This window comes from Dichotomopilus funicola, assembly GCF_033296635.1.
Source record: "Dichotomopilus funicola strain CBS 141.50 unplaced genomic scaffold C8A04scaffold_68, whole genome shotgun sequence".
NCBI lineage: Eukaryota > Fungi > Ascomycota > Sordariomycetes > Sordariales > Chaetomiaceae > Dichotomopilus > Dichotomopilus funicola.
The window spans coordinates 1-133,025 of record NW_026944089.1 but is presented as its reverse complement, the minus strand read 5'-3'; the positions used below and the strand labels follow the sequence as shown (position 1 = coordinate 133,025).

Here is a 133,025-nt window from a genome sequence, read left to right as displayed (position 1 = left end):
GAAACCCGAGACACCTCGCATTGGGCGGTTCAGAACCGATCACCACTGTCAAAAGTACCGAGATGCAGCCAACAATCAATCCCCCAACACACTTACAGGCGCCGGCCCTCTGACGGCTGTCAACCTATCTTCAGGTGACAGTCACCTTCTGAAGACAAACGATCCACAAGTGCCACAACGATGTTCCCGGCTGAAGCGAAAACTGTGCCTTTTTCGCTTGATAGCACCGAGTCATGGGAGCCATGCAGTCATTGGTCAGGTGGTTAGCCAAGCAGGCAGCTCGAGGCAGCGCAACAATTGAAGTCACGGCCTCGTCTCATCGAAAGTTGCACATTCCCACAGTGCGGAAGAGCACCGCTGAGGCCGTGAATCTACTACACGTGGTAGGATCTCGCGATTGAATTTTATCGTCGCATTCCTTTTGCCACTGCTCATCCATAAGCTCATATCTTCGAGTCCCGTGATTGCCGGACGCCACCAGTTGGTAGAACTCGGAGTGACGAGGTGGCCACTGTCTTGGTTCAATTTCTGTGCGTTGGGATGCCTACCGAGGGTGGTTTATCGAGGATAGATTCTAGCTTGGTTTACATGTCAAGATACCATTTTCCAGAGTTCAACTCCCAAACCTTCGGGTTGCCGTGGAGTCCCCCCCCCAAAAAAAACCCCCAAAAAGGAAAAATACCAGCCGATCTTCCATTTTCTTCCTCCCATTCTTCTCCTCCTCCCATCCTCCTTTATTTTCGTCTTTTTTTCTTCCCGTTAGTCTTCACGTCATTTTCAGGAAGAAACCTTCTGGCCAATACCTTGAGAGTTACTTGGTCCCATCATGCATGAGCCATATGGTAGCCACTGCATCACTCTGTGCGGGAGCAACTCTTCGTAGCCAATGAGATCCGACGGAAGTGGGAAGAGATGGAATGCGGCGGGAGAGGGAGGTCACACTCCCACACACACCGCTCTTTGAACAGAGAGCGAACAAGTGTGTGCGAACAAAGTCGGCTTCCGCTAGGTGCGCCCAATGTGAACAATTGAATCCCAAATATCCTCATTCTACGCCTCAAGGCAACACCCACTCACAGCTCAACTCCGGGTTGGAAGAGAAGTGGGGAGGTTTTCATGGCGATTCGCCCCAAGGTCTACTGGTCTGCTGAACGAGCTAGGTTTTCTTCTTCCCTCAGCCTCCTCTTCAACGCCACCAAGATGCATGGAGCCTCATCAAGCTCTTCTCCCCTGCTGCCTTTTTTGCTTCTTCCCCAGATGACTGCAAGAGCTTCGCCGAGTCAGTGCGGCGGGCGCATCGTCATGCCGCCCCAGTTCGACGAACAGGGCCGAAAAGGCGGGGGAAGGAAGAGAAGGGGCTGCAACAAGATGACGGAGACCCTGGTCGATGAGCGGTTCAGCTGCCGGAGGCCGCAGGCAAGGCGAAACTGCCGGCTGACCCTTCAGGGTGGCCTTGGCCGTCAACAACCCCCCTGGCTTTTTCGAAAGCTCCGTATCGTTCTCGAAGTCTCGGCGTGTAATTACATACAATTCCGGAAGCAAATGACGGGTGGGGTCGGTGGCCTCTTCGGTGTTTCCGGCTTTCGAATCCAAACTGTCGCCGGACCTTTCGGAGATTCTCGGCGGACATTTTCTAAAATGAGCGGAATTTGCGCCGACGACGAAGAGAGATGAGCTTGACGCGCAATTTTACAACCGCCCCTCCAAACCCCGTGAAAAGTGCCCGAGCTCGGCATTTCGCCTGTGAAACCTGGCTCCCTCCCCTAAATGCCCCGCAAATAACTCAACCGCGCTTGCCTCGGAGATATCACAGTTGCCAGGCTCAATGTTGCGGCCAACTCGGGTCGAAATTTACATGAACTCGCAGTACCTAATTGGATGACTGGATTAGAGAGTCCAAATATTAGCACGGAGTGGTACGGATAGAGAGGCACGCTTGCTCTCGTCTCGTAACCACTTGACTCGCTCTCCAAGCGGGGATCTGCTCGTTTGTTCAACTCGAGTTCCGTCAGGCCCAAAGGTGTAACCAAGCTTGCCAAGCTACCTCATGGCAGATGTTCGAGAGATGAAGCCGCTGGAATGGAACAGAACCTGACAAAATTGACTCCCCTCTACATTTCTCGCTGCGACGCTCATCCACCGCGTTTGCTGGTAACCGAGGCGACCCGCAGAAGTGCGTCGTCTGCAACAGTGACGTCATCATCCGTTCCGACCTGGTGTCAACCCCTCCACTTGACAGAAAAGTTGCCATAATATCTTGCTTCCATTGACAATGACAACTTAAGAATTTTATATCCTACTCGGGCCTGTAGAAGTCAAACTTTCCAATCCATCAATTGACAAAAATACTGCCAATTGGGATCTAAACCACCACCGCCACTAACAAACCAACATCCATCACTACTATACCTCCTTTCTCAATACCACGAACAAAAACAACTTCTTCGACAACCACACAATGTCTGCCCGCTCACTCCTCAACTCCGCCTCCAAGGCCCTCCGCCCCTCCATCCTCACCCAAACCGCCACGCGCAGAACCATCTCCCAAACCCCCCGTCTCCTCCTCAAAGAATCCGCCTCCTGTACGCCCCCTCCCCCTTTTTTTTTCCCTCCTCCCTCCCCCAAACCACACCAATAACTAACCCCCAACCCACAGCCGACCCCAACGCCTCAAACTACGAGCACCATAAACAAGACTCCCTCTCCAAGCAGAAAAAGGGCCAAGGCCATTGGAAGCCCGAGCTGGCGTCGGTGAGCGAGGAGAGCGTGAAGGCGGACCGAATGGCGCCTGAGGAGGCGAGCGAGGCGGCTATGAAGAGGCTGCAGGAGCAGACGAAGGGACGGGCGGAGGAGACGAGTAAGAAGGGGACGAGTATGCGGGATGGGTTGTAAGAAGGGGGGGTTATCATTGGGCTAGTTGCTGGGTTGTAAGACTGGGCTTTTTTTGTTGTCATCGGAAAAAAACTGCCTCGAGGCACGAGGCTTTGGGAGGTGGGGGACGCATTGTATATATTAGTTGTGGACCTGAGACGACCGTCTGTCTGATGGGTTCATTGTGTCATTTCGTCGGTAGTTAAATACAGGCAGGAATGCAGACAAAGGGCGTTACAGAAACTTATCAATTGGTAGCCAACAGACATGGCGATTGCTATCGGGGTGTACTCAGCACGGTTCCCGTTGCCACCGCCCGGTTGTTAAACCCTAGAAGTTTGTAAATCAAGACTAACAGATGAGCCGAGCTAAAGGGGCCTTGCAAATCCATGGGAGATGCTCAAACTCTCTCCTTCAATACCTTACACTACCGTACTCCGGTCGCAAAATGGATATCAATAAATCAACGCCCACTCATAGGTGAACCAAATCATGCTCCCCTACCCCGGCCGCGGCCCCGACCTCTGCCTCTGCCTCTACCACGCCCAATCGTAGCTCCCCTTCCGCTCGTCAGACCCCCGCGTCCCCGCATGCCCGACCCCCGGCCTCGACTCGCCACACTGGGCCGGGTAGCAGGTATATCATCATCACTGTCCGAGCCCGAGTCGGAATCACTGGGCTCTACCGCACCTGTCAAACCTCCGCCGATACCACCCTCGCTATGCTCACTGGCGTCATTGTTATCCCCGTCTTCGTTGTCATATCCCACGGACTCGGACGGAGAAGCACTCCCCGCGTCACTGGCAAAATCGTGATACTCCTCGTCCTCGTCGGAGTCAAGGAGCCTAACAATCGTCGGACCGGCGGGAGCACGCGGCGGCGACGGGGGAGGCGAGGGCTCGGGAGATGGCGAGGGTTCTAGGGCCTGCGAAGCTGCGGATGTAAAGTCGGGCTCGGCTTCTGGGGAAGGCGAGGGTGAGGGTTCAGCGGGGGCTGAGGGCTCGACTGGTGGAGGTTCGGCGGGTGGCGAAGGCTCAGAGTTTGCAGGAAGCTCTGGCTCCGCTTCAGCTTCTGGCGCTGTGACGGGAGATGGCGAGCGAGCCTTATCCTGAGCCGGAGACGGAGCTGCTGGTGGATTCGGCGGCAAATCTGCCATCTCTGTATCCGGAGCTGGTTGATGCTCTTCATCCATTGCAGCAATTGGAGTGCCTTCGTCCATTACAGCAAATGGAGCGGGAGGAGCGGGCGCTGGCGAGGGGCTTCGAGCGCCCTCCGACACAGCTTCTTCCTCCGCGGTCGGGTCGAATTCTTTGTCTTCTTCGTTGTTAATCTCCTCGGGAGCAGCGGATCGTCTCGGCCGGCCTCGTCCTCTCTTTGCCGGTTGTTGGGCGCTCGTCTCCGTTTGCGCTAAGGGGGTTTGGGCAGCAGATCCGTCTTCCACCGCACTAGCCTCGCCCGCACTTTCACCAGCGCGAGTTGGAGTTGCGGGCTTAACGGCACCTGAACTGTTGCGCTGACCAATCCGGAACTTCTTGTCCTTGCGCCGCATCTTTTCGGTCATGGACAAAAGAGGCTGGGAAGGTAACTCCACGGCCGCATTTGTTGTCGCGGTCTCGGGCTGTCGGTTGCGAGGCGGACGGCCGCGTCGCTTAGGGGCAGCCGGCGGTGCCTGGGCATCGCGTGAATCTGACTCGTTGTCAATAGCCTCACCCTCTTCATTGGAACCGTCGAGTTGCCGAGCGAGCTGGGCATCCAGATCGGCATCTTCTTCTTCGCTGTCCTCACTCTCTTTCCTCAGTCGGCCCGGGGGGCGGCCCCGTGGTCTTCCGCGCGACGGCCGTCCCCGCGTTGGCTTGCCTCGGGGCCGCCCTGGGCCTCTCTTGAGATTATCTGAAACCGGCTTCGGGCTCGCACTCTCAGCTTCGGCAACCTCCGATCGCCGCGGCCGGCCTCGCTTCCGAGTGGGTTCTGCCGGTGGGCTGGATTCTTCGGCTGCGTCTGCGGAGCCTCCCGTTGCTGTTGTTGTTGAGAAGATAGCAGCAGAAGCGAGGTCGAGCGGGTCTTGGTTGGCGTCCTCAGTGTTGTGTTGGGTAATGTTTTGGGGAGGCTGAGGAGGCTCAAGGGGCAGCGAGGCGCGTTTAACGACGATGTCGTTGAACTCCTCTTCGCCGTTCTCGTCAATCACGCACGAAACCCTAGGTCGCGCGTGACGCAGAGCCGGACGATTCGGTGAGTACTCACGTTGCCCCCGTTGCTCCCCGTCCTCCGGTGGCTCAGTAGGATTTGCGTCGGAGGCTTCAGCTGTTGGTTGCGTCTCATCCGTTTCGGGTTGAACAGCACCAGCAGCGCCTTCAGCGGGACCATTGGTCATGGTCTCGTCGCCGCCAAACAAGGCAGGGTCCATATTGGACAATGCAACTTCTTGTGCGTCATGCTGAGTAGCTGGGTTTGGTTTAGACCTCTTGCGATGACGAGGCCCTCGGAAATCGGGGTCATCGTCGTCTTCCCGGCGAGCTCTTCGCTTCGCAATCCGGAGTTGTTTCTTGAGATACTCCGACATCTCGGGCTCATCATCCAACACCGGCACGGTATCGACTGAGGGCATTTGATAGGGGTCGAAGAGAATCTTGTCCGGCGTGTCGTCTTGCTCGTAATAGCCCATGCCGAGCATGCGTTCGCGACCAAGACCGGACGGATCTGGATATGATGACTGATCTTCGGCGCCGGGCGGTAACACGCTGTGCGTCTCCACCGGAGCCGCCCGGTCGCCGTTCTGGTGATCGCCGTTGGCTTCGTTCGGCGGCACGACATATTCTCCCATCGGCGCTGCCCCAGGGCCAGCTGGACCATTCCCCCGATCCTGCTGGGCATATCCATTAGTAGATTCTTGCACGGTGGCCTGGAGCGATTCTGCCAGTTGGCTATCGGGCAGGACGGGAACCTGGTCGGCAAGTCCTGACTCCTTGGCCTTCTCCGCCTCAGCTGCTTGTTGGAGTCGCTGCATCCGTTTGCTCGACAAGCTTCGACTCTCGTCGCCAACGCTCTTGAGCCACGTCAGATTGTGGACTCGGAAATCGACTAAGCTCTCAACGCTGCGGTCGTCGGCGATACGACGAGTATCGTGCCCCAGGAGCGTGTTTTTGGGGATATAAGGGACCCCGTTCCCGGCTCGGCGACAGGCCGCGCAGTTGCAAATCTTGAGACATTTGGGGCACAGCCAATGTTCATTTTGCATCACGACCTGGGGCATCATGTCGAAGGCTCGGTAGAGCACACCGTAGCAATACGCATCGTTGCAGCCGGGGTTTGTGCAGAACGCCAACTTGTAGTGGTAGTCCTTGTGCGAACAGACGTGGCACCGGTGGACGTCGCCCTTCTTCGCCTTTCTCTTCCGCTTCTTTTTCACTGGGTGGCCGTTGTCATCAACCTCGACATCGGACTCCACGGGTTCGGGTGCCGGTTTTACCTGGGCAATGTCATTCCATGGGCGCTTACGGAGTTGCTCCTGGCAGATCTGCGCGACCGGCTTTTTACCAAACTTCCTTCTGGCCAGCTCCAACGGAAGAGGAGAGGTATCAAAGTTGATGAACCCGTCGTTCTTGATGATCAGCGCCCGCCAGGTCTCGTAGCGGTCAACGAGCTCCGACCAACGCCATTGCTCGCACCAGCTGAGGTTCGAGACACAGAAACAAGAGCGGCCCATGGCGTAACATTCCATGCAAATGTCATACGTATCCTCATCCCCACCGACCAACTGGCGGACGCAGTGCTTGCAGGTAAGAAAGCGGTTGAAAATGTTCGCTCGGCAGTACGAGCAGGTGACGTTGGACTCGAACTCGATGTAGTCGACCTCCTTCTCCTTTGTCGCAAACATTTCGTCCACGAGCACTTTGGTGAACAACAGGAAAAGTGACTTGAAATCAGCTGCCATCTGCTTCATTCGGGTGGAGTTCTTGGGCGAGTCCTGCCCGAACCCGAGGAAACCAATATCGACCGTCTTCTCCATGCCCGCCATCTCTTTGTAGTACTTGTCAAGGGTGTAAAAAATAATCGCCTTGTTCTTGTACTGCTCGTCACGGCAGACGAGCCTGGCCTTTGGGAGGGCTTCTTGCAATGCCATCCCAAGGGTCTCGACCGTTGTCCGATTCCACGCAACCTTGATTGTCCGAGTGCCACGGTTCCAGACTTGATGAGGGGCTAGTGGTGGAACGAGGATGAAATCCCCGACCTTCTGCTCCACAACGTACACCGGGAACGTCGCCTTCTTCCAGGCGTTGACCTGAGCAAAGTGCTTCTCGATCTCTATGTCGTGGCCGAGCATGGACAAAAAGTATTCCCTAACCACTTCACGGTCCTTGGTCTCGGTCATGAACCAGATCGAGCTTCCCGGGAGCTCCCCGTTTTTTGAACCAGACGCATCCACCATGATGTTCTGACCCAAACTAGCGCACATTTCTCGATGCGCCGGAGTGTAGGTTCCCTCATGACCGATGTAGCACATCAGGTTCTGTGCGCGCATCTCCTCGGGAAGGCTGCTCATCAAATCGCCAGCGGGGGCCGCCGAGTGTCCTTCCTGGAACATATCCTCATCACCGCCTCCTTTGCTCAATCGTTCGTCGATGTTGCCGTTCATGTAAAACAAATTCGGAGGGATGACCTTTTGGAGGTATGTCTGCCATTCCGCGGGACAGTCGATGTCTTTCATGTAAAGGCGCTGGCGTCGTTCATCGCGGAAGTTGTACGGCGTCCATCGGTCTCCGAGCGTTTTCATCGATCGGAGGTAGTGGCCCAAGGTCATCGGAATGTCGGTTTGGCCGACAATGTCGCGAACATTCTCACCTGATCATCATTAGTCAGACAGATGCACAACTTTCAGGACGAGGAGAATGCGCACGTTTTTTGTTGTAGGTGGATTCCAACCACGTTGCGCTGAAGAGCGACTTGGGCAACTGGTCGTTCCATTTCTCGATGACGAGGGGCTTGCCTCCGTGGATGACATGGAGGAAAACTAGTCGTTCGAATTCCTGCGGTCCGATGTTGCGAATCTGAGCCGCTGAGATGCGCAAAACCCAATGGAAATTCGGTGTCCTTTCCACTAGCGAGTGTAGGTCCAGATCTGGAGGAATCGGATCAAATTTGGCTTGGGGGTGCTGCGCTGCCGGCATTTTGGCGGTCGCGGACTCGGATGATTATTAAGGTTTTCGGGAGTTCGAGGACAAAACGGACACCGTTAGGTGTCGGGATGGAATGCTATGGTGTGAGCAACATTGTTGCATGTTGTGAGGTTGCGATGCGAAGATCTAAGCGTGTGCGAGAAACGCGATACACTAGTTTAAGAGTGGAAGAAGCGCGTCTCGCTCAACCTGGCGGGGAATTGGCCAAAGTGACTGCATGCATGCACAGCTTGAACAAGGCTAGCCAATGGGATGCGAAGAATATGTGAGCTGTAGGAAATTTTGTGGGCCCAACCTTGACTTCTTGTATGAGGCTGATTTTCTTCACTGCTAGGAACATGTGAATTCGTCTTGCAGCGGAAACACCCCTACCACCTCGGATAACGATTCTATCCCGTCAATTTGGTTTCTTTGGATTAAGTATTGGCTTTTGACCTTGTAGGATTTGTGTTCTATCACAATTGGTTTCCATTCCCACATATTAGCAGGTGTCAGAAAATTACAAACTAAACTAGACTTGAGGTTAGTTTTGCATCGCAAATGGTTTGTGGTTTTATTAGTTTTTTTTTATTTTTGTTGTTCCTTAGTCACTCAAAAGGTCACTCAAAAGGTCACTCAAAAGACTAGATAGAAATCAATTTTACACTCACCTTAACTAACACATGCATTAGCATATCCCCATAATGAGCTGTCGAATATTTCCGAGGTTGCCGCTTCGACGCGGCCTCAGTCAACTTGCGAGATCCCACAAACCATGGATGAACTTAGGACCGTCGACTCGCACATGTCAAGGTCTTTCAGAACCCCGACATCTTGCGCTGGGTCCTTACACCCCATCCCAACGTACTCTCATCGCCTACCACACCACCTCCAAACTCCTTTCCGTGGCTACCACAACACCATCACCAACGCCAACCCCAGTGCCGGTCACACCACCACCCTACACCCCTCCGCAGACCGGCCTCCTCTCTATACTCCCGGCCTCATGGGTACCCTACGCCGAACTCATCCGCCTAGACAAACCAACGGGGTCCTACTACCTCTTCTTCCCCTGCATCTTCTCCACCCTCCTCGCGGCACCCCTCGCGACCCCTGTGACCTCGCCCCTCACCGTGCTCGGCACCTCACTGCTCTTCCTCGCTGGCGCCGTCGTTATGCGCGGAGCGGGCTGCACGATCAACGACCTCTGGGACCGCAACCTTGACCCACACGTGGCACGCACACGACTGCGGCCCATCGCGCGGGGCGCCGTGACGCCGTTCCAGGGGCTTGTGTTCACGGGCGCGCAGCTGCTGACGGGGCTGGCCATCTTGCTGCAGTTCCCGACTTCGTGCTTCTTCTATGCGACGCCGAGTTTGCTGTTTGTTGCGTCGTACCCGCTGGCGAAGCGGGTCACGTACTACCCGCAGTTTGTGCTGGGGTTGACATTTTCGTGGGGCGCGATCATGGGATTCCCTGCGTTGGGGATTGATTTGTTGAGCAATGGGGCTGCGCAAGCGGCGGCTGCACTGTTGTACACGTCGAATGTGGCGTGGACGGTGTTGTATGATATGATCTATGCGCACATGGACATAAAAGACGACGTCAAGGCTGGTATTAAGAGCATTGCGCTCAAGCACGATAAGGAAACGAAGCAGGTGCTCACTGGGCTGGCACTTACACAGGTGGCACTGCTGGCTGGGGCCGGGATCGCGACTGGCGCTGGGCCGGCATTCTTCATTGGAAGCTGCGGCGGTGCGCTAGTGACGTTGGTGGTGATGATCAAGAGGGTCAATCTCAAGAGTGTCAAGGACTGTTGGTGGTGGTTCGTCAACGGGTGCTGGATCACAGGTGGTGTCATTACCATGGGGTTGACGGCTGATTATCTTGTACAGTCCGCTCAGTCGGAAAAGGACGATATAGAAGAGTCGGCGTGAGGTACTATTGCGGGGGAGCTGTCTGGGAGGCTTTGTGGGATAGACTCGATGTATCATAAAAACTTGTTCCAGTTCGAAGCCGGTCCCGGGCCAAAGGCCAGCGCCTAAGAAATCATCATTACATGACGCCATTCCCCGAACATGCGGGGCCTGCTGTTGTTTCGGCTTGATGATCTCTTTGATTTTTCAGACCATGTCTACCGTAGGTGCCCAGATTCCCCAACCTGGTGGAATGCCAATGTAAAAAGCCCGCAAAGACTCCTCATGCCGAACCGATGCCATTTTCCACACGCCCAATATTTATGATCTCGGCTTCTCCTTCTTCTCCTTCCATAGAGCGAGGAGACCGACACCGGAAACCTTGACGACTGGGGGGCGGTCAGTGAACGTTCAGGGGACAATAAGAGGGACAATGGTACTAACCCTTGAAACGCACACCGGGAATATCACCCTTCGCCTTGCCCTTGCGACCGAAACCGGCGAGGAGGACCTCGTCGTTCTCGTCGACGAAGTTCAGGCAACCATCGTTGGGAACTAGAAAATCGTAATTAGCGTCTGCCTCATTTGACCAAGACCCAACAGCCTATTCTAAGATTCGCCGTCGCGATTTGCGGGGAGGGCGGGGGTTCGTACCGAAAGCAGTGACCTTCTTGCCGTTCTTGATAAGCTGAACCCTCACACACTTGCGAATAGCCTGTATTCCCACCAGTTAGTCATTGTATCGTTGGGAGATTCGAGAGGCGAGATCCAAGCGTGGATTCGAGCGGGATTTTCGACGTACGGAGTTGGGCTGCTTGGCTTCGACGCCGACCTTCTCGAGGACGATGCCCTTGGCGTGGGACGAACCACCGAAGGGGCTACACCAATGTCAGCACTATTGTCGTCTTTCCAACCATCCACCCCAACGTCATTTTCGTCGGTTATTGCGCACCTGGACTTGAAAGCAGTGCCGAGAGCACGCTTCTTGTACGCAAGATCGGCCCACCGCTGCTCACGGCGGTTGTTGCGCAGCTTGCGGGCCGCGTTGAGACCACGAGGCTTTCCACCGGACATTTTGGCTGTTGAATGACGACGTTAGAGAGATGACTGGTCGAAGGGGTTGACGTCGATCCAGATCGTGAATTCCGTCGTGATATCAGGGAGCGTGGGGTGCTACGTACCGACTTGTTGATGATCGCGGGTTCTGGGTGCGGTTCGTGATCTGGAAGTTCGCTTCGCAGAATCCCGATTTTTCGGCGGGCAGCGAGTTTCGCAGTAGGGCGAGAAAACCCTAGCCTCCCAATTGGGCAAGATGGCCCACATCTGTGGCGCAGCTGAGGCTTTGATTGGGTCCCGATCACACCCGCTTAAGGAATTATGCAACTCTTTTAATGCATATCCACTTCAACATATCCAATCGATCTCGAAGTTACGATTCTATCCGTATAACAGCCGCTTAAAATGCGGGCAGTGATTAATTTAGACCGTTTGTGTGCCGAATTGACCAGCTAGGAAGCCAGGAGGCTAGGTAATCATCAAGCACAGTGCACGATCCCTTTACCGCCGCCATGAGGTAATACGGGCGTTGTATTTTTGGTCGTGGTAATGTATGTCGTTCCGTTTGTTGTTCTAACTCTCTCGGGTTAGGGTTAGCTAAGCACCTCTTAGTTCCACCACCTTCATCCCTCCTCAGCTCATCAAATCATCACATCGATTAACCACAAACAATGGTCTAAATATGTCCAACGGAATAAAAGGGAAAGGCAAACTCGGCGATCCGCCGCAAACGCTGTTTAGTCCACTCTTCGCCTCAAATGGCTCCCCCCAAGCTGGCCGTCCTAGCAGCCGCGCCCACCAACTCACCGCGACCACCGCCGGTGGTTCATCCACATCCGCATTCGCTTCACCCGCCACATATAGCTCTTTGACGAGTCCCACTCCCAACGCCGCGCCCGACCACAGCAGCACCACAAGTCCCCTCAACATCCACCTCCCACCTCTTTCCGGTCTTGGGCCCCATGGCACTCACCCGCCTTCCTTCCGCAGCCGTGAATCCACACGCACGACGGACCGCACCGATGCGTTGTGGGCGGAGATGCAAGCGACGCTAGAGGCGGTGGAGTTAACTGCGAACGGTACCGGCAGTAACAGCAAGAACAACTCTGGGAGCGCCGGAGGCGGAGCCACCACGACGGTCAACAGCGTGTTCAGCCCGGATCACGAACGCAAGCTGGACGAGCTGCGGGCGGCGCAGATTGCGCTGGCACAGGCGTGGGCGCGGAGTGAAGCGGATGAGGCGATGGAGACTACGGGGAACGGCGGGGGTGATGGTCTTGGGTTTGGTCTTGGTGCTGGTGCTGGGGGGATCTCGGAAGGGAAAAGCGTGGCCACGGATGCCGGGGCGGGTGGGATGGGGAAGAGCACGGCTGGGACAGGGAGTGCAAGGCCTGGGAGCAGTGGGCTTGCAACCGCTGGTGCTGGCGGCCAGGGGAAGAATATGGAAGAGGAAACTGAGGTGGACCTCCTGCTAGCGAGAAAGAGGCGGGAGGCAAATGATCGATATTTTCAGAGGGTAAACCAAGGCGTACTGGATGTGGTTGCAAAGCTGGAGGATGTGGCGATTGCCATGCGGGCGGTCGAGCAGGAAAGCAAGGAGCTTTGGGGGGATGAGACCGAGAGTGTTCCGGGAACCGTCAAGTCTTGAATTAGGTGTTTTAGGGTGTTATTGGGGTTTAATGTCGTCTGAGTATCGTTATGGCGTTCTTCTTAAAGGGTTCAGCACAGGGATACGGGCTTGCATAGCAGGGTTTCGCGTTCCGATGGCGTTAATATAATACATTGTTTATCCTGCCAAACCGTCTTGGATGGGAACCTCGAAAACCATTTTGCTTTCACGTTTTATTGGCCTTCTCAAAGATGTTGAGGCAACTGTAAGCGAGGCAAGATGGGTATATTCTTCGAACGTTATCCGTTTTGGAAACCAAAGGACGGATAGGGATGTAATTACACCAGCAGTATTACAACAACCAAGTTAATTAACGTAGAGCTCGGGCCTGCGACGCTCCGACTTACACCGAACAACAAATCTTACTACGTACTTCAACAACATAGCTAGGCGACCGGACCAAAGAACAAGCGACATGTTGCAAAACAACGAGCGACAGGGCCGACCGCCGGATGTTGTGGATACGAGAGTCCAGACAAGCGGCCAATTCATCCGATTTGCCGCTCGGCTTTGGGGAGCTTCTTGATTCGTGGCGTTGACGGGCGACGGGAAGCTGCAATGGAAGGTGGGTCCGCATTGAACTGTGCCTGTGTGGGATGCAGTTCTGGAAAGCGGGAGGTGCAATGCAGGCCGTGCAGAAGCAGGGACTTGGCTTTAGGAGTTCATCTGATGCTGAATATTCGGATGGTTCAATGGGTTCCGGGGAACTGGCTAGTATTCGAAGAAGCAAGTTGAAATGTGATAGGAATGGCCTCGAAAAGACATTCTCTCGGGAACTTGTGCTTGGAAGAAACCGGGCGGGTGGCGGAACCGAATGCCCACTGCACCTCGGCGCTTTTCCCCCCACTAGTGGCGTCTGGTAAGCTGTAAGGTACGTACCGAAACCGCCCGATCCCATCAAAATTTGGGGGGTCCTGCCTGGAACGGGAACCTCTTTCGTCGGCTTCTCTTGCAGCACAACGTGACAACCTCTTCTCTCCACTCCCTAGCGGACGTGTGGTCAATTGCGCGCTCCACCCTTCTCGGTCCAGCTCCGCCCCGTCTTCTCGCGACGTCGACTTTCGTCCTGTTTCCTTTTCCCTCATCCCGCATCACGCAACAGCTCTCGAGTTCTAGCCGATACCGGACAAGATGGGCTACCTCGACGACGAGATCAAGCGCCTCGAGGGCATCATCTCGACCCTCGACGGTCGGGTGCGGGCGCTGGAGACCAGGCAGGTCGGCGGCAGCCAGAAGAAGACGGCCGAGGAGATTCGCATGATTCTCATCGGCCCTCCCGGTGCTGGTATGTCAAAGTGTTGAGCCCCACGGGGAAAAGGCGCACATTTTTGGTTACACTCGCTCACAGACGCCAGGCAAGGGGACACAGGCCCCCAAAATCAAGGAGAAGTTCAACTGCTGTCACCTGGTATGTCAATTGGCCTGCCGGCCTTCTGGTCACATGAGATATTGCCGAAAAAAAGAAAAACAAAAGGGTGTCAGCTGCTAACGCCCTATGCTTGCGACAACTAGGCCACCGGTGACATGCTGCGCTCCCAGGTCGCCAAGAAGACCACGCTCGGCCGGGAAGCTAAGAAGATCATGGAGGCAGGCGGCCTTGTCAGTGATGACATTGTCATTGGCATGATTAAGGAGGAGCTAGATAACAACAAGGAATGCAAGGGCGGGTATGTTTGCTGCTTCTCAACAATTGACGTGCTACAATGGCTCGCCTATGACATGCGCTAACACGTGTCAACCACCCCGCCATACAGCTTCATCCTTGATGGCTTCCCTCGCACCGTTCCGCAGGCCGAGGGCCTTGACAAGATGCTGCGCGAGCGAAACCAGCAGCTGCAGCACGCCGTCGAGTTGAAGATCGATGATCAACTGCTCGTCTCCCGCATTACCGGCCGTCTCGTCCACCCGGCCAGTGGCCGTAGCTACCACACCACCTTCAACCCGCCCAAGAAGGCCATGACCGACGACATCACCGGCGAGCCGCTCATTCAGCGCAGCGACGACAACGCCGAGGCCCTCAAGAAGCGCCTGGCCACTTACCACAAGCAAACCGCCCCCGTTGTCGACTACTACCGCAAGACCGGCATCTGGCAGGCCATTGACGCCGCCCAGGCTCCCGGGCAGGTCTGGAAGAGCCTCCAGACCATCTTTGACAACGACAAGGCCAAGGCCAAGTCGGCTGGCGCTGGCCTCTTGAACAAGCTCTCGCCCCGCTCGTAGATATGAAGCGTGTGGGCACAACGGCCGGGCTAGGGATGGCGGGGTGGTGGAACAAGAATACGAGTATTTCGGGCCCTAAGAGCCCGATATGCTATTCTCGTACCGCCACGGTTAAGGAGGGGAGGGCGAAGAGCGTACTTAGATGTGCATTTTGCGTTCCTCTCTTTCCTCATCAACCTTCAGCAGACCTCTGAAGTGAGGAGGAAACGGTTGGGATTCCCTTGGAAACAGGAAACCAGCACCGCCACGACCTGCCTAGCACCAACTGATGGAACGAACTTCTTGCAAGTGTGTTAGTATCATTGGAAGGAGTTACGGAAAATCGAGTTTATACCCAAGAGCCTACCGAGTGGCAGGTTCCGGGTTGAGAAATTTGCTATGAGCGTGGCGCGATTCCATGATAGAAGCCCTTGTACACAAAAATGTAGAAAAGCTTTAACGTTCATCTTGCCAGTCCCTTGTCTGCGTTTATCCGTGTAGTCATGTCTGTTTTACAGTTTAGTGCCTTTGAACGACACTCATGGACCCCTATCTTCTACTCATTCCGGCACATCACCGCCACAATCCCATGAGTAGCCAACAGTAAGGAAGCAACGGTATCTATTCAAGGGGTATATCTAAAGCGAAGAATGTACTGTGCACTGTATGGGAGCCGTTTCAATGCACCCAAATAATAACCCGAGCATGAGCCCCTTCCCTCTTGTCTGCGGACGGTGCTTCGAACCAGCATCCTCTCTCTCTCCATGTCGACCGCCAGAAACTGACCCTTCTTCGCCCTTGCTATCTAAGTATTCCAGAAAAAGAAGAAAACGGGGGTATTCCCAGATGCAACCCAACCCAATAGCCCACTCACGGTACGTGCCTATCTCCAGCCCCCATGCCAGACCAAACCGAGCCCTGATTCTCGGTCGAACTGAAAAGGGGCTCGAAGACACAGCAACAAGCACGCTCTCAGACAACAACCGAAACCCATGTCCACGCAATGCTCAACAAATCCCAAACCACGCCATCACCGCCATCACCTCTACCGGCTCCTTTCCAACCTTCTCCAACCACTCCTCCTCGAGCAACACTGGCCCATTCCCCTATTCCCATCTCCATGTTGTGACCACTACTATTACCAGCAGCAGCAGCAGCAGCAGCTGTACCAAGGCCGTCCGCCTACGACGAGACAAGATAAAGCACCATCAAGACGCTGCGCTGCTGCCAGGACTGCTGTCGCGTGCGCCGAGGGAGAAGACGCGGGAGAGTGCGTTGGACATGCGAGCGCAGACGCACATTCCGCTTATGCTGCTGTGGGGTTTGGTGTGTTTGTTGTTGTGGTGGTGGCTGTTGTGGGGGAGAACAAAGAAGCTGCTGCTAACACTCCTGGAGCCACTACCTCCTCGGTGTTGATGTAGCTACTCGAGCAGAGACAATAATCATTAGCACGGGGGGTTTCCAACGTCACTGAAAGGAATGGATAGGAAGGATGCTAGAATAGAAGGGGTGCTCACCATTGACCATTTGTCGCTGTTTACCCAACCAGCTCTTAGGCGCGTCGTGGCGGCGCTGTAGGACGACGTGGTTGCTCTGCAGGCGGCTAGTGATATCGTACCAAGCGGTGGTAATCATGGCGTTCTCGTGTCGTAGATTCTTAATGATCTGGTCGGTGGCAGCCTAGAGTGTGCAAGTTAGATACATATGTTAAGCGTGCCTCGGGCAAGGCATGTAACAGAGCAAAAACGTACCTTGTGGGCCGCGAGTGCGCCACCGTTTTCTGCGAGCTTGAGCCGCCGTTGCAAATCGTACTTTTCCTGCTCCGACTTCTCGAGTTGCTACGTTACCTTGTTAACGAGCACACACACAACACACAACAACGTTCGAGTTGGTTGATGGGGTCGGCTTACCTCAATCTTCTGCTTCAGCGCCGTCTTCAGCTTCTCAATCTTCTCTGCATCTTCCTTCTTCCCTTTCGTCTGAGCCCCAGAAGAAGCAGAGTCCTCGCCCGCCGACCCCTGCCCCGCACCAGGAGCCGCCAGTGCATCGTCTAAGCGCCGTTGAACTTTGTCCTTCGACACGAGCACGCCCATGAATTGCTCCTTCATCTCGTCAAGCTCGAACAGCTTCTGCGCGAGCTGCTTGCGCGTGGCCTCGAGCTCGGTGCGCAGGGAATCCGAGATGAGCTCGTCGGACGACTTGAGCGCGGCCAGCGCCTCGGTCTGTTCCTGGCCAATGGCGTCGACTAGAAGAACACAGCAGTTAGTAAAGGTTCGTGGGGCGAAGGAGGGTGAGCTGCTGGGGGCCAGTGTGATGTCCACATACGGTCTGCCTTGAAACGGATGAGATCGCGTTCGCGGTCGGCGGCGTCCCTCTCGAGCCCCTGAAGATGCTTGCGAGCCTGTTCCAGATCCCGCGTAGTGTCGATCAGGTTCCGGCGCATGTTGATAAACGCACGATCCCTAGATAGCAAGCATTAGTAAACCTGTGGCTGGATTTATTACAGAGTGGAAACGAGGGAACTAACGCTTCGCCTGTGGCATGGTCGACCAGGGCATTGAGCTGCTCCTGAGCCACGGCCTGCTTCTCCATCGCCTCGGTGCATTGGAGGCGGTAGTGCTCGACCTTTTGGTTAGCGCTGTCGAGCCCGTTGCGGAGCCGCTCGTTCTCAGACGCCACGGCCATGTTATTCCGGAGCATGCTGTTTTCCGCCTTGAGGCGCTGGACCTCGAGCCGGAGGGCCACCGTCGGATCGGCTGTGGTCTCCAGCTCCTGTTCGAGGCTGAACTTCGCGCCCGAAGCGCCCGGGCTTTCGGAGCCTGGCTCGGGCAAGTCGCCTAGCTGGAGCTGTTCCTGGAGCTCTCGAATGGTGCCTTCGTCGAGCTGTCGTCTTGACTCGAGGTACTCGACCCTCCTCTTAAGCTCTTCGTTGGCATCTTGCAAGACATTCTTGGACTGGAGTGTGTAGATGATCTCCTGCTCGTTGCTAGTCAAGACCCTGATTTTCTCGTCGACTTCCTTCTGCAGCTTCCTATTCTGCGCCTTCACCTCGTCGAAACTCCTGAGGTCCTGTTCGAGTTGGAGGATCTGTTCGTCCAAGGCACGGTTCCGCTGCTGGATCACGGTAAGGTCTTGGGCTTTCTTCTTGTAATTTTCCAGACTTTTGATCAGCTGCTGCTGTTGCTTCGTCTCATGCTCCAACACGGTGACTTTGTCCTCGAGATCTTTCAACCGCTCTGCCTTGCCGCGTAGTGCCTCATTCTCCTTTTCATATCTTGTCGACCGATGGGTCTCTTTCTCGAGCAGATCCTCCAGGCGGTCAATCTCGGTCATCTTTTCGCGGATCTCGTTCCGGAGGTCCTTGATCGCGGAGGAGGCATCGGAGCCCCTAGCCCGCTTAAGCGTCGTGAGTTCGTCTTGGGCCAGCCGTAGGTCGGTGAGCATAGCCTCACGCGTGCCGAGGAGCTTATCTAGGCGCGACTGCAGGTCGGCATTTTGTTTCTTGACCACATCAACCTTGTTTTTCATCTGTTCTAGCTCCTCGGCCATCAGCTCCGGGTCCCGGAACGCATGGATATCGACGTCGGTGTCCACATCGCCCGGTTGCGGCTCTGCCTCGGCCTTCTCCTCTCTCCCCTGGCGTAGCTCCGTCTTCTGGTTGATGATTTTGGCAATCTCCCCTTGAGTCTGGCTGTCGAGGGTGAGGATCTTAGGGACGTAGGTCCTCGAGAGCGAGCCCATGCACGCGGCGGTGAGGAAAGCGGAGAGGAACTCGCACAGGGCATTATCGGTCGGGTTTTCGGCGATGGCACGGAACTCGGATGGTGACGGGGCAAGAAGGGGGTTGTCGGAGCGCAGGAAACGGGCGAGGCCGCGGTAGACCGTCTCGAGGTTTTGGCGGTGATCATGTTCGGATTGCGGGGTGAGGACGAGACTGGAGGAGTGGAACTCGGGGGAAAGCATCTGTTCGAGAATCTGACCGAGGATGATGCCGTCGCGCAGGTCCTGTAGCGTCTCGGCCTTGTGGCGCGTGTCAAACGTGTTGGCCCATTTTAAGAGCGCTGCCTGCGTGAGGGCACTATATTGCGCCATGGTCGGTCTACTTGGGGTGGTGGGAATGAGATCGTTTATCCGGGATTTGGGGTAGATTCGGCTCGGTGGCCGTGCGGTTCGCTATACGAGTGCTTGAAGAGTGCTAGTTCGAAAACACCGGGGGGATATGGACTCGAGAGGTGGTGTCTATTAGATCGGAAGATGTGAGAAGCTGGAGAAGCTGGAGAACCCTGAGGGAAAGTGAACCCCAAGGTATTCGTACAAGTGGAATGATGTGAAACCGGTAACGTGGGCAGCTGCGGGGTGATTTTATTCGACAAAACCCATTGCGCGGGCTCAAAACGTCAACGAAGACTCCAAAGCGATATTCTGGAAATCTTGCCTCAGCCTGGGTTCCCGTGTTTCATCATTGTGCTGGCCTGTCCATTCTCGAGAAAGGCATTGTTGAGGATGGTTTTCAGTGATTCTGGGGGCGTTTGCTGGGGTCCCACAGGGTGCATGGGCAACCCCTGCGGGAGCTCCACGGCCGTTCGATTGGCTCGGGAGTGGGCAAGGGCTTGGTGCAAAGCCGCGCCGTCATGCATAAATGAGAGCCGCCCGCCTTGAGACGGGCTAGGGCGCTGTACACGACGAGATCTCTGTGTCGGTAGCTGTATGGAAGCAGCCTAGAAGCTACTAACTTAATCTCGATGCTGAAATTTCGGGGGTGGCGGATAGGTCGAAACCTTCGTGCCGCAGCCTCGAGCTTACACAACCAAAGCCTTTCCCCCAAGACAACACACGCTAACGTTCATAACCAACCGACCATCATCAAGCGACGTGATCATCGCCCATAATATAACCACTCCATAACGCCAAGGCACCAATCTTCAACCGCGCAAGTAACGGCCAAGTAACAAGTCAACCCCCCATCCAAAATCATCCCGCGCGCATCCCGTAGACCGTTCCATCCTCATAACCACCGGCGAAGGCTGGAGCTGCCGTTTGTCGTCATATTCATTGCATTCGGGGGCTTAATCCCGTCATCAGAGCTGGCGCGGCGCACATCTATGCGATGTGAACCTCCTGGTCCTCCTCAACGAGCACCTTGTATTGCTCCCCCATCGCTGAAACGGTCCCGATGGCTTTGTCACCAACCTTGGCCGCAAAACCCCTAGTTCAAATCGTTAGCACGTGATGAGACGCAGACCGAAAAAGCTGGTAGGCGTACTTGATCAGGGTATACTCGTGGGTGATGAGACCGCCGGCTTCCTCGATGGCCTTCTTGGCTTGGTCCACAACCCAGTCGGGTGTCTCGCGAGGGTAGGTGAAGAGGACGGACTTCTGGATGCCGACGGCGCTGACGCCAGCGGCGAGTGTGAGCGCGGCAATGACGAACGAAAATACCTTCATGGTTGCGGGGGTCGGCGGTGAGCTGAACGATGTCGTTTATTGAAGTTGGTAGTGTCGTGACGTTGTTGGTTTTCTTTTGAGAGGATAGATGAGAAAGCGATGATGCGCGGCTTGAATGGATGTTGGGTGGCAAAAGGATTCGATTCATTCTTGTACCGGTTTGCGCCAGCGGCCACCCCTCGTTTTACAGGGACCTGGTCCGCCCAGAACCACTGCCGCAGGCACTGCGGGAAGCATGCAGGAGTGCCGAAACAGGCAGCTCACCACGGCCGATTGGCTGCAGTCGACCTTCTGAAAGCAGCAGGTCAGAGCCGCAGAGTTCCTCAAGAAAGTGGTCCAAGCGCCTCAGTGCTTGGTTTTGCAGGGAGCTCGCCCGACAGCCAGCCTTGTGCCAAGCACCCCACCAGCGAGCGGCCCAACACCTTGACAATCCCGAGCTAGCCTGATTGGGTACTGACCTTGAACTGGCGAGGCAGCGAACTGCGTGACGACGACCAGCCGCAAGCAAGCACCAGCGCCAAACACAGCTCCCAAAAAAACACACGATTCCGGACCGCATAACCACAACCCACGACGAATATTTCCGACGACCCCGACGATCCCGACTATTTGATACTCCTTCTCGCAAGATATCGGTTTTTTTCGCCATGCCAGCCACAACCGCAGAGACGCTGTCGCTCGTACAGCGCAACGTCTCGGTTGCCCCGCTAGTGCTGCTTTCCGTTGTCGACCACTACAACCGCACAGAAGCCTACAAGAGCAAAACCAAGCGCGTAGTAGGCGTACTATTAGGGTCAAATGATGGCACAAATGTGCGGGTGTCCAACAGCTTTGCAGGTACGCTAGATTACAACTCATGCTAAGGGAACTTCCAGTAAATGGTCGCCTTGCTGACCAGAGCTCCTCTACCGCACAGTACCCTTCGAGGAGGACGACAAGGACCCGTCAGTCTGGTTCTTGGACCACAACTATGTCGAGTCGATGAACGACATGTTCAAGAAGGTCAATGCACGCGAGAAGTTAATAGGATGGTACCACTCCGGCCCAAAGCTGCGGGCTTCCGATCTCGAGATCAACGAGCTTCTCAAGCGCTACACACCGAACCCGCTGCTAGTCATCATTGACGTTCAACCGAAAGAGTCAGGCGTGCCAACAGATGCATATTTTGCCGTGGAGGAAATTAAGGACGTATGTGCTCGCGGGGATTTGAGCTGCTATGCCGTGGGCGAACCCCGCTAACTCGAACGTTTGAAATAGGACGGAACTACTACTTCCAAGACCTTTGTCCACACCCCAACGATTATCGAAGCCGAAGAGGCCGAGGAGATCGGTGTTGAGCACCTCCTGCGCGACATCCGCGACGTAGCAGTCGGCACCCTCTCGACCCGTGTCACCAACCAACTCCAATCCCTACAGGGCCTCCACCTGCGCCTCCGCGACATCCAAACATACCTGCAAAAGGTCCTCGACGGGCAGCTCCCGGTGAACCACGCGATCTTGGGTAATCTCCAGGACGTGTTCAACCTTCTCCCGAACCTCTCAACACCGAAACCCGGCGCCGCGACGACTGGCGGTAAGAATGACACGGAACTCAACTACGCGATGAGCGTCAAGACCAACGACCAGCTCATGGCTATTTACCTGAGCAGTCTGATCCGGGCGATCACTGCGTTCCACGACCTTATTGAGAACAAGATCCAGAATCGGCAGCAGCAAGAGGAGAAGGAGGCGGCCAAGAAGGAGATTGAGAACGGTGGCAAGGAAGGAGACAAGAAGGAGGGGAGTCCCGCGGTCAACGGCGACTCCAAGGAAGGGGGTGGTGACAAAGAGAAGGAGGGGTCTAAGGATAAGAAGAAATAGGGCTAGATAGAGGACGGATGGGGCTACTCAAGCATACACGATTGTATGAGATATGTCTCTGCCAGGGCAGCAAAAATGTCTCGATGCTATGCCATTGTCCATTGCCGCTGTTAGAGTGAACCCGCCCTCTTACACATCTGCAACAATTCCCGCCACCTCTTCCCTTCTCATCTTCCGCTCAACCACGTACTTCCCCAACGCTTCTCTCCACCTGTCCGCCAGTACACACGCGAGCAGATGCTTACATACCGAAACACCATTTCCCAGCCCAGGCTCTAGCCCATCCAAACTTAGTCCCCCAAACGACCATTTCCCTTGTGATCTCTCAGCACCCGCAGGCTTAGGCTCATCAACTTCCCCAAACCCTTTACCTTTGCCCTGTTCATCTTGCTCCTCCTCATCCCATTCCCCCCCATCTTGAACCGAAGAGAATGCAAAAGCAGCACACGTGCAATGCCACGCCTCCAGCCGGACAATATACACCTTCGCTTCCGTCGTCCCCATCGCCCCGTTTGTTTCTTCCCCATCTCCCTCATCCGCACCACCCCCGCCAGCTCCACCTCCACCTCCTCCGTACCGTCGTCGTCGCCATCTTTCGCGTGCGGCCTCGGCTGCTGCGGCCGATTGGACGAGGTAGAAGGAGGGAGGTGTTATGGCGTTACTCTCCCTGGTCGGGTTAGGCTTCACCTTTGGCTTCGTCGTGGCCGGGGTTGGGACCTCGGCTTCGGCTGACCTAACATCGTCTCCGTTACCATCCCCATCCCCATCTCCCCCATCCTCATCCTCATTCCCCTTCCCATCCCTCCCATCGCGCTCTCCAGCCTCACCCCCGTCCTTCGTCCTACCAACTCCCACCCCACTCCTCAAGCCACTAGCGCCCTCCTCAACATCAACACTAACCCGCGCCACAAATCCCCTCTCCAACAAACCCAGCGCCGGCAGCACCAATCCCGGGAATAGAACATGTAATGTGGTGATAAGTGGGCGAGAGGCGGGTGGGACGCGGTGGAGGGGGTTGTTGTTGTTGTTGTTGTTGTTGTTGCTGGAGGATTGTTCTTTTTCGGAGTTTAATGGTCTTTGCTGGTTGGGGTTGGGCTTTGGTTTTGGGGGGAGGGTGGATGGGATTGGTGGGGGGGTTGATGAGGGTGGTGATGGCGATGATGCTGGTTGTGGTGGGTGAAGTTGTGGGTCGGATGCGGGCGTTAAGGGGATGGCGGAGATGGCGTTGATGAGGGAGGTGAGGAATGTACGTGGGGTTGGGAGAGGATCTGTTTCGGAAGCCGGTTGCATGGTGTTGGTGTTGTGGGGGGTAATTATTTGGTCTGAGTTGTTTGTGTATGTTTTTGTTGTTTTAGGAAGAGAAGGATGAATAACTATGCGCAATTCGTGGGATGGTAGTTGTCGTTGTCCCGCGGCACTTACCCTCAGAAAATAAAGTCACAACACCCCTCGAGCCTATCATGAATTGTGTTCGATTTTGAAGCATTTGTTGTCCATGGCTACGTTACACATTTTGTCATATTTACAGTTCGTTTCGCCCCGTCTATACCCACTCCTTCGGATTTTGCAACACTTCCACAAGCCTCGACTCTCTGCTTTTCGGCTCCGGCTCATACATATATTTCCAACTCGCTGTCAATGGCAAGCTCATCAGAATGCTCTCCACCCTTGCACCCGGTGTATTCAACCCAAATGCCGTCCCCCGGTCGTGCACGAGGTTGAACTCAACATACTTCCCCCTGCGAATCTGCTGCCACTCCTTCTCCTTCTCCGTAAACGGCATATCTTTCCGCTTTTCCACGATCGGGAGATACGTCGGAACAAACGACTTGAGCGAGTCCTGAACGAACGCGAACAGGTTCTCACGATCCGAGACCGTCTCGTCAAGATCGTCGAAGAAGATACCGCCGACGCCACGGGTCTCACCGCGGTGCTTGTTGTAAAAGTACTCGTCGCACCACTTCTTAAACCTCGGGTAGTATCCCTTGTCGTGCTTGTCGCACACGTCCTTCAACGACCGGTGGAACTGGACCGCGTCCTCGTCGAACAGGTAACTAGGCGTCAGATCGCAGCCCCCACCAAACCACCACGCGCCGGACGACCCGTCAGGGTTAGCTGTCTCAAAGTACCGGTAATTGAGATGCACGGTCGGCGCCATGGGGTTCTTGGGGTGAACGATCAGGCTCACCCCAGCAGCGAAGAACTCCAAGCTGTCCGGGATCTGGTCCTCGGCCGCGATGTTCTTGTGGTTGGCACGCATCTTCAAAATAGCCGGCTTCGGCAAGGTGCCGTAGACTACACTAACGCCGACGCCGGCCTTTTCAAAGACCTTGCCGTCTTGCAGAACGCATGTGATGCCGCCCCCTCCTTCCTTGCGCTGCCACTCGTCGACCCGGAACCGTGTGCCGTCCGCCTCTTCCAGGGCCTTTACGATGGCTTTTTGTTGCTCCTTGACGAATTTCTCCATGCGGAGGCGCATCGGCGACGTATCGGATACTCCTTGTTCGGTCTTTAATTGCTGGTCGCGTTGGGCAAGGGTCGGGCTGTCCATCTTGAGGGGTTCATCGATCGCCTGGAGAGCTTCTCGTTAGCGGCCCAGATCGCATTTGAAAGCCAGCAGCATGTAGCAGGTCCGGAGAAGGCGTACCATCTTGTAAGTTAGCGGCGCCGCCACCGCGAGACCCAAGGCAGCCCAGCCTAAGATCCGTAGCGGCGCGGAAGTCCGACTGGAAGCATCGGCCCCGGGGAAGGTCGAAGCAGCCCTTCGGGGCGCTGTATTGGCCCTGAGGGGCCGTGGACCGCTCAATTGGCCCCGTGACTTGCATTGGCCGAGAAGGCGAAAGGCTGGCCGCCGGAAAGCCATTGTGGTTGTCTCAAGTTGGGGTGAAATCGTGGCCCGTGAAGGTCGAGGTGGTGCGAGGAAACGCGCAGCGCAAGCTGGCCTCCGAGCTTCGGGCTGAGTTTCTTCGAGCTCTGCAAGAACTCGACGGGCTCCCCAGCTTATCCTTCGGCAATCCACACGACCCGCTCATGGAAGGGCCGATTGCGTCAAGTGTTAACACAGAGCCGAAGGGGAATCTTGAAAGTCAAAATCACAAAGCTCCGGGACAGGAGCCGGGAAGCGGAAACGGAAGCATCAAAAAGGTCCGTCTGACCGGGATTCGTCGGTCTTGGCTCGGCAAGGGACCGCCGTGAGATCCCGCGGGGCGTTCCTTGCAGATGATCTTCTGTGCTGCAGGGGCCCAGCAGGCAAAATCGAGCAACAGCATCTGGTTAGACAATAAGGCTGGGAGAAAGACAGAAAAGGCCTAATCATTAAATGGCGGAGGAAAAAAGAGAAGCTTGCTAGTCAAGATGTGTCGTTAAAGTTCTCAGTTACACGGATGGCAGGTTTGCAAGTTATTGAGCAGCGAATTTATAATAAAAAGATTATCAGGTAACCTGACTACCTGAGAGTTGCACGTAGCGTCACATGGTACTTGGTATTCCAGACGACAATACCGCTAACTGGAATACTCTCTCACAAACTACAACTCACGATATTAGAGGAACCCACAGGTTAAGGTACCATGGCTGTCACGATCTTGGGTATGTGTACCTGATATGGAAACTGACACCCCCAAAATACAAATGCCGACAAAGTACATGGAAATACACCGAGAAAACCCCAGAACTCAAAAGAGACGATGTCAATCGAGCAGAAATATAATATAAACATTGTCTGTGTGTGTGCCATCTTCGCTAACACGCGAGAGCAACTGAAGACGCCTTAGTTTTTAGAACATCCCCCCCCCCTACCCCCTTCCCCCCAGTGCTCTCTCTCTTCACTCCAACAATGAAACAACTAACAACCAAAAAAACTAAAAACAACCAAGTATCACATATTCTCCGAGTCAATGTCCGAAACAATAACAACAAAAAAAACACGTTCCAAAGCCACACACGGTATTAGAGTTCCCTGGTTCCCAACGCCACAATGGAGAGAAGAAAAAACAGCGACGACGAGAACATAAAAAGGGGTGCGCGCGCATAAACCAACACCTTCCCTCCCTCCCTTCCCCCAAAACAAAAAATAATAGTATACCACAGGCCAATCAAACAGTGTACGTGCAATCCGGTAGCGTCCCTATGCGATGGACTTGAGGATGCTCCAAAACCATATGGTATGTACCCAAAAGACAGACATGGTGCGCGTTGCGTAGGTCGTTGTCCCGTTGAAACCCTCGCCGGCTGGCCGAGGGAACTTTCTACCATCTCTCTCTCTCTCTCCCCAATTTTCAGTCAATACACACATTCACATATCACGCCAATGAGAACGGAAAAAATCGCCCAGTGACGACGACGGCGCCATAAAAAGCGGCGCATGTCCCCGGCGAGCCCAAAGCGGTTCACCCCAGCCTTCTTACCCGGGGTTGTTTCCGGCCTTGTGCCGCTTTGGCATGCGTGGGGTGGCCGGTTTGCCCTTAATCTGCACGCCGTTCAGCTGCGGAGTGCCGATAGGTACCGGGGTCGGCGCAGATGCCGGTGTATCCTCTTCCGCTTTCACCGTCGATGGCCGTCGCCGTTTGTTGCTGTTCTGTGCCGGTGAGGTGTTGGCACTCGGCCCGCTGGAGTTGGTACCCTGCTGGCTGGCCTGAAGCTGCATCATGGGGGCCGTCATCTGCACGGGGACCGGGCTGCCGACGATGTGAGGAGAGCCCGGGAGCATGGAGTTGGCCATGGCGGGGCTGGCGCCGACCGGGAACTGGCCGAAACTGGGTGTCCTTGGCCCGCCTTGCGGCATGGGCTGACCGTTCATGACCTGTGCTTGCGCCGAGGCGTTGACTTGGCTGAGGTATTGGTCGAGTGCGTTGTAGGGTGCTAGCCCGGGATGGGTGTGATAGAATCCAAACAACGGGTTCATCTGACCCATGATTTCAACCATCTACGCGAAATTAGTAAATTTATGTCCCACAAAAGGTGGCTTTTCCGCGGCGGGTGTTACCTCAAGGAACTGATACACAGCTTCCGTGATGCCCATGCCGCTTTTCACAACCGAATGAGGAAGCTCAATGTCGGGAGGTGGGCCGGAAGGTGCCTTGGCCATTTTCGTCTTGGTCTTCTTGCTCATCTCTGGGGACTGTTTGGGATCCTGCCCGTTGAGATTGCGCCATTCCTTGACCCAGTTGTGGGAGGGTCTGGCAGCTTGGATGACCAGCTTTCTCGAGACATACTCTTCGTGGCCAGTGGTTTCAAACTCGAATATGTCAAACTTCTGCTCACTGTCAAAGTAAACACGGAGATTGCCCGTCGCGACCAACTGCATACGTTGTTAGCAAATAGCCCACCGCAGCTTTTGAAAGGCAGAGAACTCACGTGTGCACCGTCTTCAAACCAGTAAACTAAGCTAGCCTTGTCGTTCCAGATCATGTGGCAGTCATTGGGCATCGTCTTGTCGGTGGTGCCCTTGTCCATGATCAGTTGCATCGACTTGACGCCACTGTCAAAATGCGTGTGGAAGTACCGCGCAATCGCGGGGTACGCAATCTCGTAGCTCTTGTGCTGGGTCTGTTCATCACCATCCCGGACCAGAATCGAGTGCTTAAAGACACCCTTCTGGGAGAAGAATTTCTGGACAAAATCGTTCCAGTATGCCAGGTCATCCCGGCCCTTCGAACCCTACAAACAAGATTAGCCAAAGGGAGGAGGGAGGAAAGCGTGCGGATATAGGGGGGACTGTGAACCTACCGAAAACCCGTTGAGATGCTCGCCGAATTGCATCAGCTTCAGCAGATAAATCCCCTTCAGGTTCATCGAGTTGTTCCTTTGCTGTGCGAGATTTGCCATGTTGGCCGCGTGCTGCTGCTGCGCGTGCGCTTGCATCTGAGCGACCAACTGCGCTTGTTGTGGCTGCGTAACCTGGGGAGTTTGCGGGGGCGGAGCCTGGGGTTGCTGCTGGGGGTTGGGCTGAGGTGTGTGGCCAGGAGGACCCGGTGTTGGTGCTGGTGTCGACGCACCCCCGCTAGGCTGTCCGGGCTGCGACCCGGGTGGCTGTTGCGGTTGTTGTTGGCCTTGCTGGGGCTGTTGTTGCTGTTGTGGTTGCGGTTGCGGCTGGGGTTGTTGCTGCTGTTGCGGTGGCTGTTGCTGTGGTTGAGGTTGAGGTTGTTGCTGGGGCGTCTGTTGCTGGGGTTGCCCCGAGGCTTGTTGTTGTTGCTGCTGGGCCTGTTGAGCCTGCGCAGCTTGTTGGGCGGCTTGTTGCTGGGCCTGTTGCTGCTGCTGTGCTTGCTGCTGGGCCTGTATCGCGGCCATTTGCGCGTGTTGAAGGCTCATGTGCTGCGGATTCATCGGGTGTTGGTTGGGGTTCCCTCCTTGCTGTCCCATCTGAATCTGTTGCTGCTGTTGCATCGCGATCTGGTGAGCCAGCATGTTGGTCTACAGAAGAAAAAAACGGTTCGTTAGCACAAACGCCCACCAGTTGATACCTACAGGTTTTCATCGCAGACCAAAAAAGGTCTCTACACAAAAATCAATCAGGTTGTCTTACGTTCATAGGTTGACCCTGTTGCTGTTGAGCTAGATGTGCTTGTTGGAGGTGAAGAGGGGAAGCTACCGGCATCCTCCTGCCCATAGCCGCCATCTGAGCAGCCTGGGCAGGGGTCATCTGGTTTATTGGGAGACCCATGGGGTTTTGGCCCATGTTTGGGTATCCAACGCCATGTCCGGCCATTAGAGCAGAGCGTGTTTGCTGCTGGTGTTGCAATTGCTGCAGCCTTTGCTGTTGGAGCTGTTGATTATTTGCGGCGTCTAGATAGGTATCATGGTCAGCGTCCCACCTAGAAATCGGGATAGTGAAACACAGTCGAGCCATCACACTAGAACTTACACATTTGGCCCATCTGCGGGTGGTGAAACATCTGCTGAACCTGCGCAGGGTTTAGGTGCTGCATGGCGGCCACATGTGCGTTCGGGTTCCCCGGCCCCATGCTTCCCATGAGAGCGCCCGCGTTCATTTGAGGGCCCGGCCCAGAGACGCCCATATGTCCCACGAGCTGGTGAGGCATGCTTCCCGGCGCGGTGCCGGGCTGGCTCGGGTTGTGCGCCATGCCTTGGGCCATGGGATGGCCCGGGGGCGCGCCCGGGTGCTGCTGCATCCCGCCCGGATGCGGCGAAAAGCCTGGACCCATACTTGCCATCATCTCCAAAGCTCCCGATTTTCCACCGGGTGGATATGGATCCCAACGTCGTCTGGTCTACCGCATACAAGTGCGGACGGAGAAGTGGTGCAACAGTGCGATGCGAGGTTTAGCCGTGTGTTGGGATGCGGGAAATGCGCGATCCAAAAAATAAGGGTCGCGTAATCGCCCGGGAGCGTCGGATGCCCACAATCTTCGAAGCGAAAGATGATTGTGGTTGTGGCGTTTGCTTGTTGTTCAGAGGGTTGTGTATGGGACAAAGTCGCGAGACGTGAGGGTGCAGATGACCAGTCGCGGGTAATGCGACGGTCCCAACGGGACGGGACGGACAACAAAAACTTTGGCGACGTCAGCGGCAGCCGTGGCGGAGCGAAAAGCGATGCGCGATAGGTGTAGGCGACCGTGTAGCGTGTGAAGAGTTGGGCGGTCGTTGGGGCGAGATCGACGGGTGCGGCAACGACGTGTCGCGGTGGGAGGTGGGTTGTGGAGTTTTGGCGGACGGGGGGTTGGGATTGGCAAGATTAAGGTACCGGAGGCACCACGCAAAAAGAGCGAGGAGGGACTGGCTTTTGGCGGTTCCAGCGTGCTCGCCCGAATGAAAATTGGGGTCGCTCACCCCGGCAAGAAGTGTTAAAGCTTTAAAGCCCCGTGCAGTGGCCCACTGAAAACTCAGAGCGCTGGTTTGTCGCAAGAGAAGAAAATAAAAAAGCGGATGAAAGTCACGTCGGGTATTCGTGTCGTTTATGGAGATTTCCCCTTCCTCGCTCTTTTTTTACACGATTTCCTGACGAAGACCCGTCACGGGATGAGAGGGACGAGGAGCCGGATGAGGCGTCGAATGCTCGTCGATGGGCTTGGCAGGGAATGGCTCGTCTGGGCCTGGGGGGAACGGGATCGGAGCGGTTTTGAGAATGAGCAGATGGAGGGTCTGCGGGCTGATTAGGAAAGCTCCTCAGGTCCGTGCCACCTTCAGGACTGGTTCTGCAAAACTCGGGTTGCTTCCCCAAACGCGAAGCTAGCAGCTGGGCCCGGGCCGCGACAAACGCATCGTATTGAAATACAGGAGTAGCGTTTGGAGAGTTGACTCTTCATCGTTATTTCCTTCGCATGTTCCCTCTGCGCCGATTGATCGCGAGGAAGCCGCGGGGATTGTCGCTCTCCCGTCGGTTCGGGAGTTCGAACGGGAGGTAGCCAATAGGATAGCGCGAAGTTTGAAGACGGTCACATTCAACGTTGCTGGTTGGTGGAAGCAGCACAATCTGCCCCGCTGCTGCGGGTCTCGTGGGCCCCGCTTCCTAATCGGCACGTTACTCGTCACGTGGCGGTCCCGCCGAAATTTTCTTATCGCTATCACCGCGCCAAAGTATTTCAACGCGATGCAGCAAGCCGACGAGAATTTCTTCTTCCTCACCACCGCCTCCTCAACCATTTCGACGAACGCTTCCTCCCTCGGCAAATTTTTGCATGCGACTGCGAAGTTTGTGGCTCGCCGCCAAATCCTGCATTCTCCCAATGCTTTTTTTCTCTTCTGCCGAGGGAGAGAGTGCATCGTGAAAGGTCGGTTTGGCGTTCCGGCTGCAGGAACAAAGCAACACAAACTGCCAAACGAAGGTAGGCCAACTTTTTTTTCTTTTCTCTATTTTTCAACTCCCGTTCTTCTCCATCGGCCACGCCTCGGGCCATCGAATGATGACAACTTCAATCATGTCTTCTTTTCTCCTGCTGAATCGACCATGAGCGAGAAATCATTGTCTCGGGCTTCCCTCCTCCGGGAGGGGCCTGTTACTTGCCAGTATTTTTGTCTGACAACACGGCAGAAGACGTCTCGATGTCTTCCTTGCCTGTGATGGAGATGAAGGATCTCTTCCATTTGTCTCCCTCGCTCGGGGGTTCAGAAACATCAGCCGCTAACCCGCCAACAGTGGAAAAATCTTCTCTTCGCAAGCGGTTCCAGGCGCCTGCCTGGCCACTGGACCATGTGCATCTCTTTTTTATGTTGTCTACTAACCCTTTAGCAAGCATCACAACAGTAAGCACCAGGTTAGTCCACGATTTTTCTTTTCCTGCCCTCCCCCTCCTCCGGATGATGAAAATTTTCCCTACATTCGCAGTTTCCACTCGAGTCCCTAAAGAGCCTTTCTGGGATAAATGAGAGCGAATCCTTCCTTGGATGTCTGACGGACCTTCAACTACTCTTGTGTTCTTTCATGATGAGTGTCTGGAACCAATGGCTAACATTCTGGTTCAGTAGTAGCGTAACAAAGTTAGACTTGACATCCTGGATGGGTTTATCGAGATGGTAGTCAGTTTAGCAAACTTGAATATAATTTTTCAATCTTCGCATCTACGCTCTGCTCTCGCTTCGCGTCCTCTGTCATGTGTAACATCTCTATTGCCCAGAGCCCCCGAATGATGGTTTGGTGCGCTTCTATCAACATCGTAGCCTGCCAAATCACGGGTGGTTTGCCGCCTTTGTTTCTGGCGGACACCGTTTCGGGAGGTCTTGCCCTCTTCATTCCTCATCTCATAAGTCTCGCCATCCACAATCGAGTCGTTCGTAACACCAGGTCATATACCACATCCAAAGTGCAAACAGTTCAACACCTCATCGTTGCCAATCTGTTTTGTGACATGTATACTTCAATTTTGGCTATAATATCTCAGACATGCCTCCACATCCTACGCGTAGGCTACAGTAAAAATATACCCAACGCAAAGCAGACCGACCTCGTCATTTACCAACGCCTTCCTTAACCCCCCATCCGTCCCCCTTGACCCCTCTACCCAATTTCACGGCATACCACAAGTCACTGCCACTTCATGTCGTCTGCCCCCGTCCCGTCTACACCACCAACCCAGCATTGGATACCAAACCAGTCCCAAACCGAACCAACACAGTTGAAAACACCCAACCTTGAAATACCCATCCCCCCCAACACCAAAGGTAAAATAAAATAACAGCACGCCCCAAAACAAGAACCCATCTCTCCCTCTGTCTGCCCACCCGATCCAGCATCACAACCCACCCCAAAACACCAAACAACGCCACCATTTTTATAGACCCAATAAAATCACACCACCATCCCCTCCTCCATCACACTCCTAATCCCCCCACTCAAACTCCCCGACGCGCCCGGCCCCGACGCGCCCGACCCCGAAGACCCCGGCACAGGCGGTGGTGGAAGCGAAGGCGGCCTCATCATGGACGACGACGCCAACCCCCCAATCACACTCCCACTCCCACTTCCACTGCCCAATCCGTGTCCAAACCCGCCGCGTTTATTCATTCCTCCCACCGCATTGCTATTGTTATTGTTATTCGCCCTCGCACCGACCAGACCCCTCCTGTTTCTCCCCGTCCGCCCACGGCCCAGCCAGTTGAGTTTGAGGAGTTTATTCAGCTCCTCTACCATCCTGTTGCCTTCTTCTTCGTCACAACCGCCGCCGCCGCCGCCGAGTGAGGGTGTGCTAGTAAGATCGCCAACGCTGCTGTTGGGGTTGGGGGTGCCGGTGTTGGTGTTGCCGGGGGTCGGTGTAGTCGCGTCAGCGGAGGAGGAACAAGAAGACGAACCGGCTACGCCGACGGAGGCAAGCACGCTCATGCATTGCAGCATGCGGCCGACCATGTCGGTGACTTGCTTGGAGTCCTCGACGTTTTGGTCGCGGTCGCGGAAGCTGCTACCGGCATAGCTCGTGGCGGTGTTGTTTGTGTTATTGGAGATGGTGGTGGTTAGAGCGAGGTTGAGGGCGGAGGTAGCGGCTGTGGTGTTGTGGTGTTGTTGCTGGAAGAAGCCTGTGTTGCTGTTGCTGCTTCCTGGGGCGAAGGGCCGCAGGGCCTGGTGCGCGGCGCTATCGCTGCCGAAGGAGACGTTGCTGATGGCGCGGCTGCGGTTGCCGCTGCCGGAGCTGTCGCCACCGAGGAGGGTGCTGCCGGTGCTGTTGTAGCTGGCGACAGAGGGGTCGATGGAGGCGGCGGTTCCGGGGCGGTACTGACCAAACGCGGAGGGTAGGCTGGTGGACGTGTAGTGATCAGAGGGCGAGCCGGAGAGTTGCTGGTTGATGTTTTGATTGTGGTAGCCGGGAGAAGGGATCGGGAGGGGCGGAGACCCGAGTGCCATGGACGCGAGGGACTGAGGGAGGAACTCGAGCGAGAGGCGCGAGAACATGGTCTTAAGAGTGTCGTAGCGCGGGAGGATAACGATGTCACGGAACGCGAGAAGGACGAAACGGCGCACTTCAAGGATGGAGGCTGCTGGCGAGACAGTCACGCTGTAGCTGCGGCCTGGTCTCTGTGTGGTCGAGGTGGAATGATCTGATTTAGTGGAGGTCGTCGCAGGAATACCGCCCCAAAAGTCACGAGCCTGTTCCGAGGTCATGAGGGGCCCGTGGCCGGAGAACTCCAAGTCCAGAGGCAAGAATACGGCCTGCATGTATGGAAGGATACTCGTGAACGTGAAGATCCACAGCTCTACCAGCGCCGGAATCAGCCTATCTTCCGGCGTTTTGCGAAGGGTGTGGTCGAGACTGGAAAAGCCGGTGGATAGCAGCTCCCTTAGATCGTCGAGAATGATATTGGGGCTGCGCCGAGCGAGGCAGTATTGAATGTGCATGGTGACCACGCGGTTCAAGTCCTCCACCGGTAAACGTAGATCCTCAGCCTCAAAGACCACGAGCAGTTTGGCCTTCAAAAATGGCCAGGCGTCATCGTGAGTCATGTTGTTTAAGCCGTACTTGTGGCCGTCGAAAGGTTCGTTAAGATATAGCGTCGAGGCCATGGTGTTAGACCCCGACGTCACGCTGCTCGAGCCCGGCCACTCGCTGGCGGCAACCGTACTCGCCGCTTCGTCGAACGACTTTTCTTCCTTCCTTTTCTCACGGAACGCTCGGCCACCATGCCGCAAGTCAAGCGCGGACTTGAAGCTCGTGGTGCTAGGACCCGGGCTCTGTGGTAGGTTGAAACTGTAGAGGCTGTTTGGGGCACTCGGGTCGGTTGGCCGCGAGTTGCTCATGGCGGAAGAAAGCGGGAGATGGCGGTCATCCTTAAGCTTGTGCTTTTGCCTCGACAAAAAGTGATGCCGCTTCTCCTTCTCTTTCCCCTCCTTGCCCTCCTTTTCCGCCGGCATATCAGCAGGTCGTATCGTCGCGGCCGACGAGTTAGGTAGCGTGTAGAACGATGCCTGAGCGGTAGAGTCGAGGCTTGTCGTGCTGAAGTTTCCTCGTTGTAGGTTGGCGAAGGCATGGCCGACCTTTCCCGGGCTGGGAAGCGGTTTGTCTTTATTGCTGTCGTTTTTGCTGCTACCAATCTTGACTTGTCGTGAGAAGAGCTTAACCTTGGATTTCTCCGGTTTGGTGGGCTTCTCGGACGCGGGGGGCGGAGGGGGTGGCTGCGGGCTGAACGCTTGCGGGGGGACCGCGGGAGATGCTTGCGCAGACCTTGGGAAGACCATATTGGCGGCGGCCGTTGCGGCCAATGTGTGGTTCCCAACGAGACCGTTATGATATGTTTGGCCCCCAAAGGCATTGTCTCGGGGCACGCTGGCCTCTGTCAGGCTCAACATCGGCGGGTTCAAGGGCATCGAAGTTCCACTGTTCCGTTTGTTCGGCGGCGGATCCTCCCCAGGAGGCCCCGGCGCAGTCTGTGACCGTTGTCGCGCATGCTGCGCATGTTGTGCTTGTTGCGCCTGCTGTTGCGCCTGCTGCTGCTGCTGCTGCTGCTGCTGCTGCTGCTGCTGATTTTGATGCTGCATCACGGCGGCTTGCGCAGCGATCTGGCTCGCTGACATCTCTCGGTGGGCAGCCGGCATACGTTTCGGGGAGTGGTTCGGAAGGCCGACGTGCGACAGGTTGGACGTGCTTGTGGACGGTAGAGTGGGCTCGAACAGGCCGGCGTTCTGCGAGTGCTTGCGCGAGTGGCTGACCCCACGGGCGGAGGAATAGGTTGGTGTCACCGGAGACGAGTGCGCGGGAGGGAGCGTGAGAGGCGACGGGCCGTTGCGTGGGAGCCCGTCCGTGGGTGATTGTGCGCCCGCGACGGACCGAGCGGCCGATACCGCAGTCGAGACAGTTGGTCGCGAGAAATTCTGTAGGCTAGCAGTACTGCTGCTGGCGTTGGTGTTTGTGCCCGAGGTAAAGCTAGCGTAGATGGGCGTCGGCGATGGCGCAGCGGGATTGCGCGTCTTGACAATGTTCAAGGGCGCGGGCTCGTCGCTCGACAGCGAGTCTTGCCGAGTCTGTCTCCCCGTTGTGCGCGAAAGATCGGTGGCACTTGCCGAGGTCTGATTGTGGGTGTTATTGTTGTTGCTAGCAGGCAGGGGCGAGAAGCTCCCTGGCGCCCTCGGCGTGGGTCTTGTGGGCTGCATCGGGCCGTGTTCAGGTCGATGATCGGAACGAGGGGGGAGGTGTATCACATCGTGGCTCGGCGGACCGCATTCGGGGGTGTTGCAGGGAACAGCAGAGCATCGGTTAAGACGCCATGCTGTCGGGTGCTAGGGTAAGGAGAGTCGTGGAGCAATGAGAAGCAAAGTCGTCAAGCGAGGGATGCGGGAAGCTGATAGAAATCTGCAAAAAATATGTATATCTGATATCTTGAAGGTTGGAGGTTCAATCTGCAAACGCACCAAACCTGGAAGTGTTGGACGACGTGCCTCTGGGTGGGTTGCTTGGCCCCCAAGAGTGTTGCAGCCGCTGCGCCCTCCACTGTTTGTTGGCGTGGGCCCCACTGGAAGGAAATGCTCCAGCATCCGCCAATCGACAGGGGTGAGGGGCAATTGAAGCTCACAACCCCGCAGTCCACCAAATTCCGCTCTGCGGGGCACTCGGCTCTCACACGACCCGATCGTAGGTGAGCGTCTTTGTTGTAATGAGACGCATTGCGAGTGGCCAACCAACCACACAAGCTCAGCTGGGTTGGATCTGGATTCTGAAACCAGAACAATGTCCTCCCAGATTTCCTCTGCGCACGATCTTCACTCAACCTCCGTCAAGCGCGTACATACAATGTCCGGTTTATTCCAACTCGGTCAGGTGTTGCGGGGCAGTGCTGGTCAATGTGTGATCACAAAGCAGCTGCAAAATATAGTGTGCCTTGCAACGTAGGTTGTTTCGCCGTCAGATGCTGATCTCGAGCGCCGCCGATGGGTAATATATTAGGAACCACGCGCAGGAACTCGTGGTGATCAAGAGCGTCAAAGGTCACTTCAGAGTGACCAACGAGCGGGATGTTCTCCGTCGCTTCAACGGCCAATCCCCTTACATCCGGCCGTTGCTGGACGAGATCGTTGAGCTGCCCGAACCAACGACAATTGTTTTGCGACATTTGGAAAGCCACCTCTGGCAAGCATCTGGCGAAAAGACTCTGAACCGAAAGGAATTGAAGTACGTGTCGAGGAGGGTGTTGGAGGCCTTGCAGGTTATGCATAACGACGGGTTTGTCCATGCAGGCATGATGTGATACGAAACCATCCCAAGGAAGCATTCTCAGTCGCTAATCACGGTATTCGGCGACAGATGTCAAGCCAGACAATGTCCTGGTCAACTACCGCTCTGATGACAGCGAAAACCGCTTCACGGACGTCCAGTTGGCAGACATGGGCAGCTCGTACCCAGAGGACCACAAATACGCGCGAGAAGGTGCTCCCATTGGGGCAGCTATCTGGTGCAGCCCTGGGATACGAAGACGGACATCTGGTCGTTTGGCACGATGGTAATAGCGCACTTCCTCTTTCATTCAGTACCCGTTGACGTTACGAAGCCCATCAGCCTGATTTACGGCGATTATTTCAACATCTTCGACCCCCCAGGTGTTCCTTTCAAGTTTGACGATCCCGAATACGAATTCGAGGTTCTAAAGCGGCAAGTTCAGTTCTTTGGGCCTTTCCCGGTCAAGTATGCCGAAATCGCGGATCAAGACACAATCGAAGTGGTGATGTGGTTGATGGAGAATCTCGTGAATAGCAGGAAACCGTTCCACCTGCTTTCTGAGAGGGAGATCTGCAAAAACGACAAAGACTTCATCGGCTGGTTCATGAAGTTGGACCCCCGGGACAGACCGAGTGCTGACGAGATTCTTGCGCATGACTGGTGGCGGGAGCCGGATGATAGTTGAAGGAAGTGGGAGCTGACCAGCATGCGGGAGCAGATTTGGAAAGGGGGCCTTCTTAGTTCGAACGATTTGCCTTGGGTTGCATGAAGATCTCAAATCTCAAGGGCCGGCGACGTTGTGTGATCGCTTGGAGGGACCTCAGTGCTATTGCTTGCCGAGGCTGAGGCGCCCTTATATCATCTGCCTATTTGGAATGTGAGGGTGAGTTGGCGTTGGTATGGGACCGGCAGTTCCAGATTACACTAGTAGTTGTCAAACTGATCTGCAATCACACGCTCATGGAACGACTCGGGATTTCTGTCCCCCTTTTTTTCCTTCCTGTTTTCCTTCCTTCAGGTTCCTACACACCGCAATTGGAGTCTTTAACACGTGTACGCTAGACAAAACTCGTGGGCAGAAATAATGTAAAGGGGAAAGCCCAGACACTCCGCGCTATGCCTGCTGAGGACGACGTCGAGATGCCGGATGTTCGAGCGTCGCCAACCGAGAACGAGATGGGTGAGGCGGTGACTGTCGGTGGAAGTAAGAAGGGCCCGCAAAAGCCCCTTAAACTTGTGAGAGAATCAAGCCAATGTTTAGACTGCCGTGAGAGCATCCAATCTGTGGGCCTGCGACAGATGAAATCGGCGGTGGGGCGCCTGCCGAAGGTTGAGCACCAGGGCCGGGCGGGGTCTGCTCACGGCCGGACCGCAGTTCGAGCCGGTGGATCTTGGCGCTAGTGCTAAAGGCGGAGAAGAGGGGCAACAAGAGAATCACCATAGTAAAGGGAGAGTAATATGGTAAATCTTTCTCTGCAAGCAAATAGGCGGGATTCTACAGTACCAGCCTTGGCTCGCTCTTGATTACAACTACATGCTTCCTTGACCTTCATTGCCTCCAGTCGCCCGTTGGTATATAGATTAGGTGAGTGATATGAACGAGCGGCTCAGACCGTCCTCATGGCTGTAATCTGGACTGGCATTTTTCGCTGCTATCTAACCTCCCGACATAGATAGTGTAGCTCCCAGAGTTACACTCCATATATTTTGAGACGAGTGGAAAGATTAGCGGCCAATTAGAACTGGTATAGGCTCAATACACGAAGCCACAGCGACACGGGAATTCTAGCTCTCGGCAATATCACCACCATCCCGATATAGCATCAAACGCAACCGAACCATAGCCACAATTCCATGAAACGACGACTCTCACCACCCCACGACGACAACCCTCCACTCAACAACTCAGCCACTTGTTCAACCCTCCCTGAAACGAACCCCACCAAAATCCCCAAAATGTCCTCCCAACAACAACAACAGCCACCACAACCGACCCAACCCACCCTCCAAGCCACCTACACAAACCAAACCACCACCAGCGCGCCATTTACCCTGACCACTCCGCTCTCCCCACCTACATCCTCCGACCAAGCCCAAAAAACCGCCTACCTCTCACGACTCCGAGGCGCCGTTGTCTCGCTCCAGGACCAAATCAACCATGAACTGACGGCGCGCATGGAAGAGGATAAGGCGCGGGAGGCGGCTGAGGCAGCGGCGGCAGATAATGGGAGTGGAGGTGGTGGAAGCGGGAAAGGGAAGGGGAAGAAGGGGGGGAAGAAGGCTGTGGTTGTGGATGAGGAGAAGGAGGAGGAGAACTATGGGGAGGAGGTTCAGGAGGAGGATGATTAATGGGATGTGGCTGATGGGGCAATACATGAACAGCGAGCGAGTAAAAGGTGGGAAGAATAGGCATTGGGTTGGAAGCGATGGGTATGCATCTCGATTCAAGACGCCCTTGTCAAAGTCTTAAACACGCTCCCACGAACGCCGACCGATCCGCAGAAATGCGATATACATTGCGCCAAAAGGGCAAACAACAAAAGCAACGACCCAGTCGCCGATCGATCAATTACCCACCAGTTCGCCCCCAATGCCCGAATCCCAACCGCATACTCTCCGCCGACGGCGACAATGCTCCCACCCCTTTCGCATTCCCACCCGACCGCCCCAAACATCCATAATGCACCACCACATTATCCGGCAACACCGCCACCACACTGCCCCCGATCCGCTTATGGCACACCCCACACACTCTCTCTTCCCCGATCACCACCCGTCGATTCCTACCCCCTTGCCCGCCTGGAATCCCATCGCCTAGGTGCAGCAACGCCTGGCTTGCAAACAACGCCGTCTCCCGCAGTCCTGCGAGCACACGTGTCTCGTTGACGGCGCTGTTGGCGCTGCGCATGCGTCCGCGGAAGTACGACTCGAGCTCGGAAACTGGGAGTGAATCCGGGACTAGGGAGAGGGTGGAGGTGGCAGGCAGACGAGAGCCGTGTTTGGAGAGGAGGTCGAGGGCTGGAGCTAGATTGGGGGTGTGGTTGGGAGGTGGCGTGAGATAGAGGGAGAGGAGGGTGTGGTAGATGGAAAGAGTCTCTTCGCCCTGGGACTTGGCATCTTGAGCGGGAGTGGCTTCCTCAAGCTGTTGAGTTTTGTGAATGCGGTTGCAGTATCTAGACGAAGGGTTAGTGTGGGACGGGGGTAATGTGAATCAATGCGAGCCGGGAGACATACTCTTCGGCTTTGGCATAGTCTTGCATCTTGAAGACATAGATCATGAGTGCCTGTCTGTGCTGGCCCATGTTGCTCAGCACGACGGCCTGTGCCTCGTAGAAGGGAGGGTCTAACACAGTCAGGTTATTAGTTTGCCATCTCACCCGTAAGGGCAGAGGAACCGGACCCATAGCTTACCGTCCTTTGGAATCAATCCCCTCGCCTTGCCCAAACCATACTGCTTACTCTCTTTCAAGAACCGCACGAGACGCCCCATCAGCGCTTCCCACTCCTCGTTCCGTTCGCCCTCCTTGTCCGTTAGTTGCTTAATAAAAAGCTCCACTAACCGATCGTGGAAATCCGGCGTCATGTCATCCAACTCGTTGATGATATGCTCCAGGTACTGAATCTCTAGCCCAATATCGATCTTGTCGAGGAAAGCCAGCACCTTGTCCCTCGGCAGCGTTTCGGCGTTCTCCGAGTCTGCCAGGAACACTTCCATCCCCAACTTCGGATCCTTCTTAAGCGTCCACTCTGAGAACTCCAGAATCACATCGATAAGGTCCGGAGGCAGGCCCTGAAGATACATCACCGTCCGCTGTGGACCATGCAAGCCCGGGGCCGCCTCATCTGGTCCGTCCGGGCTTCCAAAGCGGCGGAGCAGTGTTAGTGCCTGGTGGTGCAGCTTCTTGCCATAAAAGAAGTCAACTAGCTCATTGAAGCGGTTGTGCTCGACTAGCCGCTCGTTAACGACGTCTGGATCACAGAAATTGGGGATCCGGAAGAGCGAGCTGGCGAGTTTCGGCCGCGAGTACATAAAGGCACGAAAGAGGGTTGTGTCGACAGCGCGGAAGGTGTGCTGTAAGTCCCGCTCCAGCTGTTCGTCGCCCTCGTCTGCCGACGAGAGGAGTAGCCTCTTGAAGGCTTCTTCCGTCGAGCCGGACTGAGACTTGCGCTGTTTGAGTTTGCCTGTTGACGGGTCGATGACGCGTTGCAGTCGTGTTCTAGCGCCGGCGAGGTAGTTGTTTAAACTGAGCACTGCGGCCATCAGGTCCTTTTCAGTCTGGGCCTGATCGTCTTGCGGTTTTGCCTTGATGCTGGCCGCGTCGTCGTCCGATCCCTTCTTGGACGACGCGATGGATGCTGTTTCGGGGTTGGGTTTCCGGCCGCCGCCCATAAGGTACTTAGCAAACCCACTACCAGCACTTGCTTTGGTGGGTGAGGAAACCTCTGGGAGATCAGGTTTCGCTTCCTGCTCACTACTCTCCTTTCTGTCGGATCCTTCCTGGTCTGACTCGTCTTCCTTTTCCTCATCGACGCCAAGTTCACCTGCGATAATCTTGGGGAATAATTTGAGAACTCGTTCTGGCGGCGCGCCGACGTCCTCTTCGTTGAAGAGGTCCATCGAATCTCGGTACTTTTTCTGCCGAAATAGCGACTCGGCCTTTTGCATTTTGACCTCCCGCAAGGTCTCGGCTTTGTTCTTGAGTAAAGCATCTTCCAGCATGTTCAGAACACTGATCGCCTCATCGAGCCTATCGCTCTTGACGAGCTCATCCACCTGCGAATCGTAGTCCGTGGCGTCCACTTTCCATACCGCCCTATCGCTCAACACATGGAATCCTTTGGCATATGCCAAGCTGACGGTTGGTGGTAGAAAATGGAGGGATGATGCTCCCGGGAGACTGATCGTCTGTAATAAGCTGAGTGTATCCGGGTTTCTCACTTCAAGGCTGCCCTTAGCAGGCGCTTGAAGGGCCAGGATGTACGGGTAGCTGTATCCAATGGACTCCGGTGCTGCTTGCCACGGGATTTGCTTCTTCTCAATGGCCTTCCCTGCGTCGTTGATAAACAGAGTGTTGATGTCTTTGGCCAGCAATAGCTCGCCCTCCGCCAACTTCGCAGACAATGGTTTGGGCATGTAGCCGCCGAGACCCATGTATCCCATCCCAGCAGCACTGACCGCCCCAAACCTCCCTTGCGCACCTGTCGTGCCACCGATGGCCCCGGGGCCTACGATATCCTCAACCTCGCTCGTCTCCACATCGACCAAGACATAACCACTGTTCATACCACACACAAGCTTCGTCGCATTCGCCCAAGTGATCGACCGGATGGACTCAGCCAGCACAATCTCGGTCACATCAGGCGACAGCTCGCTCTCGTGCCATGACCACAGCAGCAAGCGGCGCTTGACGGACACGGCCAGACGTGAGATGATCTCGGGTATCCCAGTGGCAGGGTCGTTGACGATGTTGCTCGTCACGGCAAAAGTAGAGGCGGATTTGGTGCGCGACAACGGCGCCTCGATGGGCTCAAATGTCTGGAGGTCGTGGAAGGAGACGGCGGAGTTGGAGAGCGATACGAGTGTGCTGGCTTCTTTGATTATGGCCAGCTGCTCGATAGCGCGGGTCGAGAACTTCTCTACTTCCCGCAAGAGGTCGGTCGGCTTTGCGGCGGGTGTCGCGGGCAGCTGGCCATCTTGGGAAGTACTGGGCGTGGACTCGGTGGTTTCAGTAACAGCCTGGGCATCGACGGGACGGTTGTGTGTGGATTTTGGATCGGACGGCGTCGGGGGGTCGTTGACTCGGTAAATGCGCAGAGCCCCGGTATTCAGACCGACAAAGACACGGTCGCCTAAGGAATGAGCTGTCAGTTAGGTGCCACCAAGAACCCGTCCGTATTCCCACCCCACCCAAACCTAGAAACATACCGTAGGCGAGGATGCACTCGATCTTCGACTTGTCCCGTTGTTTGAGCTCGATGATGGGTCGAGCTGTGAATGCGGAGAGCATAGCGGGCGACCAGCTCGTTGGTCATGCGCAGGGCGCAGCTATCGGTACATTAGGGGCTGGAGAGATGGCGGTGGCCGTCGTGTCGAAGCTCGGCCAGAAGACGGTGTTTGGTGGAAATGGAGTGATTCGGTGTTTGGTTGTGAGTGCCGACGCATGACGGCATTGGGGCCTGTTGTCGAGCATGGGGTCGAGGGTTAGGGTTGCTAGCCCGTCGTTCTCAGGTTGGGACGCCGACTCATCACACTTCGTGTTTCTGGGTGCATCACACTGTTGAGTTGGAATGTCCGTTTCCTCTACGGGTTTTGGCTTCCCAGTTTGGACGAAGAGTCCCAAGCCGTTCTTTTCTGACAGCAGGCACAGGTATTAGTCGTGGAAGGAGTCTGCTCTATTGTCTGAAAGCCATGTCTGGTGTCTATGTTTTGTTCGGTTTCCTATCTCTTCCAACAACTGCAGTATCTTGGTATGTGTCTTCTTTTAAGCTGTCTTCTGAATCAAGGCCGGGTTGGTTCTTCCTAACAGGGCGAAGCCGTGTTGAAGATCGTACACCCCAATTCCTCAAAACACTCACGTGAAATCTCTTGGTTACGCGTTCGCCCTACGTCCGCACCACGCAACGTACACTACACGTGTATGTCGGAATTCCATCCACAGCCAGGGTTAAGCACACCATCATATTAGTTAGGTAAAGATGGATCGTTCTCATCCTCTCAGGCGGTCAAGTCCAGTGAAAGCAAAGCGGAGGAACAGGGGACGTTGGTGCTTGGACAGAACGGTCGACCGAGAATAAATGCGTGTAATGTGATTGGGTTGACACCCGGAACCCCCAACCCTCAAGTCTCAGCGGTCAGGGCCAAGCCGTTCCAGGCTCTGCTTTAGGGAGGAACCAAGCCTGTGAGTCGCCCAACGAACGTGGCACAGAAGTGGAGTCTTATCGATTGACATGATCACCGGCGCACGAACGGCCCCTGCAAGCACAGCTGCGGCCGGCACAGTGGGTTCCAGGTTCCCACGTTTCGAGGACGGAAATTCGGAAACCAGTTGACGACCGGCCTACCTACTAAACCTCTCCACCATCGTCAACCTGCCGGCGTCCACCTCTTCCTATTGAGTCACACTAGATGCCCTGGAGGCATAATTCTTGAAAATTTCACCCCCACCCGCGCCCGCCGTCTCCTCTCCTACCCGCCGCGCCCCAATCAGACAAATAATCACAGGCCGCCATCACCTCGACAGTAGGGGAGGGAGCTCGGATAACTCGACGCCGTTGTCGCCGTCACGAACCACCAACGACCCGTCCGACGGTCTGTCTAGCGACCAGATCGAGCTGCAGGACTTGTCGGCGCCGACGGCAACAAGAGCGGCAACAGCAGAAGAAGCAGCAGCAGCCGAGGCGCAGGAAAAGCTTGACGTCAAGCGGGCTGCGAAGCGCCGCTGGCTCGAAGAACAGGACGAGATGAAGTTCTCCCATAGCATCCAGTTTAATGCAGTCCCGGACTGGAGCAACCACTACATTGCCTACAGCAATCTCAAGAAGCTGTAAGATTTCCAGATTAGGGGGCGGGGCGATCACGAAGGCCATGAAGCTGACTCGCATCCTAGCATATACCAACTCGAGAAGGCCGTCCACCAGCCCTCAGGGGATGCCGAGTCCCGGCCTCTAATACAAAACGACGACCCTGAACTGGTCTTTATCCATGCCCTAGACGTCGAACTCGAAAAGATTACATCCTTCTACGTTCTAAAGGAGAACGAGCTGTTCGATGAAGTCGACCTCGTTCTAAAAGATGCCGAGGAGTTCGGAGACGAAGCGGGGGTTGAGGAACCCCGGCCACCGACCCGGGCGAGCGAGAGGGGGGCAGTGGAAAGGAGCCGGTCGGCGTTGGCACGTAGGAGCAGCACGCGCAGCCAAGTGTCAACTGAGGACGGCCTCGACGATAGCGATGATGAAGAGGGGGACGAAGAGACGGGCCTGACAACGGCGAGGAGGGTACGGAGCGCGGGGAGCGCCACGGGCCGGAGGAACCTGCGCAACTCGATGATGGCTTCCACCGACCTGACCGCGTCGACCGAATTTGGACGGTCCTCACGACGACTCAGCATAAGCTACGACGATTACGCCGAGCAGGCCGCCCTGTTCTCTTCGGGCATCATGCTGAAGAAACGGATGATCAACCTCTACGTCCAGCTCTGCGAACTCAAATCCTACATCCAGCTCAACCGGACGGGATTCAGCAAGGTCCTAAAGAAGTTTGACAAGATTATCGACCGCCGGCTGCGCGCCAAGTACATGGACAATTTCGTCACGAGCGCCTACCCTTTCCGTTCCGACACCACCCAGGGCTTGGAAGAGCGGATCTCTCAAATGGTCGGAGCCTACAGCTCCATCATCACCAATGGCGATGAGGAATCCGCGATCCGCGATCTCAGGTCGCATCTGAGAGAGCACGTCGTGTGGGAGCGGAATACCGTCTGGCGAGACCTGATCGGACTGGAGCGTCGTGCTGAGGCTGCAAGCCTGGGACACACGCTTCTAGGGATAGACGCCGATCCACAGCGCACACGGCTACAAGGAGATGACGAGATCATCCTTCCCACGAAAGCAATCGCGACACCGCTCGGCCGCGTCCTGTACCCGGCTTGGCTGTTCACCTCGACCACTCTGACCCTGATCGTCATCGTCGCCATTTTCTTCTCGCTCCTCTACGTCCCCATCATGGAGAAGCCCGAGCAGCAGAACTGCCTGGCCATGCTAGTACTCGTCAGTCTACTTTGGGCCACTGAGTCGCTCCCCCTGTTTGTGACCTCTCTCATCATCCCCTTCCTGTGCGTGATCCTTCGTGTCTTCCGGGATGCCGATAAACCGCACAAGAGGCTAGACTCCAAGGCGACCACTGCTGCTGTCTTCGCCGCCATGTGGACGCCCGTCATCATGCTTCTGCTCGGTGGTTTCACGCTCGCGGCCGCGCTCTCCAAGTGCGGCATCGACAAGCGCATCGCGACTTTCGTCCTCAGCAAGGCTGGCACGCGGCCCAAGACGGTACTCATCGCCAACATGGGCGTGGCCGCCGTGGCCAGCATGCTCATCAGCAACGTCGCGGCCCCCGTGCTCTGCTTCGGCATCATCGAGCCCATGCTGCGCAACCTGCCCGCTGGCTCGGCCATGTCTAAGGCCGTCATCATCGGCATCGCGCTCGCCTCCAACATCGGCGGCATGCTCTCGCCCATCGCCTCGCCGCAAAACGTCGTCGCCATCGGCATCATGCAGCCAGCCCCGACCTGGGGCCAATGGTTCTTCATCGCCATCCCCGTCGGCCTCATCTCCCTCCTCCTCATTTGGCTTCTCCTCCTCGTCGCCTTCCACCCAGGCCGCGGCACCACCATCGTGCCCGTCCGCCCCGTGCGCGACCCTTTCACCGGGCTGCAGTGGTTCGTCTCGGCCGTCACCGTAGCCACCATCGCGCTGTGGTGCGCATCGCACTCGCTCGAGGCCGTCTTCGGCGACATGGGCGTCATCGCCATCATCCCCATCGTCCTCTTCTTCGGCGTCGGCGTGCTCACCAAGGAGGACTTCAACAACTTCCCCTGGACCATCATCATCCTGGCCGCCGGCGGGCTGTCGCTCGGCAAAGCTGTCAACTCCTCCGGCCTGCTCCACACCGCCGCCCGCGCTATTACCGCGAGGGTGGAGGACTTCAGCCTCTATGGCATCCTCGTCGTCTTCTCGGCGCTGATCCTAGTGATTGCCACTTTCATCAGCCATACCGTCGCTGCGCTGATTATTCTCCCGTTGGTATATGATGTCGGCAAGGGTCTGGAGGAACCGCATCCAAACCTGCTCGTCATGGCCGGCGTGCTGATGTGCAGTGCTGCTATGGCCTTGCCCACGAGTGGGTTCCCTAACATGAGTAAGTCTTCCTCCCCCCTCTCTTCCAAACCGCCCCCCGCCCCCTTAAACCATTCCATTTCCAGATCATGGACCCATCCATACTAACTTTACATAACAGCCGCCATCATGAAAGAAGACCCCGCCGGTCAGCGCTATCTGCAAGTCAAGCACTTTATCCGTGTCGGTGTGCCTAGTAGTCTGATTGCGTTGGTGGTGACGGTTACTGTGGGATATCTCGCCATGCGCGTGACGGGAATGTGAAATACCCCCCTTCCCCTTGTTTCCGTTTCTCCTTAGTACATTTCAGTGTTGTTGTTGTTTTTTCTTTTGCATAGGAAGGAGAGCAAGGTCGAAGATGGGATGGATATAATGCAATGCGGCGTGGTGCGATTCGTCCTGTGACGAATCTATTTCCTTTTTTTCAAGTAAGGGCAAGCGTGGGACGCTAGGAAGACAGATTACTGCGGCGCGTGAGATGGGTGCGGAGCTTTGCTAGTTGTTTTGGATACCATAGGGAGAAAGAAGGAAATATATCTATCATGTCATCCATGTCTTGATGTATGCTTCCCCCTCAAGCAATTCTAAGCTCTCACGACAGGGAAGCGCCTCAGTTTTGAAGTTCTCTCCCCCAACGCCCACAAAACAGGCAAATATCACCATGCCACCATCTCGCAAATCCGACGCCGATAATCATACACCATACAAGTAATAAGTGGCCTTGATGTCCAAAACGATCTCACCCGTAATAAGTGACCATCCTTCTCTTACAGTTGACAATAACTCGAAGTTCGCGCAGCGTTGGAAGCCGTACTTGGTTGAAACGAGCTAACCAACAAGATAAAACATATCTCAGAGGCTTATACATCGTACCCACGACATTCAACATTTGCTAGCAATCGCGAGCACTTCAAGATTTCTTTACGTCCTCATAACCCTGAAACCCCCTCGCACGGTCCGCACGGTCGAAATAATGTTGCCTTGGGCAGTTTAGGTTTTATCAGACTTCTTCAGCATATTGTCGGCAACACACAACACAGCAAGCAGTCTCCAAGGAGCTCAAATGCCTCAATGAATATTCGCCTGCTGATATATTCATTCCCGCACCCGTGTCATATAGCACATGATTGAGTTGATCATCCACAGCTCCCATGGTACATACAGTACACTTTCCCCTCCTCTTGACCACCCTTCTCTGATTTGTACTTCATCCATAATGTACCCGCCCCTTTCCCCCCATCTCCTATTATCATTTCATACTCACAAATGGGCAAGGAAAAGCAAAACAAACCGGGGTATCAAAACGACATGCGATATGTTTCCCCTCCGACCAACGTTAAGCCACCCGAAACCGAAAGCAAGACAGACTGCAGGAAACAGAATCATAGAGCCCGGATCGCTCATGAGCATCTGGACTCATCCCGACCCAAATTGGGCCCAGCTCAACTAGCAGCGGTAATCTCCTTCGCCGGAGCCGGATTCGTTGGCGAAACCGACTGGGCCACAGTCTCATTTCCCCCACCCGCCTGCTGCGTGCCCGCCGGCGGCTGACCGTGTTGCCCTAGCGAAAACACCTTCCGCAGACTCCTTCGCAGCGCGCCACCCGACCCGGCTCCCTCATCTGAGTGAGATTGCGAATGTGAGCCAGCGGCGTTCTCTTTGATTTCCTTATCTTTGACCTCCTGCGCCGTAGCTGACGCACCTGTCGTTTTACTCCCCCCTCCTGAACCAAACAGGCCCACCAAACTCAGCCTCCGTCCTGAAGTGGCTGTCGCGTTTGACGCAGTGCTCTTGTGGCGCTGCTGCTGGGCCTTTCGCTGGCGAAGGGAGAGCGCCTCTGCGTGCGGGATGATAGCGGGCAGGGGCGCTGGTACGGGATACACGGATCGTGGGGGCCACTCGCCGTCACGCTTCCAACCAACGACACAGGCGCCTAGCATGTCGCTGAGGTTGATCGGGCAAGAAGGCTGTAGGCTTTGAACGACGACCTTGTCGTAGAGGGAGCTGTACATAGAAGGTTGGATCGAGGCGCGCATGGGGTTTTGTGGCGGGAGTAGAGGGGCCCCAACTGGTACGACGGTGTGAATGGGATAAAGAATGACGGGGGCGTTCGACTCCTGAGAGGTGGTCCTCTGAACTCCGGCGGAGTCGGAATCGGAAGTTGTGGTGGTAGATGACCGCGGCGCTGTCGACGAGACCGGAGAAGCGGCGCTGGATGGTGAGCTCGCCATCAGCACAGCAGAATGAGAGCCAGTCGACTGCGTCCTGTGCTGCCGCCAAAACAGGCGGCGCCCCGTCGTTGGCGAGACCGGGGTCGGTGGTTTCGGTTTTACCCGAACCGTCTTTGCGCCGGTCCAGGCGTTGCGGCGAGCTTCGAAACACGCCAGCCCGGTGTTCCATTGCACCTCCTCCCTTACGGCTCTCCTTCGCTGCGCTCGCTTGGCCTCAATGGTGTTGTGCACCGCTTCCCCCACGGCTTCAGGGCTGTCGAAGCGAAAGGGGGAAGCTGAGGGAGGGGCCACTTCATCGTCTGAGAGATCTGACGTCCACTCTGCCCGGGGCCGGAAGCTGGTGGGATCATCTGACAAGGTGCTGTACACCGATTCGGCGTCTGATTCCGAATCTGCCTCCTCTCCCGCGTCTCTTAAAGCGTTGTCGGCGTCCGCTCCGGCTACGAGCGCTACCGGTGCAGTCTGTTCTTGTGCGCCATTCTCTGTTGTTGCCTGGGCGGGATCCTCTGGCACAGACGGAGCAGATTCCACCGGTGGCCAGGTAAAGACCCAATCGTTGCGCACCTTTTCGGCGAGATACTTCCTCACGGCCTCCTTACTCTTAGCCTTGTCTCGGATTACAAGATCGGCGTTGAGATCCTGTGGTGGTGGGACGCCATGTGGGAGGGAGTTGCGGAATTTAGAGAATGTCGTCCGGGGCGATCTGACTAGATCCGAGAAGATCATTGTGGACGACGACGGTTGAGAGCCAGGGTTACGGGTAGTGGTACTGCGTAGCAGGTGGTCGCCAGCAGCGGTCGCGCGTGACCCCTCTGGGGCGGCCGCTTTTATAGGAGTTCCTCCTGCTGCTTCCGCTGTTGCTGTTGCTGCAACAGCGGGGGTTGATGCACCGCAGGGCGGGGCGGCCAGCAGCGGTGCCGTGCAAGTGGTGAGTGGGATGTTGGTCTCGCTAACCAAGCTCGGCCTACGTCGACCTTGACCTGCTTCCTCAGGGTGCAGCAAGCGTTAGTGATCTGCGCATTGACTCGCGCCTTGCACATGCAACCAGCAAACACCGCGCAGCCTCACATGCTTGGCCCGGTGGCCCGTTGTTGTGTCTTCACCACAACACCCAATACAGGACGTGCGCGAGTGGAGTTGTGCTCTGCGTAAGGGTCCTGACTGTCTTCCGCCCGGGATGCTGCAGGAAGGGTGATGAAGCGGCCCGTGTGTTTTATTTCTGCCCCGTTAAGACGGGGAGGACTCGGCAATTGCGGAATGGGATGAACGGACAAGGAGAACCCAGAAAAGACTCGGGATTGAGAGCTAGACTTCCAGAAATCGAGGATTGGGAGGAGAGAGAAAAAAAGGCTTCTTAGGCCAACAAAAGGGAAGGAAGGAGCCGGGGGAGAAGCGGTGGCAAAGGTGCCTAGCCAAAAACAGTTTGACGGAAAGAAGGTGTCTCCAGCGGGACAGGTGACTTACCGGGTTCGATTCGCCTGAGGCCCTGGCCGTCGCCGGCCTGCGAGCTCGGACTGCAGGTGATGCCCTGGTCCTCGTTCGGCCGAATTGAGCGAGCGCCGAAAAAGTTATGCTCAAGGTTGTGCGGGTGATTCTCGTCGCCACTGTCGTCCTGGTCGTCCTTGTTGAGTTTGTTGACTCCAACTTCGTTCTCCCTCCTCGTGCTCTCTTCATCACGTTCCGTACCCATTGACACAGAAAGGAACCACGAAAGGGTCGGGGATCGGCACAATGTCACCGTCTGCTGGGGGCGTCCCCGATGAGATCAGCGGCCGGCTGTGATGGGCGTGCAACCCCTCAACCGACCCTCAACCGCCGACCACCTTCAGCTTCTTGCGTTTTTACTGCGCTCGGATTGGCCTGTTCAGGGACTCAAAGTCTGGGGAATGGACGGCAGGATCCGACGCCACTTGGCTGCGCTTCCAGGTTCCCAGCCGAGCCAGTCGTGCCTTGTAACGGCCCTGTCAATTTTTCGGACCGGCTGGCTTTTCCTCCCCCAAGAGGCTTGTTCTGTTTCCGTTTGTTCCCCGCTCCCCGTTTATTGTTGAGTGGTTTTTACTTCACTATCGTTCGTTATCTGGGTTTGTGTACCGACAACTCAGAGCGTCTTGACCAATAAACCGAGAGAAAAATATGTTGTGAATGTTCAAATATCGGACGAGTTGCATTGACGTGAGAGTGAAAAAATGAAAATGGCGATGGCGGGTAGGTGGTCACCCACTTGACGGTGGAGTGGAGATGCCGCCTGGCAGTTCTTGACTTCTGCAGCGACTTGCAGTTCAAGGTTTGGCTCTGCGGGGCCGTTCCCGTTCTGGGCGATCGTGTGACTGGGGTTGGAGGTTCTTGGCGTTGCACGCGATCCCCTCCCTGAGTCTCTGAACTATTGTCTCCAACACCACCAATCAATTTGCCTTCACATGACACCCCCTAAACTGCGCAGCGGTTTGTCTTGAGCGCCCTCATTCGGGCTTGTCGAAGTCCTGGGGTGAATGCGGTGTTTTACTATGCTGTCTATTTCCGTTCAAGTGGCAACACTAGAAACATTGGAAGTCGATTGGGGGTCTCATCTTTGATTCTCTGTCTCGGCACTCAGGCCGGGCTGACAACAAGGTTTGGAGAAAACGATCGAGGATTTGTCTAAGAAAGGCCTAGCCCATGTGGGGTAATTCTGCAATCCCACCACATCTGCTTCCTTGTTTGGCGCTCCTGCGACTTGAGCTTCGGAACCTCCACTCTCCAAAAGACCTAGCAAGTGAGCTTTGAGGTGTTGAGAATCGAAACTTAATGATATGCGGTGAGCGGATCAGTGGTGGGGGTACATGGAAGATGGCGGGATATAATGGGATATAATATGAGTGGTCCAAGCTGACCGCACAGTCCGGTGGAAGTAATATCGAAACCCGCCGGAGACCCTGTACGACAAGAGCCGCAACGGGAGAGGTACGTGCGAAAGAGGCCGAGTTCGCGGCTAGGTCGTCATCCACAATGTTGCACAGACGTCCTGACCGGTACGTATGCCCGCTGAGATGAAAAACAACAACAAAAAACAAAATCCAATTGAAACAACATCACCATTCCTACTACACAGGGGTGATGCTAGGAATCTTGTGTCTCCCGAGTTGGCTCCCAACTACCGCCAACAACAAGCTGACTTCGGTCATTCGCACATATTACCTCAGAGCTTTGTTTTTGTGGTCGTCCATGACCCGGGAATACTTCCCAGCTAATTAGAACCTCCTGCAAGGCATGTCTCTGTCTCACCACCGTGGCATTGGCTAGTTACCATTCGAGCCATTGTCGACTTACAACTGAGATCCAATGACCATATTTTCGCGCATACGGAATACATATGACCCAATGCAGTATCTGAGACATACCTACTGAAAGCCGACGTCTAACCGCCCGCGTCGCGCAGATTCCGATGCATGAGTACCGTACTGCTCCACCAGAGAAGTATTGCCAGTTACGGCAGGTGGGCAGATCCAGTTTGCCGGACGGCTCGCGGGGCAGCGCAGCGGCTTCCTTCCGCCAGCAGGGTCGGTAGGGGAACAGACCAGATCGCATTGCGGGTCAGATGCAAAGAACGGGCCTCCAACTCGCGATCCGGGGCTCACAGATACGCACAGATGGGGTAAATGTTATGGGCATAATCCGTCATTTAAATTAGAACCCTGTAACCCAACCCTCGCGTGATTACGCCTTCTCAAGTCGAATCATCAAGAATAATAAACAACCATCGTCATCCTCCTTGTCTCACTGTACTAGTCGGGAAACTCCTCGTGCTCAACAACACGCCCTTCACCCGCCTGATATTCTCCTTCGCCTTGCGAATTTCATCTTCCGGCTCATTGCGGCTTGCCGCGCCGTAGAGCGAATATCCGCCCGAAAAATCGGTCGCCGCCGCCGCCGCACTGAGCTTCTCCACATCCTGCTGTAGCACATCCATCACCGTGTGTACGTCGCCCAGCGTCTCAGTCTGGTCGGTCAGCGTCTCGTTGAAGTTCTTGAGTGTCGCCGTGAGCCGAATGAGGCGGGCGGTTTGGTAGGCAGTCGGGTTGGTTTCTTTGTTAGTTTCCGGATTCGAGGCCGGTGTTGGTTGAGACTGGAGTTGGGGAGAGGTTTGCACGCCGATATCACGGTGGAAGAGTTCGGTCGGGTCGTCGCAGCTGCTAGCTGTGTCGTCATCGCCGGTGGCATGTGCAGGGAGCGTCTTGAGGTCTTTGGGCTTGGGTGGCGGGATCTCGGAGACGACGGTCTCGAGTTTGGAGACGAGCTTGGCGACGTCGTCGTTGGCTTTGTTGTGGAGAGAGATGCGGGCCTCGGTAAGGGTGTTGACCATCGGTTCGACGATGAACTTGCTCGCGCCGTAGACGACGGTGGACAGACCACCGAAAGCGTAGAGAGTGTTGAGGAACCCATTGACAGTCACCAACGGTGGCGGACGCGTCGGTTTGGTGAGGAACTCGGGGTATGTTACGATGGGCGGTCGGTCTTCTTTCTTTGCGAGTGGTGGTTCTATCCTCTCCGCCTCATCCTGAATACCGGGCACGGTAAGTTAGGTGCACAACGGGCACACAAAACAAACAGACATACCGAGGCCTGTGTTTCTGTCTCTAGCCGCCCATCTTGGGCCTCCCCGCTTAACAACTCATCAATGTCGCTGCTTGATAACCCCTTGCTCTGGAGAAATTCGACTTTGCGCTCTCTTGTCGTGTCTTGCACCTTGGTATCCTGTAAAAACTTCCTCGCCTGCGCGAGCTTCTCTTCGCGCGACACGCTCGCCTCGGGTACAGACTCGGTGGTGGTTTCGTTCGGCGTCGCAACAAGGCGCTGCTGCTCGCTTGGTTTCCCGTTATCATCCATTTTTGGGATTGTGTTGACGCGACCAGAATACAATATTAAACGATAAGTAATGAAAATGGTAGAGGATGGGAGTTGGATTGCGAAAGGTTCGATGATGGAGTGTTTGCGATGGAACTCGGGACTTGTGACGGGGCGGCTTTGGCGATTGCCGAGGCACCGACTTGCCAGCCGGCAACCAGGGCATTCCTGGCCCAAGCCACTCAGCAGAGGGTGCCCCACTAAACCCAGCTGAGAGATGTTCACAGCGCGAGGCAAGTCCACCACCAATACGGTCTTTGTGAAGTGAGATTCAACAAATCTGATTTATTTTTATCCACCACGTATCAGAATTACATCCTGATTCTACATCAAACCGAGCCACTAGACTCTGATTTGATACGCTTTATTACTTCATCAAAAACCATCTGTGATCGCTCACTCGTCCGGCCCTAAACCCTTGACACCCTGGCCCCGGTGGTCGCATCTCACTGTCATCATCGCGACTCTTGAAATCCATCGCGGTGGTCGCAGCGCCTCAGGTTAGCCTTTATCTCATTGGTCTTACTTGGTTGATTTTTGGGACAGCCTTCTCTCTGATACTAACTCCTAGCCTACCACGTCGCACAGATCGACCATTCCCACTACCACAGCACACAGGCGACCAAAAGCGGTATCGTCCATGGTGTTGTGGGAGCTGAACATCTCCTGGAAATCAATTCCCATTCCACAAAGTGTGAGTTTGTTTTATGCAATTTGAATCCTTGTATCTCAAACCAGTGCAATGGCGAAAATGGAGTTGCGTGGTTCGGCGCTGGGTTTGTGGTGATATGTATGGTGCGATGCGAGAAGAAGCATGGTGTTGCGTCGCGGTGGAGGGATGTCAGGAGACATGTCGCAGGCCGCGCGAGGTCATCGAATGTTAAACCCAACGTGTGATGCGGCGAGCGACCTGCATTTCTGCAATCGGCACCCCCCAATTCGGACACGATCAATGGTTTGTGAAACCTGGCTGGTCACCGATCTCAACCTCTGGCATACAACCTCAGCCTTTCGGCAACCAACATCAGCCGCCAACAACCAACAGCCAGCAGTCCGCAGCAAACGCAAAGAAAGTTTAGTGGGCTTTGTTCTCGGCAACTACCCACGAGTCTAGCAGCCATCAACGCGCAATCGTGGGGGCCGAGATTTGGGAATTGAGGTTGTCAACACCAACGACACCCGTGCATCCGGTTCGGATTGCAAAGCTGCGGAATCCGGAAAGCGAGTGTCGCTGCGGTTGACGCGGTACGGTTGCGGTGCAGATTCGCGCTTGGCTAGGTTGGATGCGGGCAGGCACACCACACGCCAGAAACACACGTAACGGCTTGTTCGATCATCCCCCCTGTGGCTTCCCGCCATTGGCACGCGTGCCACTCGGTTGATTGAGAGACCCTCTCGCCGCGGCAAGCTTATTCGGACGACATCCAATTCCTGGCACCGAGTACCACCACGGCCGCCCAGGATCTCCCCCACATCAGCTTTTCAACATTGGGGGGAGGAACGAACGCACCTACCCAGCCTCTCTCTCGCATGCGCTCACCTCCAACTCCCGTCTGCAACCACAACATCCATCCACCATCCATCATCCATCATCAACCCCATCATCAATCTCGTCATCATCCCTAACTTTCAGCGCCCCCTCCCCCTTTCACACACTTGCTATTTCAGAATCAAGAATTGAAGTCTATCACCCAAGATGTCTTCGCGGCCGCGTCGTTCGGCCGCCCAGCGCGCCAATGTAGCAATCACTGACTTGGCCGATACAGAACGGCAACTCGACCGGGGGTACACGCCCATGTCATCATCGCGTAGCTCACGGCGTTCCGGCAACGGCCTCGCCTCGGTCAGCAGCGGCGACAGCAGAGACCAGCAGCACATGCATCTGACGGTCAAAATGCCTTCGAGCAAACTACGGCAGGCCACGACTGCCAGCCATGAGAGCAGCGGCAAGCGCAAGGCGCTTACTAGTGCTGCTGTCAGTTCTTCTTCTGGCGGTGGCGGGAGCAAGAGGACCAGGGGTGGGAAGAAGAATTATGTGATTGAGAGCAGCGAGGATGAGGAGGAAGAGGAGGAGGGCGATGAGGATGACGATGACGACGATGAGGAGGAGGACGATGAAGATGAGGAGGAGGAGGAGGAGGCGGAGGTATCCGAGATTGAGGTTGTGCCAAAGACCTTTGGCAAGCCTACTGCGCGCAAGGTGGCTGCGGTGGATGACGAAGACGATGAGCAGATGGAGGATGTGGGAGATGACGATGCCGAGGGCGAGGATGACGGCGATGAGATGGACGTCGATGCCGAAGGTGAGGACGATGAGGGCGAGGACGCCGACGGGGACATCGATATGGATACCCCCGCGCTCCGCCCGCCCGCAATCAAGGTCACCAAGCCCCCTAAGAACGCGTCCACGCCCAGCAAGTCAAAACCCGTCGCTGCAAAGCCGCTTGCCGGCGACGACGACGATGATGACGACGATGAGGAGCTCAGTGAACTCGAGAGTGAGCCTGAGGACGTCACTGTGGAAGTTGCCAACAATGATGATGAAGACGCGGAGGGTGAGGACGATGATGAGGACGTCGATGCTGAGGGTGAGGAAGAGATTGAGGTAGCGGACGAGGATGCCGAGGGCGAGGATGACGCAGAGCTCCTGAGTGAGGACGGCAGTCGCGCCGGCACGCCGGATCTGTCTAAGTTGACAGCACGCCAACGGGCGAAGCTGGGGGATGTCTCGCACGAGTACATGAAGCTCTCCGATGGTAAGACTGCCCCTCATCCTTTTTATTATAGGGACAGGGGCGACGACTAATCAGTTGATATGTGCATAGAGGTGCAAGCCAAGAAAGTTTTCACCGCTGAGGAGCTATCCATGCGCCGTGCAGAGATGGCCCGTCGCAGACGCAACCTCAGCGAGAAGCGCAACGAGGAGGTTAAGGTACGTTTGTTTTTTTCCCTCTCCTCTATCCAATACGCTCTACTTCTTCACTCTCATCACAACGCTAACGTCGCCATTTTTCTTCCTTTAGATGGAAACTATCAACAAACTCCTCAAAAAACAAGCACCCAAGACCACACGCAAGAATGCGGCTTTGCTCGCTGCCGGCGATGAGACACCGGACGGCGAGGGTGGGACAGGCCATCAGCGCGCTGACCCCATGTTTGTGCGGTGGGTCAGTTCGTCCAAGGTTGGTGCCGATGGCGTCAAGTCTGCGGGTGGGAGCCGCGTGGGCGTGCCGGAGGAGTTGTTGAGTGGCCCGGCTGGGCGTGTGTTTTTGTCTTCTGCTGGCTCGTCGGGTAAAGGGGTTGGGGGAAGTGGGAAGATGGTGGAGGAGGTCCCTTGAGTTTTTTTTACTCTTCGTTTAGTTATGTATTGTTTAGTCCGTGAGATCATGGGTTGGGCGGAAAGCTAGAACTAAAAATGTGGTTTTTTTCAACTTGGCAGTGTTTTATCGGGCACGTAGATGAAGGATGCAGGAAAATACTGAGCGTTTCGGGATGGGAGAACAGGTATCATTGGGCTTGATAACAATACAATGGCCAAATACGCTGTTAGATCCATCGCATCTCATTGTCTTATCCTGTGGTTGCATTTTTTAGGATGTTGTGCATTGTGTGTTGGCGCTTGTTTAGAATTGTTGATATCAGGGGTATTTATTTGTTCAGCACTTGGGTTTCACGCCCAAGGTTTATAAAGTGCACCCCCACAACCACCAGACGCGAAATTGATCTATAAAAAACTAGCGACATACTTGGAGGACTCAGGGCATCTATATTTTGTAATTTGTTACCTTTATTTGGCTTGTGCGGTGGTGTTGTGCCCGAGTTCATGGAGGGTCACAGAATGGTTGGTGCTCTCAACACCAAGAACCCCCTATCACGAACCTCACCACCGATGATTCACGCCCTTCAAAGAGTGTTTCTGCCCTCCCAATGACCTAAAACACCAAATAATATCCCAAATACTGCACAGCCGCATGCTTCTCGATCAATTACGCCCATCTTTGGTCCCGTCTTGCCCTAGTTCTGGGGTTCCTGCCCTCGTGCCCTCCCACGCCCAAATTTTTGGCGGTTTTCCGTGAAAACCCTCAAAACCCGGTCCCCAACCTCCTCCTTTTTGGGCAATTGTTGCCTTACTGTGCGGGTCCTATTGTTGCAAAACCCTTCTCTATTGTCCCCTCCCACCCTTTCAGGAAAACTTCGCCTCGACCTTGACTTGACCTTTTCTTTTCCCACCAGCGGAAATCACAGCTTTGAACAATTCGTTTCTTCCAAAAATACCACCCAATTCTCGATCTTGACAAAAACTTCTAACGTTGAGTAACTCTGCGCACTTTCAGCTACCTTCTACTACACTACCCCTTTCTGCTTCTTCAACTTGAGACTAGCTGGCCCTAGTCTTTAAGTTGAGTTGAAACCATCGAAACCTTTACGACCTTTACTACCAAATTCTTCTCTTCATACCCTATCTTTCTCCTCCTTTCGTCCTTTACTTCGTCGCTCAATTTGACCGACGAACCTTTTTTCTGTTCTTCGTTTTCCGACTACATCGTCGGATACAGTGACAGCTTCAAAAAACCAAGAAACACCAAAAAAAGATTCAAAACACGAGACCGTCAAAAAAAAACATCTCGCCAATTCGCCTTCGGCTTATCGGTATTCAACAGTCTGCTCGATTTTTCACTTCGATCAGATTACCCCTGGGCCCTTTGTACCAAGTACCTTGGTCCGATATCAACAAGTACAAACAACAAACAACACTAACAAGAACAGAAAATAGAAAGTCGTCATGTCTTCTGCTACCAACTCCGTTTCGGGCGCCGGTCGCTCCAAGAAGTCGGCTGTCTCTGACGGCTACGGTGTTGAGTATCCCACTCCTGCTGGCTACCAGGCTTTTGTCGAGGGCTCCGAGGTTAGTATTCTCCCCCTCAAAGAATGCGGTTAGAGATGAATTGATGAGCTAACACAAGATTAGATGTCCATCTCCTTTGTGTTCAACCTCGATGTTGGAGAGGACGAGGGCACCTACGAGGTTGTCGAGGTCAATGACCACAACGAGAAGGCCATTGAGATTGCTGAGGAGGATCACGCCTCTGACGAGTGTTCCCTCTTTGGCGACACCAAGGATCTCGAGGAGAAAACCATTGAGATTGAGGAGGAGGACCACATTTCTGACGAGGACTCCCTCTTTGGTGACATCGTCGATCTCGAGGACACTGGCTCCTCCGAGGACGACAGCGAGATTACTGAGACTACTAAGATTGACGACCATGATGAGAAGGAGAATGACCAGAGCAGCGTCCGTGACGGTTCTGTGTCTGATGAGCACCATGGCGAGAAGAACGTCGCTGCTGCTACTACCGAGGTTTGTGATGCCCCTGTCTCAAAAAGAAAAGAAGAAAAGAAAATGTGTCTAACAAGAAACCAGGACGCCGAGGAGTCCAATGTCAAAATGACTGCCGACAAGCTGGCTTTCCCGTCTGCCGAGTCCAACGAGTCCGACACTGAGACTGCTACCAAGTCCGACACTGATACCATTGCCGAGACCGAGACGGTTGGAAATAATACCGTCCATGAGCACTCTCAGACCACCGTTGATACTACCATCAATGACGATGACAAAACCAACAACACCGCCCATGACAACACCGAGGGCACCACTGGCTTTGCCATCACAGATGCCTCCGACGATTTCAGCGGCCTCGGCAGCGATGGCACTGTCCCGACTGCCGGTTTCAACGCCGGCCTCCTCCTGGGTCCTGATCTCCAGGACGCCCTGTTCGCCGACGGCGAGGCTGTTGCTGATCCCGTCTTTTCTGGCGATGCCAATGGCGAGGTCAATGGCGTTGTCAACGGCGATGTCAACGACGATGTATTTTCCAATAACTCTAGCAACGCTGACCAGGTGATCGAGAACAATGGCACCACTGAGACCGCCACTGTCAATAATACCAACATTGACATCGCCCCTGAGGTTGGCCAAGAGCACGTGACCACCGACAACATCACCACGCCCACCCCTCCTCCGGCCATCCCCATGCGTCTCCAGACCTACCGCTTACGCGTCCCTCCCGTCTCTTACGACACTTTCGGCCGGCCCATGCCCAACACCTTGCCGCCCATGCCTGTCACTCCGCACGCCGACCTGCTGCGCGAGGAGATCAACACCCGTCACACTCAGGAGATGGACCTGTACTTTGCCTACAAGGAGGCCTACCAGGCTTGGCGCGAGTTCACTCGGGCTTCTACTGCCGCTGCTGGCGCCACCGACGCCTCGGACAACGAGGACATTGCCAAAAAGCAGCATGAACTCACCACCGCTGCCTTGGCCGCACAACAAGCCTACCACCACTACAACACCGACTTCGTCGCATTCCAAGCCGCCAACCCGGCCTCAGCGTCCATCATGGCCAACATGCACGCGGACCGCAAATGGCTGATTGAGGACCGCAAGAAAGAGGCCGAGCGCAAGGAGCTTATTGCTGATCTGAAGGGCAAAGATGCCAGTGTGAGACGCTCTGACCTGAAGCGGTTTGACGAGTGGGCTGGGTTGATGAAGGAGTCCCGGGATCGCGAGATGTGGCGCAGCCGGGTGGAGGTTATGGGACGGGCGGAGGAGATGATTTTGGGCCAGATGGCGGCTGCTAAGGCTGCAGAGGAGGCTAAAACTCAAGCTGAGGCTCAGGCTATTGCCCAGGCTAAGGCTGCTGAGGAGGCCAAGGCTGTTGAGAACGTCAAGGCTATCGTTGACGCTCAAGTCGCTAAGCAGGCTGCTGAGGAAAAAAAGGCTGGTGAAGCTGCTGCCGAGGCTGCTCAGAAAGCCGCTGAGCAATCCAACAACAACCAGTCCTTCGGCGCTACCTCCTACGACGGGGCCAACGACATGAACGACAGCTTCAAATTTGACAACAGCTTCCCGGCCATGCCCGAGTCTCAAGATGTCCAGTCCTAGAACGACTCGACCAACTTTGAGGCCAATTTTCTCGGCCAGTTTGATCCCTCCTATGCCCCGGCCCAAGGCATGCCGGGTCAGGCTGCCCTTGATTTCAATCAGGCCTTTGCTCAGCAGAACGCCGAGATGGAGGCTGGCGGCTTTCCGCAGATGGAGCTGCAGGACTGGCAGTCTGGAAAGGATAATATGTTTTCGTTTTCGGGCCAGCAGGACGGTGCTGTTGAGATGCCGGCCGAGCAGGCGGTCGAAGAGCACGTCGAGCAGCAGGCTCAACAGCAGGTTCATGAGCAGCCCTCCGAGCAGCAGTTTGAGCTGCCAGACTATGTCGACGATGAGCCTGTCGTCTTTGACGAGCAGCCGGTCTTTGACGACGAGCAGCAGAATCAGACTGACACCTTCCCCGATATGCCGTCGGTAAACCACCAGATCGCCATGCTCGAGGCGGAGAACACTATCGCACAGGCTCAATCTCAGTCTCAGATCCAGGCGCATATCCAATCCTCCGCCCAGTACCAAGCTCAAGCCCCGGGCCAAGCCAAGTATCAGCCTCGCACCACGTCTCACGGCCTGTCTCGCGCCGAGATTGACGCCCAAGTCGAAGCTCAGGCACAGGAGCTCTTCTCAGCCGACGTACAGGCCCAGATGCCCTCCATCTCCGAGGTCATCGCCAACGAAGCCAGCGCACCAGTCCCACAGCCTGCCGGATCCCCGGCCAACAACCAGGCTGCCACTCCCAGGGGTGTCACTCCATCGACCACTGTCGATGAGGCCACCGGTCGCAAGATCAAGACCCCCCGGAGCCGCAAGACTGCCAGCCCCAAGGGCAGCAAGTCCAAAGGTATCCCGATGACCATGCCCGGTCAAGCTCAGCATGAGGCTTTGTATCAGGGTCAGCAGCAACACACTGTCGACTCCTCTGTCGGCCTTCAGCAGGTCACGGCTGCGGACCCCTTCCTCTCGTCCGGCACCACGCAGCAGCTGCCGAACAATGGCCAGGGCGTGTTTAGTCTGTCTGTTCCGCCGTCGCTTCAGCAGATGACGGAGGAGTTTTACAGCAGCAACGGCAATGGCACTGGCGCTCAACAGCCTACCCCAGCTCAGTCTCAGATGGCGGCCACTCCCAAGTCCCACGCCACAGCTGAAGAGTCGTACGGCGAGCTCTCCATCTTCATGGCTAAGACTCCCGCACAGTCGGCGGTTCCTTCCTCGGGCACTCCGGCTCACAATTCGACTCCCAACAACGTCGCTCAGAACTCGGCCCATCACGTGGCCAACAACAACATAGCTTCCGGAGCTGCTCCCTCGTCAAGCAACAAGCGCAAGAAGCCGGCCACTCCTACTCAGGGCATGGACACTCCGACCAAGCGTCGTCAGGGCACTGATCAGCACGGCGCTGTTGTCTCGATTCCCCAGGACGCTCAGGCTGAGGCTTCTGCTTCGTCGTCTGCTTCTGCTTCCGCTGTTGGCACTCCCGCTGGCGGCCAGTATGGTGCTGGTTCCATCCCCATGGCTCAGACCTTCTCCCATCAGACTACTGCGTCTGTTGTCACCACTACCCCCGCTGCGGTTACTACCCCGGAGAACGCCCATCACAACAACGGCACCGGCTCCGGCAGGATCCCGATCGATCCCGCTCTATGCTCCAACGTCTCCCCGCCCTCGCCCAGTCGCGGTCATGGCAGCCACGGCAGCCACGGTAGCCACCAGAGCCACCGCAGCAATGGCAGCAACGGCAACGTTAACAACGGCGGCATCCCCAGAGACATGCCCTTCGTGACAGCCATCAAAGCCGGCGTGCGCGCCGCCATCGCCCAGCTCATAACCGAGTCCAACCAAGACGCCACCATCCTCGGCCAGGTCCTCCTCGACGGTCCCCTGCCCGACTTCAACGTCGACCGCAACCTGCACCAGGCCATGACCAACGCCACCAAGCAGTGCATCCAGGGTGTGCACGACACCGTCCGCCCGACAGCTCACCAGCAGGCGTACTTGGGCGGTGCGTTTCGCATGCTGCGCGCTGTGTTCGCGGAGATGGATAAGAGCGGGTCGGTTTGGGGGTGCCCTTTGCTGGATGGTCCGTTGGCGGCTGAGGAGTCGGTGGCGGTGAGGAAGGCGATGGGGAATGTGTATAGACGGATTATGGATGAGTATCGCGAGCCAACGAGCTTTGAGGAGGACGGTCAGGCTCATGCTCGCAATATCAGCCAGAACAGCATGGCCTCTTCTCATCATTACCACCACCAGCAGCAGTTGCAGCAGCAGGTTCACGCCCGCGACATGAGCCATCACAGCCATCACAGCCAGCACAGTATGGCTTCTCATCCGTCCAACTCTGGCAGCCCGCATCTTCAGGCCCAGCAGAACTCTCAGTTCGCCAACAACGGTTATGGCAACGCCACTCCGGTTCACAGTCGCAACAGTAGCGGCAATAGCCACAAGAGCAACAAGAGCTCGGCCTCGTCCTCGCATATGCTACCATTCCCGGAACTGCCGGCTGATATCGCCGGCATGTATCAGATCCCCGGCCAGGCGCAGGACTCCCAGGCTCAGTATGCTGCGATGCAAGCTGCGCAGGCTCACCACCAGGCTCAGCAGCAGGCTATGTACCATGCTCAACAGCAGCACCATCACATGGCCCACGGCACTCATGGTTTGAACGACGCTGCTCAGATGTACGCCCCCCAGCAGATGCAGCCCTCCGCAGAAGTCCAGGAGCTCCGCGCGCAACTCCATCAAATGCAGCAGCTTCAGCAACAGATGCTTCAGCAGCAGGCCCTTCAGCAGCAACAGGCTCAACAGGCTCAACAGGCTCAACAGACTCAACAGCCGCAACCCAAGAAAGCTCGCAAGCCCGCCGCACCGCGCAAGTCCCGCGCCCGCAAGGCCTCCACCGCCCCATCCACCAACAGCGGTGCTCGCACTCCTCCCGGTCCCGGCGAAGCGGGCACCCCCGACAACATGGCCAGCAGCACCCCCATCCTCACGAGCAACGGCCAATGCATCCCGCGTATCTACTACGCTTTCGCCGACGGCACCTTCTACATGCACCTAACCAACCAAGGCGGCACCAGCGTTAGCGTCCCAACCCCCGAGAACGACCCGGGTCTGCGGATCGGTGAGGATACACATCACAGGATGGGACGAGGCACCGAGGCGGCGGAGACGGCGCTGGGTCAGTTTATTCAGGCTGCTAAGGCGGTTGGCATTGAGGAGAGTCCGGCGCAGTTTGTTTGGAGGATGTGGAGGGGGGTGGAGGGGAATGTGGAGGATTTGAGGGGGATGGTTGAGAGGTTGGAGCGGGAGGAGATGGAGCAGGGTATTTAAGGGTAGAGGGTTTGCTTCATTTCGAGTTTGATGATTCGTTTTAAGGTTTCAGTTTGACGGAAGGAGGGTTATTGAGTTATGGAGGTACAATTGTGGGAAGGTCAGGGTAGGAGTCGTTAGAGAGAGACGATGCTAGAATAAGGGTTTGAGGATTGGTTGAATGCTTCTCGAGTTAATAATGCCTTTCGAGTTGATTGATACACACGGAAATGATTTGGTGATGCGGAGCAGGAGGACTTGCAGGCCAGATGCAGGCCACAAAATAGCTAGATACTTTGCTACTCTATAGTCTATAGTGTAAACTACACAGGACAATAACTGTTTTAATCATGTACGACACTGGTCGCGATGCATGATATGACTCGAGTGTTTTCAAGGCTTAAGCCGGACCACAACAACCGTTTAAAGAATTGAGCAGGACACGAGGGGTGGAACTCATGATTTGAGGGAAATGGTAAAGTCAACGAATCTGCGTAGCGCCGGTGAGATACAAGACAAAAGAAACAGCGAATGAACAAAGAAAGATAGAAAGTATCTCAAACCCGTTCAACAAGACATTTGCAAACGGGGTGTAAAAACAATGATTCAACAACCCCCAACTTCTCAACCTCGCAACTCGACAGCTCGCCCATTCGTCGGGCGCGAACATATTCTCCCGAGACAATTGGTCGTATATCCCCGGGATTGGAAGATCGGCTCCTTGGCCCTGCACCGGGGACTTCCACTCGGTGCGCCATTATTCTTGGCTTATCTGTCGCGCAATCCATGCTGGATTCGACCCTGGATGGCCTCATCGCTGTCGCCCACGCTGTGGTACTCGTATCTCGAGAGTTGCGGTGTTGAGATGAGGTGTTGTTGTTTTGGTTGACTAAGCCGTTCAGCAGGGCCCACATAAGCTTTTTTTTTCGGTTGGGATTTCGCAGTGGGGCAGGGGTCGATGACTGGCTTGCTTCTAACCTCCATGACGTCGGCTCTGTGAGAAAGAAACATCGTGACTCGTTCTCGGCAGTAATACTAAACCTATTCCTGATATTCACTCCCTCCATGAGCCACCCAGGAGGCGTTTGTCACATTCCCATCATGCACACCATCATGTGTGATGCGGCGAGAAATGGCTCAACCCAAATCCAACAGATGCTTGCAAGGGACAAGGGCAAAAACGCCAAGTCCGTCGCGGGGCAGAGAAGATCGAGGGGCCAAAGGCTTGGCAGGCACAGTTCTTTTACTCTTTTCCTTTTCCGTCCTTGCGACCTCAGCTTCCGAGCGACGACGGGTCATCTCGACAAACCGTTCAAGTCAGCCTACCTGTCCAACACGTGCAATGACGCCTCGAGTTGGTTCGAATGACTGATCTCAAACGGGTGGTGTGACAGTTGGGAACTTTTGTCCCGGCCCGATACGGCGGATCCAACGGCACTTAAATGAACACTCAGCCATCCGGTGCTCCGGACGTGTCGAAAACACCGAATCGAGTCTTTGTGTGTGTTTGAACTGACGCTACATCACGACACAGAGCACAAGTCTTAATGCTCAATGCTTTCCCTAAAGAGCTTCCCGTTTCGGCTTCACATATCGGCGGGTCACGGAACTGTCGACGGCAGTCGATGGGTCCTAGGCCGAGATTGCCGTGGTTATGGCCCAGTTTTAGCCGTGCCCGTCCGTTTCCTGCCGGGCCTCTCTCCAGTATGTTTTCGTGGCTCTGAGCACGGGTCTCGAAGTCTGCAGTACCGGCGTTAAGTGACTACATTCGTGTGTGTGTCCCCTGATAATCGTTAATTGCCTCGCCGCCGTATGGGTTTGTGGTGCGGCGATTTGTGAGATGCGCGATTTCAACATCGCCCCAACCAAACACCTCCGGCTTCCCTTCCAAGACAAGGCCAAGGCTAGATGGGAAAAAGAAGGGCGCCTAGCACCCTAGATTAAACGGACCGGGACATCGGACGTCAGCCCGCGGCGTGACCGCGAGCCCACTCATCTTCCTGACTGGCACGATCGGGGCTCGCTAAAGCGGTTCGACCGGCCGGCGAGTTGCCCGGTGACGGAGGGAGGACCGCCTCAGTTGTGGCAAAAGAGTCCGCGCTGACGGCGAGCAAAGAAAGAACGAGAGCTATGGAAATACCTCAACCGCTGTTGGTGGGTTGCTTAGTCCGCCCATTCCTCGGAACCGCAAAAAGCCATCTCACAGCCCGCAGTGGTAGTGGGGGTATCCCGAAACACACGATTGCGGAATGTCCCTCACTAGCAGCTGGGGACGAAGGTGAAGGGGGAGAAGCTGTGCCCAGGTTGCCCCACCTTCGGCGCAATCTGTGATGCAAGCAATTGGAAGGGAAACCAACGGAAACCACCCCACCTTGACGAGGGGCTCAACCATTTTTATTGTTCGCTCCTGCCACCATAACACGCCAGCGCCCTTCCACTCCTTCCATTCCCCATCCCGCGTTTGACTCAAACCATCAGAAAATTTTCGTGGACAGCCTGCCCCTTCCTGATAACACCTAGACACCTAGTCAACCAAACAATTCACCACACCGTTTCAGGTAAGCACCTCTTTGGCCCTGTTTGCGCGTCTTGGGAGCTTCCCCCACGGACCCCGCACCGCCTCGTCGCGCCTGTATCGGACCTGCGCGACCAGCACCAGAATCCCACAGCTCAGCTGTGCGTTGACCGGTCCCGGACCGCCCGCTGCTGCGGCCCGGACCATTTTAGAAAAACCCTTTTCCCACCCTCCACTGTCATCCAGTTTGGCTTTTCCTCTTGCCATCCTCCTTTTGAGCTTCGCGATCCCTCGTTTACCCCGCCGCTCGAGCTACCCCTCCAAGAAACTTTTTTCAGCTCAACAACTTACCAACTTCGCGACCACAGACAGGATGGCTATCAAGGTCGGTATCAACGGTTTTGGCCGTATCGGCCGTATCGTTTTCCGCAACGCTGTCGAGCATCCCGATGTCGAGATCGTTGCTGTCAACGACCCCTTTATTGAGCCCAAGTACGCTGTAAGTTTTAGCCCATATCTATAGCCTTCTCCGATGGGGGCAAACGGTATGAAACAAGATCAGAACTGACGGTGGGCGGTCGATAGGAGTACATGCTCAAGTATGACTCGACCCACGGCGTCTTCAACGGCACCATTGCCGTCGACGGCAGTGACCTCGTTGTCAACGGCAAGAAGGTCAAGTTCTACACTGAGCGCGACCCCGCTGCCATCCCCTGGAAGGAGACTGGCGCCGAGTACATTGTTGAGTCGACCGGTGTGTTCACCACCACCGAGAAGGCCAGCGCCCATCTTAAGGGTGGCGCCAAGCGCGTCATCATCTCGGCCCCCTCGGCCGATGCCCCCATGTACGTGATGGGTGTCAACGAGAAGACCTACGACGGCAAGGCCTCGGTCATCTCCAACGCCTCGTGCACCACCAACTGTCTCGCTCCTCTCGCCAAGGTCATCAACGACAAGTTCGGTATTGTCGAGGGTCTCATGACCACCGTCCACTCGTACACCGCCACCCAGAAGACCGTCGATGGTCCCTCCGGCAAGGACTGGCGCGGTGGCCGTGGCGCTGCCCAGAACATCATCCCCAGCAGCACCGGTGCCGCCAAGGCCGTCGGCAAGGTCATCCCTGAGCTTAACGGCAAGCTCACCGGCATGTCCTTCCGTGTCCCCACCTCTAACGTCTCCGTCGTCGACCTTACTGCCCGCCTTCGTGACGAGGCGACCTACGACGAGATCAAGGCCGCCCTCAAGGAGGCCTCCGAGGGTCCCCTCAAGGGTGAGTTTCCCCTCGTTTCATAAACTGACTTGGTTGATCCGAGCAAATTTCACGCTAACACACCCTCCCAGGCATTCTCGGCTACACCGAGGACGAGATCGTCTCCAGCGATCTCAACGGCAACCCCAACTCCTCCATCTTCGACGCCAAGGCCGGTATCTCGCTCAACAAGAACTTTGTCAAGCTTGTCAGCTGGTACGATAACGAGTGGGGCTACTCCCGCCGTGTCCTGGACCTCCTGGCCTACGTCGCCAAGGCCGATGGCAGCAACTAGATCCTAGTTTGCCGCTCTCAGCTGTAGCGGGAGGGTTGGGAATAAAATGAAACCACCCTACCCGTTTCCTGATAGACATGCTCGGCCTTGGAAAAGGGAGGTATGTGCGATTAGGTAGCTAGGCGATAATACAGAAAGTCCAAAGCAAACATGGCCCATATGCGAGTGATTGCGATTGTCGGTGGGAATTTGCCCATTTAAGTAACCTAGCCCACCGCAAGTAAATCATGTATCTATTCTTCACCGAAATGGACAAGTTGGTAGGTGAATGTTAATTTTACAATTGAATTAACTACATAATTACACGCCCCTAAACCTAACAAAGCCGGTCTTCGACTTGACTCGGCTGCCCGACTCAACTTTTGGCCTCGACCTCGGTCTTGACCTTCACAGCTCTGACCCGACCCGACCGCTCTAAGCTATAACCGTTCCCATCGTGTGCCAATAGGCCGAGGAAGGGCTTGACCAGAACCGAGTTGATTCCTGCGAGCCCATCTATTCATTCATCCATGCTGGTTATTCCTTTTAATTCATCCTTGTCTCAACGCGAAGGGGGAAGAAAAGCGCAGGGCTGGATGGGTAATGTTGAAAGAAATGCCATGGCTTCCATCCTGGGAAGTGTGCGTGTGCCGGACGGTCAATGAACGGATTCCCGCCCACCTGTGCCGTTCAAACACCCTGACCTTCGACTTCCTGCCCGTAGGATGAGCTTGGGAACCTGTAGCAACCCGCAATAGAAACACGGTAACAGTCCTGGTTTCTCTCGAAAAAAGCATCGCCGATTCTCCCCTTATTTTCCGCACTCAGGGTGCAGTCTTAGTCGTACAATACCCGACACCAAATAAAATCGAATAACCCTTCCGTAACCCTCTCACCCCGCCCGCCGTACCAGAACTCCCCATCGCAGAAGGGAGGAAAGAACAAAACAAAACGAAACAAAACAACACTGTAACACCCCGACGCCAAAGTCCCATGCTCTCAGATAGGTAGGTACCAAGAGAAACGAACCCCCCTCAGAAAGCAGCGCCACCCAAGCCCTCACCAGCCAATTTCTTCAGACTGGCCCCACTCAAATCGGCTTTCAGTTCAAACGCCTTGCTCTCCCGCTCCAACTTATCCCACACCCGCAGACTCTTGCGCAGTTTCTCCTGCTTCACGCGCAGCTCCTCACGCAATCGCTCCTCTTCCTCGCGAAGCCGGCGATGGTGCGGATCCAGCTCGATGGGGATCGCGGTGGGATCGATCTTGCCGCCGGGGATGATTGGGGGCATGGTGTTGATGAGACTTTGCGCGAGAGAAGGGCGGCTGTTGTAGGGGTGGCCGTGGCTGTGGGAGTGTTGTGGGCCGCTGTGGATGTGGTTTCCGCCGGAGGAAGGGCCGGTGGGCGGGTTGAAGGGTTTGGATCCGAGGGATGGGGAACCGGAGGCGGATGAGGTGGATTGGGCACGGGGACCGGTTGGGATGGTACCACCGCTGCTGCCATTGTTGTTGCTGCCGTTGGGCCCGGCAGACGGGATGGTGGGTGAGCCGGCTTGACTGCTGCCGGAGATGGAGTGACGAGTGGGACCGGCAGGCCAGTTGCTTCGAGTGCTGCCACGGCCGGCAAAGCCTGCGCCACGAGGAGGGACATAGCCGCGTGGACCGGACGGCGGGATGGTAGGACTAGTAGCACCGTGACGTGACGGTCCGTTGGGGCCAGGGGGTAGGGTACGTGGCGACGGGGCAGGTTGGGGTGTAGCTGGTGTCGTAAAGTTCCTAGCAGCTGCGGGCCCGGTCGGCGGGGCTCTGAGAGCAGCGGGGCCCCTGGGAGGGGACCTTACCGGGGTCGAAGCGGTATCGGCTGCGGTGGCGGGCTGTTGCTGCTTCGGGGTAGGTTGGCTGGCTAAAGCGGCTTGTGAGGATTGAGGAGGCGGAGCCGCTTGCTTTGGGGTATCACGAACCGGCGGGAATGCGGGAGTAGGCGTTGGCGCGTTCGATATGTAAGACCGCGCAGCCGGAGATTGCGGCACAGATCGATCGTCTCGACGCCCAGAGGTAGGCCTGGGTGAGGACCTGCCCGAGCCCGACCGCGAGGGCAGACCAGATGAGTGGATCGAGTCTCGCGGTGGTGGCGGGGATGGTCGACGGTACGACGGTCCCACGTAGCGATCATCGCGATCCCGTCGTTCCGGGCTGCGAGACCGAGGGCGATATATGCCACCTCCACGAGGGCCTGGCGGGGGTGAGCGTCGCGGGGTTGATCGGTCTCGGCGAATTGGTAGTCTGTCCCGGTCGAATGGGGACCGCGAACGCCGCCTGATGTCTCTAATCTCATAATCGCGGCGCGGAGGAGACCTCGGCCGTTCGTCTCGCTCATCTCTCCTGTCGTCGCGACGGTCGTCTCTTCGGTCATCTCGTCTATCATCCCGTCTGTCGTCCCTTCTAACAAATGCGCGGTCGTCGCGGCGCGGGGAAACAAAGCGAGGCGGCGATCGCCTGACTGGGCTCCGTCTCGGGGAAACACGGCGGACCGGGCTTCTGATCCTACTGCGGCTGCGTCGCCAGCTTTCACCCCCGACTCGATCCCTAGACCTGTCCCTATCTCTCCTAAAGCGGTCGGCGCTGCGAGACCGTCGGCGTGGGGACCTGCCGGGGACGTAACTGTCGCTAGTCACAGGCGGGGTTCGCGGGCGATCTCTCAAGGGGCTCCGAGCACGGGGCGGCGGTGACCGGTCGCGGTTAAAGGGTCGGTACGACTCGCCAGCGCCATAGCGCCGGACTTCTCCATCCTCGTACCTACTGGGGGGGGGATTAGTAACCGTGCCATTGGGGAAATGCTGCTGCTGCGAAGAATCAAAATTCAAGGAAGAACAGATGGTGCGTTCCGCGGCGGGTTCCACGGCGGGCGTCTCGGAACGAGGCCGGAATGCAAGGGCTGTTGAATTGGTGTCGGAAAACCTGGGGGAGGTCGCGCCAGATAGTGGGATCGCATTCGCATCGGACAGCTTGGGGTGGGTGATGCGTGCCGAAAGAGGGAGCCCCGCGGGGCGCCCCCGAGCCTTTCGCCGTCTCCCGCCCATTTGGCTAGAAACCTGCCCTGGGGGATGGGGGCAGATACTCGTAAGGTTGTTGTTGTTATCTCTTGAGAGAAATATGCCACCAGAATGTAAAGCTAGCCGTGAGGAACACTGTACATGCCCGCGCTGAGCGTCAAATTGTATCCTAGGTTGGTCGTGAAATCGGTGTGTTTTTCGAGCGAAGGTTTGGTTTGTGATTTTTTAGCAGTCGCGGTGGATTTTGGCGAATTCGATTTCGTGGTTTCCAAGGCAGCAAACCGAGGCGCCCTTTTGTTGTGTCTGAACGCCTTCCCTCCCGATAGACCGTTTGCCGTATCCCCCAAACCGACTGGTTGCCTGCATGTCATCCGCTTGGAAACCGTTTGTTACGCCCCAGTTGAAAATCCGGTTCCTCATGCCACAATGACGAAGTAGCCCAAACATTCGTGGCTGTTCGTGCAGTAGCTGGTCGTAGCCACAACCCCCAAAGGGTGGTTTGGATCCGTCCCGTTTCTCATCGTACCATGGCTTTGTTCAATCGAGAGGGTGGATACAGGCATGGGCCTGTCCGGGTTCAACGCACCATCGGGGTGGCCCAGCAAGCGTCCCGGGAAATAATGGCAGCCAGACAGGCGGGAGTTATAACGCGTGGAGTATTAGGCGTGAAGCGGGGGCATGCGGTGCAGGCGTAAACCAGATCGGATGGTATCGTGACAAAGCGAGGAGGTCCCTCGAGGTGTACGGCCGGGCTCGTTCGAAAAGGTATCGCTGTCCGGCGTTTGACACACCAATTCCCCAAAGACTCCCCACCATCCCAAGACTGTTCGTTGGACTTCGTCGGGATCCCACCGTCCACAAAGAACAACACCCATCGCTAACCGGAGAGAATCCCGGCGTCCAGAAAGGAACAACCCCAAGCAGAAGGAAAAAGCACAGCTTCGCAGCAATAGAAATCCACTAACCTTCGACCCCGATCCATCTCGGATGCAACACTATTCGCTATCCTCAGCGTTTGCAGTTTGTGTTTGCCGTTGAATGTCGCCTCGTCAATTGCCGTTGTTGCAGGATGGTTCGGAGAAAACAAGGGCAAAAAAAAAGAAAGGGCCTAAGAGGGAGGGGGGCGAAAGAATTCTAGTTGTGTTGCCCTAATGACATAAATCTGTGGAATGTGGTGTTGCACAAACAAACGCACATACATATAAACGGGGTATGTATCCTGTTGTTGGATAAAGAATGGGTTATTGATTAATGTTAAGTCAAGTACCTGATGTCCGGTCAGGCTTGCAGAACGTCCCTTGGATCGTCCAAGATGGAAGTTCAAACTTGCTGCAGTGCACGGACAATGGACGACGCGACTCGAACGCACGTGCAGACGCGGGCGGCTCACGAGGAAAAGTGGGTAGCTCTTATCACAAAGGGTGAAAGAGAAAGGGGTATATAAGAGATTACATAATCTGGCTTGTACAGTACATACTCACAAGGTATTGAATGATACAATATGCATGTTTACGGTTTGACCAAAGCTTCACTTATTTCCTTTTTGGCTCACCGACTTGGGTTAGAATGATATGTATTTAACCTCTGCTACAAACTATGGTGTTTGGTTATCCTGCCCACTGAATGCCCCAGTGCGGAAACCACAAAACCGGCAGGACCATTACAACCAACCTCGCCCCCTCCGGCCCTCTTCCCAATTTCCTATGGTGGTATCCATCGTATCGCTTTTCCCCTTCTCCCCCCCAAACACCAGAAATAGAATGGTGAAAAGAGTAAATGAAAGCCCAGAAAGAAGAGCCAACTACCCCATCCTACCCCCAATCTCCTCTTCCTCCATCTCCTCATTACCACCTTCCGGCCCCTCCCCTCCCTGCGTCACCCGCTCCGCAATAAACCGCTGCACATCCGCAAAGTGCTCGCCCATCATAGGCGTCAGCCCGTTAACCTGGGCGCGAATAACATTGCCGAAGCGGCGCTTCATGACTTTGCGCGTGAGGTCCCGGTCGGACCAGCAGGCGTGGTCGTTGGCTACGTACACCTGGGAGTGCTCCTTATACCACGACGAGAGATCGCCGTCCACGTCGGATTTGACGGGCCGCAGGTTGCCATTGACAAAGTTGACCACACCCGCTACGCGGGATTTGACGTCGACTAGGAGGGCGGGAGTAAATGTTAGTAAACCGAACCCATACAGAGAGTGGTAGATGGTGGGTTCGGGACAAGAAGGGGTAGACGTACGGCGGTTGATGAGCAGGACTTTAACCCCCAGATAGGCATTACCTACGCCCATGAGAAAGATGTCTTCAACCGAATCGTAGAGTTGGAGGTAGTTGTCCCAGATGTAGCACATTAGCTCCTGCACTTGGGCTTGGAGCGTGCCTTCATCGAAGCGCGCAGTGAATGCATCCGTGTCCTGTCCCAGTTCGTATCAGCACGGTTTCGATTTCTCTTACACTACATGGTCATCGGGACGTACCTCGGGATGGGTGATGTAGTGAGGTACATTGACGTCGATAACGCCAAAGCCTTTTTCGATGGCCCAGTCGATATAGCGGGTCACGCCATCCGTCTGGATCAGTTAGTGAACGGTCCATCCTAGGGAAGACGAACACAGTACTTACCACCCACGCGTTATGCGGCTCAAGCGAGTTGTTCATCGGGTCGGGCTGCGCATGGAGTTCCGGTCTGGATTCAGATTAGCCGTTGTACTCAAGAGTCTGGAGGGTAACGCAACAGGACAACGTACGGGTCATGCACAATCACCAAGATCCTACGAGCAGACTGGATCCCCCTAGTCACCAGCACCTGATTCTCAAACGACTTGAAGAGAATATCCCGCTGGATGTACAGCGGCAGCATGCCATGCTTCTCCGACAGCACCTGGCGTTGGGCCCTCCGAACCACATCATGTAAGCGCGATGACTCTTGCGCCTGCATCTCCTGAACATCAACGATTCCGGCGCGCATGCACTCCCAGTACGGCGCCTGGTAGGCCTGGACTTTGGCCAAGACCTTGCCCGCCTCATGGCTAAGGCGTGGAATCTCCATCTTCGGCGGCGGCTCGCCCATCAGCGTCTGTGCCACGGCTAGGGCCGACTTGGAGATAGCATCAAGGTCGTAGCCGCCCTCGAGGCAGACGGCCACTTTCCCGTTGGCGAGCGACATCAACATATGTGTCATGTGGGCGTAGCACTCGGGAGTCACGAAGCAGGCGCCCAGCTCGTCGCCCGCGGCCGCGTCGAAGCCGGCCGAGATGATGACCAAGTCCGGGCCAAATTCGTGGGCAATGGGCATGACGATCTTCTGGAACGCGGCCATGTACTCGCCGTCACCCATGCCTTGGTCATGCCAGCCAATGTTGACGTTCTTTCCCAGGCCTGCGCCAGCACCGCAGTGCTCCAGTCCGCCGTCGGGCGTCATCGGGTTGTCGGGCTTACCGGGGTAGAATTCGCCATTGCGGTAGACGTGGAGGGAAATATAGAGGATGTTGGGGTCATCGTAAAAGAGGTTCTGGATACCGTTTCCGTGGTGGACGTCCCAGTCGAGAATCAGAATCTTGCGGCACAGGTCCGGGTAGTCGGCCTGGCAGATCTTGGCGGCGATCGGAACGTTGTTGAATAGACAGAACCCCATGGGGGCGTCAAACTCGGCATGGTGGCCTGGGGGGCGGATGACGGCAAACGCGTTCTTCACGTTGCCCACGACGACACTTTTGCAGGTCTCAATGGCGCCGCCCGCTGAGATAAGCGAGGCCTCGTATGTCATGCTGCCGACGTAAATCGAGTCTCGTCCTTGGTCCATCCGTGTGGAAAGCTCCCGGAGTTCCTGCGTGGTCTTCTGCGATAGAGCCTCCACCCAGAGAAAGTGGGCTGGGTGGTGGACAGAGCAGATCTCCTCTTTCGTAGCCTCTCTCGCCGGGATCCGCCACATGTACTTGGTCGGCTCGTTCTGAATGATGCGGATGAGATCAGCGTCGGAGCCGGTAAACACCAAGCCAGCCTTCTTGAAGGTCTTCATGATGTACTCGATGCGCGACGGATCCTCTGGGTGGTGGGGGTTGGGTCCAAAGTCTGCGTTTGCATGTAGCTTCATCCGGTCGTCATAGCAGCAGCCTGTGGGAAGCAAACCACGCCGTCGCAAGCGCTCTGGGTAAGCCGTCGGGTCGTCCTCCTCGCCTTGCACAGTTCCATCCGCGCTGTGGCCATTGACGGTCCCCTGGGGTGAGCTCTCGCCAGTCGTCGTCGGATCTAGAAAGCCATTGGTAGCTGAAGGGCCATCCGCCATGCGGTGATCCTCACCATCCATCACAATGTCATTCTCGTTGTCGTCCATGGTGGGCTAGCCACCCACAAGGCCCGATTCTGATACAAATTATCGTCGGGGCTAAACTGTGTCAGCAAGCGAAAGCTGGTGGGAGGGGAGGGGGGCCAGTTATAGAATTGTTCGGATTGCGAATGGCAGACAAAACCATCGATTATAGGACGTATAAGAGGTCAAAATGATGCTGAGACGCGTAGATGCTACGGCCCATCCGACTTCGAATGATGAAAAGAGGTTGAACTCACCTTAACTAGAGTTATACGCCGGCGATGTAGCGTAGCATGTAAACCCTCCAAGGGCGTTCTCGGAAATGAGAAGAAAGGAAAATTCTCGAGATGCACCCCAGGAGCCAAGCGAGGAAAGGAATGGCAAAGCAAAAGTCCCGACCATGCAGCTCTAGGAAATGAAAGTCAAATTAGAAGATGTTCAATACTGTCAACAAAGAGAGAAGAAGACTAGGGCAGTGAAAGACTTAGGAAGGAACGGAACAGAAATATTTCAAGGCGAGTGTTGGTGTTAAGACGAAAGCTCAGGATTGTGTATGTATGAGGCGTAGTTGATATGAAGTTCAGGTAGGAACAGGAGGCCGCCATCCTCCCAATGAAGCACACAGGGCCAAACTTGCACTCCAGTCAGACAAAACATTCCACCGCCCCCCGTAAGTTTGCCGCACATGCACAAAAGCCTGATGAGACAGGATCAAGAAAAGAAGAAAAATATTTACATACCGGGATGGTCGACTCGTGTCAAAGGCCGCGGTTGCGCATGCTCGCGGGTTGGGGTTCTGCAGCGGGTTGAGGTTTAGGGGAGCGTGAGAGGTTGGGCGAGTTGCCCTGCTGTGCCTGAACAGGGGAGCGGTAACCGCCACCCCCACTACAAAATAGTCCAAGCACTTGATCCTAGCGCCGTTGATTGTCTACTCTCCCACGACCACATATTGGTTAGAAACCTGTATGCGAGGTGAACATAAGACGAATTTTAGACGGCAAGAATAAGTTATCCGGAGTAGTCGTTTCTGAAGCCAATAATTGATGGTTACTGCGAGAGACCATCTCGAGTCTAAGTAGGCTTTCACTTGGTGTCGCCTCCCATTAAGAGGGAGCACAAATTGCCCAAATACCTACTGAGCAAAGCAAGACAGTATGTGCCCCATTTGTGATTCACTTGTATTTCTAGCAGAACTATGAGAAAAGAAAGATATGCCCAATGATATAAACATGCCCGTCAACCTGGTCAATTTGACTCGTCTCCCCCTTAACCCCCGAAACACATCGTCTATCCTGAACTTGAAACCCTCCATCATATGAGCCCAGCTCTGACCGTATCCTCCGCAATACCTCCACAATTCCAACCTACCGCGAGGGTTCCAACCTAGCACGCTTGGTTTCGAAAACACAATCGCAAAGCCCGGTCGGGAGGTTGGCATCCTTGTCGTAGATGACTCGCATGGCCTCATCCTCTGGGTTGCTATGGTCCAGAATGCCACCCTCAGCAGCTGGGAAGCTCACAGAACCGAAGGGTTGCCTTCCTCGGAGCTGACGGCGGCATAGCGTGATAGAAACCGTTTCCATGAAGGTTTCGGCCGAGTCTTCAATCCTAAACACGAGACAACCATTAGCAAATTGGAATTATTATCGCACATCTCATCCTGTCCGAGTAAGATGTTGAGTCGGGGAACACAACATACTTCGGATGACAGAGCCGGATGAAAGAAATTAAGCTGGACTGGGTGGGATAGGTGTGTCGATAGATGATGATGTGTAGGATTTCCCTTGGAAGGAGCCGCATCATCGTGGCGATGATACAAGCATTCTCGTGGTCATCACCCCAGGCCATGTTGACGATAGCGTCGGGCGAAAGGAAGTCCTATGATGAAGGGCCGAACTGATTTAGCAGATGTTGGCCGCAGACGAACAGCCCAGATATATTCGAAAATAAATACATACCAAAAGGCTTGTGACCTGGCGAATAGAGGGGCAGGAAGCTTGGAGTGCGCTCCTGACCGTCCTGAACAGATCCAGGGCCTCAAGTAACCGGCTCGTCGAGAAGTTTCGGGTGAAGGAAAACGGATATTTCGGGGGAGGACTCAACCCTCCGAGATAATGATCAGCCTCAGCAGTTGGTTGAGCGTGCCCATGGAAGGCCCGGGCATACCGCCACCAAAAGTACAACGCGCCTCTCATCCGAGTCAGCTCATGCGGCAGCAGGCTGCGGTGAGCCACAGCCGGGGACTTCGCAAACCGCAGACGTGGCATCTCCACCTCCCAGCGCTTGATGACGCGGCAGAAGTCTATCAACATTGGCCGGTCGTTGAGCTCCTGGACCACCTTCAGCAATAGCGGGGGATGGGCCAACAGCCCCGGCGGGACCTCCGCGGCGAAGAAGGCGGCGAAGAACTCATCCACAGGGTGGAATTCGCGCGTGATGATGCCGGTCATAATCCGCTGCCAGTGCATGTCCGCGATCGCGGCGATGCGGCGATTGACTAGGCGCATACTGTCAAAGGCTACGAAGTCCACGAGAGAGAGGACTTCGATGAGGATCTCAGCCGGGAGATCCTGCATGTTTGGAGACAGGATCGCCTTGCGGTCAGACGAGGTGATGGGATGAGTCTTCATTGTGACATGAAGGGGTGATGTAACCTCATAGGAGGCCACGATATGGCTGTCCGCTCGAGTTGATGAGGCCATATTGCGGTGGTTCATGGGTTTCATAGTAATTGCACTAACTATCGATCAGCTGAACGAAACAAGCGAGCGGAGAAAGGTCAAGCGGGCCGTACCCTGATATTGTCTTCTGACAACTCTGGTTTTTACAAAAGCCCAACAGAATCGAGGACGAGATGAGCAAGTTTAGGCTGGCCAACACAACCCCCCCCCCTTATTAAATGTACTTGCTAGACTTGACCGAAGTAGTCAACTCAGGGCTGATGGCAAGCAACCTCACAGCAACAACACCAGGAAAAAAAGAAAACGGTGGTTAAGACACTGAGTCTCGAAGAGATTCACGTCTCAAGCTCCAGAAAATCTACTGGCCTAGGCCAGGACCAACACTATACCTACTCCTTATCAACCCCGGCGTTGGGGCTATCAAAAGGAGTGGTCTTAGTGTTGGTGTTAGTGTAAGTGATGGTGTGTTCCTTGGAACCATAGATTGAAGCTGAAAAGTTGCTGCTGTCAATTCCACAGCTGGAAGCGACTTGGTGGGTGGCCGCGCGCCGACTATTGCGGCTCAAGCCAGGAGGCGTATCTGCCATGGCGGGAGGCGAGTGTGGTGTTCTCGCTCTTCGTCAGCTATGTTGGGTGGTAAAATAGATTCAAGAAGGGCCGGACGCCGAGCGGTTCACTCCATCCAACGGTGAAATGAACGAAAAGCACGAGAGTGGTAGGAAGTCGAAGTTGTGAGCAATGACGGGAAGTGCGCGGTGTTTTGTTGACTTTGGCTGGACACGTGAGATAGGCCGGAAATGACATGATGCTCACCAGCCCCTGGCTATCAATGGACATGGTTGGCGGGCCGAGTTTCCTTGGCTTCTTGCCTGCCGGACCGCCAGGCACACGATCGGCAGGGTTCAGCGGCACCAAGGGAAGACAGGTGTATGTACCATGTACATAGTTAGTACTAGTGTATGTAAAAAAGGTGCAAAACTTCTCATTTAAACACAGCAACTTGCTCATCATCCACCCATTTTTGATGGAGTTGATAATGTCGCAGAATGGGTCAAAAGGCGGGAAGCGATGGGTCGTTTCGATCGAAAGTTCAGAAGAAACCTCCGGACATCCCCTCAAATGCCTTGCAGGTCAAACCACAACGTAGCGAACCCAGAATCCAGCGTTGCACCTTGCCCAAACGCCCAAAAAATTACATTACACAGATCTACGCAAACAGCTCCCGGGTATCTAATCCACTGTGATCCTTCTGCTGCCCGTCCTCAAGCCCTAGGTTCCTCCTCCGCGCCAGCGTGTCCCTCTGTTGCTCCATACGGGCCACATGCCGCCCAGCCTTCGCCCGCCGCAGGTCGGCACGCACCTGGTTCGGAGAAATGAACCGCTTGTTCTCGTAGATAATCGGCCCGCCGAACGCACCTTCCTGTATCACAATCGGCGTCAACACGAACCGCGGCCCAATCTCCACCAGGCTGACGTCTGTGTCCTTGTCGCCGACTCGACTCTTGTTGCGCGCCTTGCCACTGCCCTCGTCTTCGTCGTTGTTGTCGTCCCCCTTGACCTTCTCAACTTCCCGGACCTCGTAGTTGCGCACCCAGATCTTCCCGTCGGCCACGCTGAAACCCATGACATGGTCGATGAACGGCTTGGACTTGCGCGCGCCCTGCGGCACCCCAAAGATGTGGAGGAAGACCTCCTTGATGACGCGGAGATGCGGTTCGGAGTCGAAAGCGCCGTCGAAAGAGAGAATAGGCCTTGAGCCCTTAAGGCAGTTTCCTGTGAAGTGCAACTCCTCCATTGTGTGCACTGCAAGTCGTCGGGGTTAGTTCCGGGCCCCGCGCATCTTGGGCGTCAGCAGCGGGTTGGGGACTCACAATTTTGAGCGTGGAACTTGATCGTCGGCCCATTGGGCACCTTGCTAAACCACATGTATAGATCCTTCCCTTTCCTCGCCTCGAAGAACAACACGTTGTTGCAGTTGTAGAGCTCAGCCAACTCGTTCAGCTGGTACAGCTTGGATTTAGAATCGAACTTGACGTCTTTCCGCCCGTGGGGAAGCATCGAAGCCAGGTCATTGAGAAGATGCCGATGCCTACAATCCCAAGACAAGTTAGCCATGAATGCGCCAACGCGGGAATAAATGCATCCCGTGCGTACCTGTAGGTGACGCCTCGAGATGAGAGGATCAAGACCCTCTGCTTGTTTTTCCTCTCCACAGTGCCATTGGCTTCTGTTTTCCGTTCCGCCTTGGAGGAATTCTTCGACAAAGACTTGTATACCGCCGCCATCTTTCTGGTTAGTGTTTTCCCGTGTGTGGTTTAGGGGTAGACTCGTCGAAGGGAATGTTGCTTGGCGGGGCCGCAGATTGAAGATGGTACCCATCGCGACGCAGGTTCAAGGCCGAACAAAAAAAAGTTGCGAATGGCTGGACCGCTCCGCTTATCGATAAGCCTTATCGCACCCTTCCGTTTCCAGCAGGCGGTCACCCACCCACTTCCTGAACCTGAAACATTCCTATGTGAACTACCTATTTACGTAGTAATCAGAACGAGGAAAAATCCGACAAATTGAGAAGGTGTTGGGTGACCATTGGTGCCATCGCGGCCGTGGGGAAGGACACTGATGCAAAAACCACTCCGAAGTATTCGTAACCTGAACGAACGTCAGTAACCCAGGCAGCCTCGTATCACTCTAGGCGACAGCCCTTCCGGCAGCATGGAGCCCTGTAGGTTGTGTCGAACATGGCGCATTCCACTTGGGGGATGGTTCTCGTCGATGGGAGCTCGGTCCCCTCGTATCATGCTACGTCTAAATATGAGGTAATTACCCCAGGTCTATTCGGACTAGTCGCTTTGGAATCCGTACATCATGAGGATTCGAAAGCCCAATGCGAAAGTCCTGGCAACCCGCACGGACAACAAGACACAGAAAAATAAAAGACATGGACAGAAAAATAAAGAAAAAAAGTAGCGTTATCAATCCCCTCAAAATTCACCACCCCGAACGCGTCCCAAAGGTGCAGCAGATCCGTGTCCCCCATGGCCCCAAGAAGTTGCCCCCAAGTTTCATATCAGACATAAAGTGACGCCGTGTAATCGTGCCGGACTCTGGGTATCAACAGCAGCCCTTCTGCTCCTCCTTTGCCCCCTCTTGGCTAAGTGAAATGTTATTGCCTTCCCTCGGGTCAAACTTCTTGCCCACGTCCGCGCCCTCCTCCGCCAGGCTCTTGCTCGACACGATCTGGTAGATGGCTGTGATGGGCACGTGACGTTAGTTGAGTCGCAAGGGAGATGAAGGTATCACCAAGGAAAAGTGGGGGGTGGGGTGAGGGGGGTCGTACAAGTCAGGATGTTTTGGAAAGCGAGGTCGACGTTCGTCGCTTCGAGGGCCGAGGTCTCGATGAAGGAAAGCCCATTCTCGCCTGATGATTGAAATCTGTCAGCCTCTGTTTCAAACCAGTATTTATGGTGCCAGCCGCCGTGCGCCCTAGCGGCGCAGCACGGGCACCGGGAGAGGCGACACGTACTCGCAAAGTTCTTGCCATCGTCCGTCGGCACGGCACGCAGGTGCCGCTGATCGGTCTTGTTGCCCACGAGCATGATGACAATGTTGCTATCCGCATGGTCCCGGAGTTCCTTCAGCCACCGCGTCACGTTCTCAAACGAGAGGCTCTTGCTGATGTCGTAGACGAGCAACGCACCAACGGCACCACGGTAGTACGCCGAGGTGATGGCGCGGTACCGCTCCTGTCCCGCTGTATCCCAGATCTGCGCCTTGATCGTCTTGCTGTCGATCTGGATGGACCTAGTAGCAAACTCGACGCCGATGGTCGACTTGGAATCTAGGTTGAATTCATTGCGCGTGAATCGACTAAGCAAGTTGGACTTGCCGACGCCCGAGTCGCCGATAAGGACCACTATAGTGAGGAGAAGATAGTCGTTCTGTTAGTTGATGGGTTCCGCGCAATCGGCGTTGGGAAGGGAGAGGGAGGGAATAGGGTGAGGGAGGAGGGCGCATCGCATGTTGGGTCGGGGCTAGGCACCTTTGAACAGGAACTATTCCAACATCTCGAGTTAGCGCAAACGGTACTACGCAGCAAGGCCGCAGGGCAGGGGCTAGCAAGAAAATAAGGTGGCTTACATCGTACTCGTCGTTAGCCATGGCTGCAGTGGGAATTTATGCGTGATATGAAGCCGGATAGTCCCGTGAAATGGTGATGTGTTTGTGCTTTGTGCAGGCTGGTTGATGTCAGGAGAGACAGGAGAATGGTCGGTGCGGCTCGGGAGGTGGGTCGTTGGTTCAAGGAGTTGCTGCAGCTGACGACGAGTGGCGGTGCGAGGGACAGTACCAGGGAGTGGGGCCTTCCGGGCCTCTCTCTCCCTTCAACTCGGCCGAAAGCGGTTGCCAACCAACCAAAAATGGACACTAGAAGCGTGCAACGGATGGCAATACAGATAGTACAAGGGAGAATTTATCTAGGTGTATTAGGACTTCTCTACGTGATTTACAACCTAGCTAGAAGAGATGGAAAACGAAAGTTACCTCACTTTTCCAGGGCACGAGGCGTTCTTCACCGTAATTTGGTAGTTTTCAAACACTGGGCTGCAAGTTTCTGATTGGTTGTTTCCCATGCGCTAAACAGTCGTTAATCTGCAGTCGGGAAGGACCAGGCCTCTCTTGTTATTTATGAAACCCCGAATTCCCCAACCTAGCTTCCATTACAATTCGATCCATTTGTTGTGTTGTCCAGGACAGCGTACTGAAGTACACCACAGATCAGAACCCCGTGAGCCGAGAGACATCACTTTCAGAGGTCGGGAGTTGAACCTGAGCTGTGGAGCTTATTCGACCATTTGAATTTCTCAACTTGACAACCAGGCGGAATGATCAAACCGCCCAAGATATTATCGTGGGTCACACGTGTAGGCCCATGTCTTTGAGAGACGTCGACCAATTGAATTGTCTACCAACCTAAGTTTATTGGACCACAGCACAATATCGACCACCCGAACGACAAACAGTGACTATCCGGACCCGTCACCCACGGTCCGTTGATGCACTACCCCTCGCTCAAAATAGGCTCCTGAACTTGAAACTTTCTTCTTCTTTTGAATTCGGTCATCCGCTACTCCGGTCTAAAATACACGACATTCGTTTAATCCAGACAACCAACCCGCCGTCATGTTCAGATTCAACCCACGCGCCTCAAATGAAGCCTCCCCTGTAGATGGGGAGGTGAGCGACGACGATATATCCTTGACGTCCACGGTCAAAGATGAGGACCCCAACAAGGAATATGTCGTAGAGAATATTCGGGCCGAGTGGGAGGATAACAATCACAATATGTTTTACCTCGTAGAATGGACGGATTTCCCACTACATGAGAGCACCTGGGAGCCCGAGGCGGGCCTAGGTCCTGCCCTAAAAGCGAATTGGGAAGAAGATAAAAAGAGCTATGCGACGCCCGAGTTCCAGGATGCATGGGTCAAAAAACACCGGGACGCCCAAGTGGAGGCAGAAAAACAGCACAATGCCCGCCATCGTCGCCGGAATCGAAAGCGACGAAAGCTGGGCTTGCCGCTAACAAAACCCATCGACGACGAGTCGAGCGACGAAGCGGAGGAGGAAAACACAACCGAGATCGCGGGATCTGAGAAATATGCAGCCACCCCGGCCACTGCGCCAGCTGTTGGCAGTCAATCAATTGGGCCTGGGTCTGCAAGGCTACCGCCCCCTTTGGGGGCGCGAGGCAAAGAACCAACAGAGCCGCCCCAGATTAGGGCTGTTAATCGAGCGCAGCAAACGGCGGCCACCCAACCCACCGGTTATCAGGGGACAGGGAGGAGAACAAGCAAAACAAGCATCGATTCGCTATCAAAATCAATACCCGGGCCATCAACTTCTAATTCAAAGAGAGTGCCTGAATCTGGGCCGAAGCCCGCCCCTGAGAACCGTAGAGCTCTCACGGCCAAGAAAAGCACAATACAGCCAGCCGGGAATATTTTCACCGGCGGGAAGCAAACTAAGTCTCGGCCGAACCTTGCCATCGCCATGGCGGACACCAGCAGGGAGCCGAAGCTCTTTGAGAAACACCGTACACGTAGATTGGTGAGTTGAAAGAAAGTCCATCCAGAGTGGATTACAAATCACGCCCACCGGTGCTAAAGAAATAAGTATATGATCGCTAACGCAACGATTTAGGCAGAGTTACGAAGCCGTGGTAAAGAAGACATGGCTCCCGATATTTCTCAGCTAGACCTACTGGATCTCCGAAGCAAGCAAACCATCAACCGGCGAAGCTCGCGCGGTTCAGCCGCAAGCCCTACGGTAGTACAGTCTCCTCAACAAGAGCTACCCTCGCCCCTTGGACCCCCTCAGCCACGACCATCCGCTCTTTCCAGCGCAAGATCGACGCTCGTGGGTGAAGATGGAGCCCCTCAAGCAAAAAGGCGAAAGTCTGTCCGTTTCTTGGTCGACGTAGATCAACGCGATTTTGTTGAAGAGCCCGAACAGATGGACATCGATAGCCCTCCTGTCCGCCAGCGGCCAAGCTTGGAGATGGAGGGTTGGGCATTGCGGGCCCAGGGGAGCCAGAATTCAGACAAGAAGTTGGTTTGTGGCCGGCTCAGCCTCGAAGCAACGTTCTGCAAGCTTCCCCAGAGCGCACCGGGGCAGCGCGAATGGCTATCGACATTCCTAGCCAAAGAGAGCCTGGAATTTGGACACACTTGTTTTTCGGGCGCAACCTACGGCCAATTACAACCCCTAATCCAGGAGCGGCTGGCGAGCGGGATGATAATCCCCAAAACAGATGGGAATTCCTTTGATACGATGGCTGAGAACTTAGCCGCGGGTATGCTTGCCTTGTATCATGGTGATTCTGAGTACAGCATCTTGCTTTACCCGACAAAGAGCGATGAGTGGAAAACTATCCTACCCAACGTCGTCCCGGCCAGCCCTTCTGAAGCTGCACTAGGATACTACATCTTCTCTTCCCTCGATGAACCCAGGCTGATATTGCCGCCTCTCGGGCCAGCGCCGGCGCCCCAACCATTGCTAGCGCAAGTAAAGGGAGGGATTCAAGACAGCGCCGAATATCCGCCGCGAGATTCGGTGTTCAAGCAACTTTTTGGGTTTGAGTACGAAAAGATCCTTCCGGTAACCACGCGGAAAGAGCCTGCCGAGGAGCATTCTTTTTTCTTGGCCATCCCAGATTCGAGGAGGGAGATCAGCCAGGCTGTTTTCCACTGGCTCCGAGCCCGGAATCCGAAGTGTCGGGTCTTCACAAGCTCCAGGAATGGGGGGTGGAACGCATTCCGCTCCCAAGTTGAGACGACGCCCGGCGTGGTGATAATTCACGAACTGTTGGCGTGGAACATGCGCCGCATACCGGGTCTCTCAAAATTTCTCCTGACTCGGAACGACGAATACTGGTGTATCACAGAGCCCGTCCATGGCCTACCGCTCTATCCATCCATTCCGGAGCCCGGGCGCCTAGAGCCTCCAGGAGACACGCGGCTCACGCGACTGTTCCCGTACCGGACGGCTATTTTCCTCGCGCCGAGCTTTTTCGTTTCTGAGCCGCAGCGCTCGCTCGAGTTTCTCCGGTGGTTCATGGATAAATGGGTTGGGAAGTTTTACTACCGCCTGATCACGGCTTACAACATCCACGAATACCTAGCCGAGCTGGCGGAGGAGAGAGCAGATGCACGCCAGGAATTACAGGCGACGGCGGGGGGCGACTCAAAGCTGCTCAAGACTGAGGCCAACCTCCGCGGGCTTACTATGGAGGACTGCAGTAACAGATACAGAATCGCCGAATTGGCTCTGGACCTACATGTCACCCGCATAATGGAAGCTGGCCCCTTTGCGCACGACGAGGACAACAGCACGCTCGTATATGCCGACCCATCTATCGACCCCAACGACGAGCAGAGCCTGGTCAACTGGTTTGGCTGGTGGGCGACGTTGCGGGCTGACCAGTTCCGCAAGTTCCACGTCATCGGTTCGAACCGGACGATTAGCCAACATGGGTGCAGGAGAGGTGAGCGGCGTGTCCGCATTCCCAAATACACCACGGTCACGCTCAATGACCCCGATGCTGTCTTGGAGGTTCTCCAAGAGAGAAACGACCAGGTCGGGGCGTCGGAGGGAAACGGCAAAGCGGGAGACTTCGCGGTACAGGGGCCGCCAGATGGACATGGCAGGGCCGACTTCAATCAAGATGGACAATGGGTTTTCCGAAGCGAACTCATCTGGAAGGAGGAAAGCCAAGCATTTGAGGGTTACCTGGATCGTCTGAGCCGTCTCGACGGCAACAGGTACCAATGGAACTTGTTCAAGTTCCCCATCTCATGGTCGGACTCTGAGATGGCCGATCACTTTGGCGATTTCACGAGGAGATACTCGAGGATTCTAGACTGGTTCAAGTTCACCTTCCCCTTCGGCGGCCGTCCTCGAGATCCCGGTGGCCCAAAGTCACCCCCCGGCTACAACACCTACGCAGGGTTCTTTTATACGATTAACGATAGAGATTGGGACTCGCCAGAACCCGGATCGCCCAAGACAACGCCTCAGCGCCACCCCTGGATCGGGATCTACCGACCGGTCAACCCACATAGGAGGCCCTACTCACGATGCGAGGTCATCATCTGGGACCCCACGGCTAGGACTCGTTTTCCCAATGGAAAAGGCCCGGCTGAGAAGGACCTCATTTACATGCAACGCCAGCTGCTTCAGCACGTCCGCTACCACAGCGATGAGAAGAATCCCGGTACATGGCTGGACCAGGCTTGGTACGGCGGCTGGGACTGGCCGGCCGAGTGTGATGCCGGCAATCCCATTGATGTGACTCTGCAGTTCCTGGAAGCCTTGCTTAGTGATCTCCACCACTTCCTCCCGGCCCCAGATCACGTCATGGGATCGAAGGGCTGGAAGAAAATCGAGCTCGGCCCACCATTCGACCCTTCACCGGAACCCCCCAGCGTCCCCGATCCACAGCAATCCAGTATTAAACCATCCTACCGCCCCTCCATCCCACGCTCACCTGACGTGGCAAGCAACTCCGATTCCCTGTTTGTCGAGCAAGATCAAGGTGTACCGATGGACATCGACTCAGTCACCGAGATGGGCGATGGAAACGACCCTACTTCCCACGGCGGCCACGGCGCTTCCGACATCAACATGGAGGAAGCAGCCGAAGGCGATGACGAAGACGAAAACACCCGCATCATCTTCCACCCGCCACGCGGCCACACCCGAGACCGCTCCACAGCCGTCCGGTCCCGCTGTACCAACCGACTGTACGAAGCAGCCCGACTCGCCCGCGCCAACGGGGACAACCTCTCCCGGACCTGGCCAGGAGACGGGATTGGCGCAGGTGGGACCGGGATCTCGACAACGCACATGGACTACTCGTACCTACCGACGAAGGAGTGGTACCGCGAGCAGAAGGCGGAGGGGAGAGGGTTTGCGCATGTCAATGTGGATTCGTGGGAGGGGGTGTTTTCGGCGTTGAAGATTCCGGAGGAGAAGAGGGCTGGGAGTTCTGTGACGAGTGCTAGTGGGAGTGTGGATGGGAGGAGAGAGGAGTAGGGCCGGGGGTATTATTGGAAGGGAAGGGATGGAAAGTAGATGGCTGTAAGGGTCAAGAGGGATTACACTGGGATGTGAGTAGGGAGAGGGTGAGAGGTCTAGCTTTGGACGGGACTAGCTGAGAGAAGAGATCTTGTCGTAGCTGTGCGAGTTCGCTGTTGTATTTCTAGAGTTATGTTATTTAATATCTGATAAATGGCTATTAGACGTTGCCAATAACTATCAGCACATGGGCCTGTTTTTGTGACAGAATTCAACCTTGCTATTCCATCACATTGAAGGTGTAAACTTTCTACATGTTTTAACGTTTGTGGACCAAAATTCAGGTTTAAACTGGCCAATATCTCGACTCGAGTATAATCCGGGCCCCGTTAAGCTTTTACTCCGATCCCACGTCATATCACGGACAGCATACGAGTGGAGCACAGTGTAGAGCAAAATAGGTTGTTAAGAACCTGTCGTGATTTGGCCACTCAAATCATCATCAGAACTCTATTCTGAGCCCCGATTCCTTGTCCCGTCGCAGCTAAAATAGGATGCCAGACCTAACTTCCCCGGTGTCCAAGCCAGATCCGATCCACGACCAGAACTCCATTCTTCGGGAGAAACCCCAACTCAATAAGTCGCCCTTTTCGGAAAAGAAAAATCCCCCTAGTTCGTGACAGGGACGTTATAATACGCCGCCCACGGATCGTCCCGCCAATCAGTGATGACAGTGTGTTCGATGCTGCCGGAAATGGTCTTGACGAGGTTCTCGCCGTCGTCGTACTTTTGCCGGACAAATTCAAAGGTGAGGTCCATTCCGGCGGTGACCTGTTGTTTGGGTTAGTATTTTGGGTGTTGGAAGTGGGATTTGGGGGGGGAGGAAAGGGGGGCAGGGGATAGGGGGGAGGGAGAAGGGAAAAGGGAGAACATACACCTGAGGAGGACCAGACTTTGCCGTCTTCGACCCAGCGGGCGGGGGAGACCCTGTGACGAGAAAGTTAGTGTCTCTTTCAAGTTCATTTTTGCCAATCACGGCCACGATTTCAGAAAAGAGAGAAACATACCACTTCACATTCGGTCCCTTAGGCGTCATACTCGTCCAAGCCGCCTTATTCGTCGTCGCCCGATGTCCATCCAACACGCCCGCCTGCGCCGCAATCCCGGCCCCAGTGCAAATCGTCACAAAATACTGCAGCTCCGGGAACACCTCACGAAGATACTCAAACTCCGGCTCCAGGTCAGGGTTCCGCGCCGCCGCGCCGCCAGGGACGAAGAGGACGTCGAGTTGGGGCTTGTCGGCGTAGGTGTGGGTGGGCACGATGCGGGGGAAGAAGGTGGAGTTGAAGGGGTTCATGCCGGCGCTGACGGGGGCGGTGTCGACGGGGTCGAGGGTGCGGGCTAGGAGGACGAGCTCGAGGTGGGTTTTGCGGGAGACGGCTTGGAGGATGTCGAGGGGTCCGAAGACGTCGATGACGTCGAAGGAGCGCGGGAGGAGGAAGCCTATGCGCCGCGGGTTGCGGGGGAGGGGTTCATCATCGCCGGGGGTGCTCGCGGACCGGGTGGAGGGGATCACGCCGGCGAGGGTCGGGGTGATGAGCAAGAGGAGGGCGAGGGCTTTTGTGAAGAGCCTGGTGCTCAGGGTTGTGGAGATCATCTTGATGGTGTTGATATTGGGTTTGGAGTTGCGAATTGGTTTTTGTAGGTTGTTGGCGAGGGGAAGTTGTGGTTGTGGGAAGAAAAAGCTCTTCTAAATGGAATTTCTCGATGTGGGCGAGAAGAGAATTCAGGGGTGTAAACAAAGGAATTGTTGTTCCTCTCAACAGCCCACAAAGGATGTTGATCTTGGGATGAAGACGAGGGAACAATGGAGATCTCAGAACAGGCAAACTGTTCACTATTTCTACTCATCACAAACCTCGAGGCAACCGTCTTGTCTCCTCCTCCTTTTCTTTTCCGAGGTGGTTCGGACTCGACGTCCCTTCGAAGGGAGTCACAAGGGGCATCACGAATCACCACCCAACCCCGAAGCATCACCAACGGAAGCACCTCGCCCGCGGCACCGAAGCGGGTGTTTTCCAGGAATGTATGGCACCCAGCGGCGGCGACGATGGCCATCACAGACAAAATCTTCGCCCCTGTCTTACCCTGCAGCAAACGCGCGCAACGGGGAGCAGGTGTGCATTGGCAGCGCTCGGAGTTTAGTAGACGCGCCGAGATGCACCCCGTCAGCGAAATGTGCGCATTCCATTCGATTTATACAGGAAGAAATCCTCTCCGCGGAGCCGCTTGGTTGGTCGTTTGTAGTGTGAACGAACTCAAAACCCCTGGCGGTTCATTCCGAACGCATCAAGTTGGGAACGGTAGATGGAGAGGAGACATGCAAGCCAACCATTGGTGTGTGCTGGAGCACGAATGAGCACATTTTTTACCCACTCTGGCGCCCTCCCGCCTCCAAGAGGCACGAGCATGCCACCTGACAAGCCTGCCAAGAAAGGGGTCAGAGAGCGATACGCAGTGGGTTTGCGGTTATTCCAGGGGGCGATTGGGGCGCGAAAAGGGAGGCTTGAAACGGTGTTTGGCGTCTGCCCAACTACACTTCTTGGCGGGGAACTCTGGGGGATATGCATGCGGAATCCGGGAAACGGCATACAATAAAATGCGCTACGCCGGAAGAATGAAGAGAAGAAAAAAGATCCTAAGTAAAGAGCAGAAAACTGGAATTTTCTATAAAGCGTTTACACCTCTCGGGCGGCGAGTCATGTACAAAGTGCGACTGGAGGGTCGCTACTTCCACCTCTAAGTTCACTGCCGTCTAGCTTGGAAGCTGCCTAGGAAATGAATCCTAAGGGAAGAGGAAGGAACGGCATAGCAGGCAACTGAAGAATCCTTGGTCACTAGGCATGTGGGCTGGAGGGGTTAACTAAACAGAGGGCTCTGGAACAGAGAAAAGAAGACTAAATATGTGCGATAAGAGAGAGCTGCTGTTCATCTCTTATCTTTCTTTATCCCCTCGACCCCTCCAAAAGGCACCCGGGATGATGTCACGGCAAAGAAAATCACCCCCACACGGAACGGCCCCTCAAAATGGGGAACGGATCCCAAGGACCCCTCCTATGTTCCTGTGGAGATGCCCTTGGGAAACCGGAGGAGTCGGATTTGAGCGGCTTTCAAAATCAACACAGTGAAAAAAAATATTTTGAGATTTTTACATCTCTGCGGAAATATCAGGCCTTGACTCATCGACATCAAGGGGTTATATTGTGATCTTTTTTGTTATTTACAAGCTTCGAACTATCAAAATGTCCGGTGTCACTCACTCCCACGACGGCGTGCACTCGCACTCGCACTCACACGACCAGTTCAACCCCGCCGAACACGGCCACAGCCATGAGATCCTCGACGGGCCGGGAAGCTACCTAGGCAGGGAGATGCCCATTGTGGAGGGCCGTGTCTGGGCTGACCGGGCATTCACCATTGGAATTGGCGGGTATGTTCTTTGATATCTTCTAGGACGGGAGTCCCATCGTATGGGGCTTGTATGCCCCCTTTGCTTTCCCCTGGTTATTTTGCCCCTGCTCGCTCACCTCATACCCCTCAAAACCCTCACACCCCCTTACTATGTACAACATAAACATGCTCATCCCGTCCCCACTTCTCTTCTCGGTTTCCGACCCCTATCTCCGGTAAACAAGCTTGTCAACTCCCCAGCAGGAACTAACCCATCATACCTCTTAGCCCCGTCGGATCCGGTAAAACGGCCCTGATGCTAGCCCTCTCCCGCATCCTACGCACCTCCTACTCCGTCGCAGCCGTCACCAACGACATCTTCACGCGCGAAGACGCCGAGTTCCTAACCCGGCACCGGGCGCTCCCCACCGAGCGCATCCGCGCCATCGAAACCGGCGGCTGCCCACACGCCGCCGTGCGCGAGGACATCTCCGCCAACCTGGCGGCCCTCGAGGACCTGCACGCCCGCTTTGCAACCGACCTGTTACTGATCGAGTCCGGCGGGGATAACCTCGCGGCGAACTACTCGCGTGAGCTGGCGGATTTTATTATTTATGTCATTGATGTCAGTGGTGGTGACAAGGTCCCGCGGAAGGGTGGGCCGGGGATCACGCAGAGTGATTTGTTGGTGGTGAATAAGACGGATCTGGCGGAGGCGGTGGGGGCTGACTTGGGGGTGATGGAACGGGATGCGCGCAAGATGCGTGAGGGCGGGCCGACGGTGTTTGCACAGGTTAAGAAGGGAGTGGGCGTTGAGCATATTGTGAATCTGATTCTGAGCGCGTGGAGAGCGAGTGGCGCAGAGGAGCAGAGAAGGGAGGTGGGAGGGCCGAAGCCGACAGAAGGGCTGGAAGGGTTGGAAGATACTACTGCGTAAGTCCCTGAGTGATCGATCTAATCAAAGGACCGAGGTAAGGCTGCAGGTATAGTGACACAACGGAGCAATATTCAGCCAATGCTGCGTTTAAATCAAGGTGTAAACAGAGACAAAACAGTGATATATTTTTCGTGACCCTTGAACGCCCGTCGTAAGCCCTTCCCAAAGACACAACCATACCATCTCTATGAACCAGCCTATTCCATATCCGCATCCATCGCATCACCGCCCTCTTGCACCGCCGGCACCAGCGCAGGGTCCAGCAACAACCCCTCCAACGGCCTCGCATTCCGAGGCCACACCCGCTTATACAAACTCACCCCGATCGAGTCCTGTGGGTTGATCCGCCCATCAAACGTCGCCTTAAAGTACCCATGCGTACCGAGTGCTTCCTTGAAGTACCCGCTGCGCCCCCGCCGCGTCCACAACGGAAGTGCCTTGAACCACTCCACATCCTCACGGTTGAAGAACATGTACCGGATCGTGACAATCTTCTTGTGGATGTGGTACGGATGACCCGTGAGAATAGCCCGCTTGGCGATCACGCGTGTGGTGGAGGGCGGGAGCGTCGTGCCCGTTGCCACGAGTGTCAGGGGAAGGGCGGGGCCTTCTTGTTCGCCGTCTTCGCCTTCCATGGCATCGTGGTGGTCGCCGGGGACGGTGCGCTTGAAGAAGAGAACGGGGATGGAACCCCAGGTGATGGGGCCCATGAAGGTCGCGACGGCTGATTGGCCTGGGTGTAGGTACCGAGCGTATTTGTGTACGTCGTTGGGTGTGGAACCGCCTTGGGAGAATAAGGGGTTGATTACGAATCGCCTGGGACCGTACTGGACGATGAGCTCTTCCTTAGCCTTGATGGAGACCGGATGGTCCGAGCTGAGGTTGATTAGGACGTTGACGGCTGTCCGCTTCTGCTCGTGCCGCAGAAGTGAGAAGAGGGTGATTGGTCGGGTGGGGTCGTACGTCTTTTGGATCGAGACAGGCACGTTCTTGATGTAAACGTGTACTCGAGTCCCAGGGGCTACTCCGCCCACCAGAGCCTCGCGAGCTAACCGGTTCCGAGATCCTTGATAATCGGGTACCCGTAGTAGCCGCTGCCACTCTTCCGGCTCATACGCCCGGTCCTCGTTCTCCATCCATGGGCTCGACCTCAGGCTCTTTAACCCGCGGTACTTGGCGAGCCGCTCCCGGGCTAGGACGCCAGGGTGAAGCTCGATTTCATCCGGGAACTCCAGGTCATCCTCGGCTTCTGTCCTCTTGTTTTTCCGGAAGGCTTCAAGCGCCATGGCGTCCTCCTCCTCGTTTGGCTCAATGAAAGCCACAGATTGGGGGTACTCGGATGGCCCACCTTCCGTCATCGCATCTCCTGCTAGTCCCTCCATTCCATCCTCAGGTCGCACATCATCCTCCTCTTCCTCAACATCGCCCATATCTTCGTCCTCCAACTCGGAACCGGAATCCGAGACGTCCCCGTCATCCAAAAACCACGCCGCCTGGTACTTGGAGGTCCCCTTCGGCACCCGCTTCGGCATCTGCAATTCCTGAACTTGGTCGTCGTCGGAAAAATAGTGGTGCTCGTCTAACAAAACACCCTTCTTAGATGTCGTCACATTAGTCGCAGCGTCCATATCTTCATCGTCGTCCTCCATAGCGGCCGCTTCTTCAGGCGCAAGGTCGTCAAGGCCATCGCGCTCGTCGGTTGGCTCGAGGAGCGTTTGTTCCTCCGCGTTGTCGTCCTCCATCGCATCTTCCGCCCTCTTTTTCCGTGTCGCAAGGGGCGCCGCAGTAATCCTCTCGATCTGGAATGTGCCCCAGTCTCCCACTTGCACCAACCGATCGGCATTCAAGCCCTTGCCCCTAACCACACCCGTCAAAACGGTCGGCGCCATTCCTGACCTTGCCCACTCCACATCCTCCACCAGCATCCAGCTCCGTTCATCCCTCCACCGAACTCCCTTGGGCGTGGTGCTGCATAATGACCGCATCAAGTTGGAGCACTCTTGTCGGTTGTCCAGGTTGTAAATCTTCTCCTGCTCGGGGTGGAAGTGGGTGATGAACGACTTAAGCGAAGCCACCACAGAGAGCCGTTGTTTAACAGCCTCAATCCTGTCCAAGCCTTGGACGGTGGTGAAGAGCGTCGACATTCCCTGGCTCTCGATGCTCCTGAGAATCAATTCTCCCAGCGCATCGACCTCGACTTCCCCAGAGAGCACAAGTACGATGAAGTCGGCCGTCCGAGCAGCATCCAGGCACGCCGTGAGATCCCTCTTGAGGGGAATGTACTGTAGCTTCTGCTTGAACCTGTCGACCGGGACGCGGAAACAGGTATCGTGCACCTCGGCTTCGATGTCGAGGCTCCCGTTTAGGCTCTGGATGGCGGCCGCGGCATCGGTGTCGGCGCAAAGGGGGATGACGGCGACGTGTCGTGGGGCGCCATCTTTCCCGGCAAAAACGGACGTCTCCTTCAGATGTTCTCGGGCCTTCTCCAGCTGCCGCTGCTTGGCCTGGTTTCGACGGTCGAGTTTCGACATAACTTGTTGGTGGGGGGTTTTGCGCTGTCCCTTTTCGCCCGCAATTCGCCCTAATTAAGGGAGTTAGCAGTTGCGTAAAACAGGAGAACCAACAATTCGTCGTCCTCGTCGTTTTGTCCCTGTTTTGTACTGCCTATCCGCGAACAAAGCGCTTTCTGAAATCGGCGTGAGTCATACCTTTTGCGGCATCACGCAGCTGACCCTTGGTGGATTTCCGGGATTTGAATGCCTTGTGCGACACCTTGGTCGTGGCCCGGTGGGAGTGATTCCCTGCGACTGCGCCTGGCATTTTCCCGTCGCCGCCGGCTTTGAAACGGTAGGGTAGAGACGCCACTTTTATGGTAAGAAAGGCCAGGAAAAGGGACCGAAAATGGGCGAAAAATAGAAGGTATGTACAACCAACACCTCAAGATGGGAAGATAAATCTAATGGTGGAGGGGGGTCATGGCGGGGCAGCGCTGCCATTTTTCGATCTTTGTGTGCCATATCTTATCGGACGACATGCGTTGTGCGGCCAATCAGAACTGCAGCCTTGAACTTTTTAGCGGGCCCGGCTCAGAAATGTCAGACGCAGGCCGCTGAAGGCTGCTCGATCCAAACGATCTTCTGTTTACTGCCATCTTCAATTGAAGCAACCCAGATGGACACCATTGATACCGTCGACGCCCCCCTTACAAGGGTCGCGCAGCCCAACGGAGCTCTCACCGTTAAGAATGCGCGCACAGAGTTCCGTTCCAAGGCGGAGCTGGAACGCATTCGCCGGCAACGACAGGCGCAAAAAGCGTACGGCCGCGGTCGCCAAATCGATGTCAAGAGCGTCCGCGACAAGAAACTACGACGAAACCTGACGAACCTCGAGACGAAATACAAGACGGCGGCTCTGAAATCGAAGGAGGCTGAGATCTTGCTCGAAAACACGTCGGGATTCCTCGAAGCCGAGACCGAACTCGAACGCACCTATCGGGTTCGCCAGGACGACATCCAGAAGGAGGTTGGCATTGATGTCGCGCAAAAGAAGTTTGAACTTAAACTTGAAGGACTGGGTCCGTATGTGTGTGAATACAGCAGAAATGGTCGCGATCTGATCCTGGCGGGGAGGAAAGGCCATGTCGCGACGATGGACTGGCGGGAAGGGAAGCTTGGGTGCGAGCTGCAGCTGGGTGAGACGATTCGAGACGCCCGATTTCTTCATAACAACCAATTCTTTGCTGTGGCACAGAAAAAATACGTCTACATCTATGACTCGAGTGGTGTCGAGCTCCACTGCATGAAGAAGCACGTGGAGGTCTCACATATGGAGTTCCTCCCGTACCATTTCTTGTTAGCGACGTTGGTAAGTGTCCGAAAAGCTAGCTGCTTCTGAGCAACGGCAACTAACGTTTCACAAGAGCATCAACGGCTACTTGAAGTACCAAGACACCTCGACCGGCCAAATAGTAACCGAGATCCCGACCAAGCTCGGAACACCCGTCTCTCTCACACAAAACCCCCACAACGCCATTCTCCATGTTGGGCAACAAAACGGCACCGTCACATTATGGTCTCCCAACTCATCAGAACCCCTTGTCAAACTCCTTGCGCATAGGGGGCCGGTACGATCGCTAGCTGTCGACCGAGAAGGGCGATACATGGTGTCAGCGGGACAGGACAACCGGATGGCGATTTGGGATATTCGCAACTTCAAGGAGGCCGTCTCCAGCTACTTCACAAGATCGCCAGCGACATCCCTCGCAATATCTGATACAGGGCTCACCGCCGTTGGGTGGGGGACCAAAACAACAGTCTGGAAGGGCCTGTTCTCGAAGGAAAGGGCAGTGCAAGAAAAGGTGCAAAGCCCATACATGACGTGGGGCGGCGAGGGACAGGCCATCGAAAGGGTTCGGTGGTGTCCGTATGAAGACGTTCTCGGCCTAGGGCACACCGAGGGGTTCTCATCTCTCATCATCCCCGGCGCCGGCGAAGCCAACTATGACGCGTTGGAAGTGAACCCCTTCGAGACCAAGAAGCAGCGGCAAGAGGGTGAAGTCAAGGGCCTGCTCAACAAGCTCCAGCCGGAGATGATTGCTCTGGATCCCAACTACATCGGAAATCTGGATCTGCGGTCCGAGGAGCAGCGCAAGGCCGACCGTGACCTAGACTCGCCGGCGGTGGATGTCGTCGAGGAGATGCGAAACAGGGCCCGCGGCAAGAATGGCGCGCTCAAGAAATACCTGCGTAAGCAGCGTAAGAAGAACATCATTGATGAGAAGCGGCTCAAGGCGGAGGAGATGTACAAGGAGATGCAGGAGAAGAAAGACGAACGACACAAAGAACGAAAGGCTGAACTAGGGCCGACATTGGCACGCTTTGCCAAGTCATAGTTGCAGTGTTTCAAGCGGGCGAGAATGACAAATACAAATACCTTAATGCAGTTGAGTTGTACTGTCCCTGAGTGACCGACTACTTTTAATAAAAAAGTGAATGACAATCTACAATGCAAAAAGCTCAACACCGAGCGTTATCCCCATCCGGAAGGATAACGGTCGGTGGTTACGAAAAGCCCACCGGGGGGGCTTTTTCTTCGCTGGTCCCGGGAATCGAACCCGGGACCATTTCGATTTACGACGGTAGTGGCGCGCCCAGACCTACTCTCAATGCCGCTGAGCCAATCCACCGGTGTGTCGTGCTCAATTGGGAGGGTCGGTGACAGTGCTTGGGAAATTGAACATATATGGTGCCTGCCAGGAAGGAGCGCAAGTTTCTAGGGTGGTCCGGTCTGTGAGATAGCCTAGATGCCTTTGGCTGCCCCTTATGATGTCAAGTATCTAACTTTCCGTGGCCCATTCCCTGCTACGGTGCCTTCAGTAGTCCTGCTCTCTTTTGATGTTGGAATTGATTCAAACTCGGGGTTCGATAAACAACTTCTAGGGTTCACCGACACCGCTCATAGAACCATTTTAAGGGTTGCTACCTCCGCCGCCAGGTACCTACCGGATCGATGGGCAACATTCTCTCCCAAATTGTTGGGTTGCTTGAACCACGCAAGACAGCGGCACCTCAAAAAGAAGATTGTAACATGGCAACCAAAGCGGTACCACGGAGCACACCGAAAGACAAACCACATTGAAACCGTTAATATATAAAATGCCACGCCGTCTATTGCCCTCCGCCCAGTTACCGCTATGCCGTTCACGATGCTATAATCCACACACTTATATTAGAACATGACATCCCCTTCCCTATCTTCTCACAAGAGCTTCAAATGACCCGTAATCTGATCCACCAAACTCTTAGGCGCCGGCCCTACGCCCAACACCGTCCGGCTGCCCGCCGCGATCTGGGTCCGCCCGGCATCTGTAATGACCTCCGCCGTCACGCCCAAACTCCGCGCGCGACCCATCAGCTCGAGCAACTCGTCCTCGCCCTTGATCTGTACCGCAACCTTAGCCTGGCCGCGGCGGTCCCACTGGCGTAGGAGTTGGGCTTCGGAGGACTGTGGGGATGTTTGGGCGGCGCGGAGGAGGGTCTTGTAGCATGCGAGAGTCGCGTGGGAAGCTTGCGCTGCCATCTTGCCTGTATTCAAGAGAGACAAAGGTCAGTTAGCGTCGGTGGAACAATGAAAAGAGGGGAGAGAGTAGGTAGGCTCCGTAGAGCTGCGACTAGAGCCAGAGAAGAAAACGCACCCTTATTCATCCCCAAATCCGTCCTCACCACCAACACCAATTTACACTCTTCATTCGTATCAATCTTTACCCCAGGCTTCAAACCCGACGACGACGCAGCGCCAGCCCCCTGTCTCAGCCCCTGCTTGCGATCCGCGTCTACTCCATTCGACCAGTTCGGCGCATGGTCCAGCAGTGTCTGTTCCTCGTCAATGTCTGACTCCTCGCTCTCGACGGGATCGTTCAAGTTGCCGTGGCGCTCGGCGGCAAGTTCGGGCGAGACGATGGACCCGCGCAGGGCGTAGATTCCGAGGCCGAAGCCGGAGAGGAAAGATACGAGGCTGGTGGTCACGACGAGCGCGGAGGTGGGGTCGGAGAGGAGACCCATGGTACGAGTGGGTTGCTGGTTCGTTGGTGGTGTTGCGGTTGCTGTTGCTGTTGCTGTTGCTGAGGTCGTGTGCTTCTTTGGGATGCTGAGATGTTGATCGAAAGGAACGGGTGTGAAAAAGTGTCGGGTCGATCGGATGGGTATAAAACGGTCAATTGATCTTAGCGAGGGATGAGATCGCGGTAGGTAGCGTTTACCGCGTGATATCTGCGGAGTGTCGAGTTTCGAAGGTGTTGCTGCGGATGGTGCTGAAGTTGGAGGAGATGCCCTTCTCAGCAGTCGAGTGATTGTTGGTGTGAGCTCCAAACGGACCCACATTTGCTTCACTCGGATGGCAGCCACAGAAGATGGTGATGGCGGTCGCTCACTCAGCAACAGCTACCGTAACCTCAAACAGCAGTACGACAAGTCAAGTGTTGCTTGAGAGAATGCAGCAATTTCCATAGATATCCCCGACTAACTTTGCACTGGGAACCCTGGCGTTCCTTCATGGAGGGAAAGTGACCGTTTTGTCTCATTGGGGCAAAATATCTTGGCACGTCTCCTCTCTTCGTATGTAAATCGGTTAAAAATGTAGATATTAATACTTGGACGAAGAGAGTATTTAATTCTTGGGACGGCCCATTATCAAGGGTGATGTGGGGTTCAAGAGCAAGGAGGAGCTTGAAGGCAGTACTACTACGAAATGATCATGGCAACAGACACACAGCATAGCACTCCATAAAACAGCAGTTCAGGGCGTTGGCCAGGCCAAAGAAGCCCCTCCCTCTACTACACAAGTCTTACCTGAATTCGACAACTAAGCCCACGCCGTGTCAGTACAGACCCAAAAACTTGCGTGTATTGATAGAAGGTAGAAGGAGGGTGTAAGCACCTTTGCGTCCATTTCTTCGACGATATTGCCCAACCTGGAACTCAGATGCTTAGTCCAATCCACAAATCCCATCTCCCCTAAGCCAACCGCACGCCCGCTTCCCTCCTCTTCTTCGTTTGATGCGACGCCGCCGAGCTCATGCCCACATTTTGACTGGCATCCAACATACTCTGCGCCATCCGCCGCTTTTCCTCTGCCAGCTTCTTGAGCCGCTTATCTGTCTTGCCCTTGCCACTTCCCTTGCCATGGAACTGATGTGAGAGCTCCTTGAAAGCCTCCTTAGCGTCCAGACTCCGGCCGTCGCTATCAACATACTTGAGCTCCACCTCTGGTCGGTACTCCTCGCGGAACAGCTGGTCCATGATGCGCGACTGGTGCTGGTCGCGCAGCGTGTTCTGTTGCCGCTGCCAGTCCTCGCGTTCGCGAGCCGACATGCGCTCGAGACGGCCGCTGGTGCGGTCGCGCTCACGCTGGGCGCGGGTGTCCTGGTCGAAGAGATCCATGCGGCGTTGCAGCTCGTTGAGGAAACGCTGGCGCTGACGGAACTTCTCGTTGACCTCGGCGCCCTTGCCTTCATCAATGAGGTGGCGGTCGCGCAGCAAGGCGAGTGTGGCGCCCATACCTTGCCCAACCGTCTTTTCCTCTTCGACGCCGTTGGCGGTGGGGTCTTCCCGGTGGGGTGTACCGTCGCGTGGGGGCGAGGGGTGGTCGGCATCGTGCATCTCTTCGTCCTCGGAGCTTTCGTCTTGTTGCATAGCTGTGACACCCGCCGGTTCTTCGGACCGAGGCTTGCGGACTTTGCGGTCCTCTTCCTGCTCTGCGCGTAGCCCGTCGACAAACCGACTAATCTCGTCCATCACAATCCCCTTTTGCTCCTGTTCATCTCCGTCTTGGTTTTCCGTCGATTCTCGAAGCTGCCTTGCGATATCTTCAGGCCTGGTCTTCTTTCGCTTCTTGAGCGCCTCTCTCCTCTGGAGCGCCAGTGTTGACTGCAGATCCTCATCATCCACGAAGCTGTCGTCCACAATCTTCCGTTTCTTGGTAAAAGCTGCAGCACCCGAGTCAATATCCATGTCTTGCTCCGGCTCATCACCGCCGGTTGGCTCCCCGCCGAATAGGACATCATCGTCGTCTGCTCGGCGCCGCCTCGTTGATTTCGACTTCTTCTTTTTCAACTTCTTGACCTTGACCTCTGAGACATCGAGATAGTCCGATACTGGTGCCGGCGCATCCTCTGTGGGTTGGGTCAGTACGTTTACGGCTTCTCGGGCCATGTTCCTAGGATACTCACCCAGCTCACCAAGGTCCACGACTTGGTGTTTCCTCTTCTGAACCGGCGCCGCCAGAATATCAGCTAGTTCCGTCGTCGTCGCAGCCGAATTCAATGTGAAGGTTTTCTGCTTCTTCCCATAGATTTCCTCGTCGTACTTCGACAACACCCCAATCTCGCCCGTCTCGTCAATGTCGTTGGGATCGTACACCGGGTTCTTCTTCTTGAGGTCCAGTCGTTCCCGCAGCTTCTCCTGCTCGCGTAGGGACACGTTCTCAAGCTGATCCCCCTCATCTTCATTCTCCAGCACGCCTGTGTCCTTGAGCGTCAAGACCTGATCGTCACCGTCGAGAAAAGCGGTCATGTCGTGGGCAACCTTGACGCCGGCCAAGTCGGCCGCCGTGTGCTCGGCGTTCTCGGCCGCTTCCTCAGCAGCCTTATCTGCCGCTGTTTTTCGCGCCGCATCAATCTTCTTCTGGCGCTTCTTCTGGTTCTTCAGCCACGACTTAACATCGGTTTCATCCTCGTCGTCGTCAGCTAGCCCCTTGCCGTCGAGAATAGCGTTGCGCTGGGCCATTTCGCGCGCCTTCTTGATGGCGGCCGCTTTCGCTTCTCGTTTCCTCTTCGCTTCCTCTGCCGCTTGAGCCTTTTGAAAATTGTCGTAGGCCGCGGCCTCGCGCGTGTCGAAGGTGCTGACTGGTTTGCCATCGTCGCCGAGTTCGATTTCGGTTGTTTCCTTGGGTGGTGGCGCGGCTCCCGGGACTGGTAAGGGCTTCATGCCCATGGCCAGCCGGACCTTGTTGATCTCTTCAATCGATGCGGCGTCCATTTTGATGGGTTGTGCCGCACAATGTTGAGCTAAGCGGGAGTGGGTGTCTGACTGTGGAATGGACCTGAAGTTGACGCGAACTGGATAACATGGCGCCGATGAGAGGCTGCAGCGCTGGGTGATCCAACCGATAAGATAAGCCTTGGACCCACACTGCAAGGCTACCAGCCCCACTTCCAGAAATTTTCGGGCAGGTATTTAGCAAAAGATTTTGGGAGCTTCTTCCTCTTCCTTTTCTTTTCCTTTCCTCACGGTCCTGTGCTCAGCGATCCTCTGCCACTCTGGTCAGGGTCGATTGCTGCGGCAGTTCGGTGAGCCAAGGAGCCATCTAGTTCTTCCATGATGTCAATTTCCACCCGACAGGTCCCAGATCGATTGAGCTCTGAGGAACCTCGTTCGCTGTCAAAGGTTTGAGCGGGGGGAGCCAGAGTTTCAAGACGCTATATTCCAAACCGTTCGCTAAGACCGTCGGTCTATGAGGCTGGGGAAAACCATGGCGCGTCCTACATATTTTCATACGATTTCCAAGTTCTGTTTAGCTTTTGCGCGTCGGTCGATGCCGAGAGATGTTCGACCGATTTGGACGAATGTCTTCATGCGCCATGTCGGGTTCGACGAGGATGACCGGTTTGATGGCAACCTAGAGCATTTACGCGATGACATCCACTCCGCAGATCTAGCGAAGCTCCAACTATTCCTGAATGAGGTGAGTGTCGCACCGTCCGATGAAATCATTATCGTCAACGCTGCCGAGGGCGCCTTCGCGTCTGAGGGGGTGGTTGACCACTTTGAAGATCACCCTGTAGAAGAAGACAGGATAGGGCCCAACCGCGCGTGCATGCAAAGCGATCGATTTCTCAACCCCATACCGGCCGAAAGAACACATACCATGGTGGGTAGCCAAGTGCTTCCCCTCGACGCTGAGACGCGAGAAAACGCTCCTGGACACCAAAACGGGCCAGTTGAAAGCAAAAGACCTCCTGGAGACCAGAATGGGCCAGCTGAGGCTCCGTGGACCGAATCGGCCCGGACTTAAATCCCGTAGATCCAAAATGGCACGGGTGGTCCGGCGTATGACGCCTTGGATCTGGAAGGATACTTCCTCTCACCACTGAAGACTCCGCTAGATCGGGTCCTGTGAATCACGTGGAACAAAACCACAAAGTCAATGTCAGCTACAACATCTGGCGCGTGAAGTGACTTAGACCAAGGCATCGTTGCGGCGTTCTTTGGCTCACTCCCTGCGGGAGATGACAGATGCGGCGCACCTTATGATCTTGGCCAGCTCGACGTGGGATACTGGCCGCGTTCAGCTGCTCATCTGCGCTGTGTCCTTCTCCTGCATAGTCAGCGAGAAGGCCGGCGGCATGGAAATATCAAAGGTGCCGAACGTGTCGAATGCTTTGCTGCCATGTTGTCCTAGTCTAGTTAATAGGCAGCGAAATACAAACGAAGACTCCGCACGCTACATTGGAGCATGCACTCCGGAGTCATCTGATGATCACGGCTCCCCAGTTTGCTCCATGTCGAGTTCACTTCACTCTACGCCATGGTCCCTTCACTGATTGATTTAGCCACTCCTGTTACCGGGCCTTCCTAAGGTAACTCGCTAATAACTAAATATAGTACTCTCCAGATCCCCTGGGCTAGAGGTATGGACGCATTGCCCCATGTATCGAAGATATTGCATCCGTCAATCCTTTCGGTAGGAAAGATGGGAACCAAGTCAAAAAGCTCACCTCCCACAAATGGGCGGCTACGAAAACCCGCGTACAGGTTTTACTTAGCGATGCCCTGGGGTTCGAACCCTATGGGCGAGTATTCGTGATGTGCTACCTAGTCGACGCCCACTGCCCCCCCAAATGTCCCATCCGAAAAGTTTGGAGGCAACGGAAAGCGGTGCGAAATTCAGGCCCAGGACCCCGATCAAGTCTACCATGTACATACATGTATTCGTACAATCTCTTCGACATGTGATCCGATCGGGTCATAATCCTAGCGCCCCTGGGACTCGGCGCAAGCTTCCATTTTAGCTCACGCTCTGGAGTTCTCAATGGCCCGGCTGTTGATGCATATCGGTAGTGAAAGGACCCCAATTCCCCAAGCGCCCCCAACGGCCCGATTCTCAATGCGCACTTGATGCTCAACGACACATTTGGCAGGTGGGATACACTTCTGCTCTTCCCTTTCTGACCCCTTTTTCGGAAAGAATTTCTTGGAACCGGCACCGGCATTTCCCCAGTTTCTCCATTCTACTCGTCAGCCCGCGCCGGCTCTAAAAGCACGCGGCATGCTGCTTCAGGCCATGCCTTGAAGATGATAGGCTAGTTCTTTTCGGATGGTCCCAGAGGGATGCGAACCACCCCCTTGTCATTTTATTTTTCAACGTGAGTTTTGCGCTTGATTCGTCCTTTTCCAGAAGGTTATCTACCTTCACCAGCAACACTCGCGCCTCGTCGCCCTTGGGATTTGTTTCACAGTTTAAACTCATGAAATAGTGTACTCGCCGTCGTTGGAGAAGTCAATACGTGAGTGTCTGGCTTCAGCAATTGAACGATCGCTTCCCCATGCATTCTCCGCACTTCCCCCGCACTGCAAGTCGCTGCAGCTTCGGAATGGTCTGGGGAATGAGCTGAAATGCTGTGGGTTTAGTGTAGATGCCGGCCCGGTAGCAACCCTACCGTGACGTCGTCAAGCCGCGCGACGGCAACACATCGGTGCTTTTTTCTCCCTAAGGACCCTTGGAAGCCCTCGCTTCACGCCGCAGTGCCGGCACGTCCACCTATCAAGACGATCGTCGCGTTCCGCTACCCTTGCACTTCCCAGTGGCTGGCCTGGAATCGTGGAACAAGCCGCCAGTAACCCGGTATCACATCATCACAAGGTGGGGCTCTGAGAGATCAGCATTGCACCAGGGCATCGGAGCCGCGTAGAATTTAACTAGTATAGTGCACGGAGAAGCACCTTGGCACCGAACCCCAATGCACCGTTGAGAGCATCTCGGCCCAGGCCCCGCATGCATCGCGTCTTCCGCGTGGAGTGCGATCGAGGGCCCTGGCTTTCCCGTGGGGAAGTGTCTCACTGACGACGGGGGCCCTGAGGCGCCAGCCGGGCCGTGAGGGTGAGTGCGAAGCAGCTGAGATTGGATCGACCATTCATATATAAAACCAAGCTGCTCGAACATGGCGGCCTTCGTAGCCCAGCTCTCTGACCACCTCATCCCCTCCGTCAACGCATCCGGCCTCCTCCTGCCCGCTATGCACGCGCTGTCGTCGATCTTCGTTTTGGGCTCCTGTGCCGTCCAGACGGTGCTGGGTCGCCCCGATGCTGCCCTTCGCACTAAGCGGGACGGCGCCATCGTCAAGCGGTCTGTTGACTCGTTCATCCAGACTGAGACGCCCATCGCCTGGGAGAAGTTGTTGTGCAATATTGGGTCCAGCGGCTGTGCGGCTTCGGGCGCTGCCTCTGGCGCTGTTGTCGCGAGTCCCTCCAAGCAGGAACCAGACTGTAAGTATCCCGGTGCTCGCTCATCGCTTCACATAGTCACCCGTTTGTACGAGTGAGTACACGATATTTACTAAGACATAACAGACTGGTACACCTGGACGCGTGACTCTGCTCTCGTCCTGACAGGCATCGCCGACTCGTTCTCTCAGAACTACTCGGCCTCGCTGCAGGGCACAATCCAGAACTACATCACTGCCACGGCAAAGCTCCAGGGCGTCTCGAACCCCTCGGGCAGTCTCTCCGATGGTACGGGTCTCGGCGAGGCCAAGTTCAACGTCGACCTCACCGCCTTCACGGGCGACTGGGGCCGACCGCAGCGGGACGGGCCGCCGCTCCGAGCGATTGCCCTCACGCGGTACTCCAAGTGGCTGATCCAGAATGGCTACACGGATACGGCCAAGGCGGTGTGGCCTGTGATCCAGAACGATCTCGCGTATACTGCGCAGTACTGGTAGGTGCATGACTATCTCTGCTTGGTGCAGCCAGGTGTTAACTTGGCTTGTGACAGGAACGAGACTGGTTTCGATCTGTGGGAGGAGATTAAGGGGAGTTCTTTCTTTGCCGTCGGCAGTGCCCACCGGGGTAAGTTTTATCGTTAGGCCCATATTACCTATCTGCAAGCTTTGGCGTTAACCTCGATCGCTAGCTCTCGTTGAGGGCGCCGATCTCGCCGCTCAGCTCGGCACGGAGTGCCGCGCCTGTATCACAGTCGCTCCTCAGGTGCTGTGCTTCTTGCAGACCTTCTGGAACCCCAATGGGGGCTTCGTCGTGTCCAACAGTACGTTACCGCCTCACGCGTAATATCAAATGATCCAACCCGTGCTAACAACTCATGCAGTCAACGGCGGCCAGTCTCGGTCCGGCAAAGACCTTGATTCCATCCTGACATCGATCCACACCTTTGACCCGTCCGTCGGCTGCGATGCCAACACCTTCCAGCCCTGCAGCGACAAGGCCCTGTCCAACCACAAGGTGTACGTCGACTCGTTCCGGTCCGTCTACGGCATCAACTCGGGCATCGCGGCCGGGAAAGCCGTTGCCGTGGGCCGCTACTCCGAAGACGTCTACTACAACGGTAACCCGTGGTACCTCGCCAACTTCGCCGCGGCCGAGCAGCTATACGACGCCATCTTCGTCTGGAAGAAAGACGGCTCCATCAAAGTGACGGACCTCTCTCTCGCCTTCTTCAAAGACCTCGTCCCCGGCATCGCCACGGGCACCTACGACAGCGCCTCCACCACCTTCACCTCCATCATCAACGCCGTATCCGCCTACGCCGACGGCTTCATCGACATCGCCTCGCAGCACACCCCCTCCAACGGAGCCCTCGCCGAACAATACAGCCGTGACAACGGCTCCCCCCTATCTGCAGCTGACCTCACCTGGTCCTACGCCGCCTTCCTCTCCGCCGCCGACCGCCGCGCGGGTATCGTCCCCGACGGCTGGTCTGCAGAAAACGGCAACACCCTCCCCTCCACCTGCGAACGCACCCAAGTTGCGGGCACTTACGCCCAGGCGGCCGCGCCGTCCTTCCCCCCCAGCCAGACCCCCAACCCATCGGCTGATCCGGCGCCTGCGCCGTTTCCGACGACGTGTGCGGCGGATGACTCGGCGGTGTATGTGCAGTTTAATAGTAAGGTGGTTACCAAGCTGGGGCAGAATGTGAAGGTGGTTGGGAGTGTGGCGGAGTTGGGCAAGTGGGATGTGAAGAAGGCCGTGCCGCTTTCGGCGTCGGGGTATACGGGGGATAGTAACCCGCTGTGGAGTATTACGGTGCCGATTGCCAAGGGGTCGAGTGTGCAGTACAAGTATATTCGGGTTGAGTCGGATGGGACGGTTACTTGGGAGAGTGATCCCAACAGGACGGTTACGGTTAGTGGGGTGAAGACGGAGGGGACGGGGTGTTTGGCGCAGAGTGTTAATGATACTTGGCGGTGATGGCTGTTGGGGTGATATCAGTGGAGTTTAGGGACAATAGAGAGGTACGGTTAATCTTGTTCTTCTCGTTAACTGTCGGTGTGATATCGTTAGAGTTTATCCGTAGTCATGGATGATAAAAGCGTACGGTTGGCCTTAATCTTGTCTTTGTGTATAGAAAATATGACTATAGAGTCCTACACGTTCGCGCGCTCGTGTTCTTACGTGAAGTCATTGATCCCTATCACCAGCTCTATCACATCTCTCCCTCACCCTCATCACTCCCCCTTCTCCCCCAAACAAACCCTCTCCAACTCCTCCATCACAACCCCCACCGCCCACCCCAACACCTCCCCAAACGCCACCTCCCCCTCCTTCCCATCCCCTCCCCCCTCGCCGTCCTGCTTAACAACCCCCCCATTAACCCCCGGCACCCAAATCCCCTCCCGCCTCACCACCTCCCCATCCACCCGTCCCCCCTCCACATCCCCCCCCTCAAACAACCACCCATGCGTCTCCACATAATTCGGCCACACAATCTTCTCCACATACCCCGGGGGATCAGTCCAAAACCCGTCGACGTGTACATACCCGTCTCGTGCTTTGCGGCGGCGGAGGGCGGAGGTTTTGCTGGCGAGGAGGAAGAGTTTGATGTTGAGGTGGGACATTACGTTGCGGAAGGGAGACTCTTTGGACGAGGTTGGGGTTGCTTCGGATGAAGGTGCTGGGGGAGGGGAGTAGAGGAGGAAACCGTCGAGGATGCAGATGCGAGTTTTCCGGGTCGAGGTGGTGGAGTTGAAGATGAGGGAGCCTGGGTGGCCGGGGGAGAGCCAGGTTTGGACGCGGGCGGTGTTGGACGCGATTTGCTCGGGGGTGGCGGGGCAGGGACCGACGGTGTTGAGGTCTTCTAGGGAGTTGAGGTTGGGCTGGAAGGGGGGTAGTGAGTTAGAGATCGGGATAGGGCATTGTGGGATATAAAGCGGGAGGTGAGTTTGGTTGTAGTGGCTAGTAGGTACTCACCGGAAAGGTACCGGTTTTGCGAATGTGAACAAGCGCTGCTTCGAGATCGGGGATCGAGATGGCCTCGGGACAGTCCCAGTCGACCAGTCCATGCTTGATGGGGAGCCTGGGGAGGATTAGTAACTACTCTTTACTTTTATTGAACCGAGGATCCCAATAACATACTCTGACTCGGGCTTGTAGAAATCATCTTCGTGGAGGATAAAGGTCTCGGGGAAGATGTCGCGAAGCAGTCTCGCCAGCGTGGTTTTGCCACTTGATGAGCACCCGCTGATGCCGATGATGACAGTCCGTGGAGGGTCCATTTCTCGGTACCTAGGGAGGGAAACTGGAGTTTTGGGTTATGGCTTCATGAGTTTGTCAAATAGAAGAAAGGTTATCCGAAATAAATAAATAAAAAAATAGTTATGAGAAGACAACTGAACAGAACTTGGGGAGAGAACTGAGGCACAGTTAGTCAGAGTGGGGTGGAGAAGGATGACGCACAGTCTGGGCACAGTACCGAGGGGTCAATTTGGAGCTTCAAGGCAGCATCGTTGAACTACGCCGCACTGTGTTTATATCGGACTCTTCGTGGTGAAACCAACGACATGGAGTTGGTGTACATGGTAAGGCGAAGTAATATTCTCCAACAAGTTTAAGCGTCCTCAAATGTGCCGTGCTAGGATTCTGGTTTAAAGAATTGAACTTGTTCCTGGATTGCGTTCAAAGCTACAGAGGTTTGCAAGACCCGCAATACCGACATCACCCTCATACTAACATTAAGATACGAGTAAATGGACATAACGATCAGACTGCTTCGTTACACCCAATCCTTTCCCCTAATTATATTTTTGATCTCCCCCCTCCCTCTTTGGCCCCTATCCATGATTTCCTAGTCCAATGGCCCCCATAATTGATGTCGTAGTCAAAGCCCCGCGAGCAATAATCCCCCAACCTCACCCAATCCAACCCCCAAACAACACCCTCCCTATCCATCAAACCCCCCTCTCCTCCCCCTCCCCCGGTCCATCCGGCCCGACATCCACGACCGGCACATGCGCGCGACCAGCCCGCGGGTGCATGAACTCATCCACATACGGCCGGGCTTCCTCTTTGTGGCGGGTGGTGATGAACCAGGTCAGCCAGAGGAGAAACACAAAAATGGAGACCCAGATGACGACGACTTGGGGGGAGCGGCGGCGGCGGGGGGCGTAGGGGGAGAAGTATTTGCGGGCCATTTTGGGGGCCTCTCGGGGGTTGTTGTTGTTGTTGTTTATCGGGGGAATGAGGTGTGAAGTAGGTAGAGAGGGTGTCTATGGGGTTGTGTTGCCCCGTTTGTTGAGATTAAGGTGAAAACAAAAACTAGTTTCGATAATGCGATGGTTGTGGTAGGTGAGTGGCGAGGTGATGATAGCGTGGATGTGGTTGTAATTGCATTAAAGTCGTGAAATTGACGCGCTGCTGCGAGACCAGAGGGAATATTGTGGAACTCTTATCCCGTTGGCGCAGTAAACATCGAGCCTCTTCGTGAGATGAGTTCTTCACAAGACTTTCAAGACGATTGGAGTTTTGGAAGGCCCAATCCCCGCTGATGTTGAGTTTGATGCAGGAAGTGAAAATGATGTCCTGATGTTCAGAGGTTGAAAATCACTGTCCTGTCGTGGTCGCAGACAGGGGGTGGTCCACTGAAGCACAGGGGACGTTCGGTGGCTCGTGCATGACAGAATCTTCCTCCTCACATGGAAGCTGGAAGCATGATGAGAGATATTTAACAGTTCAACAAGCATCTTTAACGATTTTCCATCGACAGTGTTTAAATCAAAAGAAAATGAGCAATGCTTCTAAATTTCATAGCTAGCCTTGGTTCTTGATAACGTACCATTCTTTTGAGGTTATCGTTTCAACACTTTCATAAGACCCCATCCAGCCCCAACGCCAGCCAAATCATCGCTGGACATAACCATCATACATCCATCAATCAGATAATACAAAAGAGAAGAGAACATAGGGGAAATACAAAAATAGCAAAAAGGAAAACCAGTGTTTCTCATACACCCTCATTTTTCCCTTCTTCCTTTTTCCGTTCATCTTCCGTTCATTTTTCCCTGTTTCTGTCTCCCAACTCAAACCTCCGTCTCAACATCCGGCGTCCGTCCAGACAAACTACCAACCTTCATCACCCGCCTCGCAGCAAAGAGAGCCTCATCTTTAGCAAATTGCGCGTTGCGCATCGGTCTCCTGTTCCCATCGTCAGTACCATGTCTCCTTCTCAAAACATCCACAATACCCCCCTTGAGTAAGAAACGAAAGAGAAATAGAAGGGATAATAAAAAGACCTACCACTGCATCAAACCCCGATGCTTCCGATGCAAATCCCGACTCCGATTCCGATACTCGCGGTACTGCTTGATCGGATTCTTGCTGCTATTCGACTTGCCCGTGGCGCCCGTGGCCGTACTATCCATTGACTTGCGCGAGTGCTGCGGACTGCTATCGCCCTCCTCGCTGCCGCCCTGTTGCCAGGTGTAGTTGTCCCCGGCTTCCTCATCGTTGGCCCCGAAGCTTTGTCGGGCTTTGCCCTTGCCCGAGGGGCCGTCGGCGGAGCCGTGGTCGGCATCGTTGAGTCCGAGGTCGACGTTCTCGTCGTTTTCTTCTCCTTCTTCTTCTCCAATATCTTGACTGTGCTCATCGTCACTGCTTTCTTCCTCAACGAATTGATGTTCCTCATCCTCCGGGTGCGCACTACCACTACCACTCCCACCACCAGCATTCGCAGCCCTCCTCTTCGCCTCAGCCACCCCCGCCGGGTCCTGCCCAAACGCACCACTCCAATCAGTCCCATCCTTAGCCAACCACTTCTTCTTATCCTCCTCCGGCGCCATAGCCAGTACATCCCTCCCATGCGTCAAACTCTCATCATGCAACTTCTGCACCGCCGGCGGGACCTCCGGACGCACAAACTCCCCCCGGACCCCTTCCGCATAACAAGCCTCCCACGACTCAATCGTCTCGCGGGAATCGTTATCACTGACAAAACGGAGGTGATCCCGGTCCGTACCGGGCTTGAACCGGCCGCGGAAACGCAACCGGCCGATTTCTTCGGCGCGTAGCGCCGGGACGTCGTGCAGGTTGGCTTCGGTGATGTAGTTTTGCGAGAGCCGCATGCCGTTGTCGCATTTCCAGATGGGGAGGTCGAAGTCGAGTTCTTCGGCGTCGGGGACGTCTTGCAGCCAGAGGGAGGCGAAGGTGTTGGTTTTGCGGCGGGTGTTGGGGGGGTGGAATTCGAAGAAGATGGGGGAGCGGTAGCGGAAGCGGACGGGGAGGCGGATGCGGACGGATTTGGATTTTTTGCGGTGGGTGCTGCTGTTGTCGTCTTGCGAGGGTGGTCCGCTGATGTCCCAGGTCAGACCGTTGCCGTCGCTGGTGCGATGGCAGACATCGGGTTTGACGCTGGCGGAGGAACCACCGGTGCGCATGCGGATCTTGGTGCGCTCGGAGGGGGAATAACCCGACGTGACCAGGGCGTCGGAGGTGAACTCGAATGTCCCGATCTCGCCGAAGCCGAGCTGTGTGGGGGGGAGACGCAGCTCGACAGAGCGGAACAGCAGGCTGATGCGGATGCGGCCGAAGCCGATGCCGCCGTCGAGCGGATACCAGCGCGTGCTCTGGCTGCCGGTCTGGAGGATATCGGAAAGACGCAGAGGGACGACACCGATGATGGGGTCGTGCTGACGGTTACGGGAGTCGCGAACGGTCACCGTCACAATGCACGACCGCCAGTCACGGACAAAACGCTCCGTGCCGGCCTCGAAGATGGGTCGCGAGGACACCACCTTGGTACGTGTCTTGTACACCAGCTCGTCGTTGACAAGCACCGTGCAGTACGAGCTCGGCAGTTTCTTCCCCTCTTGCTCCTTGATCTCGCCGGCCTCGGGCCGAGCGGGCTCGTACTCCTTGCCGTTCTTGCGCTTACCGCCCTGCGAGCCCTTGATGTTGGCGAGTTCGAGATTGACAATCTGGTGCACGACCACGCTGAGAATACCGCTCGGCCACAGCGGGTCTGGCGGGGTGCGCACGACAGCCTCTTCCTCGGCATTGTCGAGACTCCCCTTGTCATCCTGCAACTCCTTCTTGTCACGGAGACCCTCGGGCAAGTTGGGATCATGGCCGTCGGTAAGTAGAGCACGGCGGAACTGCGTTTTGCCGAAGAACCCGACCTCCCAGTGGAGCTCGCCCGGCATGGTGCTGTCGGCCTTGACGCCCTTCAGCTTGGAGACCTGCGGGAACATCTTGCCGGGGTGTTGGATGAGCTTCTGGATGCTCAGCTCGACCTTGCCGACCACGTCGTCCGCCGACGACCGGTCACTGTCCCAGAGCTCGAGCGAAAGCTGTTCATCCGCCTTGATCACGTCCGCCGTGATGGGCAGCGCACAGCACTCGGAGAAGATGGGGTTGAGATCGTCCTGGATGACACGCGTACAGTACTGCGGTTTGCCAAACTTGGAAAACGACACGCAGATGTAAGGATCCGAGCCGCCCCCTTCGCTGCCGCGACGGTCCTGCTTGCTGAGACCGACCGCCTTGTGGATTTTGATGAACAAGACACCTAGCGCGTTGGTCTCCTTCAAGATGTCGTCGCCCTGCAGCATCTTGCCGATGTCGAGCGTCATCGACTTGGGAGCGACGTACATGTTGGCAGCGGTCGCGATGGCCCAGTTGACAAAATTGGAAATCAGGGGTAGGTTCAGGATGTTGGCGCCCTTCTCGATCAACGGCACGCAGCTCGCCTCGACTTTGGGCAGGCCCATGAGGGTGAAGCTGAGCGTCTTGACGAAGGGCGGGTTCGGCGCGAGAGCGACCCGCAGCCGGACGGTGGCCACGAGTCGGTTCAGCTCAACCCAGATGGGGAACGGAACCCCAAAGAGCCCCTTGACACCGAGATAAAAGACCAGCTGCATTCCCATGTTCTTTGCCTTGGACGACACATCGCCCGTGGACGGCAGAGAGTGGTACGCAACCGTAGCCTCGAGGTTATAGAAGTCACCCCCTTCCTCTTCAGCCGCCAGTTCCTGGGGGTCCTTCTCCTTAGCATCCCGCTTGTGGATTTCCTCCTTGAGGTCCTCCACTTGGCTATCCGGGAGCGCCCGCAGACTAAGAATCCGCAGAGAGTTGCTCCCCTGCGAGATATCATTCACCTTAACATGCTCAATAACCCCCGGCACACTAGCCTGCATGACATCCTCAAGGGTATCCGCCACCGCAGCGAACATATCCGGGTTAATCAACCCCCAAATCAACCCCACAACCGTATTCAACCACTCCACCGACTCCGGAATCAAATTCACCACCGCCGTCTCCCCTCTCTTCTGCTCCGCACTCCACTCCGTCGCTCTTCCCTGGCGGATCAAATCCTTAGCCCAGAGATAAACCCCCGAGGCCACCGTACCAGCAAGCGGGAACAGAGTCCACAGACTCCCGCCACCAAGCACTCTACCAAGAAAAATGATGCCGATGAAGACGCCGGCGCAGAGCACGTTGGCGCGGGCCTCGATGGCCGCGAACATGGGCTCGTAGCTGACGCTGGGGGTTGGGTGGAAGAGGACGTTGGTTTTTTCGCCGTGGATGGGGACGTCGGAGGTTGAGCCTTGGGCGACGGGGTCCGGGGGGGCGGTGACGTCTTGGGCGACGCGGTATTCCTCGCCGCTTTGGGAGGAGGTGGTTTGTTTGGTTGTTTCTTTGCCGAGGTTGGCGTTGGGGACGGTAAGCTGGGGGTTATGTTAGCGGTGTTGCGCGGTATCAATCAAAAGGCTAGGAGGGGCCGAAACTCACCATAGGCTCCTCAGCAGCCTTCATATGATGCCCCCCAATATCCTCAATCTCCACGTCCTTCCCCGTGGTCGGATCGCGGACGGTGCGGCGGTTCTTGCCTGGCTTCCGCTGGTCGGTGGGCACATGCGCCTTGGCTTCGCCATTGCCCTTGTTCTTCTTGAGCTCGGCGTCGATCTGGGCATCGCGCTCACGCTTCTCTTTGTCGAGGGATTCGACAAATTGCTTGATGTTGGGGATGCGGTTGGCTCCGGAGTAGTGCTGCCCCGAGGGGTAGACTTTTTGGTTGGTGTTCATGGTGATGGGGTGCGGTGGTTCATTGATGATGTGTGGGCTAGTAGTGTGGGGTCTAGTAGTTTATGGGTGGGCGTTCAGGACCAAGTTGATGTCGCTGGGCTTGAAAAGTGATGAATGGTAGGAACCAATTTCGCCGTGGTTCTCTCAATGTTCGCGTTTAGAGGTAGGGTGGTATGTGTTGTTTAGAGGCTGTGTAAAAGTGATGGATGCTAGTGGGTATAAAGACCCTGAATGGATCACAGCAGAAAAGAGCGAGTACCAGGAGACAGCCACGGTGGAGGAGAACACATGCCTTTATCCTAGACCCTCCACAATCGAAACAATTAGGAAACCTGGTAAATTCCCAATTCAACTCGCCCTTCCCTCGCACAAACACCTTGCCTGCTTACGTAGTTCACGCAGCGCCCAGACCGATTTTGCTCTCCCCAGCAGATCGATCCCAGCTTGCCTGGACTCCTCGGCCCATATTCAGCTTGCCTTGGACCTAAACTCACCCAATCAGCCTTAAAAATATCCAGCAGATCCCATTCAGATCGAATATCTGGGTCGTGGATCGGTTCAATCAGTTCAGTTGCAGCGGGCGTGGTGGGGTTTCGTGGAAAATGAGTGACGTCATGTTTGATGATTGAAGTTCTCCATTCCCCACTTTTGTGTTTAGGGTACTAGTCCGAAAGAGGATAGGCGGGATTGGTTCCGAGAATGACGTTGATGGATGGCCGCAGAGACGGCCGGCGGTTAACGCACAGCAAACGCTGGCAGCGACGGAGTAACCGAGAATCGTTTCGGAGGAGATGCCGGCGGGGAGGGGAGATTGACTGTACCTCCGGGACGTGGCATCGTGGGAGAAATGGGGTGTTACAATTGACAGTTTGCACTAGGTCTTGAGCCTGTGATGCTTGGGAGGAATGGAACCACTAAAGGACGCCGAGGTGCGGTTGGGGGAATGGGGAATTTACACAACCTTCGTTTAGGCTTCGGTATACGGTTTGAATTTCACATCGCTTGAAAGTATTTGCATGATATTCTTGTCATTCATATGTATACATAGTTAGTTTTAGCTTCCTTCACCCTCATATCTCATCCGTCATCCGTCATCCCACATCAAATCTTCCAAATAAATCCCAATCAAAATACCAAAGATGCTCGCTATCCTATCCCATACCGCCATACAATGCGTTCCCAATACCCAAACCCAAACCCCCAAAATACAAATACACACAACCTACGAAACAACATCCTTCCAAGGAACCCACCCCTGTCCCTCCCTCGTCCCCACCGGCCTAGCCGTCATAGTAGGCGTCCCCTCATCCATCTCCGTATCCTCATCTGGCGCATACAGGCCCAACCCAAGTCCAAACCTCAGCGCCGCCGTTGCTTTCTTCCCTCCACCCCTTCCTAAAGAACCCTCATCACAAGAATCCTCCTCCACCGAAGTAAAACTACTCGCATCCGACATCTCCACATCCGCATCCCCGTCCGCATCTCCGTCACCTGCGGTGCTATTACTGTGGAGACTGCTGCTTTCAGCAGAGGTTGTGGATTCCATGCTGGGTGTCGGTGGTTCTGTCATGGCGGTGTTGGACATGTCCAGGTGGTGGTGCAGGTTGTTGATGTCCATGGCGTGATGATGGTGATGGGGGTCGGGGGTGAGGTGTCGGACGCTGGGGGGGTGGGAGTCCGGGGTGGATGCGCGCGTGGGGAGGAGGGAGGAGGGGATGGGGGTTAGTTCGCGTTGGGTGCGATCATGTGGTGTGTTCTCCTGTTGTTGTTGGGGTTGTTGTTGTGGTTGCTGCTGCTGCTGCGCTAGTTGTCGTAGGAGCGGTTGGGATTGTGGGTGCTGCGGCACAGATTGCGGCGCAGTGGGGTGGTTCACCGAGGGAGTCCCGATGGAGGAGGGTGGTTGGGTATTTGGCCCGCGCGGGAGGCTGGTCGCCGCGCCACGAGCCCGGGGAGATGGGATGGACAGCCGAGGGACTTGGACTTGGGGTTGCGCCTGCTGCCCCTGAGCGTCGGATGCCGCAGCAACGGCTTTCGCCAGCTGGGCTTGTTGATTCCGCGTTCGCGGCCGAGGAGCAGGCATGGCGAGAACGGGGACCGACGGAGCCGGGAGTGAGGGAGCGGCCACCTTTTGTGCCGTCACCTGCTCGGCCTGCTCGGCGGCCGCTGGACCGTTTTCCTCGGCGTCCTCGTCCTGCCCAATCGTCCATACCCACCGGCGCTTCTTCTCCCGGCGCTTGCCACCACGCTTCCGAATCCCACCGCTTGTCGGCGATAGCGCTGTGGGCGTGGAGGCTTGCATGTTAGCCATGCGCCGGCGCATCTCCTCAAAGGGCCCCGGCGTCTGCCCTCCGTCGCGGGTGGTGTCGCAGCTGGCGGCGTCGGCCATGGCCAGGTCAAGCGAGTCGCCACCGTCTGAGGACGAGGCAGACGGGGAGATGGGTGTGGCGTCTTCGGCGAGGAGATCGATGTGCGATTTGGTGTACCAGCTGGTAGTGATCTCCTGCGTCAACGGGCTGTTGTAGGCCACGCGACGGAGGGCCTTCTCCTGCAGGCGCAGGGATTGCCGTCTGGGAGATTCGGGCGACTTAATGCTGAGCGGGGGCAGAGGAGAGTTGCGGAGGATACTACGGAGGCTGCGCGGGTGGGTATACGGCAACTTCATGTTCCCAGCCGGCGCCGTGGTCCGCCTCTTGGCGTTTTGCATCTGCGGCTGGATCTGTGATGGTGCCTGTGATGGCGCTGGCGTTTGTACTGGTACTGGTGCCGGTGCAGATCCTGGTAATGTCGTTCCTGGCGGGAAGGCGGTCGCGGGGGTTGTCCCGTCAAAATTGAACACCTGGGCGCCATTCTGCTCAATGGGTTGCGCAGAGAGTGGTGGCGTAGCCGTCATAGCACTCGGGAAGAAAACTTGCTTGGCCACTGCTGGAGAGATAGCCTGCGCCGTGACGGGCGTATCAAGGTAAGGGCCAAGGTAAGGGGTGTTGGCCGTGGTCGGTTTCGGGGTAGCATCTTGGGTTTGTAGTCGAAGCATCGGCCTCCTGCCGCAGATGGCGGTCGTGGGCGGCTTCTCCTGTAACGGCGTGGATCGGTCGACAGCGGTGGCGTAGACATTAGAGAGGGTATTAAACGATGTGGGCGACTTGACGTCGACAGCCGCGGCGACACATCGTGAAGTTCGCATACTAGGGCCGTTGGCGATAGCCCTGATCTGGAGTGACAACCTCGGCCGCTTGGGCGGGCTTTGCGGGGATGTCGCCATGATGGATGTCCGGACCGGTTAAACAGACTCTCGATGAGGCCAAAAAATTACGAGCGGTGATGATGATTAAGGCACGCAAGAGAGCAGGTCACCCGCACGTGGTTCGTTCCTAAGCCAGCTAGGAAGAAGAAAGCAGGTGAGCTTGCGAACTCTTGGGGGTGTTGGCCCAACAGACGAGTCCGAGTCCGAGTCCGGTCGAGATGGTGGTGATCAGAACGTGGGAGGGAGCGCCAGGAGGAGGGGCGGGCGGGAATTCCAAGGGGAGGGCGGCTATATGTGTCAAGAATACCCTTTTTTCGCGCGTGTTTGTCGACTTACTTCCTGCGAGAACGGTGCGAGCTGGCGGCTAACTCACAGGAAAGGATTGGAGCAGGGGGTGCCACAGGGGGGTAGAGGAGGAGCGGGCAAGCAGCAGCAAGCGCCGGGGGTCGTTCGGACGAATACCCGTTGCAGGCGACGACAAGCGTTCGCCGGCCTCCCTGGGGTCACCGAAGTGGGCTGAGCAAACTCAACTCAGCGGCCGACAAACTCGTCGAGCTTGCAAAAGAGAACCGGGGACCAACCGAAATCTGGGCGAGAAAAGAACCACGTCCCATATTTGATTGTCACTTCACGGACTCGAACAGACTCGGGCCGCGCAATCCCCTCAGACATTGTTCTTGACATCTTCTCGTTCAACTTGACCGCCATGGAAGAGAGGGGTGTGACAGGGAGGGTTTCTCGACGATGCTCCTCCAACCCCCTTGGTTGGTCGCTCGGCCAGCACACCTTCTGCAGCATGCAGGCGCAAGCGCTGATTGAACCAATCAACAGGCCAGGACTCGGCATTTCCCCACCTGCAAGCATCGTCACATCGCGCCTATTTTCCCAGGTTCTGCACAATTCGAATTTAGATCCTCCCAATACGGAAGGAGGCTTGCAGTCCATTGTCAACGCTAACGGGCGCCGCCATCCAGACTGCGACCCGGCTTGCGAGCAGTTTGGTTCCAGAGTCTGCCTTTGGCTGCTTTTTCGGTTGATGCCGTTGAGTTTTTTCTCGAGCAGGTCTGCACGTGAGCATTGTCATCGTGACCCGACTCCTTACTCATACACTGCAGACCTAAGTCGTAGACATACGTGACATACTATGTCGTCGAATTTGTCGTGGCGTTCTCGAAGGATTCTCTGTTGACTTCTCAACTGTTGAGATTGGCCGGCAGGCGGTTCTCTCGCCGTGTGGCTCCAAGTGTTGTCGCCGCCGTCTTGCTCGGACGAGATTGTGAGATTGTGAGATTGTGTTGTTCGTCTTTCGGAAGGCACCGGTCCCTAGACTCGGCTCATTTCATTTCTGCATTCCATCCGAAAGAAGGATTTCAATCCCATCGGTGTTGAATTCCTCGCTCGTCAGCAAGACCCGACTGTTCGGGCCTTGCGGGTAAGAAATTGCCAACGTGGGTAACACGGGTCAATCTGGCCGATTCCGCAAGCATTGGTTTCGGTATTTTTATCGACCTGCAGGGTTTGCCGTTGCAAGAAGAATTTGACGTTTGCGACGAAAATAGGTCAAAACAAACGCGAATGATCGGCGGAACCGGGTCCCGGCCCTTGGCTGACCAGCCGGATTCGGCCAGATTCCCCGAGTCCCGAAAAAGCCGATCATGGGGGAGCATGCAGTCAAACAAAAATATTGACGGGAAACGCCGAAGAACATTCGAACGGCTTCCCTTTTGCATTCGAGGTCCCATGTCTTCAAAATCTCGAAAACAAACCGGTGGGTATCCGTATTTGACACAAGACCTTCGAAAAGAACAGAGGAGTGGATTGCGGTTGAGTTGCTGGTGTGCATCATACGGTTTGCCCTGTTAGGCTCGGTCACTATGTATAACCCTAACCCGACACACATCGAAACTCGACCGTTATTCTTGTTCGACTGCAACGCAAGTTCACACTTCGTTGTGAGCTCGCACCTGTGTAAACATCGACGTATAACGTCCTCATTCTTGTAGGACTGGGAATTAATCGCCCCGATGTTAGAGCCGTTGCCGCAGTCGTTGTTGAAAGTCGTTTGTGTTGTCCAAGGCGCAATGTGAAACCCCAGAATAACTGGACGGTTCGGACCCACTTTGTCCCTCAACCACAGAAGAGAATGCCCCCGACGACCATCAACACAACTTTTAGGCGAATTCACAACGTTAACCTCGCGGAGTTGCGAGGTGGCAAGTCGATTCGTACCACTTTACCCCCAGCCACCGACCGCAGCAATCCGGGGCCATGGAATTTGCCCTCGCCAAAAAAGTACCGCTGCGGCGCGACGACCGGGTTATCCTTCATTTTGTATAGCCTCCCCAAACACCCTGACCCTGTCCTGAACCACAACAACAAGCCATGAGATTTCACCGTCTGACACCGTGATCCGCTTCCGTTCTGCTTCCGTCCCACAATGTAGGACCTCGATTGTTTCTACGCACAGGCACGTTGAATAAATCCCCCCGGCTTATCATCCCTTCTCACAACTATCCCGTATCTGTCAGAATGTGGACTCCGTGGCTTACACGGGACCTCCCCCCACCCGTTTTCTAGTGCGTGGAGAATCGCCAGCCCTCTCTCCGGACTCAGCCCCTCGGCATCAAACAGAAGAGCATCCTCGCCACGTGCAATTACGTGGCCCGCCGCCGTGGCGTGAAGAAGTTGATGTTGATTACCCAGGCGAAGAAGATCTGTCCCGACCTGGTGCTGGCGGACGGCGAGGACCTGTCGCCGTTCCGAGATGTGTCGAAGCGGTTGTATTCCCTACTTCGGGGGTACTCGTGGAGCGGGAAGGTGGAGCGTCTTGGCTTGGACGAGGTGTTCCTGGATGTCACGGATATGGTGGCGTATAATGTCGAGCTGCTGAACACGAACGACTTGGAACGGTCGTTCTTTTGCTTGTCCCGGTCGGATCCGGAAGTTGGGTTTGCGTATGACGCTCGGGGATTTGCGGGCTATATCTGCGGCAATGAGACCGTCAAAACCCCAGAGGGGAATGGCTTGGGCATGAGGCTGTTAGTAGCCTCGCACCTTGCCCAGTATCTCCGACTCAAGATCGAAGACGAAGGGTACACCACCGCCTGCGGGATCTCCACCAACAAACTCCTCGCCAAACTAGTCGGCGACAAGAACAAACCACAGAACCAAACCACCCTCCTCGCCCTCACCCAGCAGGATGTCCTCTCCTTCATGGACACCCACCCCCTACGCAAAGTCCCCGGCATCGGCTCCAGAACCACCCGAGTCCTCGAAGCCTTTGTCCTCAACAAACCTCCCGACCCAGACGCCCACACCATGGAGTGTTCCACAACCGTCGGTGAGGTCCGTGTTCACCAGGGAATGTCAATTCCGACCATCGCCCGACTGCTCGCAGGCCCGGGCACGGAAAAGGGTCTCGGCGCCAAGGTCTGGTCTTTGCTTCACGGCGTGGACGACACGCCGGTCAAGGCTGGCCGTGATATCCCGACCCAGATCAGTATCGAGGACACCTACCGGGGGCTAACCCAGATGGAGCAAATCCACCGCGAGCTGTTGGCAGTTACTACCTCCCTCCTCAAACGAATGCACATCGATCTACTCGAAGAATCCCCCCCAGCCCCAGCAAGTTCTAGTTATACCGTTTTGCCAACAACAACCCCCCCAACTTCTTCCCACCCCCTCTCCCTCGCGACACCCCCCCACATCAACACCCACGCCACCCAAGAAAGCAGGAGATGGCTCGCCCGCCCAAAAACCATCCGCCTTTCCACCCGCCCCTACCAACCCTTCACCGAGGATCCTACAGCAATCCAACAATGGGCCCGCACCTCCCGCAGCGCCCCTCTTCCCTCCTTTATCTTCACAGCAACCCACCTCCCACTCGAAGATGTCGCGGCCCGTTTGGTATCAGAGACGTTGTTACCGCTATTTTATAAGATGTGTCCGGGTCCGGGTCAGGGTAAACCACCGTTGCAAGTGGGATCCGGTATCGGTGGAAGGGATGCGGACATGACAGCTGAAAGGGGGGGTGGAGTGGGGGATGGAGGGGGTGCGGGGTGGAATGTAGGCTTGTTGAACGTGTGTGTGACTAATATGCTGGTGTCCGGCAACGGCGGTGGTGGTCTGGACGGTGGGACGGGAGATATTGGGGCTATGTTTCGACGGCAGGAGGGGGTGTTGAGGGAGTTTACGGCTTATGCGGATGGGCAGGATGAGGATCGTGGGGATGGTGGGGGTGTGCATGCGGATGAGGTACGGAGAATAGGGGATGTAGGAGGGAGAGAGGAAGGAGAAGAGGCAAAAGCCACAGGCGAGGGAGATGGCGAACGAACCCACCAAACGCGAGGACACGATAACAACGCCGACAACCCATGGGGTATTGAAGACGATGACGACGTCTGGGCCACTGTTGATGATCCACCCAACGACGACGAGCAACCGGACCGCGGCTTTGAGGAGGACGACGACGGGCTGGAGAGCCTGGACCAGGACAAAGATCAAGACACAGTCCTCTGTCCGTTGTGTGATCGGCTGATCCCCCGGTTTGCGGTGTTGGCGCATGAGCGGTTTCATAACTTAGCTTAAGCTAGCTGTATGGTGCTTGTTGCATTGTGGGTAAATGATATCAAAGAAATAACGAAAGATGCCTTTTCCTACCCTTTTGCTATCAAAAGTCCACCTTGCGCCATTGTGGTTGTTGAGTAAGAAACCACAGATAGATAGGTCCGTACATGATAGGTAAACAAACACATGATTCATAATATCCACTCTTCCCCTTTCATTCCCCCCCAACGAGTTGATATCAGCCCCCCTTTCCCAGACCTAACCCCAAGACTACGCAACGGCAGCCTCAACCCCAGTCCCAACCCCCCCAATCCCTATCCCCCCATTCCCACTCCCATTCCCATCCCCACCTGTACTACTGCCCCCCAAAACCCTCTCCATCATCTCCTCCAACCTCTGATTCCCATTCTGCACATCTAATATCCAATCCGCCACTTTCGCCAACCCCTCCGCCTTACTAACCTCGTTGGTTTTGAGTTCCGGAACCAGCGCGGCGATGTGGTCGTACCCGTGCTTGATGAGGTCGCGCCGGCGACGCTCGCTGCCGACGTGGTTGAGACGGCGCTGTTCGTCGGTGAGGGTTTGACGGGGGGATTTTTTGCGGGACGAGGAGGTATTGGTTGTGGCGGTTGTGGGGGTGGGGGTTGTTGTTAATGCATTGGCGGACTTTTTGTTGTTGCCGGTTGTGCTGTTGTTGTTTGCGGAAGTTGTGTTTAGCGCTGCGATGGACTTGCGCTGTCGTTTGGGAGGCTGGGTTGGGGGCGTGTTGCCGTTGCCGTTCGGTTCGGGTATCGAGTGGGAATGTCGTCGTGGTATGGATGATGTGGTGGGGCCGGTAGCGGTGCGCAGTGCTAACTCAGTGTCCACGGCGACTTCACCTGTCTTGCTCGTCTTCCTCCGCCTCCTTGCAGGCTCCTCCGCGATGGTGGGGATATGTGATGACGGTCTTCGCCGGGCTGGGGCGGCCATGGAGCCACTGCCCACCGCCTTCGGGGATTGTAGACCCCACGCTGTCGGACTTGTCTCTCGAGTCGGGGCCGCGCTGTGGTTTCGCTCGAGACAGTCCAGATGGGCCATGTGGGAGGCTGAGATCGCTTCTTCCGTGTCCTTGGCTGAGGAGGGTACGAAGCTGGAGTTGGTGAAGTTGGGATCCGACCCAAACTGGACGTCGAACGGTAGGCGGGAGCGTGTATTGTTCGGCAGTTGACGGAATAAGGGCATGGAGGGGTCGTGGGTAGCCGTCGGTTGGAGGTGGTTGACTTGGCGTTCGTTCGTCGTCTGAAACTGCGTGGGGGCCATAGACTGTGAGGCGGGCCCCGGGTTTTGTGATTCTTGGCCAAAGAACAGGCCAAACTCCCCGGCACTGCCGCCCAGGAGCGTTGCTGCAGCGGCAACCGCATCTGGGGTATGATGAGCATCGTAGCGGTTTTGTGGTGTAGCGAGCGGCTGTGGGAACTGTAGCGTCGACGGCGAGGGTTCAAATCCTAACTCTGTCGAAGTATGGAGCTCCGAAGCACCGAGGAAAGACGGCTGCTGCGGTGGGTGCTGCTGCGACTGGTGGTGTTGATTCGGATAGCCAAAGGTGTCGAGCACGTCGTAGATGGAGTCGTCCGGTTCGCCAAGGCTCGACGAGTGTCCCACCACTAGGCTCGGCTGCCTCCAGTTCTGTGTGCACACGCCACCGAGCTCGGCAGCGCCCATCGACGATCCGTTGTTGAGGAAGGCTAGAGATTTGAAGAAGTCGCTCATGCTTTGGCGTTCGGTGTCGTTGAGTAGCGGGGGGCCGTCCCAGCCGGGGGAATCTTCGCGGTCAACGCCATGGGAAGTCGGGTGATGTATGGGTTGCTGGATCGCGGGTTGAAACCGTTGATGGTCCATGGCGGCGGTCGAGGGATTGAGTATCTCGGACGGTTTAGAATTCGGGCCACTTCAATAAGTATATCGGTGTCGGGGGTGGCTGAAAGAGGGTGCTTGCAACAATCGCCTACAGCTGCAGCGGGATGGTGACGTCGGAATCGGAAACAGGTCGGAGCGTGATTGGAAGAACATCGACGGGGAGAATGCGTCGTGGGGTGAGGAGGGGGAAAGAGACCCGACTGAATACCGGTATATGTTGGTGAGGGCTGCGTTCCAAGTTCAGCTTACCAAGTCAGTGGCTGCTGGTGATCGGGGTCGGAACGGCCTACAAAAGCGCGACATGGGCCGGGGTGCGAGTTTGTAGGCGGGCAGCTTAAATAATTTGCAGTGGACTATGCAGAAATATGCGGGGGATGGGGGATCTGTTTCGAGTTTCTGGAGATCCCGAAAAGAACAGGGATTAGCTGCAGAAACTGCACCCAAGACAAGAGGCTTGCGAGGGAGTTTTGCGTCGGCCGAACTATCTGTCCGTGGCTTGAGCGAAGGATCTGTCGATATTTGACATGTTTCCGCTGCATTACCTGCTTGTTGTGTGGAAGATGTGAGCTCCGAAAGGTACCTCGACCTTGAGGTCACGTATGCACGTAATCGGCCAGCCACCCCACAAAATACATCTTGACGAAAAGCACATGCCGCGCACAGTGGGTTTAAAAGCTGCAATCTACAAAAATGGTCTTGTCCAGTAATTCCATTTCCCGCCTGTCTACTTTAGCAGTATGAATTGCTTCCTTTTCTATCCTACAATTTCGAAATTGGTCTTGTACGATCCCGTTGACCACGACAATATCATGTCATGTGATAAATATGCTTTTACTAGGACATGCACTTATAGAGTCGTCACATGCCTCATGATCTTTTTCTACAAACAGGTGAGCGAACGAGTCCAGACAGGGTGGCAGCGCCCCGCGGCCCCCGCTGGGAGGGTGTCGACCGGGGTGTCCCCAGAGCGCCAGCGTTCCTGCGGTATGCAGGACTAGCTGGATATGGTGATGCAACGGCGCGTGTGAAGGCAAGACAAAGACCACATTGAGGCTTACCGGTCGTATTTTTCTCGGAAATCTGTACCTCGCGAAGGTGATTACGGGCGCGGCGCGGGGAAGTGGGAACATAGAGAAATCGGGTTCTGTGAAGTTGTGAAGGGACGAACCTCGCAAGGATTAGGTGCCGGACAATCCAGTTTGTCGGGAGCGTTGCGATGCGGCAATGGTTGATGTGCGTGGGCTTGGCATGTTGTCGCGTGGCCTCCATGATGCACTCCAGATGACGGGAGGGGGGCTTGTTCGTTTCGACATGGTACCGATGCCATGCAGTGGGAATACCTGCACCATCCGATTGTCGACGGCGCATGGCTTGACGAGCGAGAACGAGTCAAGGCATCGCGTAAATGACCTATCGTGTCTGAGGAACCAACAATACTTACGAAGTATTCAAACCTGCTGCGTCATGGCTTGATCGGAAACGTGCCTGATTCGGCACCCCACCTGAGGTTCCATCCATATCCACAACTATCCCCAGGTCCAGCCCGTCCAGATCCATGGCCAAGGATCGGGAAGACTCGGTAACCCCCTTTTCTTCATCGGGCCTGGAAAGGGTGTCGACGGCGGGGTATTGTCATATTGATGGGTAAGAGAGACTCTTTGCGGGGGGTGTTCCGGCTGTGTTCGGAAGTGGTCGCGCAAGAAAAAGGGCAAGGGGAGAAACCGGGTGACACGGTTCTGCGATGTCATACTACCTACCAGGAAGGCCCGCACCCGAGACCGCGGTTGACAGACCTGGGACACACACGGAGGTGGAGGTGCAAGGTTGTTTCTGTGTGCCGAGCCGTTGTCGTGAGGCTCAAGTCCCTTTTTGCGGGGAGGATATTGGGAGAGTTTGATCCGGGAAGAATGACAAAAACCTGCCGCATGCCTGGATGGTCCCTCGAATTGCGGTTGCCCCTTTTCGGCACTGGAAAACCCCCTGTCGCGGCAGGCCTGTGGGGAAGATGGGATCTCGACTTCAGCGGCGTGAGCGGGTCCGGTTGGAACTTCCCGAGGCTCTGCAACCTCGCGCCGGGCCTGGAAATCAAGTTGCATCAAGTTTGCCGCGTTCATCGAAACTTTCGAGCCCCCCGACGAGCTGGGTCTATTAAACCTTTTTTCTTTGTTTGATATTTTACTAATTTTCATTCACCTTTTCGCCTTGCTATTGTGGGAGATGGCCCGTAGCAATTGAGTCATTGGAGCGTTTGCTGCGCATCACAAGCCCACGCAGCCTCATAGGACGCGGTTCGTCAGGTGCATAACAAGGCGAGCAAACGCACACTCATTTTTGTTTGAGACGGAGCGCTGGATAAGTCTTATTTTGTGGTTCTCAAGCCCGACTTCTCTTCAATTTCGTTTTTCCAACAACTTATTCGATTTCATATCAATGCCATAATCACGCCGAGACAGGCCGACCTCGTTCTCTCTCACCACCAACATAACATGGCCACATCAACACGCTCTCCACGGCGATCCTGGGATGCGCCGGTGCCTCCCATCTTCCGCCCATTGCTTCGGGCCTACTTGATCGGCTACGCATCTGCCGTTGGCCCCCGGTTTTTGTCGCTGCTGATCCAATACACTCTCCGCCGGCAAAAAAAGGAGAGAGAGACCAATGGCAATGGAAAGAAACGCAAAGACTCGTTCCTTGTTGCGCTCCAGCGCGTTCTCTTACGGCCCATGGAGACTCAGAGTTTCCCGACGTTTTGCGCGGCCCTTGTTGGCGGGTATACCTTTCTCGAGGTTAGTATGGAATGCCTGCTCTCGTACACCCGCACCCATACTGTATTTTCTGTAACATCAAAGATGGGAGAACTTGGAAGACTTACAATTTCGGCAGCTCCCCCTGAAATCCATCATCGACCGCAATGGCAGCAACATCTCCGAGCTTGCCCGCAAACGCCTCTCCCGCTTCCTAGCATCCTTCATCTCGGCGTGGATGAGTCTGCAACTACTCCAGTCCAAGCAGACCCCAGACTTCACCGGGACCACCCCCCACCCTCACCCATCCAAACCCCCCGTAACCACCCACTTCGCCGGCCGCACCCTAGACCTCACCCTCCTCGCAGCAACTCGCGCGCTCGATGTGATCGTCGGCGAACTCTGGGCCCGCCGGCGCACCCGCCGCGAAGCCGCTGGCCACTGGACACGCTGGGACGCCCGAATCGGCCGTCTCGCCGACCCGGCCCTCTTCGCTTTCTCCTCCGGCCTGGTCATGTGGACCTGGTTCTACGAACCCGCCCGCCTCCCACCCGCCTACCAACGCTGGATCTCCACCGCTGCAGCCGTCGACAACCGCCTCATCACCGCCCTCCAGCGCTGTCGCGACGGCACCCTCCGCTACGGCCGCGACACCGGCCAGGCCCCCTTACTCGGCAGCATGTGCGACGACTACCTCTGGCCGCGCCACTGGGGCGATCCGGCCGTCAGCATCCCCTTCCCCTGCGAAATCGTCCACATGGGCGTCGGCCCTTCCTGCGAACACCACGCCCTCTCCCGCTTCACCCGCTCCTTCACCTGGGCCATGACCACCTACCTCCCGCTCTCCCTCCTCCTCGCCCTACGCTCGCGGGGACCCCGCAGCCTCCTCACCTCCCCGCCCGCCCTCCGCCGCGTCCTTCTCTCCGCCGCGCGCTCCTCCGCCTTCCTCGGCGCCTTCATCACCTTCTTCTACTACGGCGTCTGCCTGGCGCGCACGCGCATCGGCCCCCACATCGTCGGCACATCCACCCCCTGCCGCCAGCGTCTGGACGGTGGGATCTGTGTCGGGACGGGGTGTTTCCTGTGCGGCTGGAGTATTTTGCTCGAGCATGCGGGGAGGAGGAAGGATATCGCGCTGTTTGTGGCGCCAAGGGCGTTGGCGACGCTGGTGCCGAGGAAGTATGGGAAGGAGAAGGAGTGGAGGGAGACGGCGGTTTTTGCGACTAGTGTGGCGGTGGTGTTGACGGTGTTTGCGGAGAATCGGAGACGGGTTAGGGGGGTTATGGGGGGGGTTTTGAATGGGGTTTTTTAATTTTGGGTGCATAGCATACACATGTTATTACTGGCATGGAGGTGGATGTGCATGATGGGGACGAAAGTATTGGGAATTGGATGGGAATGGAAAGAGACGCGGCGTTGTGTGAAGGGTGGGTTGTACAATTACAAGACACAAGGTGGACAGAAGCTGTATTACTACCGCATACGCATATTGGGTTGGTAACTGAGACGGCGTTGAACACCGTGGGGGTTTGGGAGGGTTGTTCGATTCTTTTCTTGTTTCAATACATAGTTGGTAGAATATGAGGCAGGGGTGGGATAATATGTCGATACACACTGCGGGCGGAGAAACGGCTGTATCAGATGATGAATAGGAAGGCGACGGGGGACCAATATTGGAGTGGAGATGAGACCTGCTGGTCTAGGAGCGAGACATTATTCGTACCACAGTAATTTATTGAAGTCAGTTCATGTCTGGTTTTTGGAGTTGGTCTCATACTCGCTCTTCGTCTGAGTCGATTACAGTCTTTGGGTCATTATTTCTAACCAGTCTTGATATCGAAACCTTGCGCCTTTCATTTTCCGTATCATCTACATATGATCTGAGGAGTGCGTTACCCGCATCGTTCTGTGGTGCTAATCGCCTATTATAGCCCCTTTATTCCATGAAAAAAACATTGAAATAGTCCAGGTAAGGCCACGGGCTCTAGGGTATTAGCGTGAAAATGGAACCCAGGTTTTCCTACTTCAATCTATCATGCCTTCATACCATTCACGTTTCACAACCACCTTTGCGATTGATCTTTACATGTTCTGTTATTTGTTTACCATACTCTCTAGCTCAAACTAGATCAAGCAAAAAACAAGACGGGCAATCCCTAGACGCCCGAAATTTGAAACACATCTTCAACAACCCCATACCCGTGTCATGTACAGTACATATCAAAACCTCAACACCAAAACCCCGAAATCCAAGAAAACAAAAAACACAAACCAACCCCCCCGCCACCCCAAAAAGCCCGCGAAAAAAAAACAAGCTTAAATCGCTACAACTATCAACCCAATCTACAACTTCGCCCCCGCCCCCCTCCTTGCCGTCTGCCCAGGCACCGCCTCTCCTAACCCCTCACTTAACCTAATCCGCGCCCACCAAAACCTACACGCCGCCTTCTCCAGCTCTGTCAAATCCACCACCTGCGCAGCCAAGCCCATGTGTGTTCCGCCTCCCATGACATCGTTCCCTTCGCCAAACACCATAATTTTGCCCACCGCAGGCTCTTCTTCTCTCCGTTTTGGTCCTTCTCCTTCTCCCTCAGCTGCTGCTGGGTTGGCTTCCGAGGTCTTGGGGGTAGAAGGTCTAGGTACACGGTCATCCCAGTCGTCGAACGGCGAGATGAATCGCGGCCAGGGGACGCGATCTCTGCCTTCTCCTTCTTTTTCTTCTTCGGCTTCACCGTATGGATTGACGTAGGTACCCGTGGTGTAATCGTCCGGGTTCGATTCCCCGCTTGCGGCAAATCGCGACCAGCGTCCGTGCACGGCGGCCATCAACTCCCGCATCCCCGGGCGCCAGCGAAGCGCCACCAGATCGTGTGCTACAACGGCGGCTTCGTCGCCATGGTTGGCTGTGCCGTTGTGGGAGGTGGCTGCGTACCGGTAGACGTAGACCTTCTGGCCCGCGCGGGAGAGGTAGTGCGCGGTGTGTAGGACGGGGCAGATGTAGGCGTAGTGGGCGTATGCGGCGTCGAGGCGGGCCCATTGGCGGCCCATTCCGACTGGCACGCGGGTGTATGGGCTGCGGGAGGGGTTGCTGACGGGGCAGGGGTAAAGGGATTCGAGTTCGTCGAGATCGGCGGGGGATAGGGCTGGGATGAGGTCTTGGAAGAAGGTGCGGAAGGATTCGGGGTCGTCGGCGCCCCCGGGAATAAACAAGGTGCCTTCGTTGGTGTTGAAGCCGGTGATGATGGGGATGTCGACGTGGTTATGGGCGAGCCACGAGTTGATGGGGAGGTCGGGGATGAGCGGGGACATGGGGTTGGCCTGGCTGGACTGGGCGTAGGTGTTGGGGCTGTCGATGACCGGCTGGAAGGGCCAGGTGACGGTCTCGCAGTTCTGATCCCAGACCACCTGGGAGGCGCTCACGATGGTTTGAAGCGGGATGTTGCGCAGGTGATTGAAAAGTTCGTGTTCCGGGACGCCATCAGCACCCGCAGCAATGAGGAACTCGCGGTATTGCATAAGGTGACGGGGGTGGGTTGGATAGAAAACGGCCCGGGCGGTAGTCGCGCCGGACTCGAGGATGGCCTTGACGAAGGGGGTTTTGACGTCTTTGCGGGAGTAGTACATGATGTGGTGGCCGATCGAGTGAGCACCCGCGCTGAGGCCCATGATGGTCACGTTGTCGGGGTCACCACCGAATGCTTCGATGTTGTCTTGAACCCAGCTTAGCAGCATCTGCTGGTCCTGCAGGCCCAGATTGAGCAGACCTTCCCGGGCTGTCACCTCGGACGGGAGGAAGCCCAGGGCGCCAACGCGATAGTTGAAGTTGACGGAAACCATGGGGGCCTTGGCCCAGGCGATGAAGCTGGCCATGTTGCGCTCACCACCGTGACCGACGTTGAAGCCACCCCCATGAACATACACCACGACGGGCAAGCGGGGTCGCGTCTGCGACCGGGAGCCATCGTCCGTCTTCTCATATCCGTATCGGTCGACCAGCCCCGCGGGTCGGTAGATGTTGGCGTTGAGGCAGTTCTCGCTCATGTTGCGCTGGACGACGCCGCCATTGGGGCAGATTTTGCCCCAGGCTACGGCGTCAAATATTTGGTTGGATTTTGGTAATGGCTGGGGCGGACGGAAGCGGTTCTGGCCACCCGTGTCCTGCGCGTACGGCACGCCGCGGAAGGCCTCGATGGCCTTGGGAAAGCGCGGCGAGGACATGAGCGTAGTGCCGACGTAGGTGCCCTGGAGCAGGCTCACGGTGGGACCGTAGATGGCGGCGCCACCCGGTCGTTGCGTTGGGACCATAATGGAGGAGGATGTGGTGTCAGTTGCGATTGATGCTGTGGATGTCGAAGTCGAAGTCGAAGTCGATGTTGTGACTTTCGAGATTGTAGATGTGAGCAGCGTCGATAAGGATGATGCCGGACTCGTCGACGCCGTGGTCTTCGTCCTCGTTTTCTTGTCGCCGTAGTATCCTTGCCCCTCGAATGTCGTTGCCGTCCCTGGCCCAAGAGACCGATTCCCACCAAAGCCGTAGAGATACAACCACAGTACTGCCACCACCGCAATAGCTAGAAGCCACGTCCAAGCCAACATGTTGCGGCGGGCGCCCCGGCGCTTTATCTGCGGCACGCGGGGCATCGAAGTACGAAAAGAGCGGAAGAAGGGAAAACGAGAGCAAAAGGCCCGGGAGAATGGGGGACCACAAATGACCAACGCCCGACTCGGATTGGCTCGCAGGCGTTGCTTCGGGGGTTCGGCGTCTGTGCTTCTAACTGTGGGGAAGCTCACGCAGAGGAACGGCAAGACGGGTGGAACCACCTTGGCGCGGCTCTTGCAATGCACCCGTTGTCTTGGGGTCCTTGGCGTCCTGGAATGTGTTGGTGGCCCGGCTATTGTCTACCGCTCGATGCCATATTGATGGGAGATTCCGTGTTGCCGTTGTCGTGCTTAGGTTGCTCGAATGCCGAAAAATTGGGGTTTGTAGTGCTGCGTCCCCGCGGGCGGCGGCTTGTGGAATCCAATTGACGACACCTAATTCTCGCAAAAGGGACCAACTGAAAAGCTGCACAAGGGTCGAACAATGTCGGACGAGCTGAATGACGGGCACAGCAGCTGTGTTTGCGGTCGGGTCAAACTACTCGTGATGGGACGGCCGTGGATTTCGCAACACTTGAGATGCCGAGAGACGGGCAGCGGCGAATTATTTGTTTGATCAAATAATCGGTCAGACGTGGTCGGTAAAGGGCTCAAGGGGTAGTTAAAGGGGTAGCTAAGGGAAGACGCCGCGGCGGCGAGGGTGGGCTGTGTCGACAGAAGTGCTCAACGGCAGCCAACAACCCCACAAGAAACGCGGCGTCAGACCGGGTTGGGTTAAATTCTTCGAGGGAAGCACTGGAAGATACCGGCCGTCGCTCGGTTGGTTAAGTGGACAACTTCCCACAGTGGGGAAAGGATGGCCACGCCGATTTCACTTGAAACCGTGAGGGCTGCCCAATCAGGCAATCTTGGTGAAAGCCTCCGATTGAACATCGCGATTTGCATTGGGCGCAGGAGAGGAAGAGTGCGCGGCTCGAAGAAAGAGGCAATGATCTCACCACGCCTCTTTAACAGCGCAGACCCTAACCCTGCCTGCCCTTTGGATTCTGTCAGCCACCGAGCCACCCACTACCTTACTCAGGGAACTCGGCAAGCCAACACCAGTACTCCTGTCCTTTGGACTGCCTCCATTCCACTCCGAGCATTTAACGTCACCTGGAAATTAGCACGTAAGTCACCACATACGGCCATAGATAGCAGTCCGCTTTCACCTAGTTGAACTACTGATCACCAGATCAGGAGATGGGTCGGTAATCTTTTTTGGAAGCTAAAAGTCTCCCATTCCAACCTCTTGACCTCCCATTTGTTCAGCGGGTCTTCCCGTACCTTGCAGCGGCTCAGCGGCGCACCGATTTGATCCGCGGTCTTCCCGAGAACTACCTACTGCTAACACTATCAGAAACGCTCACATCTGATCTTTTTCGAAACCGACCCCCCTGAGCCCCTGCACGACTAACTAGACACATCTGCAAAGAGACGAGTCCGTCCGCCAATCTCTAAGGGCCTGGGACGTGGGTCGGAGACTGCGACAGGAACTAGGGAGGCACTTCGGAAATTGCATCAGACTGTATAAAGCAGTAAAGGCTCTAGGAAAGGAAATAGTTACATGATCGCGTCGATCCCTAGATCCCTCCCGTGCCACGGTATGGCGGAAATCGTGGAATCCAACACACTATCTAGCGTTGAGCAGCTTGACAACGGCCTCACGGCCATTCTGGGCAGCCCATGACAGTGGTGTCCGGCCGGCTGAATCAGCTATATTAACATCGGCCTTGCCTATACCAAGCAGTAGCTTGACAACGGCCTCACGGCCATTCTGGGCAGCCCATGACAGTGGTGTCCGGC

The 133,025-nt window shown here is 55.7% G+C and overlaps 43 protein-coding genes across 43 annotated transcripts; 17 read left to right on the top strand and 26 right to left on the bottom strand.

The window, feature by feature from the left end:
* Positions 1-2,458: 2,458 nt before the first annotated feature.
* On the top strand, positions 2,459-2,892 carry C8A04DRAFT_14556 (uncharacterized protein; the record flags this gene model as incomplete). Its single annotated transcript, XM_062778147.1, has 2 exons — positions 2,459-2,582; positions 2,657-2,892. The coding sequence occupies 2 exons, from the start codon at positions 2,459-2,461 to the stop codon at positions 2,890-2,892; spliced, it is 360 nt and encodes a 119-aa protein (XP_062634281.1).
* A 469-nt stretch (positions 2,893-3,361) lies between these two features.
* On the bottom strand, positions 3,362-8,036 carry C8A04DRAFT_14524 (uncharacterized protein; the record flags this gene model as incomplete). The annotated part of the gene is made up of 3 exons (XM_062778134.1): positions 3,362-3,823; positions 3,878-7,710; positions 7,766-8,036. 3 exons carry the CDS (start codon positions 8,034-8,036, stop codon positions 3,362-3,364), a joined length of 4,566 nt encoding a protein of 1,521 aa, XP_062634280.1.
* A 692-nt stretch (positions 8,037-8,728) lies between these two features.
* C8A04DRAFT_14522 (UbiA prenyltransferase family-domain-containing protein) lies at positions 8,729-9,961 on the top strand (the record flags this gene model as incomplete). Its single annotated transcript, XM_062778133.1, has 1 exon — positions 8,729-9,961. One exon carries the CDS (start codon positions 8,729-8,731, stop codon positions 9,959-9,961), a length of 1,233 nt encoding a protein of 410 aa, XP_062634279.1.
* Positions 9,962-10,261: 300 nt separating this feature from the next.
* C8A04DRAFT_31569 (ribosomal protein S12/S23) lies at positions 10,262-11,014 on the bottom strand (the record flags this gene model as incomplete). The annotated part of the gene is made up of 5 exons (XM_062781794.1): positions 10,262-10,329; positions 10,385-10,495; positions 10,595-10,655; positions 10,743-10,818; positions 10,893-11,014. 5 exons carry the CDS (start codon positions 11,012-11,014, stop codon positions 10,262-10,264), a joined length of 438 nt encoding a protein of 145 aa, XP_062634278.1.
* Positions 11,015-11,678: 664 nt separating this feature from the next.
* On the top strand, positions 11,679-12,644 carry C8A04DRAFT_14558 (uncharacterized protein; the record flags this gene model as incomplete). Its single annotated transcript, XM_062778148.1, has 1 exon — positions 11,679-12,644. The coding sequence occupies one exon, from the start codon at positions 11,679-11,681 to the stop codon at positions 12,642-12,644; it is 966 nt and encodes a 321-aa protein (XP_062634277.1).
* A 1,152-nt stretch (positions 12,645-13,796) lies between these two features.
* C8A04DRAFT_14533 (adenylate kinase) lies at positions 13,797-14,885 on the top strand (the record flags this gene model as incomplete). Its single annotated transcript, XM_062778138.1, has 4 exons — positions 13,797-13,950; positions 14,021-14,073; positions 14,178-14,332; positions 14,420-14,885. The coding sequence occupies 4 exons, from the start codon at positions 13,797-13,799 to the stop codon at positions 14,883-14,885; spliced, it is 828 nt and encodes a 275-aa protein (XP_062634276.1).
* Positions 14,886-16,262: 1,377 nt separating this feature from the next.
* On the bottom strand, positions 16,263-18,956 carry C8A04DRAFT_39535 (uncharacterized protein; the record flags this gene model as incomplete). The annotated part of the gene is made up of 6 exons (XM_062784627.1): positions 16,263-16,285; positions 16,382-16,544; positions 16,616-16,702; positions 16,775-17,109; positions 17,190-17,326; positions 17,392-18,956. The coding sequence occupies 6 exons, from the start codon at positions 18,954-18,956 to the stop codon at positions 16,263-16,265; spliced, it is 2,310 nt and encodes a 769-aa protein (XP_062634275.1).
* A 1,008-nt stretch (positions 18,957-19,964) lies between these two features.
* Positions 19,965-20,309, bottom strand: C8A04DRAFT_14534 (uncharacterized protein; the record flags this gene model as incomplete). Its single annotated transcript, XM_062778139.1, has 2 exons — positions 19,965-20,070; positions 20,128-20,309. The coding sequence occupies 2 exons, from the start codon at positions 20,307-20,309 to the stop codon at positions 19,965-19,967; spliced, it is 288 nt and encodes a 95-aa protein (XP_062634274.1).
* A 647-nt stretch (positions 20,310-20,956) lies between these two features.
* Positions 20,957-22,169, top strand: C8A04DRAFT_39533 (uncharacterized protein; the record flags this gene model as incomplete). The annotated part of the gene is made up of 3 exons (XM_062784626.1): positions 20,957-21,146; positions 21,226-21,497; positions 21,567-22,169. 3 exons carry the CDS (start codon positions 20,957-20,959, stop codon positions 22,167-22,169), a joined length of 1,065 nt encoding a protein of 354 aa, XP_062634273.1.
* Positions 22,170-22,298: 129 nt separating this feature from the next.
* On the bottom strand, positions 22,299-23,459 carry C8A04DRAFT_31563 (uncharacterized protein; the record flags this gene model as incomplete). Its single annotated transcript, XM_062781793.1, has 1 exon — positions 22,299-23,459. The coding sequence occupies one exon, from the start codon at positions 23,457-23,459 to the stop codon at positions 22,299-22,301; it is 1,161 nt and encodes a 386-aa protein (XP_062634272.1).
* A 253-nt stretch (positions 23,460-23,712) lies between these two features.
* C8A04DRAFT_39531 (Coproporphyrinogen III oxidase) lies at positions 23,713-25,032 on the bottom strand (the record flags this gene model as incomplete). The annotated part of the gene is made up of 2 exons (XM_062784625.1): positions 23,713-24,741; positions 24,817-25,032. The coding sequence occupies 2 exons, from the start codon at positions 25,030-25,032 to the stop codon at positions 23,713-23,715; spliced, it is 1,245 nt and encodes a 414-aa protein (XP_062634271.1).
* A 1,539-nt stretch (positions 25,033-26,571) lies between these two features.
* On the bottom strand, positions 26,572-29,332 carry C8A04DRAFT_31561 (LIM-domain binding protein-domain-containing protein; the record flags this gene model as incomplete). Its single annotated transcript, XM_062781792.1, has 6 exons — positions 26,572-27,093; positions 27,154-27,468; positions 27,525-27,827; positions 27,897-28,580; positions 28,693-28,952; positions 29,032-29,332. The coding sequence occupies 6 exons, from the start codon at positions 29,330-29,332 to the stop codon at positions 26,572-26,574; spliced, it is 2,385 nt and encodes a 794-aa protein (XP_062634270.1).
* A 2,135-nt stretch (positions 29,333-31,467) lies between these two features.
* On the bottom strand, positions 31,468-35,700 carry C8A04DRAFT_39529 (HbrB-like-domain-containing protein; the record flags this gene model as incomplete). The annotated part of the gene is made up of 4 exons (XM_062784624.1): positions 31,468-31,530; positions 32,638-35,117; positions 35,148-35,561; positions 35,607-35,700. 4 exons carry the CDS (start codon positions 35,698-35,700, stop codon positions 31,468-31,470), a joined length of 3,051 nt encoding a protein of 1,016 aa, XP_062634269.1.
* A 637-nt stretch (positions 35,701-36,337) lies between these two features.
* On the top strand, positions 36,338-37,445 carry C8A04DRAFT_39528 (kinase-like domain-containing protein; the record flags this gene model as incomplete). The annotated part of the gene is made up of 4 exons (XM_062784623.1): positions 36,338-36,432; positions 36,491-36,780; positions 36,848-36,995; positions 37,100-37,445. The coding sequence occupies 4 exons, from the start codon at positions 36,338-36,340 to the stop codon at positions 37,443-37,445; spliced, it is 879 nt and encodes a 292-aa protein (XP_062634268.1).
* A 1,271-nt stretch (positions 37,446-38,716) lies between these two features.
* C8A04DRAFT_31558 (uncharacterized protein) lies at positions 38,717-39,109 on the top strand (the record flags this gene model as incomplete). Its single annotated transcript, XM_062781791.1, has 1 exon — positions 38,717-39,109. The coding sequence occupies one exon, from the start codon at positions 38,717-38,719 to the stop codon at positions 39,107-39,109; it is 393 nt and encodes a 130-aa protein (XP_062634267.1).
* A 220-nt stretch (positions 39,110-39,329) lies between these two features.
* On the bottom strand, positions 39,330-42,768 carry C8A04DRAFT_31557 (uncharacterized protein; the record flags this gene model as incomplete). The annotated part of the gene is made up of 4 exons (XM_062781790.1): positions 39,330-39,933; positions 39,995-40,103; positions 40,172-42,610; positions 42,687-42,768. 4 exons carry the CDS (start codon positions 42,766-42,768, stop codon positions 39,330-39,332), a joined length of 3,234 nt encoding a protein of 1,077 aa, XP_062634266.1.
* Positions 42,769-43,708: 940 nt separating this feature from the next.
* On the top strand, positions 43,709-46,915 carry C8A04DRAFT_39526 (uncharacterized protein; the record flags this gene model as incomplete). Its single annotated transcript, XM_062784622.1, has 4 exons — positions 43,709-43,770; positions 44,125-44,304; positions 44,368-46,673; positions 46,773-46,915. 4 exons carry the CDS (start codon positions 43,709-43,711, stop codon positions 46,913-46,915), a joined length of 2,691 nt encoding a protein of 896 aa, XP_062634265.1.
* A 1,178-nt stretch (positions 46,916-48,093) lies between these two features.
* On the bottom strand, positions 48,094-49,617 carry C8A04DRAFT_14549 (uncharacterized protein; the record flags this gene model as incomplete). Its single annotated transcript, XM_062778144.1, has 1 exon — positions 48,094-49,617. A coding segment is annotated over one exon (1,524 nt), but the record flags the coding sequence as incomplete, so codon positions are not given.
* Positions 49,618-52,621: 3,004 nt separating this feature from the next.
* On the bottom strand, positions 52,622-53,745 carry C8A04DRAFT_14560 (peroxisomal membrane anchor protein conserved region-domain-containing protein; the record flags this gene model as incomplete). Its single annotated transcript, XM_062778149.1, has 2 exons — positions 52,622-53,416; positions 53,476-53,745. 2 exons carry the CDS (start codon positions 53,743-53,745, stop codon positions 52,622-52,624), a joined length of 1,065 nt encoding a protein of 354 aa, XP_062634263.1.
* A 1,714-nt stretch (positions 53,746-55,459) lies between these two features.
* Positions 55,460-57,101, top strand: C8A04DRAFT_39523 (PAPA-1-like conserved region-domain-containing protein; the record flags this gene model as incomplete). Its single annotated transcript, XM_062784621.1, has 3 exons — positions 55,460-56,519; positions 56,589-56,695; positions 56,787-57,101. The coding sequence occupies 3 exons, from the start codon at positions 55,460-55,462 to the stop codon at positions 57,099-57,101; spliced, it is 1,482 nt and encodes a 493-aa protein (XP_062634262.1).
* Positions 57,102-59,878: 2,777 nt separating this feature from the next.
* On the top strand, positions 59,879-64,033 carry C8A04DRAFT_14544 (uncharacterized protein; the record flags this gene model as incomplete). Its single annotated transcript, XM_062778141.1, has 8 exons — positions 59,879-60,697; positions 60,791-61,069; positions 61,256-62,170; positions 62,225-62,375; positions 62,472-63,258; positions 63,284-63,359; positions 63,482-63,781; positions 63,830-64,033. 8 exons carry the CDS (start codon positions 59,879-59,881, stop codon positions 64,031-64,033), a joined length of 3,531 nt encoding a protein of 1,176 aa, XP_062634261.1.
* Positions 64,034-66,900: 2,867 nt separating this feature from the next.
* Positions 66,901-68,071, top strand: C8A04DRAFT_31550 (glyceraldehyde-3-phosphate dehydrogenase; the record flags this gene model as incomplete). The annotated part of the gene is made up of 3 exons (XM_062781789.1): positions 66,901-67,026; positions 67,113-67,797; positions 67,869-68,071. The coding sequence occupies 3 exons, from the start codon at positions 66,901-66,903 to the stop codon at positions 68,069-68,071; spliced, it is 1,014 nt and encodes a 337-aa protein (XP_062634260.1).
* Positions 68,072-69,084: 1,013 nt separating this feature from the next.
* On the bottom strand, positions 69,085-71,130 carry C8A04DRAFT_14519 (uncharacterized protein; the record flags this gene model as incomplete). The annotated part of the gene is made up of 1 exon (XM_062778132.1): positions 69,085-71,130. One exon carries the CDS (start codon positions 71,128-71,130, stop codon positions 69,085-69,087), a length of 2,046 nt encoding a protein of 681 aa, XP_062634259.1.
* A 1,774-nt stretch (positions 71,131-72,904) lies between these two features.
* C8A04DRAFT_31548 (histone deacetylase clr3) lies at positions 72,905-75,435 on the bottom strand (the record flags this gene model as incomplete). Its single annotated transcript, XM_062781788.1, has 5 exons — positions 72,905-73,254; positions 73,342-73,516; positions 73,580-73,672; positions 73,725-73,788; positions 73,850-75,435. The coding sequence occupies 5 exons, from the start codon at positions 75,433-75,435 to the stop codon at positions 72,905-72,907; spliced, it is 2,268 nt and encodes a 755-aa protein (XP_062634258.1).
* Positions 75,436-76,775: 1,340 nt separating this feature from the next.
* Positions 76,776-78,041, bottom strand: C8A04DRAFT_14527 (uncharacterized protein; the record flags this gene model as incomplete). The annotated part of the gene is made up of 3 exons (XM_062778135.1): positions 76,776-77,019; positions 77,111-77,289; positions 77,370-78,041. 3 exons carry the CDS (start codon positions 78,039-78,041, stop codon positions 76,776-76,778), a joined length of 1,095 nt encoding a protein of 364 aa, XP_062634257.1.
* A 1,258-nt stretch (positions 78,042-79,299) lies between these two features.
* C8A04DRAFT_39519 (ribosome biogenesis protein BRX1) lies at positions 79,300-82,250 on the bottom strand (the record flags this gene model as incomplete). Its single annotated transcript, XM_062784620.1, has 7 exons — positions 79,300-79,895; positions 79,964-80,181; positions 80,247-80,377; positions 81,291-81,340; positions 81,430-81,510; positions 81,616-82,030; positions 82,230-82,250. 7 exons carry the CDS (start codon positions 82,248-82,250, stop codon positions 79,300-79,302), a joined length of 1,512 nt encoding a protein of 503 aa, XP_062634256.1.
* Positions 82,251-83,270: 1,020 nt separating this feature from the next.
* C8A04DRAFT_31544 (uncharacterized protein) lies at positions 83,271-87,683 on the top strand (the record flags this gene model as incomplete). The annotated part of the gene is made up of 2 exons (XM_062781787.1): positions 83,271-84,197; positions 84,291-87,683. The coding sequence occupies 2 exons, from the start codon at positions 83,271-83,273 to the stop codon at positions 87,681-87,683; spliced, it is 4,320 nt and encodes a 1,439-aa protein (XP_062634255.1).
* Positions 87,684-88,334: 651 nt separating this feature from the next.
* C8A04DRAFT_31543 (class I glutamine amidotransferase-like protein) lies at positions 88,335-89,322 on the bottom strand (the record flags this gene model as incomplete). Its single annotated transcript, XM_062781786.1, has 3 exons — positions 88,335-88,496; positions 88,601-88,652; positions 88,733-89,322. The coding sequence occupies 3 exons, from the start codon at positions 89,320-89,322 to the stop codon at positions 88,335-88,337; spliced, it is 804 nt and encodes a 267-aa protein (XP_062634254.1).
* A 1,645-nt stretch (positions 89,323-90,967) lies between these two features.
* C8A04DRAFT_39516 (CobW/HypB/UreG, nucleotide-binding domain-containing protein) lies at positions 90,968-92,052 on the top strand (the record flags this gene model as incomplete). Its single annotated transcript, XM_062784619.1, has 2 exons — positions 90,968-91,155; positions 91,404-92,052. 2 exons carry the CDS (start codon positions 90,968-90,970, stop codon positions 92,050-92,052), a joined length of 837 nt encoding a protein of 278 aa, XP_062634253.1.
* Positions 92,053-92,249: 197 nt separating this feature from the next.
* C8A04DRAFT_39515 (uncharacterized protein) lies at positions 92,250-94,872 on the bottom strand (the record flags this gene model as incomplete). Its single annotated transcript, XM_062784618.1, has 2 exons — positions 92,250-94,633; positions 94,761-94,872. The coding sequence occupies 2 exons, from the start codon at positions 94,870-94,872 to the stop codon at positions 92,250-92,252; spliced, it is 2,496 nt and encodes an 831-aa protein (XP_062634252.1).
* Positions 94,873-95,223: 351 nt separating this feature from the next.
* C8A04DRAFT_14555 (WD40-repeat-containing domain protein) lies at positions 95,224-96,943 on the top strand (the record flags this gene model as incomplete). The annotated part of the gene is made up of 2 exons (XM_062778146.1): positions 95,224-95,916; positions 95,972-96,943. The coding sequence occupies 2 exons, from the start codon at positions 95,224-95,226 to the stop codon at positions 96,941-96,943; spliced, it is 1,665 nt and encodes a 554-aa protein (XP_062634251.1).
* An 866-nt stretch (positions 96,944-97,809) lies between these two features.
* C8A04DRAFT_39513 (peptidyl-tRNA hydrolase PTH2-domain-containing protein) lies at positions 97,810-98,612 on the bottom strand (the record flags this gene model as incomplete). Its single annotated transcript, XM_062784617.1, has 2 exons — positions 97,810-98,135; positions 98,246-98,612. 2 exons carry the CDS (start codon positions 98,610-98,612, stop codon positions 97,810-97,812), a joined length of 693 nt encoding a protein of 230 aa, XP_062634250.1.
* Positions 98,613-99,563: 951 nt separating this feature from the next.
* Positions 99,564-101,585, bottom strand: C8A04DRAFT_14529 (SART-1 protein; the record flags this gene model as incomplete). Its single annotated transcript, XM_062778136.1, has 1 exon — positions 99,564-101,585. The coding sequence occupies one exon, from the start codon at positions 101,583-101,585 to the stop codon at positions 99,564-99,566; it is 2,022 nt and encodes a 673-aa protein (XP_062634249.1).
* Positions 101,586-104,842: 3,257 nt separating this feature from the next.
* Positions 104,843-107,030, top strand: C8A04DRAFT_14531 (glycoside hydrolase; the record flags this gene model as incomplete). Its single annotated transcript, XM_062778137.1, has 5 exons — positions 104,843-105,092; positions 105,177-105,543; positions 105,601-105,674; positions 105,739-105,870; positions 105,931-107,030. The coding sequence occupies 5 exons, from the start codon at positions 104,843-104,845 to the stop codon at positions 107,028-107,030; spliced, it is 1,923 nt and encodes a 640-aa protein (XP_062634248.1).
* A 257-nt stretch (positions 107,031-107,287) lies between these two features.
* Positions 107,288-108,334, bottom strand: C8A04DRAFT_39510 (uncharacterized protein; the record flags this gene model as incomplete). The annotated part of the gene is made up of 3 exons (XM_062784616.1): positions 107,288-107,935; positions 108,030-108,135; positions 108,195-108,334. 3 exons carry the CDS (start codon positions 108,332-108,334, stop codon positions 107,288-107,290), a joined length of 894 nt encoding a protein of 297 aa, XP_062634247.1.
* A 672-nt stretch (positions 108,335-109,006) lies between these two features.
* Positions 109,007-109,249, bottom strand: C8A04DRAFT_31535 (uncharacterized protein; the record flags this gene model as incomplete). Its single annotated transcript, XM_062781785.1, has 1 exon — positions 109,007-109,249. One exon carries the CDS (start codon positions 109,247-109,249, stop codon positions 109,007-109,009), a length of 243 nt encoding a protein of 80 aa, XP_062634246.1.
* An 885-nt stretch (positions 109,250-110,134) lies between these two features.
* Positions 110,135-114,134, bottom strand: C8A04DRAFT_31534 (uncharacterized protein; the record flags this gene model as incomplete). The annotated part of the gene is made up of 3 exons (XM_062781784.1): positions 110,135-110,249; positions 110,352-113,776; positions 113,841-114,134. The coding sequence occupies 3 exons, from the start codon at positions 114,132-114,134 to the stop codon at positions 110,135-110,137; spliced, it is 3,834 nt and encodes a 1,277-aa protein (XP_062634245.1).
* Positions 114,135-115,356: 1,222 nt separating this feature from the next.
* C8A04DRAFT_39508 (putative glucan 1, 4-alpha-glucosidase) lies at positions 115,357-117,393 on the bottom strand (the record flags this gene model as incomplete). The annotated part of the gene is made up of 2 exons (XM_062784615.1): positions 115,357-115,932; positions 116,008-117,393. 2 exons carry the CDS (start codon positions 117,391-117,393, stop codon positions 115,357-115,359), a joined length of 1,962 nt encoding a protein of 653 aa, XP_062634244.1.
* Positions 117,394-119,643: 2,250 nt separating this feature from the next.
* On the top strand, positions 119,644-121,962 carry C8A04DRAFT_31532 (uncharacterized protein; the record flags this gene model as incomplete). Its single annotated transcript, XM_062781783.1, has 2 exons — positions 119,644-119,706; positions 119,953-121,962. The coding sequence occupies 2 exons, from the start codon at positions 119,644-119,646 to the stop codon at positions 121,960-121,962; spliced, it is 2,073 nt and encodes a 690-aa protein (XP_062634243.1).
* A 249-nt stretch (positions 121,963-122,211) lies between these two features.
* Positions 122,212-123,819, bottom strand: C8A04DRAFT_31531 (uncharacterized protein; the record flags this gene model as incomplete). The annotated part of the gene is made up of 1 exon (XM_062781782.1): positions 122,212-123,819. One exon carries the CDS (start codon positions 123,817-123,819, stop codon positions 122,212-122,214), a length of 1,608 nt encoding a protein of 535 aa, XP_062634242.1.
* A 2,504-nt stretch (positions 123,820-126,323) lies between these two features.
* C8A04DRAFT_39506 (uncharacterized protein) lies at positions 126,324-127,893 on the top strand (the record flags this gene model as incomplete). Its single annotated transcript, XM_062784614.1, has 2 exons — positions 126,324-126,623; positions 126,721-127,893. The coding sequence occupies 2 exons, from the start codon at positions 126,324-126,326 to the stop codon at positions 127,891-127,893; spliced, it is 1,473 nt and encodes a 490-aa protein (XP_062634241.1).
* A 1,031-nt stretch (positions 127,894-128,924) lies between these two features.
* Positions 128,925-131,177, bottom strand: C8A04DRAFT_39505 (Alpha/Beta hydrolase protein; the record flags this gene model as incomplete). The annotated part of the gene is made up of 3 exons (XM_062784613.1): positions 128,925-129,134; positions 129,225-130,960; positions 131,108-131,177. 3 exons carry the CDS (start codon positions 131,175-131,177, stop codon positions 128,925-128,927), a joined length of 2,016 nt encoding a protein of 671 aa, XP_062634240.1.
* Positions 131,178-132,852: 1,675 nt separating this feature from the next.
* On the bottom strand, positions 132,853-133,025 carry C8A04DRAFT_14539 (uncharacterized protein; the record flags this gene model as incomplete). The annotated part of the gene is made up of 1 exon (XM_062778140.1): positions 132,853-133,025. A coding segment is annotated over one exon (173 nt), but the record flags the coding sequence as incomplete, so codon positions are not given.